The sequence below is a fragment of the Xenopus laevis genome, chromosome 8S (genome assembly GCF_017654675.1).
Source record: "Xenopus laevis strain J_2021 chromosome 8S, Xenopus_laevis_v10.1, whole genome shotgun sequence".
Taxonomy (NCBI): Eukaryota; Metazoa; Chordata; class Amphibia; order Anura; family Pipidae; genus Xenopus; species Xenopus laevis.
The window spans coordinates 100,508,912-100,653,090 of record NC_054386.1 but is presented as its reverse complement, the minus strand read 5'-3'; the positions used below and the strand labels follow the sequence as shown (position 1 = coordinate 100,653,090).

The 144,179-nt window shown below is 39.5% G+C and overlaps 5 protein-coding genes, 1 long non-coding RNA gene, 1 other non-coding gene and 1 pseudogene across 7 annotated transcripts in view; 6 read left to right on the top strand and 2 right to left on the bottom strand.

Moving 5' to 3' along the window:
• Window positions 1-6,536, top strand: part of LOC121397654 (Fc receptor-like protein 6) — an 8,641-nt gene extending 2,105 nt beyond the window's left edge. The window contains 5 exon segments of the mRNA XM_041574713.1: window positions 3,173-3,454; window positions 3,610-3,891; window positions 4,376-4,657; window positions 6,263-6,400; window positions 6,481-6,536. Of these exon segments, the coding sequence (XP_041430647.1) occupies window positions 3,173-3,454; window positions 3,610-3,891; window positions 4,376-4,657; window positions 6,263-6,400; window positions 6,481-6,536 (1,040 nt within the window).
• Window positions 6,537-51,272: 44,736 nt separating this feature from the next.
• On the bottom strand, window positions 51,273-52,289 carry LOC121397590. Its single transcript, XR_005963774.1, has 3 exons — window positions 52,199-52,289; window positions 51,911-51,991; window positions 51,273-51,821 (listed from the first exon to the last, which is right to left on the bottom strand). It is a non-coding gene; the product is annotated as an uncharacterized LOC121397590 (long non-coding RNA).
• A 21-nt stretch (window positions 52,290-52,310) lies between these two features.
• Window positions 52,311-54,131, bottom strand: LOC121397587 (putative protein kinase C delta type homolog). Its single transcript, XM_041574526.1, has 4 exons — window positions 53,812-54,131; window positions 53,537-53,599; window positions 53,006-53,082; window positions 52,311-52,747 (listed from the first exon to the last, which is right to left on the bottom strand). Exons 1-4 carry the CDS (start codon window positions 53,880-53,882, stop codon window positions 52,563-52,565), a joined length of 396 nt encoding a protein of 131 aa, XP_041430460.1. The 5' UTR covers window positions 53,883-54,131; the 3' UTR covers window positions 52,311-52,562.
• Window positions 54,132-63,366: 9,235 nt separating this feature from the next.
• Window positions 63,367-63,439, top strand: trnak-cuu. The gene has a single exon. It is a non-coding gene; the product is annotated as a tRNA-Lys (tRNA).
• Window positions 63,440-65,909: 2,470 nt separating this feature from the next.
• LOC121397653 lies at window positions 65,910-77,578 on the top strand. Its single transcript, XM_041574712.1, has 5 exons — window positions 65,910-65,940; window positions 71,614-71,634; window positions 74,134-74,409; window positions 76,471-76,527; window positions 77,337-77,578. Exons 1-5 carry the CDS (start codon window positions 65,910-65,912, stop codon window positions 77,576-77,578), a joined length of 627 nt encoding a protein of 208 aa, XP_041430646.1.
• A 13,709-nt stretch (window positions 77,579-91,287) lies between these two features.
• On the top strand, window positions 91,288-106,043 carry LOC121397652 (Fc receptor-like protein 5). The gene is made up of 7 exons (XM_041574711.1): window positions 91,288-91,300; window positions 93,386-93,634; window positions 94,482-94,631; window positions 96,483-96,764; window positions 98,028-98,309; window positions 100,040-100,191; window positions 105,987-106,043. Exons 1-7 carry the CDS (start codon window positions 91,288-91,290, stop codon window positions 106,041-106,043), a joined length of 1,185 nt encoding a protein of 394 aa, XP_041430645.1.
• Window positions 106,044-116,519: 10,476 nt separating this feature from the next.
• Window positions 116,520-125,752, top strand: LOC121397586 (high affinity immunoglobulin epsilon receptor subunit alpha-like). The gene is made up of 3 exons (XM_041574525.1): window positions 116,520-116,558; window positions 123,621-123,641; window positions 124,440-125,752. Exons 1-3 carry the CDS (start codon window positions 116,528-116,530, stop codon window positions 124,928-124,930), a joined length of 543 nt encoding a protein of 180 aa, XP_041430459.1. The 5' UTR covers window positions 116,520-116,527; the 3' UTR covers window positions 124,931-125,752.
• A 3,261-nt stretch (window positions 125,753-129,013) lies between these two features.
• Window positions 129,014-142,020, top strand: LOC121397584 (annotated as a pseudogene).
• The last annotated feature ends 2,159 nt before the right edge of the window (window positions 142,021-144,179 follow it).

The window sequence follows — 144,179 nt, the reverse complement described above, 5'->3', positions numbered from 1 at the left end:
AGAAGCCTTAAAACAGTGTACAAGGATCCCGGGCAACAGACCCATTTAGTTCACAGGAGAGATCTCAACCAACAAAATGGGGACCCCCAGTTCTATATTCTTTAATTAAAAATGAGCTCATATCCTTATTAAACCACTTGTTCAACAACAGATCTTGCTTCTCATGCACTCATCAGGAGCTGGCCAGGCTTCCAACAAACACACTCGAAGCTGAGATCTCATCTTATTAGTTAGTATTATTTGAGTACATATTCTTTCCTTGGCTATTGTACAGGACTGGTAAATTAGTCTCCCAGTAGTGTTATAGATGCCTAACTGGGTCCTAAATTACAGTTAAGAGGGGGGACCTGATTCCTTATCCTGCTCAACTCTATGTCCCCTGTAGTTTAACCAGTGTCCAGTAGATGACACCGTGCTAAAGTATAAAGTCCTGGGCAGCCATGTGCTCACGGCCATTTTGTGTCTAAGCCCTAGCCCGAGCAGGCAGGCAGGGTAAAGTGGAACCTAGACAGGTCAGGTCTAGTCAGGATAGGCTACTCACATTAAGACCGACAGGCTATTTAGCCGAGCAGCTTGAGGCTCCTCGGAGGATTGTGAGTGGGATTATAATCCTGGGTACTAATTGCCCAGAGTAGGTACTAAGTGTACAGACCTAGGGATGTAGAGATCCACCTCAGGTTCCACTTAGGGAAAAGGCTGAAAGCTGGGTGTACCTTCTCATTGCTGTATATGTTCTCTTACCTGCAGGGACTGATACTGGTGTTGTGAGTATATGCCTATCCACTGTTGCTGTATGATCCTGCTTGCTCTTTATATCTTGCTCAATAAAAAATTCTCTGGTTAAGTTATAAGAACTAGTGATGGGCGAATAAATTTGTCAGGTGCAAATTCATAGTGAATTTAAATGAACTAAATTTGTAAAACTGTGGCGAAAATCCGCCGGCGTCAAAAAAAAAATTGGACATGCGTCGGAACAGTCCCTCACGTTAAAATTGCCGTGCGTCCAAATTATTCAGATGGCTATTGACTTTAATGCATTTGGACAAAATAGGTGCATGTCAAATTGTCACGTGTGTCAAAGTGTTTTGCAAATTTTTCACCTTTTTGAGAATTCGCGGGAAATTCGCTAATTTTTCGGTGAGGCGAAACGGGACAAATTCACCCATTACTAAAAAGCAATATGTGTGTGTGTAAATTAGAACATAAAATTCACTTATTTTCAAGTCAAACTTCAGATAAGTACAATGCCATAACTCAAGCCAATAACTGGGATTTGTCCTGTAACACAAGGAAATAGGGAATATGCATTATGGAATGGTATCGCTGAGTAATTGAACCACAATTAAAGGGAATCAATGGCTGCACAGATCATTCTACTGCTATACAATCCAGAACTCACACATATAACTACATGGTTACACACATAAGTCACTAAAAGCAATTGTATACTTATCTTTCTGAAAGAGTTGCTTCAATGGCCACATTTAGAACAGAGGGCAAGTTTGAATGTGTTCCTGAACTTGCAAGTTCTTTTCATGCTCAATATGTTACAAAGTCTGCAACTGTTAAACATCACTACTAACAGTCTAACTTTGTCTGCACTTAGGGGCAGATTCACTAAGGGTCGAATTTCGAAGTTAAAAATACTTCGAAATTCGACCCTCGAATTTAAATCCTTTGACTTCGAATATCGAAGTCGAAGGATTTAGCGCTAAACGTTCGATCGAACGATCGAAGGATTTTTCGTTCGATCGAACGATTAAATCCTTCGAATCGAACGATTCGAAGGATTTTAATCAAACGATCGAAGGAATATCCTTCGATCAAAAAAAGTTTAGCAAGCCTATGGGGACCTTCCCCATAGGCTAACATTGACTTCGGTAGGGTTTATCTGCCGAAGTAGGGGGTCGAAGTTGTTTTTTAAAGGGAAAGTACTTCGACTATCGAATGGTCGAATAGTCGAACGATTTTTACTTCGAATCGTTCGATTTCGTTCGAATTCGAACGAATTTAACCAATTCGATGGTCGAAGTACCCAAAAAATACTTCGAAATTCGAATTTTTTTCATTCGAATCCTTCACTCGAAGTTAGTGAATCTGCCCCTTAGTGTAGGAAATGAAGATTTCACTGGAGAGCTTTTTTTAGTGAAACAGTGAAGATGTTTATTCAAGATGCATTAAAGCACTACATGTTTCGGACCTCTGGGGTCCTTCTTCAACTGCACCAGAAGAAGGACCCCAGAGGTCCGAAACATGTAGTGCTTTAATGCGTCTTGAATAAACATCTTCACTGTTTCACTAAAAAAAGCTCTCCAGTGAAATCTTCATTTCCTACATGATATCGCTTTTCTGGACGTGGCAAACCCAGATCACTGTTGGATTGAGCCATCACTGACAGATACGGTTTGTGGCAACAAGTTTTTTGCAAGTCTGCACTTAGTGACCTGATCAGAACATTTTGTTTTATGTCCCATGACTGTGCATTTTCAAAAAGGCCGACTTACAGCCCTTAATTCTCATAAAATACCCCCCCCCCCTTCCCTTTATATCATACCAAACCCTTGGAGAAAGGACATCTGAGTTGGGATGTAAAATATCAGACAAAGACACAATTATAAATATATAACAGCCATAAAGAAATCATGTCACAATCATACTGCCATGTGATCACCTTACACAGCAGCATTGGGTAGGCAAGTGGCATGTGGCACCCATGGACATCACCCTCCTGGTACCCTTGACTGAGGAGCTAACTGGCCACTGGCACACCTGTACTAAACACTGGGGCCTAGCAGCCACCCCTAGCAAACATTCCTCTAGCTTTGTGTGTTCCTGGGGGTGTTTAGGTTGACACTGAAGGAAAAGGTCCTGAGAACATTGTGTAACTTTCCTCAGTGGTGTGTCAATAGTCTTAAGTCAGTTATAGAGTTATAGGCATTTTTGAACAATATTTTATATATACATAATCACAAGGGGATGTGAGGATTTCAGCCAAAAATTATTGCTACTTACCTTGCCTTTCATAAAAGATCCATGACAACAAAGAGGATATGTGCCTACAGCATACATCCTCAGCATCATTCTATTGTACTAAACATAGCTTTATTCTACGAATACATTGATTACATTGTATTCATACTGTGCATTTAATTTTTCTGTTATATTTTTGCAGAGCTTTTTACTGCTCCTAAAGTTAAAGTGAGGCCAGATCAGGTGACAGAAGGAGATCACATGACCATAACATGTGACACAAAGCTCAGCCCACACAGAGAGACTACAGAGCTGCAGTTTGTTTTCTACAGAAATGGGCACAATGTGCAGGGATTCAGTTCATCCAACCAATATGGAGTCCCCTCAGCTCAGCTGGAGGATTCTGGGAATTATACCTGTGAGGTACAAACTCCATCCGGCAGTGTGAGGAAGAGGAGCAACGTGACACATATCCTGATACAGGGTGAGCAGGATTTTTTTTAATCAATTAAAAAAGTCACAGACACAGATATGCCTGTACGTTATTTGTAAATCAAGGCCACCATTACTGAACATAGATTCAAACAGTTTCATTTTGAAAGGGAAATTGTACCAATACAAATATATTTATTTTTTTAGAGCTCTTCTCTTATCCAAAAATAAAAGTGAGACCAGCTAATTTGACAGAAGGAGATCACATGACCATAACATGTGACACAAAGCTCAGCCCACACAGAGCGACTACAGAGCTACAGTTTGTTTTCTACAGAAATGGGCACAATGTGCAGGGATTCAGTTCATCCAGTCAATATGGAGTCCCCTCAGCTCAGCTGGAGGATTCTGGGAATTATACCTGTGAGGTACAAACTTCATCCGGCAGTGTGAGGAAGAGGAGCAACATGGCACCTATCCACATACAGGGTGAGTATGACATTTTTTTACAGAATGACATAGACTGGTAACATTATAGTAAGTTCTGACCAGACCACTTTTACTCAGCATGAACAGGTGCAGGATTCATTATCCAGAAGCCCAGTATCCAGGAATCTCTGAATTACGGAAAGGTCATCTCCTATAGGCTCAATTTTTTCCAAATAATGCAAATATTTAACAATTGTTTTTTTTTTTCTGTGTAATAATAAAACAGTCGCTTGTACTTGACCCAAACTAAGATACAATGAATCCTTATTGGAAGCAAAACCAGCCTATTGGGTTTATTTAATGTTTATATGATTTTCAAGTAGACTTAAGGTATGAAGATCCAAATGACAGAAAGATCCATTATCCAGAAAACCCCAGGTCCTGAGCATTCTGGATAACAGGTCCTATACCTGTACTTAAAAGGTTTCATTCAAAATCGAAATTGTACTAGTAAATATAGTAAAATATATTTATTTTTTTCTAGAGATCATCTCTTATTTACAAATAAAAGTGAGGCCAGATCAGGTGACAGAAGGAGATCACATGACCATAACATGTGACACAAAGCTCAGCCCACACAGAGAGACTACAGAGCTGCAGTTTGTTTTCTACAGAAATGGGCACAATGTGCAGGGATTCAGTTCATCCAACCAATATGGAGTCCCCTCAGCTCAGCTGGAGGATTCTGGGAATTATACCTGTGAGGTACAAACTCCAACCGGCAGTGTGAGGAAGAGGAGCAACATGGCACCTATCCACATACAGGGTGAGTATGACATTTTTTTACAGAATGACATAGACTGGTAACATAATAGTAAGTTCTGACCAGACCACTTTTACTCAGCATGAACAGGTGCAGGATTCATTATCCAGAAGCCAAGTATCCAGGAATCTCTGAATTACGGAAAGGTCATCTCCTATAGGCTCAATTTTTTCCAAATAATGCAAATATTTAACAATTGTTTTTTTTCTTTCTGTGTAATAATAAAACAGTCGCTTGTACTTGACCCAAACTAAGATACAATGAATCCTTATTGGAAGCAAAACCAGCCTATTGGGTTTATTTAATGTTTATATGATTTTCTAGTAGACTTAAAGTATGAAGATCCAAATGACAGAAAGATCCATTATCCGGAAAACCCCAGGTCCTGAGCATTCTGGATAACAGGTCCCATACCTGTACATAAAAGGTTTCATTCAAAATCGAAATTGTACTAGTAAATATAGTAAAATATATTTATTTTTTTCTAGAGATCATCTCTTATCTACAAATAAAAGTGAGTCCAGATCAGGTGACAGAAGGAGATCACATGACCATAACATGTGACACCAAGCTCAGCCCACACAGAGAGACTACAGAGCTACAGTTTGTTTTCTACAGAGATGGGCACAATGTGCAGGGATTCAGTTCATCCAACCAATATGGAGTCCCCTCAGCTCAGCTGGAGCATTCTGGGAATTATATCTGTGAGGTACAAACTTCATCCGGCAGTGTGAGGAAGAGGAGCAGAAGGTCATATATTCAAATACAGAGTGAGTGAAAGCTAACCCTCCTCCTAAATGATATTACTTATACAGTAGGCTCCTTAGTTCTTTTAGTTCTACTTCTGCATGTGATGTGAAATATAAAGTAGAATTCTATTATTTCATATATTTCATTTAGACCATTTCTTTCAAAAGAAACATATAGCATTTCTGAATGATGAAAATGTTCATTAATTAACGCAATATAGACTGGAGGCTATCATCCCTACACTCATTTAGGTTAAAGCAATCTTGTTTATTATACATAACCAACGAGAACAGGCATTTAGAACATTTCAGTCCTTGCAGGGGCCTTCTTCAGGGATTAAAAAAAAGTATTTACTTACAATATTTATTGATAAAGACCACCCTACACCTCACCTGCTGAATCTTCTGAGGAAGAAGCGGGAAGGACAAAAATTGGAACTGTTGTGCCAAAAACTTGAAGTGGCATGACACCACTTCCGCATCGACTAGCTGTCACGCTGAGGTTGTGGGGATCAGAAGTCTATTCCCAGAGAGCATTTCTCTAAAATAAAACCAAACAATACAGAGGTACTTTATGTATCTCAAGCTTAAATGAATTGTTCAGTATAAAAATAAATAGACTGTGCAAAATAAAAAATGTATCTAATATAGTTAGTTATACAAAAATGTAATGTATAAAGGCTGGAGTGACTGGATGTGTAACATAATAGCCAGAACACTACTTCCTGCTTTTCATCTCTCTTGCTTTCAACTGATTGGTTACCAGGCAGTATATATCTTACATTAATAAAACTACATATAATATTATAATCAACATTATTACTTTGTATTTAAAGGCAAGTTTCATTGTTCCTTATAGATGGCTATCTGGCTTCCCTGGTGCCATCTCTCACTGGAATACTGGCAGTTTTGCTTTTCATTGCTGGAATCGTTGCTTTCAAGTTGCGGCACAAAATTTCAGCATTCCTATTCTGCCACTCGCTTCACCCCAAAACAGGTAACTAAGCAGAAAACTGAACTCTGCAAATAAACTACAGTGTTCTTTTGATTTCATTGAACAATGTTGATTGTATATAGGAATACTGTATATGCTATACCAGTTTCATTGCCAATTTAAAGACTTTGAAGCATGAATAGAAGGGACATTTTCTGCACATAGTAAAAATCGACCCTATACTGATCTACTGATGAAGGACTCTTAGGCTGAAGGAACATGAAGTATTGGCTCCACTGCTTTCAGCCTGTATTTATTTTGTAGGCTAAGAGAAGTAGATCTGCTCCTTCCCCAGCTCAGTTTATCTGCACAAAATAGTGCAACTTCTGTGGAGTGCAGGTTGCCCCCAAAATGGCTACTTTCATGTTTTTGACCCAAGCTCTGCTATCCTCCATACAGTGTCAACTGGCCTACTGGGATGCCAAGAAAAATCTAGGACGGCCCAGGTGTCTTACTGCTGAACGTTTGGCCTATTTCATGGTCATTCCTATCTCTTTAAGGGGGGAAAAAAGTAAAATAGATGGAATAATAGATTATAGTATTAAAAAAAAGAGACTAGGAGAATAGAGGTTGAGTGAGGAGAGGGAGAATAATAGCACTGAGAGTGAGCCCCTGGTCTAAGGGTTTTTTTTAGTGGGCCCATGGTCTAAGGGTTTTGGGAGGGCCCCTAGTGTCCCAGTCTGACACTGGCTCCATATGTCTTCAGCCTTAGTATTTGGTACATAGGCTGCTCTATGGCTAGACTACATTGACTTGGAACAGGGATGGGAGAGCAAAAAAGTAGCTGGCAAAGGAAATAGTTTCTGTATTCCTGCTGACAAAAGATCAAACTGATTTGAATTTCTTTAAAGCTTTTTAGTGTTTTCAGCTAACACAACCTCCCCCACCTGTGGGCCAGACCTGCATTAGCAAGTCTACCGTACTATATCAGTGTACGAAAAAAAGAGTAAAATGTATGAAAAATGTAAAGTAATCATTAATACATATATGTCAGGGAGCCGGGAGCTCCCTCCAGGGAGGTTGTCAGGACCAAGGAGGAAGCCCTCTTGAGGGAACAAGGTCGCGGTGTCCAAAGGGTTAAACGAAGAATAGTCAGGATCAGGCAAGAGTTCACAGGCAGGCAGAATACAAACAAAGTCCAAAGTCCAGGCAAAGGGTCAGGAAACAGATCAGGAACACGATTTAGGCAATAAGGCAGACAGGAAACCCAGGATACTCTTTAGGGAAGTAATCCTATTCTTGGGCGCCATTCTGGCGTCTAGTTGGCGTTTTTATTTTCAAATTTGGCGCCATTCTGACGTCATTGACGCTCTTGCGCCGACGTCGGCGCGCTGACGTCATTGCGCCGGCGCCGCTACCCACGTGGCGGCCATGGGCGCCGCCATTTTGGGAGCGACACCGGCAAGGAGGGACGCGCCGCCCGGAGCTCCGGGCGGCGATCGTGACAGTACCCCCCCCCTCACGGGGGCCTCCGGACCACCAGGACTTGGCTTCTGGGGAAATTTGGAGTGGAACTCCCTCACCAGACGAGGAGCGTGAACATCACGGTGTCCTTCCCAGGAGCATTCTTGAGGGCCAAAGCCCCTCCACTGAATGAGGTACTGAAGGGACCCTCTGGAGATCCTGGAGTCTAGGATTTTCTCCACCTCGTACTCGAGTTGACCCTCCACAGAGATGGCAGGAGGAGGAGATTGACCGCCAGAGAACCGGTTGGTGATGGCGGGTTTCACCAGAGACACGTGGAACACGTTGGGGATTCTCATCTCTGGTGGAAGCTGGAGTCTGACAGCCACAGGGTTGATTATCTCCAAGATGGGAAATGGACCCACGAATTTTGGACCCAACTTGGGAGATGGTATCTTCAACCGGATATTCCTGGAAGAGAGCCAGACATTATCACCCACCTTGTAGGGAGGAGAGGATCTTCGACGACGATCCGCGAAAGTCTTATGAACAAGAGCGCTCTTCTCTAGGTTCAACTTGGTAGCAGCCCAAATAGCAGACATATGGGCTGCGGAATCGTCAGCAGCCGGGACGTCAGATAGCACAAAGTCTTGGGGAAAAGCTTGAGGATGCTGACCATACACCGACATGAACGGAGACCTCCCTGTAGAGGAATGACAAGCATTATTATGAGCGAATTCTGCCCATGGGAGGAGATCAGACCAGTCATCCTGGCAGAGGGATACGTGGTTCCTCAGGAACTGTTCCAGGGCTTGGTTGACACGTTCAGCTGCCCCATTCGTCTGCGGATGGTATGCAGATGAAAACTGAAGAACAATTCCCAGGTCTTTGCATAGGGAACGCCAGAATTTGGCAGTAAACTGGGTGCCTCTATCGGAGACGATCTACACCGGGAAACCATGCAGGCGGAAGATGTACTGGATAAATAGCTGGGACAACTCCACCGCAGAGGGCAATTTCTTCAGAGGGATGAAATGGGCCATTTTGGAGAATCGATCAATGACAACCCAGATCACAGTGTTCCCACAAGAGGGAGGAAGTTCGACAATGAAGTCCATGGACAGGTGGGTCCAGGGACGGGAAGGAACCGGCAAAGGCTGTAGTAACCCACTGGGGTGGGAGTGGCTTGACTTAGATGTGGCACAAACATTACAAGCAGCAACAAAGTCCTTCACATCTTTGCGGATATCAGGCCACCAGACCAGGCGTCGTAAGAGTTCAAGAGTCTTAGCTGGGCCAGGGTGTCCGGCTTGCCTGGAGCAATGGGTCTGTTGCAGGATAGGCAGACGCAGCTCAGGAGGAACAAATGCCATTCCAATGGGAGTATCTGAAGGAGCAGAAGACTGACCAGCCAGGATTTGGTCGGCAAACTGTGGATACAGGGAGGCATTAATCTTGACTGGAGGGATGATTGGCTCTTGTCTCTCAGGAGAGCGGTCCACCGGAGTGAAGCTACGAGACAAGGCATCGGCCTTCCGATTCTTGGAGCCTGGTCGATAAGTCAAGATAAAATTAAATCGAGAGAAGAAGAGAGCCCACCTTGCTTGTCTGGGGTTTAGCCTCTTGAGGGACTAGATGAACTCGAGATTCTTATGATCGGTGTAAATCTGAACAGGAATCAGAGAACCCTCCAGGAGGTGACGCCACTCTTCAAGGGCAAGTTTAACAGCCAAGAGTTCTCGGTTCCCGACATCGTAGTTCTGCTCTGCGGACGAGAATTTCTTGGAGAAATAAGCACAGGGATGCAACTTCCCATCAGCGGGGTGTCTCTGAGACAGGATGGCTCCGGCTCCGACTTCAGAAGCATCAACTTCGATGCAGAAGGGTAGTTCGGGATTGGGGTGTCGGAGGACAGAAGCGGACGTGAAGGCCTCTTTCAAGGACTGAAAAGCTTCAATGGCAGATGGAGGCCACAAGCTGGGTTTACCCCCTTTCCGGATGAGGGCCAGGATAGGTGCAATGCGGGAAGAGAACCCCCGGATGAACTGTCGATAGTAGTTAGCAAATCCGATAAATCTCTGGATTGCCTTGGTACTCAGCGGGAGAGGCCACTCCTGGATGGCAGACACTTTCACGGGGTCCATCTCAAATCCCTCAGGAGAGATAATATATCCTAGGAAGGGGATCTTGGACACCTCGAAGACGCACTTCTCCAACTTGGCGAAGAGAGAGTTCTTCCTCAGACGAGAGAGTACCTCCTTCACCTGGGAGCGATGGCTTTCTAGGTCTTTAGAAAAGATCAAGATGTCGTCCAGGTACACGACTACGAACCTTCCTAGGAGATCCCGGAACACATCGTTAACAAACTCCTGGAAGACGGCAGGGGCATTGCAAAGGCCGAAGGGCATAACGAGATATTCATAGTGCCCGTCACGAGTGTTGAAAGCCGTCTTCCATTCATTACCCTCACGGATGCGAATGAGGTTGTACGCCCCACGGAGATCCAACTTAGTGAAGATTTTAGCCCCCTTCAGTTGGTCAAAGAGTTCGGCAATCAAGGGCAAGGGATACCGGTTCTTAACCGTAATCTTATTAAGACCCCGGTAGTCGATGCAAGGATGAAGGCCTCCATCCTTCTTTTCCACGAAGAAGAATCCAGCCCCGGCAGGAGAGGTAGAAGGGCGAATAAACCCCCGCTGAAGATTTTCTTGGATATACTGCTTCATAGCAGTGGTCTCCGCTGGAGAGAGAGGATAAGTACGACCTCTAGGGGGCATGGTTCCAGGCAGGAGATCGACAGGACAACCGTATTGTCGATGTGGAGGAAGGAATTCTGCAGACTTCTTACAGAACACATCAGCGAATTCCTTGTAAAAGGGGGGTAGAGTCTTCAGATCAGACAAAGAGATATTCACCCTCTGGAGGGGTTCAGCAGGAAGACAGTGCTGCTGGCAAAATGGGCTCCAACAGGAAATCTGTCCTGCGGACCAATCAATGGAAGGATTATGCAGGCGCAGCCAAGGGAGACCCAACACAACTGGAACGGATGGGCAGGAAATAATTAGGAACGAAAGTCTTTCTTTATGCAGCGTCCCAACCTGCACAGGCAATTCCCCAGTCGTCATGGAGATAAATTCAGCCTCCAGGGGTCTGTCGTCAATGGCTGTGACTCGGAGAGGAGTAGACAATGGGAATAAGGGAACTTCCAAGTGTTTGGCGAACTGAGCGTCCATGAAGTTCCCAGCAGCTCCAGAGTCAATGAAAGCGGAGCCGACAATAGTCTTAGTGGCTAGGCGAATCTGTAATGGAAGGAGAAACCTGTGAGTGTTCTCTTGAGACTTCGGAGTAGTGCCCCCTACATGAGTTACCCTAGATATACCTCGGGGGACAGCACTCGTGGGCTTCACCGGACAAGAGTTCGCAAAATGAGACTGTCCGCCACAATACAGACATAAGCCAGCCATTCGTCTACGGAGTCTTTCTTGTTCGGATAGACGAGCCCTTCCAACTTGCATTGGTTCCTCCGGAGGAGAAGGAGAGGCTTGAGTAGCAGGAGTCCGCAGGAGAGGTCTCTGAAAGCGAGGTGCCAGCAAGGGTTGAAATCTTTTACAGCGCTCCCTCTCTACTTGATGCTCTCTGAGCAGAGTGTCCACCTTAATAGAAAGTGCAATCAGATCCTCCAGCAGGTCAGGGAACTCTCTGGAGGAAAGATCATCTTTAATGCGAATAGACAGACCTTGATAGAATACGGCCTTATAGGCATCGTCATTCCAGGAAGTCTCAGCCATCAAAGTTCTAAAGTCAATAGCATAGTCACAGACACTGCGGTTTCCCTGCCGGAGTTGCAGAAGACGAGAAGGGGCATTAGTGACCCGACCCGGGGCATCGAACACAGTACGAAATGCTTGAAGAAAAGCCTTGGCATCAAAAGTCAGCGGAGAATTCTTCTCCCAAAGAGATGTTGCCCACTCAAGCGGTTTGCCCACCAAACGAGACATCACATACCCCACCTTGGAGCGTTCATTGGGGAAGTGCGAGGGTTGAAACTCGAACTGGATCTGGCACTGTGTAGCGAAACCTCTGCAGGCCTGTGGGTCCCCACTGAAGCGAGGAGGAGGCGGAATACGAGGCTCACCAGACGAGAAACCTGTGCTAGACGAGACGTCCGCCATGGGAGGATTTGCAGCCGCTTGGGAAGCAGGAGGCGCTGGAGGCACTCGGGAGAGAAGGGTATCGAGTGCCTGACCAATGTGGTACTGCTGGGCTTCATATTCCTGCATGCGGGATGCCAGTCCGCGGAGCGCTCGTCCGACATCAGGCGTAGCTTCCTCAGTAGGATCCATGGCCCAAGAATAATGTCAGGGAGCCGGGAGCTCCCTCCAGGGAGGTTGTCAGGATCAAGGAGGAAGCCCTCTTGAGGGAACAAGGTTGCGGTGTCCAAAGGGTTAAACGAAGAATAGTCAGGATCAGGCAAGAGTTCACAGGCAGGCAGAATACAAACAAAGTCCAAAGTCCAGGCAAAGGGTCAGGAAACAGATCAGGAACACGATTTAGGCAATAAGGCAGACAGGAAACCCAGGATACTCTTTAGGGAAGTAATCCTATTCTTGGGCGCCATTCTGGCGTCTAGTTGGCGTTTTTATTTTCAAATTTGGCGCCATTCTGACATCATTGACGCTCTTGCGCCGACGTCGGCGCGCTGACGTCATCGCGCCGGCGCCGCTACCCACGTGGCAGCCATGGGCGCCGCCATTTTGGGAGCGACGCCGGCAAGGAGGGACGCGCCGCCCGGAGCTCCGGGCGGCGATCGTGACAATATAGCAGAAATAGCTAATTGGCTGTTAGAATTTTAATATCATTTTGTTCACCAAATTAGATGAATGATAATCTAAGATTTTTATCTTTATACTTTTTCTAGATGGGATTTCTCCAAAACCGCATGTAAGGTAATTAGACCCATATTATTTAAAAAAAGAAAACTTTTACCTGACACCTCTAAAAAATCCCCACAAAATCAAACACAATAATGAACATTATAATTAACTGTACTTTCACACAGAACAGGGAATGATGAAGAGAAACACAACCAAGCAACATTGTATGAAGATACGTCAGACTTGGGTAAGGAAATTAAAAAAATTGTAAATATAGAGAAAATAAATAGGGGCGAGCAATTTTCCTTTGTAGCAGAATTTGTGCTTTTGTCAGTGTTGAAAATTATGCAAATCTGCAAACACTACCCTGTGTTTTGAAAAAATGTGGGAAAAATAAGAGTAAAAATGACAATGGCAGTATTATTTTAGCTAGGAAAAATGCAATTCTTTGCACCAGACAAAAACGGCTACAGCATTAGAATTACTTCATGCTTGTATTTGACTGGAAAAAAGTAAAAAAAGAACCCCATTGACGCCAGTGCATTTGGTGTGATAAAAAATGCCCAATAACTTCAATTCAAATTTTTCCTTTATTTTGTAAATTTTTTTGAAGAAGCCAAACAGGACAGTTTAGGTCAGCATTAAAAAATAGTTTTTTCTGATATTTGTCATTCTCTTAGTGGTCTTGACTTGCACAACACATGACATACTGTAGACAGGTGATGAAGAAAGTAGAACTTAGGAAAAGTCTAAGATATATTTGAATAATTTAGAAAGTCTCTCTCATCTCTGTGCAGCCAATTGTGGTTCCCATGTGGACGAAGATATCTGTTATACCTCCATTTATTTCAGTCATACCCAAATAGGTGAGTTATACTGATATTTGTGCTTCCTTAATGATCAGTGCTCCAGTAAAACTATTAACTGTAATGATATGGGTTGGCCTCTGAATGTGATCATATAGATCTGCTATCAATTTTTAGTTTTCCTTGTGTTAATTATGGAAACGTAGTCCTACACCTTAAGAATACAGCTCTACGGGGACCATTTACTTAGCTCGAGTGAAGGAATAGAGGAAAAATAGTTTGAATTTCGAATGTTTTTTTTGGCTACTTCGACCTTCGACTTCGAATCGAACGATTTGAACTAAAAATCGTTCGACTATCCACTATTCGATAGTCGAAGTACTGTCTCTTTAAAAAATTCTTCGACCCACCTAAAACCTACCAAGGCCAATGTTTAGCCTATGGGGAAGGTCCCCATAGGCTTCCTAACAATTTTCTGATCGAAAGAATATCCTTCAATCGATGGATTAAAATCCTTCGAATCGTTCATTTCAAAGGATTTAATCGTTCCATCGTATGATTATTCCTTCAATCGTTCGATTGTAGGAATAGCGGTAAATCCTTCGACTTCGATATTCGAAGTCGAAGGATTTTACTTTGACGGTCGAATATCGAGGGTCAATTAACCCTCGATATTCAACCCTAGCTAAATGTGCCCCTATATGTCAGAAAGTAAAGCACCAGCATGCTAACGTCCAAAGTTTTCTCTCTTCTTATGACCTTGTGGACCAGGTTCCTGCAGTATTCCAGTTCACTGTATTGTCACATTCCAAGGGCAATAAAGGTAGACTATATATATATATAGATAGATGCAAATGGAGGATCAGCACTCATTTGTAGTGAATAATCTTTATTTTGTGGGAAATTTCTGGATCACTTCTGTCAGAGTGTGGGTACTGTGGGACATTATATATAAATATAAATATATATATTTGACTTCTTGATTCTTTGGGCTTGCCAGAGTCCCCTTCCTTCAAGTTGGAATTTCTTTGCCAAGGAGAAAAACAGCAGACACTCACAGATCCCATGGACGGGCAAAGTAAAGCAACTGCAGTTTATTTTTAGGCAAATGATAGATGTGCGCACAAACCTTATGCGTTTCGTGCACTTAAGGCACTTAATCATAGGAAGGATCATTTGTTTGCCACCTTAACCCTCCAATGGGCTTCAAGGCCTACATAAGGTCTGGAGTGGTTTAGAATAATGGTGTAATTTCAGGTATTGATCAAAATATGAACTGATTTATAAATATGCCAATTATTAGTTGTCATGGTTTTAATTCTTATAAATAAATGCAGCATTTATTTTTCACAAACTTAAGTAAGTATGTGATTTATTAATTATTATTTTGTTTATTTATATTTTGTAAGCTTTATATTTTTTGTATGTTTTTTTATTAGATTCCTCTTTGCCCAGCAATACAACTGTAAGTATTGCTCAAACCTTTTAATTTAATAAATCCCTTTCACAAGTGTTAATACAGTTATAAATTATTTGTGAGTTCCTCAACCTAATGTTTTTGTCTGAATTTAACAAGAACACAACATGTTTCAATTGTTGCACTACAAAAAATGTTGTGCTGAGGAAGGACACTAATAAACCATTCATATTTCGACATCTATAAGAACAAATAACCTTTTTGTGAAAAATAAATTATTTAACATTCAGTACAGTTTAATATATTTTATAGCAATCATTTTGTCATTATTTATTTGGAGCTGTACTAAAAGTAATAGCAGTAATAATTATACTAATAATATAATCAACAATACATAATACAGATTCACAACGAAATGTGCATTTTGTTTTGTGGGGGGAAAAAACACAAAAAAATGCCAATGACTCCAACACATTTTTCAAGGGAAACAAAAGCAGGGACAAACTGGCCATTGAGTAAAATGCTTTTGCAAAATTTTAACTATATTGTATAATATCATACATTTTTCAATGATTTCGCAAATTTTTTGGTGAAGCAAAACAAAATGCAGTTTTGCTGATTGCTAATTACGATTCTTTGTATTTTTCTTCAGAATAATACGTATTGACAATGATACCATATAATAATAATAATAATAATACAGACGTGGGATCTATATGAGCTATTTTTTACTTTGTGAAGCACCCAGTCCAATGGCAACTTAAGAAAAAATATAATTATTTTGCCATTATTGTAAGTTAAAATAATGTATTTTAAGAATGAACTTATTAATTATTATTAGGTTTATTAAAAATATACACTCGATAAATGTTGAGGCTAATACAAATATCATTGCTATTAGATATGACATAATAATACTACTACTAATAATAATATAACATGGAAACAGTTATTACTCTAGGATGAATTATTATTTTTACAGGTAAGGGATCCATTATCCAGAAAGCTCTGAATTACAGAAAGCCTGTCTTCTATAGACTTCATTCTATCCAAATAATCCAAATATTTTTAAATGATTTCCTTTTTCTGTGTAATAATAAAACAGTAGCTTGTACTTGATCCCAACTAAGATATAATTAATCCTTATTGGATTATTTATTTAATGTTTACAAGATGTTCTAGTAGAAGGTATGAAGATCTAAATTACATAAAGATCCATAATTCGGAAAGCCCCAGGTCCCAAGCATTCTGGATAGCAGGTTCCATACCTGTATTATTATTAAATCTATTATTATAAAGCTCCAACATATTCCTTGGTGCTAGGCACTGAATTAGTAAGAATAAACAGTAAAACAAACAAAGCCAAATACAAGGATGGAATGAATATATATAGCAATCTATTGTCCATGTGGAACACAACAGCGGTTATTTATTAAAGTCAGAATGACAAAAATGTGAGAAAATGTTTTTTTACTATAAAATCCAGATTTTTAGTGGAAAAAAACCCTCAAATATTTCAAGATTTATTATACCCAGAGGATGGAAAAAGTCAGAATTCGAAAATCCAGCATCTCAGACCTGCCGAGGTTGTACTGTATATACCTGAAAGTCAATGGGAGAGGTCCCTATCCTATTTGGGAGTTTCTGTGGTCTGCACTGGAATTAGCCCAAAAATCTGAGTTTTAGGGCAAAAATCTGAAAAAATCAAGCGATTCAGGAAAAATCTCAGAAAAAAAATCAAACGATACGGGTTTACGTTCGATTTTATTGAGTTTTCCCCCGATCCAATTAAATCAAGCTTTTTAAATAACATATAGGGTAAGATTTACTAAGGGTCGAAGAGAATTTTCGAAGTAAAAAACTTCGAATTTCGAAGTAATTTTTTGCATATTCGACCATCGAATAGGCTACTACAACTTCGACTTCGATTCGAAGTAAAAAAAGTTTCGAAAAATCGAAGTACTGTCTCTTTAAAAAAATTCGACTTCAATACTTCGCCATCTTAAACCTGCCGAATTGCTGAGTTAGCCTATGGGGACCTTCCACAACCTATTTTCTAAGTCTTTAGAAGTCGAAGGAAAATCGTTCTATCGATGGATGAAACGTTCGTTTCGAAGGATTTCATCTTTTGATCAAACGATTTTCCTTCGACCACAGAATGGCCAAATTCGGTGAAAAAAAACTTCGACTTCGATATTCGAAGCCGAAGTCATTCAATCCGATGGTCGAATTTCGAAGTATTTTACACTTCGGAATTCAACCCTTGATAAATTTGCCCTATAAGGTCAAATTGTGGATTCTAGTTTGGTCGGACTTTTTTGTTTTAAAATGTCAGAAAAATGTATATTATAAGAAATAAACGTGGGGACACTATCAGCAAAAATATAGCTGGTAAGGATGTTTTGTAGAGTAGGTTTGAAAAAAAAAAACATATGACATTGCTGGATATTGAGCCCTTAACAGGACTAATCGGGAGGAAAACTGAAACTTTGCAAGGGCAAAGGAAGCAACTCTACAGAAATTTGGAGAATTTGGCACCTTTCTGGCAAATGCATGTCACTAATAAGAAGGGCGTGAAAAAAAATGAAATATTTAAAAAGGGAAATTTGGGATATAAACATGTCTTTATTAGGATAAACATTCTTGACTCCTTGAACTGAGTTGCAGGTCAACTCTCATATCTCTGAGCATATTGAGCAGTGTTATATCTGCAGTCATCTAATAACTGCTTGGGATTTTATTCAGGATGAACACTCTGCAAAAGTGAAGAACAAAACATCCCCCAACCAAGAGATCTCCAACACCTCCTGCATCTATGGGAATATCAACTCCAAGTAGAATGAAGAAAAGCTTATGTGCTGACATGAAGAACTGAATGATCTGATTGGCCAACCCATTAAACTTCTTTCTGAAACCTCAACTAACAAATTAAAACAGTAATCGTTTGAAAACTGATATAGTGTATTGAAATATAGTATTCCCAAATATATAGAATATACATTAATGTAAACAAGAATGTTAGGGGCCCATTTACTTAGTTTGAGTGAAGGAATAGAGGAAAAATAATTTGAATTTCGAACAGTCGAATAAGGCTACTTCGACCTTCGACTACGACCTTCAACTTTACATCGAACGATTCAAACTAAAAATCGTTCGACTATTCGACCACTCGATAGTCGAAGTACTGTCTCTTTAAAAATTTCTTCGACCCCCTAGTTCGCCACATAAAACCTACCGAGGCCAATGAAGGTCCCCATAGGCTTCCTAAAAATTTCCTGATCGAAGGAATATCTTTCAATCGATGGATTAAAATCCTTTGAATCGTTCAATTCGAAGGATTTAATCGTTCGATCGAACGATTATTCCTTCGATTGTTCGATCGTAGGAATAGCGGTAAATCCTTCGACTTCGATATTACTTCGATGGTCGAATATCGAGGGTTAATTAACCCTCGATATTCGACCGTAGGTAAATGTGCCCCTTAATGTCATGTAAATAAGGGAAGGATACAGTATTTGGGAATATGCATTTAAAGGAACAGTTCAGTATAAAAATAAAACTGGGTAAATAAATAGGCTGTGCAAAATAAAAAATGTATCTAATATAGTTAGTTAGGCAAAAATGTAATGTATAAAGGCTGGAGTGAGTGGATGTGTAACATAATAGCCAGAACACTACTTCCTGCTTTTCAGCTTGCTTTCCCCTGATTGGTTACCAGGCAGTAACCAATCAGAGATTTGAGGGGGGTCACTTGGGTCATATCTGTTGCTTTTGAATCTGAGCTGAATGCTGAGGATCAATTACAAACTCACTGAACATTTATGTCCCATGTGGCCCCCCTTATAGTCACTGACTAACTCAGAGTTAGAGAGCTGAAAAGCAGGAAGTAGTGTTCTGGCTATTATGTTACACATCCACTCACTCCAGCCTTTATACATTACATTTTTGCCTAACTAACTATATTAGATACATTTTTTATTTTGCACAGAACTATCTCCAGTATAAATGTTTTGACCAACTAATAATGGGTGAGTTGGGAAGGAGGTGTATTGTGTGTGTCTGGCCCCTTGAAGATTTTTTCACGGCGGTTGGTCCGGAGCTTAATAGATGCACCACTGCTTCCTGTCAATAATGTACTTACATTTTCTTTCAGTTACAATAATAGAAAACATGAGACAGAACAAGATAATAAATATCTTAGTGAATTTCCTGTGTTAAAATTCTGTATATAAAATACAATGCTGCTGCCTGTGTTGCTGCAGTACTACAGGAAGTCATCTACTGACAAATAGACTTACTGCACCATGTCCCTGATGATGATGATGGTGCTAATCTGTAAATACATTTCATTTTATTTCCACTCATTAAAAAAAAAATATAGTAAACTGTCATGTGATCTCAGTACAGGCATGGGACCTGACAACCCATTGTCCACAAAGTTATGTATTACAGGAAGGCTGTCTCCCATAGAGTTCTTTTTATTCCAATAAATCTCATTTTTCCAGATGATTTCCTTTTTCTGTCTAATAATACAACAGTAGCTTTGTACTTGATCCCAATTAAACTGCATGAATTCATATTGGTGGAAACATTGGGTTTAAATGACTTTTAGCAGATGAAGCGGGTTATTTACTAAAGTCGGAATCCAAAAAAAACTTGAATAATTCAAGTTTTTTTTTACTATAAAATCTGAATTTTTCTTGGAAAAAAATGGAATTTTTCAAGGATAGAAAAATTCCAAATCTAAAAATCGAGAATCTCAGACCTGCCAAGGTTGTATATAAGTCAATGGAGAGGTCCCTATGCTATTTGAACATTACTGTGGTCTGCGCTCGAATTAGCCTGAAAATCCGACTATTTTTGACTTTTCAGACAGAAATCCAAAAATTCAGGCTTTTCGGGAAAAAACCCGAAAAGTCGTGCGATTCTGGATTTTCGCTTGATTTTTTTCGTGTTTGTCCCCGATCTGATTAAATCATGCTTTCAGATCCAATTGCTGTTTCCAGTTTGATCAGACTTTTTTTGATTAAAATACTTATAGAAATTTGGATTTTGATAAATAAGGTCCTTAATGTATAGTTATAGATATCCAAATTACAGGAATATCCCTTATTCTGCATAATAGATCCTGTACTGCAATTGTTTTTTGCATTATAACTACACACATATTATACAGCCCCCTGAGGCTAATCAGACCCAGCTGGTCAGTCAGTAGCACAACAGACTGTAGAGGTCTGGTTGAATATAATACTAGAGGAGAACGAGTCTTTGGGTCGGATTAAAGGGGAAGTTCCAGAAACTTTGGATAGTTTCAGTTTCAGTAGAATGTCAGACTGCTACACAGGGCTACATGTTATATGGGCAAGTATCTATAAAATACATGCTGAAATGCTACAACCAAGTCAGATAATATTGATGAAAGGACCAGGGCTGTATTCTGGTCCAGGACACGGAGCCGATTCACACCCATCATCAGCACATGATGTCACTTCCTTTCATGGCCCGCATCCCTCATGCTCCCTCCGCTGCCATTGGATTTTGTGGGAAAGAGGCAGGGAAAGAGTTTTTTCTTCCCCAAAATATTTATTTAGAGTGGACCTTTCACCCGGACACAAAAAACTGTATAATAAAATTCCTTTTCAAATTAAACATGAAATCCAATTTCAATTTTTTATTAAAGCATTCATAGCTGTTGTAAGCTCATTTAAAAATCGCAGCTGTCAATCAAATATTGTCTGCCCCTCCTCTATGCCTTAGGCAATTACTTTCACTTTCCATTCAGCACTTCCTACATGTCACTGCTCTCCCCACATTCCCCCCAATCTCTTCACCATTTAATTGTGTAACCAGGACATGGGGATGGACATCAGGTCCCCCATTCTGGTGCACAAACAAGATTCTGAGATGATACAAGACTTGTCTTAATAACAGTGTCCCACAATATGGCTCCTGCCTGCTTGTTATAATTATGAATTCCCAGACTGATGGAAACAAAATTCAAGTGATTTATATATTGTAGTTAAAGGTAATTTTGCTTGACTAATGTGCTAAAATAGTATTTTGAATATTTTTGGGTGACGGGTCCCCTTTAATATACAGGCATTCAATGGCTGCCCCCTTAAAGGGACAGTAACACCAGAAAATTAAAGTGTCATAAACTAATGACAATATAATGTACTGTTGTGATGCACTGGTAAAACTTATATAAACAAGCTGCTGTGTGTAGCCATAAGGGCATCCATTCAAAGCTGAATAAAGAAGAAAAGGCAAAGGATACACAACATCTAAGTTCAGTAGTATACAATGAATTCTTCAGAATTATCTACCAAATATCCTGTGCTTGAATGGCTGCCCCCATGGCTACACAGCAGCTTGTTTATATAAACTATAGTAGTACTTATCTGTTATCTACTGTGTATCCTGTGCTTGAATGGCTGCCCCCATGGCTACACAGCAGCTTGTTTATATAAACTATAGTAGTACTTATCTGTTATCTACTGTGTATCCTGTGCTTGAATGGCTGCCCCCATGGCTACACAGCGGCTTGTTTATATAAACTATAGTAGTACTTATCTGTTATCTACTGTGTATCCTGTGCTTGAATGGCTGTCCCCATGGCTACACAGCAGCTTGTTTATATAAACTATAGTAGTACTGATCTGTTATCTACTGTGTATCCTGTGCTTGAATGGCTGCCCCCATGGCTACACAGCAGCTTGTTTATATAAACTATAGTAGTACTTATCTGTTATCTACTGTGTATCCTGTGCTTGAATGGCTGTCCCCATGGCTACACAGCAGCTTGTTTATATAAACTATAGTAGTACTGATCTGTTATCTACTGTGTATCCTGTGCTTGAATGGCTGCCCCATGGCTACACAGCAGCTTGTTTATATAAACTATAGTAGTACTTATCTGTTATCTACTGTGTATCCTGTGCTTGAATGGCTACCCCATGGATACACAGCAGCTTGTTTATATAAACTATAGTAGCACTTATCTGTTATCTACTGTGTATCCTGTGCTTGAATGGCTACCCCAATGGATACACAGCAGCTTGTTTATATAAACTATAGTAGTACTTATCTGTTATCTACTGTGTATCCTGTGCTTGAATGGCTGCCCCCATGGCTACACAGCAGCCTGTTTATATAAACTATAGTAGTACTTATCTGTTATCTACTGTGTATCCTGTGCTTAAATGGCTGCCCCCATGGCTACACAGCAGCTTGTTTATATAAACTATAGTAGCACTTATCTGTTATCTACTGTGTATCCTGTGCTTGAATGGCTGCCCCCATGGCTACACAGCAGCCTGTTTATATTAACTATAGTAGTACTTATCTGTTATCTACTGTGTATCCTGTGCTTAAATGGCTGCCCCCATGGCTACACAGCAGCTTGTTTATATAAACTATAGTAGTACTTATCTGTTATCTACTGTGTATCCTGTGCTTGAATGGCTGCCCCCATGGCTACACAGCAGCCTGTTTATATAAACTATAGTAGTACTTATCTGTTATCTACTGTGTATCCTGTGCTTGAATGGCTGCCCCCATGGCTACACAGCAGCCTGTTTATATAAACTATAGTAGTACTTATCTGTTATCTACTGTGTTTCCTGTGCTTGAATGGCTGCCCCCATGGCTACACAGCAGCTTGTTTATATAAACTATAGTAGTACTTATCTGTTATCTACTGTGTATCCTGTGCTTGAATGGCTGCCCCCATGGCTACACAGCAGCTTGTTTATATAAACTATAGTAGTACTTATCTGTTATCTACTGTGTATCCTGTGCTTGAATGGCTGCCCCCGTGACTACACAGCGGCTTGTTTATATAAACTATAGTAGTACTTATCTGTTATCTACTGTGTATCCTGTGCTTGAATGGCTGCCCCCATGGCTACACAGCAGCTTGTTTATATAAACTATAGTAGTACTTATCTGTTATCTACTGTGTATCCTGTGCTTGAATGGCTGCCCCCGTGACTACACAGCGGCTTGTTTATATAAACTATAGTAGTACTTATCTGTTATCTACTGTGTATCCTGTGCTTGAATGGCTGCCCCCATGGCTACACAGCGGCTTGTTTATATAAACTATAGTAGTACTTATCTGTTATCTACTGTGTATCCTGTGCTTGAATGGCTGTCCCCATGGCTACACAGCAGCTTGTTTATATAAACTATAGTAGTACTGATCTGTTATCTACTGTGTATCCTGTGCTTGAATGGCTGCCCCCATGGCTACACAGCAGCTTGTTTATATAAACTATAGTAGTACTTATCTGTTATCTACTGTGTATCCTGTGCTTGAATGGCTGTCCCCATGGCTACACAGCAGCTTGTTTATATAAACTATAGTAGTACTGATCTGTTATCTACTGTGTATCCTGTGCTTGAATGGCTGCCCCATGGCTACACAGCAGCTTGTTTATATAAACTATAGTAGTACTTATCTGTTATCTACTGTGTATCCTGTGCTTGAATGGCTACCCCATGGATACACAGCAGCTTGTTTATATAAACTATAGTAGCACTTATCTGTTATCTACTGTGTATCCTGTGCTTGAATGGCTACCCCAATGGATACACAGCAGCTTGTTTATATAAACTATAGTAGTACTTATCTGTTATCTACTGTGTATCCTGTGCTTGAATGGCTGCCCCCATGGCTACACAGCAGCCTGTTTATATAAACTATAGTAGTACTTATCTGTTATCTACTGTGTATCCTGTGCTTAAATGGCTGCCCCCATGGCTACACAGCAGCTTGTTTATATAAACTATAGTAGCACTTATCTGTTATCTACTGTGTATCCTGTGCTTGAATGGCTGCCCCCATGGCTACACAGCAGCCTGTTTATATTAACTATAGTAGTACTTATCTGTTATCTACTGTGTATCCTGTGCTTAAATGGCTGCCCCCATGGCTACACAGCAGCTTGTTTATATAAACTATAGTAGTACTTATCTGTTATCTACTGTGTATCCTGTGCTTGAATGGCTGCCCCCATGGCTACACAGCAGCCTGTTTATATAAACTATAGTAGTACTTATCTGTTATCTACTGTGTATCCTGTGCTTGAATGGCTGCCCCCATGGCTACACAGCAGCCTGTTTATATAAACTATAGTAGTACTTATCTGTTATCTACTGTGTTTCCTGTGCTTGAATGGCTGCCCCCATGGCTACACAGCAGCTTGTTTATATAAACTATAGTAGTACTTATCTGTTATCTACTGTGTATCCTGTGCTTGAATGGCTGCCCCCATGGCTACACAGCAGCTTGTTTATATAAACTATAGTAGTACTTATCTGTTATCTACTGTGTATCCTGTGCTTGAATGGCTGCCCCCGTGACTACACAGCGGCTTGTTTATATAAACTATAGTAGTACTTATCTGTTATCTACTGTGTATCCTGTGCTTGAATGGCTGCCCCCATGGCTACACAGCAGCTTGTTTATATAAACTATAGTAGTACTTATCTGTTATCTACTGTGTATCCTGTGCTTGAATGGCTGCCCCCATGGCTACACAGCAGCTTGTTTATATAAACTATAGTAGTACTTATCTGTTATCTACTGTGTATCCTGTGCTTGAATGGCTGCCCCCATGGCTACACAGCAGATTGTTTATATTAACTATAGTAGAGTTTCTGAAGCAAACACAGCAGTTTTACCTGTTCAGGGCAAGACAACATTATATTTTCATTACTTTAAAACACTTTAGTTTTTGGTGTAACTGTTTCTTTAAGTTAAGATTGTTTGGAGAATATGTTAGAGTAAAGGTAAAGAAAGTAGAGTCAGAAAAGGTATCGCTGTAAGGAGACACCACCAAGCTGTTTGAGCAAGGCTACCGCAGATGGGTGGAAGGTAATTATAAGCACCCATGAGAAACAGTTAAAGAAAATACATTTGAAAAGACAGGTGGATACATGGTTAGCTGAAAATTTAAATGGGAATAGAAACCTAATAGAATTGTAGAATGTTTTACAGTGGCTCTTTAACAAACAAGGGAAAGTTGTGCTCACCACTATTTTTTAAAACCATTAGGCGGGGGTGCAATGAGGGTATGACCACAAAATACATATAGTCAAATACAAGAGTCCTCAGCACTCAACCCATTATCAATATATTTAAGACAGAGACATTTTGTGCTACTTCTACTAAAAAATGCCTTACCCTTTAAACAACACAGGGATTGTTTGTCCATATATTGCAATATAGTTAAGCTGAACAACTACGTCATTGACATAGTTGGCCAGCTTAAATATATTGCAATATAAGGCATTTTTTAGTAAATAAAGGGAAGCTTCCTACCTCTTGATGGAGAATACAGACAGGCTCAGTCAGGATTGCTAACAGCACCCATCCATTGTGAGGACCCGGGGGAGCAACGGGACAGGAGTGGCCACATGAGGTAAGATCACCTTGTTCTGTCTCCCTTCATCCTCCAGTTCCACAAGGACTGGGTGTTGCTGCATAGGAAGCCTGACCTAAGAGATCACTCAAGGTATTTGTGTTGTGTCCTAACAATGTGTCTGGTATGAGAGTGTGTATGTGTGGGAACTAGAGGGAGAATTACACAGGATCAGCAGATCACCATAGATGCGCTGAGAGGAAAACCTGTGCTACAAAATTGAATATATGAGACTTAAAAGCAACAGGCAAGGTTAAATGTCTTAAATGTGCCAGAAACTGACAAGCAAAATGTTTCTCTGTGTTTTACAACCTGTCATTCCCTCTGACCCCCCCTCTGCTCAATGCAGCCTTTCTCAAATTCTTTCCGAAATTCCTTTCGATATATTGGTTGAATGATCGCTAAAGTTATATCTGCTAATGGTTAGCATAATGTGGTGACACGGGGTCTATCAGATGCTCATTTCTTTTCATAGGAAGTGATATTATTATTTGATTAAAAGCATTGTGTGCAAATGCAAGGAAAAAATGAAGTGCGTGAATGGGTTAAGTAATGTTCCAAGGAGCAGGTTGAATATCTGGTATTGGGAATTATAGTTTAACGGGCAGATTTAGTGAGGTTCGAATTGGATTGTTGGTCAAAACGCACAAATTGGAGTTGAGAATAATCCAAACTCGAATTCAGATTCATGATTTATCAAACCTGGACCCTGGGAACAATTCAAATTCAACCCTTCGCCGCCTAAAACCTGCCGAGTTCATGTAGAAGTCAATAGCAGAGGTCCAGTAAACTTTTTGAAGATATTAATCGCCTTCCTGACATTAGATTCCAGGGTATTACCGCAATTTCTTCACACATAAATCCACGTAAGGCAGAGATACTCTGGAGATCCGCAGTTATTATTCAATACCCTTAAACAGAGTATTAGAATCATGTGATCTGTAGTAGTCACCGCTGTTAGACTCATTCCTCTGATACCCGTCTATAAGCAGATGACCTTTGAGTCGGCTTAGCTTTATTCTCCTAATGATATTTTTATTTTAAGTAGATTCTGGACTCTTGACTTTTTATTTGTGCCAATTAAAGGTTAAGTTTTATTATCTTCTTATATGAGAGGTATCATGGACTAACAGTGTCGGGGGGAGCAAAATTTATGGGTCAAACTATTCTTCCTTTCTGTTGTGTGATAACAGAACTCTTAGAAACAGTTTAGTCCTGTTGATGATTTGGCAGTAGGCGTTGTACAGTTCGGTCACTGTATTTATAATTGCCTCCGACATTTGTCCCTTGTTGGATATATTGTCATTGTTTTATTGCCACTGGCATTGAATGCTACACACACTGAAATCATCCATTGGCAGAGTCAAATACTGATGGCAATGAGTTTGTTTGTTTTTTTAAAACTATTTTAGCCTTTCTCTATTAAGCTCAGGGTTTTGTTTCAACACCTTCCTGTTAATAAATGCTCTCTTCTATAGATTACAACCAGGATTACTTTTATATCTTCGAACAAGCAGTCTTGTCTGTCCAGACTAAGGTATATATTTTATTGATATGTGTCTGTGTATTTGCCAACAGTCAGAATACAAGAATATACTGACTCTCATTAAGGTTCGATCTATAGTAACAACTATCAACTGTTGCAAGTTATATTGCTTCCTGCAAACATTAAGTATCAGTTACTCACTGGGTGTTATGACCTCATGGCACTAAGGTAATGTGCTTTGCATAATCTACAAAACTATTGTTATAAAATAACTTGCTCTACCCTGTGCCGTCTACTGCTGTTTCACCAGCTCTTCATAACCAAAGAGAAAAAACAGACATATTATAGGGCCCCTATACCTCTATAGTTATTCCCCTCCTGTATGTTGTGTCTTTCTTGTTCCCGAGCTTATATTTTCCCAGCTGGAGGTCCCCCTTTTAGATTTGTATTCATGCACTTGGTAGACAGCAGTCAGGAACCCAACAGCGATAACCTGTGTATAATATGTGGCGTAAGGAGTCAACTATAGCTAGGACGTTGGAAGTAGAGAAGAACCTTGCACAGTTGAGCTGAGAAAATTACCAATTACAGATTTTTTTTCTTATATAGTGTGTCCAACACAAACCCTATTCACAGAGCTCACATTATAAAAGGGGTATATATTGCCCCTTTATAATGTGCTGACTACATAGAAAACAATGCCTTTGGCAGATGACTGTATATTGGGTTTCCTCCTGTTCGGTTATATGGGGTGTCTTGTTCATAACTACCTGCCCAAATTTCAGAACTCAGAACTGGACAGGAAGCTTAATTGCTTGATAATCAATTCAGCCAATAACAGGCCACTGCATAATAGCCTGCTGCCCAGTGGCGTAACTACCAGGGGTGCAAAGGGTGCAATTGGACCAGGGCCCGCACCCCGTCAGGTGGAATCCGGACAGGAAATTGGGTATGGAGGGGGGTGGTTGGCCCGGCTGCGCATCCCGCACCAGGGCCCGCCCCCCTCTAGTTACATTTCTGCTGCAGCCCCCTAAATAACAGTCCCTGATCACCCCCTAAATATTGCCAGCCTGCCTCTGATTAGGAGCATTGATGATAGAAAGGTGGCAATGAGACCTGCACATCACTGCTGGAGCATTGAGCAGTGTAATTATTAGTAACTTAATATATCATGTAAATAAAGATTTGTGGAAACCCAAAGTAATATTAAAATAATGAACTAATCCAAACTAGTTTGATACAATGATCACTGTTTTTTAGTGTTTGATCAAAAAAGGTAAAAAGGAAACTGTTATACTGATTCTGTCTCCTGCCCTTTCTTCTAGTTTCAGCTTGGACCCCTTAGAATATGGGCAATGAGTCTCCCTCCAGAGATATGCTAAGCTTGGCAAACGTGAGTTACTTGTCTTTTGGTGTTTTTTAATATGGGGCTGTGGAAATGTTTCATATTGTGTCTATTGTATAATGTTGTGGTGGATATGTGTGATATAATGTGTGTGTTATATTGTGGAGGGCAATCATTTGGACTCTATTTTAATTAAATAAGTCATACATTTTTAAACCTTTTCTTTCTCTCAGTAATAATAAAACAGTCGCTTGTACTTGATCCCAACTAAGATATAATGAATCCTTATTGGAAGCAAAACCAGCCTATTGGGTTTATTTATTGTTTACATGATTTTCTAGTAGACTTAAGGTATGACGATCCAAATTACATAAAAAAAACATCAGGTTCCCAAGAATTCTGGTGAACAAGTCCCACACCTGGTTCCTAGGGTCCTATTTACCCCAGTATGCAGGCATTTGGGTGAATAAGAGTCTAGAGGATGAATATGAGAGGGCCTAAAGAGAAAGATAGGCAATAAAAACTAACAGTAGTAATAGCACTGCTGCCTAACAGAGCAAGAGTTTTTTGGCTGCTGGGGTCAGTGACCCCCGTGTGAAAGCAGAAAAGAAGCAGAAGAAGGCGGCAATTAATTGAATTCATTTATAAAATGAAAAAATAAAGATAAATGAGCTTCCAAGAATAAGATAGAGAGGCAACTTAGTGGATAAATATCAAAATAGATAAAGGTTGACTAAATAAATATGAAAACGACAGCAATATACAGTATCATCCTCATCACACAGCTTCAAGTGGAGGCTGTTTATGTATATTTTGTTATCAAAGATGCGTGGGGAGGGGCTGATAAATTTGGGAATTTTCAGGTTTTTTCCCACAGGAAACTGGCATTTGAATAAACAAAACCCCTTGAATTGCAGTTAAAAGTCCAATTTCTAATGTTGATAAATATGTCCCTAAATGTAGACGTGGGGTCTCTGATTAGTGAAACAGGCGAAGGTTATAACAGAAAACCATGTGAAAGGAGTTTATATTTTTAAAAACAGTTTTCTTTTTTTCTTTTAGGCTGACTTCATTGTGAGAAGGGAACAAAGACAATGTGACAGTAACATGGAACATCTCACACTTACATTTGTATCTTCAGTTTTGTCTCTACTTGAGGATAATCTAAGTAGATACAGCAGGTTTCATGAAGGATCTAGAGCTGGCAGCCCATCCCTGTTTGGCCATGATTACAGTGAACGGTATGAAGGGAGTCGCATGGAAACCTACAGTCCCTACTGTAGGAACTGGAGTAGTACGGAGCAAAATCAAAGGCCTCCAAGCAACAACTCTGCATATCCAAGTGGGTTAGATTACCTTCAGCCCCATAATCACCACAATGTAGGATTTTATGTCAATCCTTACATTCCAGCTACCACTGTGGCTGTGCCTCCTACTTTTGCACCTACTTATCAGCATATGGATATGCACAGACAACATAACCTACAAGTAAATAGGTTGCCCCAATACAGCAATCCAATTGATCATATTTATTCAGGAATTTCCGCACAGCAGACACAAGCTGGGAATGCAGTTAGGGTTAATGATGTTTCTAAAAGGAGCAAGAGCCCCAGCAGTAACTGGAGATATGACAGTAGCAGGAGTCACAGCAAAAGCTACAGCAGAAACAGGAGCTACAACAGTCATAGAAGTCATAGCGACAGAAGCCGCAGCAGAGCCAGGAGTAGCAGCAGATATAAGTCCTATAGAAGACATAAGTTTGGCAGTCCCCCAGAGTATAATTCAAATGATCACAGTGAAGGGAGCAATGCAGCACCCACCAGTTCCAATTGTGAAAGGAGTAGAGACATCAACACTCCTAGTAGCTACAGCCACAGCACTAGAAAAGGCAGCAGACACAACTTGGACAGGAATTATCCAAGGACCCTACAAGGCCTACTCAGTCCAAAATGCCCATCCAAATCTGATGTAGACAATAACAGTGCCTGTCACAACTCGAGTACCAGCTCAGAAGAATCATGTACCAGTCCTATAGGCTCCTTCAGCAGTACACATATGGAAGATCTAGAAAGTCAAGGTGGGGAGCAAAATGTAATTTCTTCATGCAACAGCCCAACACATCCAGGTGAAGAAGCGGTAAAGGACTTTGTGTCCTATGGGTCCGGAGATAAAATGTCCTCATTGTCTGATAAGGAAAGACATGGACAACATAATCTAAATGGTCAAGGTGATGGGAATGTACATGAGACCCATGACATGACTATTTCTGAGATTCTGGCAAAGAATAAGGCTATTAGGAATATAATTTCCCTAAAACACAGAGAAGATAAAGGGGGAGCAAATAAGGGTAATGAATTTATGGTTATGGATCTTGTTGTTTCTGAACAGAGCAAAGTGAGAGATGGTAAAGGCAGAAGCAATAAACAAGCTAAATGTGCTGAGGGGATTGGGGAGATGTCTAAAGACAGCACAAACCCCCTGGAGACGTTCTCTGGTGACATAAACGATACGAACAAACATAGAAAGAGGAGCAAGAAAATGAAGCACATTGTTAGAGACAAAGAGGATGAGCTAAAGGCTGCCAGGGCTAAAGAGAGAACCAGTAGCTCCTCTAAGGAACATTATAGTGAGAAGAGAAGTAGCAGCATGAAACAGAAGGAGAAGACTACTCATAGCCCAAAAGTTGCTGCCAATTCCTCATCTGCTAAGGAAGAGTATAGTAGGGCAAGAGAAAAACATTACTTTGAAGAAAAAGAAAAAGTGCTGTTTAAAGTCCCGCAGGCCAAAGACACTGGGCAGCTATAAAAACTTGTGAAAAAAACACTTGTCACAGGATCCTGGGGCAATAGGGTCATTGATCCAGGTCATGGGTGTAATGGGGGAGTTGGATAGCAAGAACAAGGAGGAGTCTATAAGTAATGACAGCATAGAGACTCATAGAGACTATAGAGGCCATAGACTTAATAGTTACAATCTTTCTTGGAAAAGATCTTTCCAAGAAAGATCATTCGTTTCAATACACACATGTAGAGCTGAATGCAGGAAACAAAACAATTCTATCTGTATCGGATGATTTAGCACTAGCAATGGCTGATGTTTGGGGTCCTTCAGAGGCACCCGATCAAAATTTTCCGTCCAGCCCGATCAACGAGCCGAGCAATATCCGATACCGGTCAGCTCTTTTCCCACCATACAGGCACTGAATATGATACGAAAATTCATTTCATACAATATTATCTGTGCGTCTATGGCCACCTTAAGACAGTTTTACAGATGAGAGTTATGTAAGTGCTTAAAAAAAATCCCAAGCTTAAATACATGCCACCAAAACTAGTGATGCCAGTGTATCCCTGATGCTCTGAAGTAGGAAATTAGGTTTTGGTGCCTCGTGGCCCAGGTAATGAAGAAGCAGTTAAGATGGTGTCTTTCCTGATCATAAATGACAGTTATTTGAGGGCACCTTTACCTGTTATGTGGGGACAAGCATTGCAAAACTGATAACATTGAAGATAATCACACCGGGTGCCACTTAATTTACAATCAATGCTTAGAAATTAAATTGCTCGGCTACTATTTCTTTTTTTGCTAAGAGATCTCAGTGGAGTGATGGAATCCAGTATGGTTGGGGCATTGATTTCTTTCCTATATATGTGATATAACAGTGGATGTAACTGCATGTTTTGCTTTTAAATATGACAATAAATGGGTTTAAACTTACACATGTCTCATGTCTTTATACATAGTGCCTTCCTGTATAGAGAAATCAAGGCAATTATAATAACTGCACTGTATTTATACATGACAGATACAGACTAAGGCATTTAGCTCCAAGCTGTAGACATAAATGTCTGTGAGAAACTGCACACAGTAAATAAAAAAGCTAAGGCAGATATAATCCATTAACCCTGGAATGTCTGGGGGTGGAGGCAGGCTAGTGGTAATTCCATGGATCCCCGGTGGCACTTGTGCTTCTTTCATTTTAGTAAGTTCAAGGGGCACATTGGTGATCACAGCAGGTTGGAAAGGAGTACAAATGGGTATAGTATCTTAATGAATAGTGTCTGTGGCCATCCTCATATTTTATAGTTTCCTTAAACTGTGAGCAGATTATAAAGGGAGCCAGAATGTACATTAAGGTCACAAGAGGTAAAGAGGTAATGTCACAGATCTCAGCTATTGTGTGAAGTAAAATGCATTCCCCTGTACTAAGCACAATTCAGCAGGAACAGTCCCCTAAGTTTGCTTATAGTCTGTACAGAGAGATCCCATAAAACTATGGCAGCATAGGTATTCCCTGTACTAAGCACAATTCAGCAGGAACAGTCCCCTATGTTTGCTCATAGTCTGTACAGAGAGATCCCATAAAACTATGGCAGCATAGGTATTCCCCTGTACTAAGCACAATTCAGCAGGAACAGTCCCTAAGTTTGCTCATAGTCTGTACAATGAGATCCCATAAAACTATGGCAGCATAGGTATCCCCTGTACTAAGCACAATTCAGCAGGAACCGTCATTAAGTTTGCTCATAGTCTGTACAGAGAGATCCCATAAAACTATGGCAGCATAGGTATCCCCTGTACTAAGCACAATTCAGCAGGAACCGTCATTAAGTTTGCTCATAGTCTGTACAGAGAGATCCCATAAAACTATGACAGCATAGGTATTCCCTGTACTAAGCACAATTCAGCAGGAACAGTCCCTAAATTTGCTTATATTCTGTAATGCTGGAAAAGAATAATAAAGGAACCTGTTGGCCAGTGTAGAGTGAATGATAGTTCTTTATTTACAGGTTATGAAGGAGAACCTAAACAAGCTACACAGAAAGGATGATGACCTTCCACATGCGAGCAGTGAGTCTCAAACTTCTTTTCATCTTGATGGAGATAAGGAATATTAATTCCTAAGATTAAATCTTTCTTTGCAGGTAGCAGTAGACCCACGGGGAAGTGCCACTCCACAGTAAGTACTAGAAAGTGGCTATGGGGTAGCCAGATGTGGTTATTAGCAGTAGGGAAGATAAGGTAATTTAGACTTATGTATAGGCCTGGGTCTGACCGACAAGTCACCAGGAACCAAAGATGCAGGAATGTAATCCAGTAAAACAGACAAGAAGATCCAGCCAGGAGTTAAGGGGTTAACAGGAGTTAGAGAAGCAAGAGCAGGTTGTCAGTAAGAGGAGAGGGGAGGGACTGTGTGGAGGAGAAACCCAAGCAAGAGGAGAGAGGTACCACAAGAAGGCATGACCAGAACTGAATAGGATCAACAATATCTGCTCAACTCTTCCAGCTTGCAAGGTAAATTTATGCCCTGCTTGGGGGGAGGGGGCCTGGTCAACGTCGGACGCTGGACCCCTCATCATTACATAGTCTGTACAGAGAGATCCCATAAAACTATGGCAGCATAGGTATTCCCTGTACTAAGCACAATTCAGCAGGAACAGCCCCTAAGTTTGCTTATAGCCTATACCTCATTAGAGCAACCAGTCAAGCCCATTGATCATCATCTTAAAAAAGTTGTGTCTATATTTATTTAGCAATTCATTCTTTGTGCTCATATAACCATATTTCATGTAGCAAAGAAACCGGGTCTGATACAATCTTCCTGTTTTGATTAGAAAGTTGTGTTCTCTCCACCAAGAATAGATTCACTTGTGCAGGAAGTGGTTTAGATATAGGACATTCTTTAACTAGAAGTTATTACCCAACTTGCTCCTGATCTGTGGGTATCAATATTATAACTCATTCTGGTTTTAAACATCTTCTTTATATTCACTGTATTTTATTATGGTAAGGGGTTTCCTATATTACAGTAACCTCAGAAAGTCATTGATCAGTGATCATTTAGAAAGCAGAGATATTGATCACATGACTGTATTTATTTGATGGAGAAGTGCATGTCTACTTTGAGAATAGCTGTTGACTACCTTATATTAAATATATATACTGTATATATACTGCATGTTATTTGCAATTTAAACTTATTTTGTGAGAAAGAGGATGTGACAGAAAAGAAACTGTTTTGCTTTGGGCCACATGTGAAAAACAAAGAACTTACTCAAGTAAAACAAGAGTGTATCTATTGAAATAAGTCAAATCATCTGGACTTGCTGTGTTTGTTCCTTGAAGTCGTTTTACCAGTCGTTAGTGATGGGCGGATTTGCAAAATGGCGCCGTCGTGTCTGTTCCGCCAGCGATTTTCTGCGGGCGCTTTGCGAATTTTTCCGCCGGCGACGAATCGCGGGAATTTGCGCCTGGCGAATAAATTCGCCCATCACTACCAGTCGTCCAACTGGCTTTCCCATTTCATTATAACTTGTAAATATTAATTTGAGAATATATATCCTCTGGAATGTTGCTCCAATCAGCATAATTTGTTTATCATAATCCACAATGATGTCATTAAATCAGGTGTTAATTGTATCAGCAAAATTGGAGCTTTGATGTGTTATTAAACCTTCCAGGTAGAGGTGCCAAAACAGCATTGTATGTGTCAGACAATAGATGTCGCACCCTCCCAGCCTCTATTCAAACTTGGTTTTTCAGTTTTTACATATATGGCTTCTTTAACACCTCTCTTGAACCAGTCGCTCTCCCGGCCTAGAATCTGGACTTGGCAGTCTTCAAATGTGTGTCCTTTTTCTTTTAGATGTAGGTACACGGCTGAGTCCTGACCAGAGGAGCTGACTCTTCTGTGCTGCGCCATACGCTGGTGTAACTGTTGTTTGGTTTCCCCACATACAGATCAGAGCACTCCTCATTGCACTGCACTGGATACACAATGTTACTCTTCTTGTGCTTTGGGGTTGGCTCTTTTGGGTGAACTAGTTGCTGTCTCAGTGTGTTGCTTAGTTTAAAGCCGAGTGTCTTCAGAACAAGCCCTATTCATAGAGCTCAAATCAAAAAGAGGTGTACATTGCTCATTTATGGTGTACATGACTGCACAGAAAAGGATACATTTGGCAGATGACTGTATAGAGGGTTGCCACCTGTCTGGGTAGTCTGTTTTTTTCATGGGGTGTCTTGTTCAAAACATCTCTGAGCTTGGAAAGCCAGACAGAAATCTTACCACCTTGATGTTCAAATTGGCCGTTCAGAGGCCGCTACATCATCGTCTGCCTACAATAATGAACTGTAAAAACTGGTTTGATACAGCAACGGCTGTTTTTAGGGGGTTATTTATTAAAGTCCGAAATGACAAAAACGTATAAAATCTAAATTTTTAGTGGAAAAAAAAAACGATTTTTTTTTTTCGTGATTTATTATACACTGGTAAAAGTCTGAATCAGAAAATACTCCATCTCCAAGCTGCCGTGGTCCTGTAGAAGTCAATGGCAAAGGTCCCATTTCAAATTTGAAGATATCATGGTCTATGCTGAGTTTCAGCCAAAAATGCAAAATAATTGTGAGTTTCATGAAACATTTGTGCGTTTCAGGCATAAAAATTCTGTTTTTTTTTTGCAAAAACTAGCAAATTTTTCGAGATATTTTTGAACTGATTTTATCAAGTTTTTTCAATAATAAATAAGGTCAAATTGTGGATTCTAGTTTGGTCAGACTTTTTTTTTTTTTACTTAAAACATCTGAATTTTGATAAATAGCCCCCTAAGTGTCTGATCAAAAAGGTAAAAAGGAAACTGTTATACTGTTTCCTGCTCTTTATTCTAGTTTCAGCTCCCATAGAATATGGAGAAGCGATCTCTGGAAAGAAATTTGCTGGCCTTGGCTAAGGTGAGTTACTTGTCTTTTGTGTTTTATAAAAGGGGGTTGTGAACATGTTTCATATTTTGTCTATTTTTTATAATGTGGTGGATATGTGTGATATAATATGTGTGTTGTATTGTGGAGGGAAATCATAAAAGATAGTTGGCGTACAGACTGGTTTGTACAGTTTTTAATGGGGTAATTCATCTTTATATAAACTGTTAAAGGGAAGCTAAACTCCTGCACAATGTAGGTCTCTATAAAAAGATATTGCTTAAACAGCTCATATGTCAAACCCTGTTTCATGTAAATAAATTATTTTCATAATAATATACTTTTTTGTGCCATTGGGTAATCATAAATAGAAAATTGCCATTTAAAAAAAAAAAGGGCCACCCCCTGGGATCGTAGGTTTCACGGTGCACACAAACATATCAAACCAACCATACTTGTTAGGTCACATGACGAGTCAATAAACAGACAGAGTTCTGTATTTTGCTTCCATACTTCTTCCTGCAGTATTTCTGGTTTGGTAAGATTCCTTAATATGATGTAAACTATCTGTTGCTTAAATATTTATTTAGCATTTTTGTGAATTTTCAGTGTTTTGCTAATTTTTGGTGAAGCAAAATGGGTCAGATTCGCCCATCACTAGTAGCCTCATAGAGTAATAGTTTTTGGCTACAGGGGTCAGTGACCCCCACGTGAAAGCAGCAAAGCAAGAAGAAGGCAATTCATTTAATAACATTCAAAAAAGAAGTCTCTAAGAATAAAAGAGACAGGCCCGGATTTTTGGAAAGGCCACCTAGGCCCAGGGAGGCAGGATTTTAGGGGAGTGGCATGCTGCCCAACCACACCCACATTGGTTCAAAAACAGTGGGGATACAATCATTTTTAACATTTCCAGTGTACCAATCCCCATTGCTCCTGTCCCCCTGGAGAGAGGACAGGGGTGACAAACTGCAGTAGGCCTAGGGGCACCCACTATGTAAATCCGGCCCTGAAAAGAGATACATTGATAAAGGAATTTCTATTGCTTAAGCAGACCAGTACCTCTAATATATTAACCCTTTAGTTTGACTTAAAATCCCCTGTAAGAGGTTGCTAAATACATTAGAAAATGGCAGGACTGTAGCACCCTCAGCACACAGATTGAACATATTAACATTTACATTTATGAATTTCCAAGTTTTTTCCTTAAGGAGACCTGCATTCAAATTCACAAATTTTGCCTTTAAAACCCCTTGGGTTGCAGTTATAATTCAAATTCTAGTGTTGATAAATGTGTCCCTAAATGTAAGCATGGGGTCTCTGCTTTGTTAAACAGGAGAAGGAAATAACAGACCAGACCAATGTTTTGTTTTGTTTTTTTCCATTTAGGCTAACCGCTTTGTAGAAAGGGAAATGAAAAACTGTACCAATGAAATGGAATGTATTGCACTTGAATTAGCATCTTCAGTTTTGAACCTTCTTGTGAATAAATATGATGACTTCAGAGTCTGCAGCCCACCTTTGCCTGGCAGAGATGATGGCAGCGAACAGCATGAAGGGAGTGGCCTGGAACCGCACAGTACCTCCTTTAGGGACTGTAGTAGCAAGGAGCAAAGTCAAAGGTCTCCAAGCAACAACCCTGCACATCCAAGTGGATCCCATGGGGACCAAACTGACAGCCCTTACATGCCACTTACCAATGTGCAGGTGCCTCCTACTTTTTTACCTCCTGATCAGCATAAGGATACACATGGAGAAAATAAGCTACAGGTGAATAGTTTGTCCAAATACAGCAATCTGAATAATCAAATGTATTCAGGGAATCCCGCACAGCAGACACAGACTGATGGGGTTGTTCCTATTGTGAAGGTAGTAGAGACAGCAACTCCCCCAGTAGGTGCAACCACAGATTTAGACAAGGCAGCAGATGTGATTGAAGACAACAGAAGTGATGAATTAGAGTTTTACAAAGAACCTTTAGTTTTCAGCCCAGTCAGCCCACAAACTCTACATCGAATTCTACAAGGCCCACCCAAGTCTGGTGCAGATAATTACAGTGAAGGAAGAGAAGCATTTCCCTATATAATCTCAAACTCAGAAGAATCATCTACCAGTTCTATAGGCTCCTTCAGCAGTACACATATGGAAGATCTAGAAAGTCAAGGTGGGGAGCAAAATGTAATTTCTTCATGCAACAGCCCGACACATCCAGGTGAAGAAGCGGTAAAGGACTTTGTGTCCTATGGGTCTGGAGATAAAATGTCCTCATTGTCTGATAAGGAAAGACATGGACAACATAATCTAAATGGTCAAGGTGGTGGGAATGTACATGAGACCCATGACATGACGAATCCTTCTGATATTCTGCGTGAGATGAAGGTTCCTAGAAAAAGCATTTCTCTGAAACATAGAGATGCTAAAGGGGGAGCAAATAAGGGTAATGAATTTATGGTTATGGATCTTGTTGTTTCTGAACAGAGCAAAGTGAGAGATGGTAAAGGCAGAAGCAATAAACAAGCTAAATGTGCTGAGGGGATTGGGGAGATGTCTAAAGACAGCACAAACCCCCTGGAGACGTTCTCTGGTGACATAAACGATACCAACAAACATAGAAAGAGGAGCAAGAAAAGTAATCACACTGTTAGAGACAAAGAGGATGAGCTAAAGGCTGCCAGGGCTAAAGAGAGAACCAGTAGCTCCTCTAAGGAACATTATGGTGGGAAGAGAAGCAGAGAATAGACAAGCAGAAGATGAAAGTTATGCAAGAACTTAAAGGAAATCTCATGTTTGAAAGAGTGCCACCAAAACTAACAAAATATTCCAGTATGCCCCTCTGAGCCGCACAGTCTATAAGGGTTATTTAGCAGGTGGGGGGTCGCTAAAAGTTTATTAATTTGCTCTGATGTATGAAAACAAGACCCTAGGTGAGGAAGAAGCAGTTAAGATGATGTCTTACCGGATCATAAATGCCAGTTATTTGAGGGCACCTTTGCAAAACACTGAAGGGAACCTCACTGGGTGCCACTTGATTTACAATCATTGCTTACAAATGAAATGTTCTGCTACAGTGTAGTGATGGAAGAGGTCTTAAAGAAACAGTTACACCAAAAAAATGAAAGGGTTTTAAAGCAATGGCAATATAATGTTCTGTTACTCTGCACTGGTAAAACTGATGTGTTTGCTTCAGAAACTCTACTATAGTTTATATAAACAAGCTGCTGTGTAGCCATGGGGGCAGCCATTCAAGCACAGGATACACAGTAGATAACAGATAAGTACTACTATAGTTTATATAAACAAGCTGCTGTGTAGCCATGGGGGCAGCCATTCAAGCACAGCATACACAGTAGATAACAGATAAGTACTACTATAGTTTATATAAACAAGCTGCTGTGTAGCCATGGGGGCAGCCATTCAAGCACAGGATACACAGTAGATAACAGATAAGTACTACTATAGTTTATATAAACAAGCTGCTGTGTAGCCAAGGGGGCAGCCATTCAAGCACAGGATACACAGTAGATAACAGATAAGTACTACTATAGTTTATATAAACAAGCTGCTGTGTAGCCAAGGGGGCAGCCATTCAAGCACAGCATACACAGTAGATAACAGATAAGTACTACTATAGTTTATATAAACAAGCTGCTGTGTAGCCATGGGGGCAGCCATTCAAGCACATGATACACAGTAGATAACAGATAAGTACTACTATAGTTTATATAAACAAGCTGCTGTGTAGCCATGGGGGCAGCCATTCAAGCACAGGATACACAGTAGATAACAGATAAGTACTACTATAGTTTATATAAACAAGCTGCTGTGTAGCCATGGGGGCAGCCATTCAAGCACAGGATACACAGTAGATAACAGGTAAGTACTACTATAGTTTACATAAACAAGCTGCTGGGTAGCCATGGGGGCAGCCATTCAAGCACAGGATACACAGTAGATAACAGATAAGTACTACTATAGTTTATATAAACAAGCTGCTGTGTAGCCATGGGGGCAGCCATTCAAGCACAGGATACACAGTAGATAACAGATAAGTACTACTATAGTTTATATAAACAAGCTGCTGTGTAGCCAAGGGGGCAGCCATTCAAGCACAGCATACACAGTAGATAACAGATAAGTACTACTATAGTTTATGTAAACAAGCTGCTGTGTAGCCATGGGGGCAGCCATTCAAGCACAGGATACACAGTAGATAACAGATAAGTACTACTATAGTTTATATAAACAAGCTGCTGTGTAGCCATGGGGGCAGCCATTCAAGCACAGCATACACAGTAGATAACAGATAAGTACTACTATAGTTTATATAAACAAGCTGCTGTGTAGCCATGGGGGCAGCCATTCAAGCACAGGATACACAGTAGATAACAGATAAGTACTACTATAGTTTATATAAACAAGCTGCTGTGTAGCCAAGGGGGCAGCCATTCAAGCACAGCATACACAGTAGATAACAGATAAGTACTACTATAGTTTATATAAACAAGCTGCTGTGTAGCCATGGGGGCAGCCATTCAAGCACATGATACACAGTAGATAACAGATAAGTACTACTATAGTTTATATAAACAAGCTGCTGTGTAGCCATGGGGGCAGCCATTCAAGCACATGATACACAGTAGATAACAGATAAGTACTACTATAGTTTATATAAACAAGCTGCTGTGTAGCCATGGGGGCAGCCATTCAAGCACAGGATACACAGTAGATAACAGATAAGTACTACTATAGTTTATATAAACAAGCTGCTGTGTAGCCATGGGGGCAGCCATTCAAGCACAGGATACACAGTAGATAACAGGTAAGTACTACTATAGTTTACATAAACAAGCTGCTGGGTAGCCATGGGGGCAGCCATTCAAGCACAGGATACACAGTAGATAACAGATAAGTACTACTATAGTTTATATAAACAAGCTGCTGTGTAGCCATGGGGGCAGCCATTCAAGCACAGGATACACAGTAGATAACAGATAAGTACTACTATAGTTTATATAAACAAGCTGCTGTGTAGCCAAGGGGGCAGCCATTCAAGCACAGCATACACAGTAGATAAAAGATAAGTACTACTATAGTTTATATAAACAAGCTGCTGTGTAGCCATGGGGGCAGCCATTCAAGCACAGGATACACAGTAGATAACAGATAAGTACTACTATAGTTTATATAAACAAGCTGCTGTGTAGCCATGGGGGCAGCCATTCAAGCACAGGATACACTGAAGATAACAGATAAGTACTACTATAGTTTATATAAACAAGCTGCTGTGTAGCCATAGAGACAGCCATTCATTCTAAACCATTGTAGAGTTTAGAAGGCTTTCATTTAATAGAGTATAAATATAGTGAATATTGATTTGTTCCTATGTATGTTATATAACAGTGGATGTAACTGCATGCTGTTTTTAAATGTGATAATAAATGAGTTTAAACTTTATGTCTTTATACATAGTGCCTCCCTGTTTATAAATCAAGGCAATAGCTATAGATAAATGAATATGAGAATCTGCATAAGGTGAATAAACAAGCAAAGGCAACAATAACAGGTAAGAAAGCCAAGTAACATGGCTCAACAAATGGTGGTTTAACAACAAGATATTTAATGAAAAAATATTTTTAGGTGTTTCAATACTTGAGAATATTGTTCTTTCCAGGTATTTATTAGTTATGGAGAGTTAAAATGGTATCCACATCATCTAATCATTTACTCACCCCAAACCCTCCACTTGTTACACCCTGCGCCCTGAACCTGTAGCAAGGGGAGAGAGTCCATCATAACACAATATGGTCGGGCACTTCACATACCTGAAAATTTAATGTAATGTAAAAAGAGATGGGGAGCAACATAAGCGTTCTGTTTGGCCATAAAACTAGTTTTTATGCAGCTAAACTTGCCTCCAAACCAGGATTTGAAGAATAAGTATCTGCTTTGAGGCCACTGAGAGCAACATCCAAGGGGTTGGAGAGTAACACATTGTCCACAAGAGCAAAATGTACTGTGTGCCAAGTGCAGACAGAAATCACATTGGTTTTCTACCCACAATGCTGCTTGCTTTCCTATAACTTGACTATAATTGTAGTTGTGTGCCAAGTTGAACCCACTGCAACTTTTTGTTTAATGAGTCAATATAGATGCAAAGGGGTGTGGTTAAACACTTATATTCCCTGTGTTTGTACTATACTAAGCACAATTAGGCAGGGACAGTCCCCTAAGTTTGCTCATAGTCTGTACAGAGAGATCCCATAAAACTATGACAGCATAGGTATTCCCTGTACTAAGCACAATTCAGCAGGAACAGTCCCTAAGTTTGCTCATAGTCTGTACAGAGAGATCCCATAAAACTATGGCAGCATAGGTATTCCCTGTACTAAGCACAATTCAGCAGGAACAGTCCCTAAGTTTGCTCATAGTCTGTACAGAGAGATCCCATAAAACTATGGCAGCATAGGTATTCCCTGTACTAAGCACAATTCAGCAGGAACAGTCCCTAAGTTTGCTCATAGTCTGTACAGAGAGATCCCATAAAACTATGGCAGCATAGGTATCCCCTGTACTAAGCACAATTCAGCAGGAATGGACCCCCAAGTCTGTTCATACCCTGTACAGAGAGATCCCATAATACAGAATAGGTTTCACCTGTACTATAAAACCATAAATAGAGTAGTCCTTCATGCAATCATCAGTATACGAGTGCTTCTCAACGAGCTGCAAACCCCATACCGGTGTGCAATAGTCTCCAAATTAGAAAGATGAAAGCACAACATGTTTCGGCTACATTGGCCTTCATCAGGTTCATAAAATACAGAGCTACAACAAGCTATTTAACTCCTCACCTCCCCAACAACTGCATACCCGCTCCACAGTGTAAATACATCCATATTAGAAATAGTAGTCTCATGGACCCTGTGCTAGCTCAACACTGTTAGTGATGACTTGTGTTATTTTGTATGGCTCATGATTCTGTATGATTCCTTTTTCCTAATAAAAAATATAAGTTACAAAAAAAAAAAAAGAAATAGTAGTACTGCCATCTTGTGGCCTACTTGTAATTAGCACCATCAAGGAGTTGCATGTATTGTAGCAAAGATAAAACATATTGACACATTGTATACAAATATTTGTTGTGAAAACAAAGTATTCTCCTACCAGTAGATATAGAACCTTGATTCTGGGATGTGTGACCGTCAAGAAGTCAACATTCTTTTAGTAATTATTCCAGAATCAAATGCAGAATTACATAGGCATCCTTATTCAAGATAACTGTTGCACCCCCTGTCCGCTTTCTTAATAATAATATTTTTATTACTACAGAGGGAATTAATAGCTGTTCTGTCTTGTTTGGTAATATTCTGTTTCATTCTATTAGGAACAAAACTATCCCATAGTTTTTCTGCCTCATTTAACAGTACGTGCTCAAAAGTGGTTAGTGCCTCGTTTGGTATATCAGGAGTATAGTCACTTTTAGGTCTCAACTTAATAGATAAAGGAGTTTCGGTCTCAGGCCTCTTACTATCAGAGAAGCACATTTTCAGTTTGAAAATAACTACAGACCTGTATTCCAAACCTGCTGAAAGGAATAACGTTTTACGACCTGATAGTTACCATATGCCCAATACAATAAAAGTCATCCCGAAAGGCCAGTTCCTACGGGTGAGGTGTTTATCCTCAAATGATGAAAGTTACCTATGAAGTGCTAATAAACTAATTGCCAAGTTTTTGGAGAAAGGTTGTAACTAGAACTCATTGTGTGCAGTAAGGGATGACGTCCTTAAGAGAGATAGAACTAGCCTTCTAATTAAGACAAAGCCGGTGGTGGAACAACTAATTCCTTTTGTGAGCAAAGTTGGACCACTTAGTAAAAATATGGAAAAACTGCAAGATTGCTCCATTTTACAAAAAGACCCCATGATTGGGTATACACTGCAAATCTGCCCCACTATTCTTGTATAAGAGGGGAAAAAAATTGGCAGATAAGTTGGTAAAGACTGACTTACATGAGACTGATAATAAGACAAGATTTCTCAGTACTCCAAAGTTTGGAACAAACCTTGCTTGGGATGTGGGCTGGTAGTTCCATAATTAAGGGTGATAAGGGTTATAAAATTCCTATAAGAGCTAACCACACCTGTAACACTGACTCAGTAATTTAGGCACTTAAATGCTCCTGTGGGAAAATGTACATTGGACAAACATCAAGAAAAGTCAAAATTAGGATTAGGGAACATAAATATTCCATTTCCAATTACGATCCAGATAACAAAAAAAAACCTCACACAGCAGTTGGCAAACATTTTTATTTGCATAAACCCAATCCATCGACACTGAGGTGGCTGGATTTAGAAAAAGAACAGTTACCCCAAAACGGGGGAGATAGAAAACACCTACTCTTACAAACTGAGGCGAGATGGATAGACAGAATGGACACGGTCAAACCCCGGGAATGAATGAAGCTATAAATGCTTTTTGTAATAATTTCTGTCTACAAATGAAATCCCATCTTTCTCTTTCAGATATACTTTGGAGTCTATATGGACCAACATAACGTACTTATAATAATGAGAATGACATGATACCGGTAGGAGAATACATTGTTTTCACTACAAATATTTGTAAACAATGTGTCAATATGTTTTATCTTTGCTACAATACATGCAACTCCTTGATGGTGCTAATTACAAGTAGGCCACAAGATGGCAGTACTACTATCTCCGCACATTTAGCTACACATGGACAGAAGAGATGGAGAGATGCACAAGGGGCCACAACGTGTGGTTCTATTTCTCTTGCAGTGACTTCTCTTTCCCTTATCTCAGCACATGGTAATTCATCTTTTTAGATATGTTTATTTATATTTATGTATTGCCTCCCCTATTACTCCATCGTAACAATGTACAGTGTTATGTATAGAAGCAGCACTGCAAAAGATATACATTCTACACACTGAAGGGCAGATTTATGAAGGGTAGAATTGAAAAATTAAATTTTTAAACTTGAATTTTGAGTTTATTTCAGTGTAATTTGACTAGGGAATAGTCCAAATTCAATTCATGTTTTAAAGATTTATCATGTACTGTCTCTTTTAAATTCAGATTTGACTATTCGCCATCTAAAACCTGCTGAATTGCTGTTTTAGCCTATGGGGGACCTCCTAGAACCAAAATGAGTCATTTGGTGAACTTTGAAAAATCTTTTAAAAAAAACCTTTAAATCGAATTCGATCGAATTTGATTTGAATTTTCGGTTACCGCCTATTCACTCAAATTTAAAAAATTTAATTTTGATTAGTTGAATTTTGAGTTTATGGGAATTTAAAATAGCTTCCATAAACTTTGAAACTTCGACACCCTTGATAAATTTGATAAATCTGCCCCTGAATGTACATTTTAACATGGTGGTAGTTTTTAACCACTCTAGTCAAGAGACACCAACTTGGTCCAAATGGAATACAGGTGATCCTGATCCAACTTCAAACCAGACCCACACTCCTTATCGGCCACCCCCCCCCCCCAATTGTGCTTCTTGCTGCATCTAAGGATCACAGGTGCCACTTGCTTTTTAATGATGAGACAGACAAAGATTTAGGGTTTCATTTGCTGATTTACTGTTTGGTCTACTATTGTGAGTGACCGGGGGTTAAATCTATGTCAGAAATGACATCACTAAGCTCTGATTATAACTAATGACATCACCAAGCACCATTTATAAGGATGTAATTTACATAATATTCATGGTTCTTGTGTATTATATCCCTCTTAAGGACTGGAGCCCAAAACTGCCCCCATACTCCAGATGAGGCCTCACCAGGGACCTATAAAGAGACAGAATTATGTTTCATCCCTTGAGTTAATGCCCTTTTTTATACAAGAACTTTATTTGCTTTAGTAGCCACAGAATGACACTGCCCAGAATTAGACGTGTTATCTACAAAGACCCCAAGATCCTTCTCATTTAAGGAAACTCTCAACACACCGCAATTTAGTGTATAACTTGCATTTATATTATTTTTGCCAAAGTGCATAACCTGCATTTATCAACATTGAACCTTATTTTCCAGTTTGCTGCCCAGTTTTCCAGTTTAGACAAATCACTGTGCAAAGTGGCAGCATCCTGCATGGAACCTATAGTTCTGCACAATTTAGTCTCATCTGCACAAATAGAAACAGTACTTTCAATGGCCACCTCCAGGTCATTAATAAACAAGTTGAAAAGCAAGGGACCTAGTACAGAGCCCTGCGGTACTCCACTTACATCACTGGTCCAATTAGAAAATGTTCCATTTACCACCACTCTTTGTAGTCTATCTTTTAGCCAGTTCTCTATCCAGGTACAAATACTAAGTTCCAGGCCAACATTCCTTCATTTAACCAGTAACCTTTTGTGTGGCACTGTATCAAATGCTTTAGCAAAGTCTAAGTAAATCACATCCACTGCCATCCCAGAATCAAGGTCCCTGCTCACCTTCTCATAAAAAGAAATTAAGTTAGTCTGGCAAGATCTATTACGCATAAAACCATGGTGGCACACACTCATAGTATTACGATTTGCTATGAAGTCCAGTATCTAATCATTTATTAACTCTTTGAAAAGCTTTCCTACCACTGACGTCAGACTAACTGGCCTATAGTTTTGAGGCTGAGAATGGGATCCTTTTTTCAATAGAGGCACCACATTAGCAATTCGCCAGTCTCTCGGCACTATGCCAGACCTCAATAAATCCTGAAAAATTAAGTAAAGAGGTTTGGCAATCACAGAGCTGAGCTCGCTAAGTACCCTGGGATGAATACCATCTGGCCCCAGACCTTTGTTAATCTTAACATGTTCTAGTCTCTTTTGAATTTCCTCATGTGTGAACCATGCATCATTAGATGTATATGGCAGCACAGAAACCAGTGCAATTAGCATCAGAATTAAATAATCAACCCTGTAGCATCAGTTTATATTACAGGGGAAGCTTATTTTCTGCTGGATAATTAGTGATGAGCCCTAAGCTTAGCTTCTCAACAGCCAATCAGAGCCCACTGAGCATGTGAGTGTCACAGACACTTTCCAAGATGGTGACCCCCTGTGACAAGTTTGAAGTCCTGGATCATTGCTGCTATTGACAAGCTCAAACTTTAGCCTCGTGCAATAAGTTCACTATATAAAACATATTTTTTTCCACATTCATTTTTAGGGTTTACTTCTCCCTTAATAGCCATTAATCAAGCTTTCCATCTAATTTTTGAAGCTTGATTTAACGGCTTCTGGTTTTATAGGTTATGTAGCTCTCTATGACTAGGGCCCTTGGTGTCCATATCCCACTAGGTGGTATCTCAATGGAATAGTCAGCAATAAACAATAATTTTAACATGGAATATTATTTTTGAACTGTAAGCTATATCTTGGTGAGAAATCACAGGAGTTATACAGTGAATATTAAGTCATATTGATATCTTGAATAGAAGACATATATGTAGTAAATTACAAGAATCAAATCCCTGTTGCTACTGTGAAGAATATAATAGTGCAAAAAAGAAAGTTCCACTGACCACTAGAAAAGGCAATGTACAGTAAAAGTTGTTGATGAGGGCTTTACTTTTACCCAATTTATTTAGCAGATATCATATATTCCACAGTAAGTGTAGCTGTAGCATAGCCATATTTATTTATTCACATAATAATTCATATCAAGGGGACTCCTCAACTGGCCCTTCATTATCAGCTATCCCACTGAGCCCTCTTGTTACATACATTAATGAGACACCAGGAGCAAAAAATTGGGTAAAATGGCCACAGCATTTATTCACATTTTATCAAAAAACTAGGACCTTGCCAGCTTAACCCCAAGCCAGAATTCCATAAGAGATCACTACAATGCTTTGCCGTTCCTCACTTGAGATCAGCGCTATGCCGTTATATCCACCACAGAGTATTAGGCTGCCACTATTTACAGAGAGGATGGCCCCCAAATCTGCTGCAAGCAAGAGCTGCATCTCCCACCATGAGAGAAGTTCAGCCCTGCCGGTGGTCCTGAATCTGCAGTGTCTCAATGATAGGAAAACCAAGCAGGCTGTTACTTAGCACAAGCAGTAGTAGCATCTGTATCAATCAACCCTTCTTTCTCACTCTTCTAAAATATCCTGTGCAGTATTCTAGCAAAGTCCTATCACCACAACGAGCCCAACTGGAAACCTTCAGTTGGCTTGTTAGTTAATAAAACATAACAACCTGGGACTATTGCTAATACAGATACCTTAATAGTCTCTCCTAAAATGCAATCACTGAGACTGACCCAGAAATGGGAAACAGTGAGCCCATGTTAGGCGCAATCATCTCCTACATCCTCACATTGATCTGAGTCACCTACATGAAAGCAAGGCTGTTTTAAAGCCTTAGAGGGTCCTGGACAAAGAGCCTTGTGTGCTCCTACTATTAATGCAGCAAAATGTTTCTAAGCCATGCCCACTTATGGCCATACCCCTAAATACCACACCTATTTTATCAAAACCTGTAAGTACCAATGTATTACTACAGAAAATTAATTTGCAATGCAATTCATGTGTTTATATTGAATAATACTCCGAGAACCCATAGCAGGATGGCACAGTTGCAATTCCATGTACACAGTAGGAAGAAGGCAGAGCTTGAACACTGTGTGCAACCAATGCTGAGCATTTGGACCTGCTTTACCCCATCCAGTCTCTAGATGTCTTCCTGCCACCTAGGCCAAATGCTCTGATCTTGGCTTGCTTTGTCAGGCCAGCCCCAGGCTTTATCTAGACCTAGGCATGGTGGTTTGGTTGCTAAGAGCAGACATGGAGTGAAAGCAGAGGGCCAGGGACAAGACCGCTTGATGGCCCAGCAGAGGAGTCTATAGCCGGATTACCAGCACTGGAGCCAGGAGATCAGGGTTTCCAGGTGTGCATGGCTGCCTGCATCAGGGCTTACAGGAAGAAAAAGGCTGAGACAGACTCCCTAATTGCCCTGATAAAGACCAAAGGTATCGGTCCTGCCCACACATCACTAGTCAGAAGCATCTACTTCCCTGACATCCTCAAACTGCTCAGGCACAGTCTCTGCTGGGGTAACGGTCTCAGAAGGACCAGAGGAGATGATGGGAGATGTAGGCAACAGCACACCAGGTTTGATTTTCCCGCCAAACCAACAGTCTCTTGTTTACCTGTGTCAGTGGGAACAGAGTTCAAACTGGGAGTTGTAGGCACCTCTGTACACAGGGCTGCACCGTGATATTATGTTGCAGAAGTATGAACCTCGAGGGGTCCTTTGAGTAGCAGTAACCACTGATCCTGCAGGAGTTGGCAATGTAGGAAAATCCTCCTCTACAAACACGAATGATACATTTTCCTTGGTCTTTACTGATTTCCAGCTTTTCACTTTCTCCCTCAGATTGATATCCTCAATTTCATCTGTGAAGAAGACCAGCTTCTGTGGGTTGAGGGTGGGTTACTCCAGGGCCTTTATCTCTGTGAGGAGCCCAGGGGAGCAATAGAGGGCCACAGGACTTTGGGAAGCAGAGAGATTGGGTCCCAGGGAGATGCTATACCTAGAGGAGGGTGATGCAGTCTCATCATTGGAGGACACAGAGGTGGATCAGTGTTTTATTTTCAACTTGTCCATCTGCCTTCTCTCCTCCTTCTCCTTAAACTTATCCAGGTTGTCATATGTCTCCTATACAGGCCTGATCTTCTGACCCTGGAAAGACAGTTCTGTTTATGAACAACTTCAGCAACCTCCTTCTGGAGAAGCCTTCTTTGAGGGTTGATGTCTTCAGGATATTGGTATCTAAGTTCTGGGGGACTGGATGGATGTTAACTTGGCAAAGAGTATGTAGATCTGGCATGGCCCTCTCCTACCTTATGTTGCAGGGGGTCTGAAAGTCATGCGATGATGGTGCATTACTGTGGGTAAAATCAAGTACTCTTCTAGGAAGGAGATCAACAGGAGAGTCTTGGGACACACCATTGGCACTGAGAGATTTTAAGACAATGTGTTGAGTAGGGCTCTCTTTAGTCAACTCACCTAGGGTTTAGGGTTATCATGTGTCATTTCTTCCATGGGAAGCTTTATGTTAATGGGAACACGAAGCATTGGTCTGTCAATGACCGTGACTGCCCACGGGAGGAATGAACTGGGAAGGAGGTGACCATGGACCACTTCCTACTTTGGCGTCCCTTTAATATTAAGTCTATATTTGAGTTGAGCACCCCTTTTTTAGTTAATTCAGTTACCGACTTTAACACTTGGAATGCACAGTGTCAGGTTTCTACTAGGCATAAGTTCTTCTCTGTTCAGCGGTGGTGGGTAACATACTTTGTGAGCTTCAGAAAATTTGCTCTTTTGAGAGTCTAAGGATGGATGCAGTAGGGTGGGCATCTTTATGGTGCAGGTTTTATTTTGATGCTCCTTAAAACCCTTTACCTAACTGACCCTTTCTGATCAGCTTTGGGGCTAGTTTTGTTTCAATCTCTTTATATTTTTTTTAGCATTAATTACATTTTATGTTTGGGCTCATGCTGTTTTAGGTGAATAACCTATGGAGCTCTGATTAAAAATGGAGTAGCTCCACATCAAACATTATATTACAACAGACCCAGATCTATCACATGCCATTTGAGAAAATACTTAGGGCAGCTTTCCCTATTGAGGCCTCATTTCTGAGCTTTATTACTTAATGAATTCTTTACCTGAGGACCCATTCTTAAAGCATATCTACAGGCAGCATTAGCAATTAGCCATGGAAAAAAGTATTAACCCTCCCCATATGGGTTGCAATCTGGGTAAATGCTCACAAAATGGTGAATACTTATAAAGTTTGATGAAGTTGTACCTTACCCCTTACAGACTCTCCAACACACCAAAGCATGATACACCACTGTCTCTACTACCTTGATTGGAAACAGATACAATCCCATTCACTTTAGCATTACTGTCGTGCTTGATATTTGACTTTCTTTATACCTACTCTTTGATAATGTTTTGTCTGTTTGTGTCTACCATTAACAACAATATTGTACAAATAAGACAAAAAATAAGACAAAGAACCATTTACTACTTTATTCATGTTATGCTGTTTATTTATTATTATTTACTACTAGTAATTACAGTGCTCCTTCTTCATACTGCCCTTCCGCCCACCCTCCCTGTTATGGTGCCTCTGTCTATTAGCAAATATTTAGCAACCTCTATATAACATATCAGTCTTGCTATAATATCAATTTTTTCTTTTAATATACATAGTTACATAGTATGTTAGGTTGCAAAAAGACACACATCCATTAGGTTCAACCCTTTTAGTCTATATATAACCTGCCTAACTGCCAGTTGATCCAGAGGAAGGCGAAAAACCCCATTTGAAGTATCTCCAATTTGCCTCAGAGGGGGTAAAAATTCCTTCCTGACTCCAAAATGGCAATCGGACAAGTCCCTGGATCAACTTGTAATATGAGCAGGGCCAGAATTCCTGTAGCGGTTCCCACAAGGCATCACGGTCCTAGTGTCCGCCGATCATATGCACCCACCCCCCATAGTGATGGGCACAGGGGAACGCAGTGTTCCCAATGCAGCTGAGCTGCATGCCATCCCTAGGCTCTGCCTTTGTGGCCTTGCCACAATTCTGGGCCTGACTATGAGCTATCTTCCATATCCCTGATAACTATACCCCATTGGTAGAAGTATAAGGACAGCTGGTATTGTGCTTTGTCTTCCTTGGTAGAAGATGAGTCTCCTCTGGCAAACATTTTCTGTCTGGTATTTCTTTGGTTTATAGAGAGATATCATTTTAGAAGTTTTCTTCTGGCAACTCATCAAAATTTCTGAATGTCTCGTGCACATCTTGGTCAAGTCTCCATCTGTATTCTGTAAGTTTGACGCCTTCATCACCATCTGTTGTAGTAGGTTGGCTGGGTATGAATGGCGCTTTCAGCTGCTTGTTCCAGAGAGCTTTCCAGTCAATTGACTATAAAATAATATAATACAATTAGTTTTCTCATTATGAATTAAGTGCTTTATTGTAATAATTGCAAGATGTCTAAAGTATAAACTTACCCTGAAGTATCTGAATCTCTGCACTTCTTCACCATCATCTATTTCTGATCCCAGCCGGAATCTGGGGTCTTTGTCTAGGAGCTACACAAAAGAAAATAATAGTTTTATAGGTACCTGCACCAGAATCTAACAGCTCAATCAAAGCAGTGCCAATGAAATCATGTTTATTTAGTCTGTATGTTTCCTTTCATTTAAAGCCAGTGTTGTATTTGTGTGTATATATGTCCGACAAGGAAACATGGCAGGTTTGTCGAGAGGATAAGAAAGTGAATCGATGCAACAACTTACTGCTTCAATTATTGAAATGGTGCTACTATCCAGGTCACTTGGATAATCTGGTTCTGAATAAAAGATGTTATTAAAGATTTCCTCCTGGGTTTTCCCAGTAAATGGCAACTGCAAAAAAAAAGAATCTCATTAGGAAAAGGAAAAGGACATCAGTGCTATAGCAGGGTAATACTTTCTAAACAGATACTGTAACTACTGTATATAGGGTGAATATAACTAGACTAGTACACTTTAGAAGTTAGAAGTATTATGGGACATTTAGTTACCACTTAGTTTTAAAACTTGAAATAATAATCTTATCTGTGACCGGACTGAGGTCTTTTTTATTGTTATTCTACAGAATAAACAAAGAGAAGATAACATTCTAGAGCCTAATGAAATCTATCGATGGAGGCTTTACACTTACCTTGGCAACGGCTATTTCATAGATAGTTATCCCTAATGACCACCAGTCCACGGTCCTGTTGTAGCGTTCTCCTCTGAGTATTTCTGGGGCATTATAAGAGAGGTCTCCACATGGCTCGTCTATTTCTGATGTGTGGTCGACTCCTTAGGTACAAGAAAAAACAGTGTTTGTTAGCGGCTGTCATTATCTACTAAGCAGTACATGTAATATAGAGGAGCTGAGAGGAGTGTCCTGAACTTAATCCTACGATTAAAATGAGGAGGACATTTATACATGAGAATTCTGTATTAAAATATAACCTAGCATTGGTTACCATTGTGTGTGAGCCTTATCCTGGGACATTAAGGCATATTAGTGCACCAGAAACTCATATGTTTTATAATTAAACCAGAATATATTACCTGTTTTACAGAGTCCAAAATCTGCAAGCTGTGCATATCCAGTGCTGTCTATTACGACATTGTCTGGCTTTATATCTCTGCAGGAAAATAAATAAAGTAATTAGTACTAATGTGCTTTTTTAGTTTAGAACCCTCAGTTCCTACTGCATAGGACCTGGTATCCCTGCAGAAGCAAAGTCATAACCAGAGAATCTCCCATGCCCACCCATACTGTGTAGCCTATAACACTATAAACATAATGGTCACAGGACCCAGAACCCCTTATAAGTAAAATATCCACTTCTTTTTAACACAAGGCTGATCAAACGACCTTTAGGTGTATAAGTCACTGATATGGTTCAGAATGTATTTATTTATGTTATCAATACATCTGTTTTTTACTGTTACTATGTTAAGCTTATATCTCTAATGTTAACAAGTAGAATACATTTCCCATAGACTATCCATGTAGTAAGGTTATCATTAATTTAGTATTAATAATAGCCACTATCTGACCCTCAAAATAGAAGCCCTATTAGCTCTAGTTCTTACCGGTGGATGATTCCGCGATCATGTAGGAACTTGATCCCTGACGTGATGCATGCAGCATAGAATCTGTGAAAGTAAACACATTTTAGTTGTTTTACTAATGCAAATCCATATACCTATAAAAAGACTATAGTGAGGATGTTTTTCTAAATATTCTAAATTTTACACTTCATTACTTAAGCCCAGAGTAGAGGATAAACCTATAGCTCCTAATTCTAACTTGACTCCTACTAATTGATAATGGTGAAAGGTGCAATAACTCAACCAGTAATACTTACAAAGTGCTTTCCTGGGTTAGTGCACCGGTGTTCAACAGAGACCCTAAACTTCCTCCAGCAGCGAATTCCATAGCTAGGAATGCGTGATGTTCCGTCTGGAAGGCACAGAACAAACTCACAAGGAATGGACATCTGGTGTTTCTTGCCAACCTTAAGACGTCCCGCTCCACAAAAACACTGAAACATAAGATCACAGAGTTGTTTTACTCACAAAGCTGCAACATTTCTCTAATCTCAATGAATCAGCAAAGAATTTAAATCAATCTACTAGAAGTTAAAACATGAATGCTAAGATCTGATTACTGTGAGACACCAGAGCAATTAAGTCAACAGGTTAGTTACTAAGTCCCCACTTATTTAAAAAAGTAAATGAAAAATGTACCTTTTGACCATGTTGCCTGCAAAGTATATTTCCTTCTTGAGTTTCTTGATGGCAAGCGTCTTCCCTGTTTTGTTATGTTGTGCCTGGAAGACCTGGAATGAGAATAAGAATCTTGTTGTTTCTCTGAAACTCCTATTTCACACTGTAAACTTAACATAGGACACATAACTCACCTGTCCAAAGAATCCTCTCCCAAGCAATCGATTGAACTTGAAGTCACTGATGGAGTTCTGATGCCTGTAAAAAAGGCAATGTTTAGTCCTATATAATTCCCACTGAAGGCACTTATGCTAAATACTGTAACCCTAGTTCCAAAACATTGTATATAAAAGCTCTTCAAAATAGCACAGAGCAAGCCAACATGGAGCTTCTGATGGGGAAGCACCAATGTGATTCAATAGAAGGGTTAAAGTATTGGTACAAGTAACAATTTAACTTACGTTGAGTCTGGGCACTCCTGAAAGACAGTGCTGGTTGTATTCAATGCTGGCACATTGCAGCCGATTGGTTCCTGTAGTTAGAAATAAATCATTATGGTAAATCAATTATATCAATATAACTATCTATTAGGGTTGACACAAATATGGCACTACAGTGAGAGCTTTACTTATGGGCATGTGTATTTATGGTTCAGTTTATTATTCTTCAAGGTAAATAGAAATGATACTTATTCTGATGTGCACTTGGTTTTATCACTTTTGGGGTTTATTACTTAAACTTATTAAGATAAAATTCTAAGTGAGGATTTATAAATTGATTTAAAACCCAAGCCCTGCAGTGAGTTCTAGGCTCAGTGGAGCTTAGTGGACAGAGGTGGGTGAAGCCAGTCAGGCCCCTAGGCAGCCTCACTCGCATATGATTGGCTGTACGTGTGCCGTGAACCTCACACCTCACATTTCCAAGTGCGGACAGATGACCCAGAGGCGCATAAGATAACCGCCAAGCAGTGAGGAACAGAGGTAAGTAGCAGAAGAGGCAAGTGCCTGGTGTCCTAATGTATTTTCCCTAATAATATCAATTACATTGGCTCTCCCATAACCCAGTATAGGCCAAGGCCTTCTAGTTTTACTCCATATTTAATTTATGTTGCAAAAAAGATTGTAGTGGGTCTTACCTTCTTCTTCTTACAAAGGCTACAGAGAGCTCCACAACAATTTCTTATTGTTTCCAACGTTGTTGTTGTTTCTGCACAAAAAACATGAAATGACCTATTAGCTCAAATGTATTTAAACACAACATACTGTATACAGTGCAATGCTACCTATAGCTTCAGAAAAAAACATTTTTAGAGAAGCAACATTCTAATAATATTGGTCAAAACATGAAAAAGCAAGTAATAACTAATAGGTAAAAGGAACTGAATTTAACTGAACTGGATTAAACTGAATTTGCTGGGGGACATACTTGAAATATATAAAAACTGTGCTGCAGTTCACATAAAGGAGAATATGTGCATTCCAAGAAAACCCAGTTGTCATGCTCAAAAATTTGTAGGAGATTTAAAAAAAACATCCCTAGTTTGGGGGCCTCATTTCCTAGTTTTTAAATTAACTTAATATTAATATAACTTAATATTAAATTCTAACCCCTAAGCAATTCCCCCCTGTACATATGTGGCTGAGTACTTAAAGAACTAAACCCTAAAAATGAATATGGCTAAAAATAGTGGCAGAACTACCGGGGGAGCAGGTGGTACGATTGGGCCAAGTACCCCCTCAGGGCCCCCCAGCAGCTCACACACCACAGTTTCCAGGCTGAAAAATCTCATACGGAGGGGGGTGGGGGGCCCAACTGCACATCGCACATCAGGGCCCGCCCCCCTCTAGTTACGTTACTGGCTCAAAATGGCATATTTTATATAGTGAACTCATTGCACGAGGCTAAAGTTTGAGCTTGTCAATAGCAGCAATGATCCAGGACTTCAAACTTGTCACATGGGGTCACCAACTTGGAAAGTGTCTGTGACACTCACATGCTCAGTGGGCTCTGATTGGCTGTTGAGAAGCTAAGCTTAGGGCTCGTCACTAATTATCCAGCAGAAAATGAGCTTCCCTGGCAGTAATATAAGCTGATGCTACAGGTTTGCTGATTATTATAAGCTGTTAGTAAGTTTAGAGGGTGGTTGAGCATTGCTGGAGTAGAAGTCCATGGCTTCAACCATCAGTAAGATGCAATTGAGCATTTGTGTAGCATTGATATTTGTACTGAAATACAGCATGGTGTATTATAGTGAGAGGGGAAACTTTGGGATGCAATAAATAATAAAGCATAACAGTAAAGCAAAATGGATGCAGAGAATTTTTTTTTATAGAAAATATACCTGAAAGATTCTTCGACTTTTTTTCAACGGTTCTTGATACGTCTTCATCAGCAGCTTTGACCTCACTGGAAAGAACATTTTTTTCCACTGTTTCTAGTGGCTCCACAATCACTTGTGTTTTGATCTCATCCTCTGCTTCAGGGGTTTTCACCTGTGGTGCTGGAAAAACTGGCTTCACAATTTCTTGTGTTTTCTTCTTATTCTTCCCTGCTTTAGGGGTTTTTACCTTTGATGTTGGAAAAGGTGGCTTCACAATCTCTTGGGATTTCTTCTTCCCTGCTTCAGGAGTTTTTACCTGTGATGCTGGAACAGGTGGCTTCACAATCTCTTGTGTTTTCTTTGTCTTCTTCTTCTTCCCTGCTTCAGGAGTTTTTACCTGTGATGCTGGAACAGGTGGCTTCACAATCTCTTGTGTTTTCTTCGTCTTCTTCGTCTTCTTCCCTGCTTCAGGGGTTTTTACCTGTGATGCTGGAACAGGTGGCTTCACAATCTCTTGTGTTTTCTTCGTCTTCGTCTTCTTCCCTGCTTCAGGGTTTTTTACCTGTGGCGCTGACAAAATCTGCTCCTGTGTTGTCAAATTGGAGTTGATTGGTTCCTGTAGTTAGAAATAAATCATTATGGCAAATCAGTTATATCAATATAACAATTTATTAGGGTTGACACAAATATGGCACTACAGTGAGAACTTTACTTATGGGTATGTGTATTTATGGGCTCTGTTTATTATTGTTCATGGTAAATAGAAATTTCATTCGGATGTGTACTTGGTTTTATCAGTTTTGGGGGTTATTACTTTAACTTATCAAGATAAAATTCAGAGTGAGGATTTATAAATTGATTAGAAACTCAAGCCCTGCAGTGGGTTCTAGGCTTAGTGGAACTTAGTGGACAGAGGTGGGTCAAGCCAGCCAGGACCAACGCAGCCTCACTCGCATATGATTGGCTGTACTTGTGCCACGAACCTTACACCTCACATTTCCAAGTGCGGACAGATGACCCGGAGGCGCATAAGATAACCGCCAAGCAGTGAGGAACAGAGGTAAGTAGCAGAAGAGGCAAGTGCCTGGTGTTCTAATGTATTTGCCCTAATAATATCAATTATATTGGCTCACACATAATCCAGTATAGGGCAAGTCCTATCCAGTTTCACTCAGTCTATATTTCATTTATGTTACAAAAAAGATTTCAGCGGTCTTACCTTCTTCTTCTTGCGATTAAAAGGGCTACAGAGAGCTCCGCAACAATTTCTTATTGATTTCAACATTGTTGTTTTTTCTACACAAAGAACATGAAATAACCAATTAGCTCAAATGTATTCAAAAACAACATATACAATGCAATGCTACCTATAGCTTCAGAAAAAAAGAGTATATTTTAATATTAATATACCTTAATATTGCATGTTGTCACATGACCCACCTTGCAAGATGAAGCTTAAAATTTGTAGCTCCCCACACACACACACACATATATATATATATATATATTTATATAAATAAATTTAAATTATCTTAATATTAATTTAACTCAATATTAAACACTAACCCCTCAACAATTCCCTCTATACATATATAACTTAGTACTTACAGATTTTAGTTGAATTCTAAAAGAATTTCCTATTAGAATCCTCTCCTGGCACACAGCCAAAACAATAACTGGTACCAGGAAAGGGCTTGGTATCAGCAGCAGTAGAGATGTTATCTCTACGGCAGCCAAACACCAACTGAATAGGAACAAGCCTAGTAGTTAACATATATAGGTCAGGGCATTATGACATCATTATGATGTAATTGTCTGCATGGTCATTGTGACATCATTGTAAATAACATCTGTATGTGAGGTCACTATGATATCACAATGACATTGAAGTGATGTGATATCACATGACCCATCTGCAAGATGAAGAGTGAAATCCATAACTACACCTAAATATATATATATATATATATATTTTTTTTTTTTTTAAATTTATTTATTCATTTTTTTAACTAACTTAATCTTAATTTAACTTAATATTAATTCTAACCCTTCAGCAATTCCCCCTATACATACATAGCTGAGTACTTACAGATTTCAGTTGAATTCTAAAAGAATTTCCTATTAGAATCCTCTCCTGGCACACAGCCAAAACAATAACTGGTACCAGGAAAGGGCTTGGTATCAGCAGCAGTAGAGATGTTATCTCTACGGCAGCCAAACACCAACTGATTAGGAACAAGCCTAGTAGTTAACATATATAGGTCAGGGCATTATGACATCATAATGATGTAATTGTCTCTATGGTCATTGTGACATCATTGTAAATAACAGCTGTATGTGAGGTCACTATGATATCACAATGATATTGAAGTTATGTGATGTCACATGACCCATCTGCAAGATGAAGAGTGAAATCCCTAGCTACACCTAAATATATATATATATATATATTTTTTTTAATTAAATAAATCTTAATTTAAATTAATATTAAATTCTAACCACTTAGTAATTCCCCTCTGTACATACATAGCTGAGTACTTACAGATTTCAGTTGAATTCTAAAAGAATTTCCTATTAGAATCCTCTCCTGGCACACAGCCAAAACAATAACTGGTACCAGGAAAGGGCTTGGTATCAGCAGCAGTAGAGATGTTATCTCTACGGCAGCCAAACACCAACTGAATAGGAACAAGCCTAGTAGTTAACATATATAGGTCAGGGCATTATGACATCATAATGATGTAATTGTCTGCATGGTCATTGTGACATCATTGTAAATAACAGCTGTATGTGAGGTCACTATGACATCACAATGCCATTGAAGTCATGTGATGTCACATGACCCACCTGCAAGATAAAGCTTATATCCCCAGATACACATAAATATATATATTTAATTTAACTTAATCTTAATTTAACTTAATATTAAATTCTAACCCCTTAGCAATATCCCTCTGTACATACATAGCTGAGTACTTACAGATTTCAGTTGAATTCTAAAAGAATTTCCTATTAGAATCCTCTCCTGGCACACAGCCAAAACAATAACTGGTACCAGGAAAGGGCTTGGTATCAGCAGCAGTAGAGATGTTATCTCTACGGCAGCCAAACACCAACTGAATAGCAACAAGCCTGGTAGTTAACATATATAGGTCAGGGCATTATGACATCATAATGATGTAATTGTCTGCATGGTCATTGTGACATCATTGTAAATAACAGCTGTATGTGAGGTCACTATGACATCACAATGAGATTGAAGTCATGTGATATCACATAACTCACCTGCAAGATGAAGAGTGAAATCCCTAGCTACACCAATATATATATATATATATATATATATATATATATATTTTTTTTAATTAACTTAATCTTAATTTAACTTTATATTAAATTCTAACCCTTTAGCAATTCCCCTCTGTACATACATAGCTGAGTACTTACAGATTTCAGTTGAATTCTAAAATAATTTCTTTTAGATTAATTAATTATTTGTCTGCTTGGTCATTGTGACATCATTGTAAATAACATTTTTATGTTTGATATTTGCTAAATAAATGGTGCAAAAGTAAAACCTCATCAACAATATTTACTTTTCCCTTTTTTTAGTGATCAGTGGGAATTGAAAGGCCACCCTCACCCAAAAAAGCTAAGATTAAAGAAAAAAGAATAGATTAAGAAATCAAAAATTTACTGAATTTGAAAATGAGGCCCTAATTGGAAAAATAGTGCCAGTCTTTGACAGATCGATTGGGAAATATTCAGCAAACACTGCTGCTGCACAGAAAAGTAAAAACTGAAGGGATTTAGCTGAGCAGCATTGGTGTATTTCCTAGAACTGTGCAGCATTGTATCGCTTAAAAGATGTTTGTGAATTATGCGTTAGGATTAATTCTATTCTATTCTTAAGTATCACATTGCGGTGAGAATACTGCTATGCGTTAATGTATAATGAATGCTTGCAATGTCTATTAGTGCATGCGAAAATACTTTGATGAACCCTTCCTTAAAGGAGACCTGTCATTCGCTAAAAGTATTCCAAATCCTATTTTATTAAGTTACTCAAGCAAAATGAACTTTAAATACACATAAATTATTTGTATCTTGTTTCCTTCAGTCTGGGAATTCATAATTATAACAAGCAGACAGGAGCCATTTTGTGGACACTGTTATTAAGACAAGTCTTGTATCATCTCAGAATCTTGTTTGTGCACCAGAATGGGGGACCTGATGTCCATCCCCATGTCCTGGCTACACAATTAAATGGTGAAGAGATTGGGGGGAATGTGGGGAGAGCAGTGACATGTAGGAAGTGCTGAATGGAAAGTGAAAGTAATTGTCTGCCCCTCCTCTATGCCTAAAGGGGATAGGCAATATTTGATTGACAGCTGGGATTTTTAAATGCTTTAACAACAGCTATGAATGCTTTAATAAAAAATGTTTATTTTCAAAAGGACTTTTATTATACAGATTTTTATGTCTGAGTGACAGATCCATCGTTATTTAAAGCAGAAAACAGCACGTTAAGTAATAACGACCTTTAGTGAATTGGCCCTAAAGTGTTTTCGTTACAAAACATGATTTTTTTGGTAAGTGATTATACTGTTGTTGAATATTAAATTGGTAACTGTATAATATTATTTAGCAAAAAAAAGTATCATGTTTTATAATGAAGACACTGAATTTTTCATGGGCTTTAACCATTTATGTATTTTAAATACCTTGCCTAATAGAGACATTATTTATGTTTCTTAAATATCCTACCCAATGGAAACTTGATTGCGCATCTCTATTTTTTTTTTTTTTAAAAAACCTTACTGCTTGACATTGTATAATATGATAATTTGCTCCTGTATTCTCTTATCATTATACTTTATTATGGATAAAGTTCCAAATGATGTAATTTGTTGAGTCATGATTTGAGGTTAGTTAATGTATACATGTTCCTGATTGGTCACAACCCTTTGTGCCCACCAGCCTATGAGGAAGTGCCCTAGTAGGCACCAAACGCTGCTTTTGCTCCCATGTCCCAATTAAAATGGACTTTTTAACCTTATTTGTTATTTTTGGGGACATTCACATCCTTCTTGATTCAATTAGTGAGCTTATGAAAATATGTGATTTGTTTATTGTAAAAATGACCAAAAACTTCCAAAGCTGGTGAGGTCCTGTAGAAGTCAATGGGAGCTGTCCTTAGCACATCTTTCTTTGCTTCCAACAAGTTTTAGGTTTTTTTTCCTTCGTATTCACACAAAAATGCTTGCAAAAATCAGCATTTCAGATTCATTTTTATTCAATTGTCCTTTTTACATTGTGACTTTTTAATAAATAAGAAGGCATTTGTGTTTTTTAAAATGTGAGTTTAGCAGAGGCTGAAAAAAACTCTCTAAAACTAAAGAAATACATTTTTGATAAATAAGCCTCTTGTTGTTAGTCTAGTACCACAGGGGGTCTGTGTTCTATCCTTGGTTCTGTGCTTTTAAACTTGATTATTAATCACCTGAAGGCGGGCATTAAAAGTACAGTTTCTATATTTGCTGATGATATTAAACCGTGGAATCATTTTTTATCATCTTCCATTTGAATGGATACATACATATTTCTTTTTCCATAAAGATCTTTTCTGTCAAGCCATTTTTTTGCTGTAGCCCTTTAGTAGGTGCAAGTCCGCTCGGGAAATCACTTATTGTCCAAAGTGATTCTTGGGTGCATGGACCTTGTCCTCTTTGCACTGCTCTTACTGATAGGAGACTGCCATGCATTGTCCATTCAATATTTAGACGCTGTTCAAGCAAAGGTGACGTTGAGGCAACTTGTTCTATTGAGAGTGTGCGCTCTGAACAAATTTATGGTAAAGCTAGCGACGAGGATGGGATTCGAACCCACACATGCAAAGAAGAATAACTAGCAGGGCATCACCTTAACCACTCAGCCACCTAATCTTTGGTTGGGTGGAAGACAGGTATCTGACTCAAGTGAGGTTGCCTGCGAGACCCACAAATGAAACCTTTTCAGCCATCAAGCTTGTATATGTCTCTACTTTCCAGTGGCAAAAATGACGCAGTGGTAGCCTCTAAAATTGAATCTCCCGCTAACTTGATCTCTTCCAGAGATTTAAGTGTATCCTCTTTACTTGTGATGTTCTTAAAAGATTCATAAATGGTTTTGAAACCGGGCCTGAGATGCACAGTAGGAAGCTTATGGCTTCATTGTGGAATGAAGCCATAAGGGCCATTACACTTATGGGTCCCTACACAAACACCAGCATTATCTTAGCACTCCATGGACCCCTAGGTCCTCCCTCCTGATGTGTATTGCACTGCTGGGAGTTTCATCAGACAAGGAGGGGCAAGCAAATATACCATCAGAACAACATTCTTTGGGGCAAGGATAACTGACATGACTCCCACTTAATCCAAGTTTTCTTTATTAGAATTCAATAAAGGGACAGTATATACCTAAAAACACCTTTGATAAATACCTTTGATAAATAAAAAGAGCGCAATTAGTAGAACTTTCCTTGAAAATGCATTCTTTTTCATCTTTTAATTTTAAAAAAAATCCCCAAATTCTTAATTTTCTGGGACTAATTGGAACAAACCCCCCACCCCACCCTCTCCCAATATAAAAAGTTCAATTTGTTCAGAGCTCTTTACCTGCCTTAACAAAATCAGCCTCGCCTCTGCTCGTAAGAACCAGGAAGTGCTACGGTGAAACTGTTTTTATTTTCTTCTTTACTACCAGAAATAGCCAAAAAAAATAGGCATTTCTTAATTAAAACTATAGGCAATAAGTATGTTTGTCTTGAGGCCCACTCACTGAACATTTGTTAGAAAGGGCTCCCTAATCATTTAAACAGCTGTAAAGAGTTGCCCGGCTAGCTCAGTCGGTAGAGCATGAGACACTTTATCTCAGGGTCGTGGGTTCAAGCCCCACGTTGGGTGGTTGCTTTTTGATTGCTCCTGTATCGCAAACAGGCTCACGCAACTTAGGTACCAGGTTGCCATGCACAGGTCCCACCCGCATGCCAACCAGCACACGGGGCATTGTATTTGAAACACTTTTTTTAAAACCATACTGCGTTCCTACCTTTTACAAACAAACACCGTTAACTGCGAACAAATACCAATAACTCATACCAATTGCATCCAGGTATTGTTATAAACAATACCATGCTACTCTTACCCATTTGGACAATATTTTGGGGTGGGAGATGGAGAGGACCAGGTAAGGACCTATGATTCAACCAGTTCTTTCCCCACGCCAGCCAAACCAATCAGTTTTAAACCCTCACTGGATACTGGATAGAAACGTTGACAATTATGCAAGCTTACATGACACAGAGGGCTGAAGTCAGTGGATAAAAGTGAATTAAGCTCAATGAAGGCTCAGCTATGCAAAAATTGGCATGTGCAAAATGAAGACGAAACTCTTTAGAATAGGAAGGTTCCAAAATGTCTATGTAGTCATAAACAATCATAAGTTGAAGTTGATTGACCTCAGTTACATCGATTGCTAAAGTCAGCCTCCCGGGTGGTCTAGTGGTTAGGATTTGGTGCTCTCATCGCTGTGGCTCGGGTTTGATTCTGAGTCAAGGAAGGTTGTCTTTTCTGGGTCAGGAGGGTTTTAACGCTGGCCTCAAGTGCTATTCATGTTTATATGGAAACCAGAGATTAGGCAGTTTCTGTAGTGTAGTGGTTATCATGTTTGCCTAAAGGTCCCAGGTTCAAAACCTGGCAGAAACATCAGGAGCAAATCTATAACAAGCTGCATGCAATTCAGGAGAATGTGCCTTGTAATTATAGAAGGTTTAGGATTGGGGGTATGAAGAAATATATAAGCAACCTAACAATACTCACTGTGGTCCATAACAAATGTACGAAATTAGCACAGGTACTAAAAAAAACCACTAAAATCCACATTTTTCTCATTATCTCAATAAAAAAAGCCTGACCAAATTCCCATCTATGATTTTAATTTATTTATCATAAAAAAACTTGATAAACTCTGTTCAGAAAAAAACTCACAAAATTAGTTTTTGCTTAAAAGAAAAACCCTAATTTTTCTTTTTTTGTGCTTGAAACACTCACATTTTTTGTGATATTGCTAACAACCCACAAATTTTTCATATTTTTGAACAAAACTCAGAGTGGACCATATCTTCAAATTTGAAATGGGACCTTTGCCATTGACTTCTACAGGACCTCAACAGGTTGGAGATGCAGTATATTCATTAGCAGCCTTGGGGTATAATAAATATCTAAAAAAAATTAATTTTTTTCCACTAAAAATTCCAGCTTTCTAGTTACAAATACGAATTCAAACTTTACTAAATAACCCCCTGAATATACCCAATAAGCTGGTGCTGCTTTCAATAAGGATTAATTATATCTTAGTTGGGATCAAGTACAAGTTACTGTTTTATTATTACAGAGAAAAAGGAAATCATTTCTAAAAATTGGATCACTTGGATAAAATGAAGTCTATGGGAGACGGGTTTTCTGTAGTTCGGAGCTTCTGGATAATGGAGCCCATTCCTGTACTACTTAAAGCTACACAATGAAAATCATGGCAGCATCACTTGAAATAGACATTTTTAACATACTTATTTCAATACTAACTTTTCTATTAACTTACAGCCCTTGCTTGCTTTGCTCTCTCACTTCTTGTCTATTAGGGGAATATACAAATATCTATCTCTATCTATATCTAATGAATAATAAAGGAGGTAGGGGACATACCCTGCAAAAGCTTATTATTTATTCATTTATTATGTTGTATTTCAGTCCTTCCTGCATCACTTGGGGGGTTATTTATCAAAGTCCAAATTTATCTCAATATTTTCTGAAAAAAAACTCCAACCAAATCTGCATAGGTTTTTTGGGCTTATTTATTAATACACTTTCCCGAAAATTTTGTATTTAGGAAAAAATCCGAAAAAACGTGAAAAATCTGATTTTCATAATTTTTTCGGATTTTTTAATTAGATTTTCAAGATTTTTTTGGATTTTTCACTTGAAAACTCTGAATTTTGCCCGAAAATTTGGAGGTATTGCCAAAAACCCAGCGCACATCAAAAAATCATTGGAACTTCTCCTGATTCAGATTCTGACTTTTCCCATCCTCGGGGTTTAATCAATTCTGAAAAATTCTTTTAAAAGTCCAAGTCTAAAAATTTCGGCATTGCCACTTGGCATTGTGCCAATTCTGGTACATGGCACTGTAAGAACATCACCATGTAATTCTTTTGGTGCTAATCTGCTGTGCCTGTTGACACAAATGAAAAATGGGGGCATTTTGGGCTAATTCCAATAAATCTGCATTTTCTAATGAATAAAACAGGAAGACAAATAGCAACTTCTCCTTTTTTTAAGGAGATAAAACAATACTTAGAATGTGCTGGCAGCAGACACCATGGCAGCCCTCGTACTGATGTCTTTACTCTGTAAGTACCATTCATACTTTCCTGCACTTTCACAGATTTGAGCAAAAAAAATCTAAAGCAGGTTTTTCCTAACTGTGATGAAATATATAGTAGATAGGATTATGGAGCAGGAGTTTTTACTGGGCAAGTTGCTTAATGAGAAAGGAAACCATAAATAGATGTATAATTAGTTTCTTGCCCATGTTTATGGGACAGGAGAAAGCAAAAAGCCTCTCAACTTACAGGCTCCAAGCTCATAAATCTTACAATCTGGACCAAATTTAACTTCATTAGAAGAACTTATCTCATCCTTTAGTTCCAAATTTCCCTATAGACTTCCATTCTGTTTTTATGAGATTAAAAATGAATTAAGCTTTTCCATAAGACTTGAATACTGTCCCAAGTTTTAAGTTCTATTTAGATAAAGTTTAAGGCCATAGTGGGGGTATGCTAGAAGATATTTGCAGCTGAAGATCCCAGGGCATATATTATTAAAGTCCGATTAATCCTGGTTGTTCTTCTTTAATTATTTGAACGTAAAATTCCAAAAAGTTTGAAGTATCAGGTGTCAAATCTGAAAAATCTAAATTTTCAGCAGAAAAACCGGAAAAATTTATACGATTCAGATTTTTTCACAATTTTATCAAGTTTTTGCTGAAAAATGTATTGATAAATAGGGAGGGGAAGTCCGTCCAGATTTTGATCAATAACCACCTAAATGTCCACAAGTTTTCAAAACTGATTTAATTCAATATTTACAGCTGAGAATTCTGTAGGTTCTTAAAAAAAGACAGGGGCACCATGTTCATTTCAAAGAAATTCAAGTCTACGAGGGACTCTCTGAATTTATAGATTTCATTTTCCATGTTAATATGACTCAGTAACAATGTGGAAAATGATTTGCATATATAAACTACTAATTACATTTTTTTACAATAGAGCATTCATTCTTGTCAAAAAAGGTAAAGAAAAGGGTTTGTAAAAAGAAATCTTTTAAATATAAAATGATGTAGCCAAGTCTAATTAGTAAGCTCCATAAACATGAATTCATTGAAGGATACAGTATGTTCATCTAAGAGTTAATATTTTAGTTTGTTCACTCTAAAAAATAGCTTTTTAAGAACATATAATTTTGCAATTGCATTTTAAAATTCTGTTTTCAACCATTAAACATATTGATTTAATGTAGAGTGGAAAATTGCTTAGAATTATATCCTTTTTTTTATGCAAAAAAACGTCCCCAATATATTTAACAATATTTTTTTTTTACAAATAGATGTATTTGTATCCCCTTCTTGTATTATATTTTTTCTCTGCTGTATGGAGAGTTTAAGGGGCCCATTTACTTAGCTCGAGTGAAGGAATAGAATAAAAAAAAACTTTGAATTTCGAATTTTTTTTTGGCTACTTCGACCATCGAATGGGCTACTTCAACCTTCGACTACAACTTCGACTTCAAATCGAACGATTCGAACTAAAAATCGTTCGACTATTCGACCATTCGATAGTCGAAGTACTGTCTCTTTAAAAAAAAACTTTGACCCCCTAGTTCGCCACCTAAAACCTACCGAAGCCTATGTTAGCCTATGGGAAAGGTCCCCATAGGCTTTGCAATCTTTTTTTGGTAGAAGAAAAATCGTTCGATCAATGTATTAAAATCCTTTGAATCAAACGATTCAAAGGATTTAATTGTTCGATTGAACGATTTTTCGTTCGATCAAACGAATTGCGGTAAATCCTTTGACTTCAATATTCGAAGTCGAAGGATTTAACTTTGACAGTCGAATATCGAGGGTTAATTAACCCTCGATATTCGACCATAAGTAAATTTGCCCCTAAGGGGCCCATTTACTTAGCTCGAGTGAAGGAATAGAATAAAAAAAACTTCGACCATCGAATGGGCTACTTCAACCTTCGACTACAACTTCGACTTTGAATCGAACGATTCAAACTAAAAATCGTTCGACTATTCGACCATTCGATAGTCGAAGTACTGTCTCTTTAAAAAAAAACGTTGACCCCCCCTAGTTCGCAACCTAAAACCTACTGAAGTCAATGTTAGCCTATGGGGAAGGTCCCCATAGACTTTGCAATTTTTTTTGGTCAAAGAAAAATCGCTCGATCGATGTATTAAAATCCTTCGAATCGAACGATTCAAAGGATTTAATTGTTCGATCGAACGATTTTTCGTTTGATCAAACGAATTGCGGTAAATCCTTCGACTTCAATATTCGAAGTCGAAGGATTTAACTTCGATATTTTCGACCATAAGTAAATTTGCCCCTAAGGGGCCCATTTACTTAGCTCGAGTGAAGGAATAGAATAAAAAAAACTTTGAATTTCGAATGTTTTTTTTGGCTACTTCGACCATCAAATGGGCTACTTCAACCTTCGACTACAACTTCGACTTCGAATCGAACGATTCAAAATAAAAATCTTTCAACTATTCGACCATTCGATAGTCGAAGTACTGTCTCTTTAATAAAAAAACTTCAACCCCCTAGTTCGCCACCTAAAACCTACCGAAGTCAATGTTAGCCTATGGGGAAGGTCCCCATAGGCTTTGCAATCTTTTTTTGGTAGAAGAAAAATCGTTCGATCGATGTATTAAAATCCTTTGAATCGAACGATTCAAAGGATTTAATCGTTCGATCGAACAAATTGCGGTAAATCCTTCGACTTCAATATTCGAAGTCGAAGGATTTAACTTAGACAGTCGAATATCGAGGGTTAATTAACCCTCGATATTCGACCATGAGTAAATTTGCCCCTTAGTATAGCCTGACATTTTTTACCCCTATAAGGGGATGATTTTCCAGATTGTATTTTGCTGATCTTTTTGTCATTCCAAGCAGACACACTTCTTTGCCCCCCTACTCCCTCAGCATGAGGAATACACAATGGTCCATGTCAAAGTTTGCTATTTTCGAAACTTCGTTGCCTAATTGGCACTTTCTTCATTTCTTCTGCGTGGCCCATATGTTTGTAGTTCTTTTAGCTTCCCTTAGCTTCTTGAATATACCGTTTAGCAACTAAGAATTCATTTAGAGCGGCTACATCTTGTAGGCTAATGACTACTGACTTACGTGTCCTCTTTTGATCTTGTTTTTTCCACCCCTGAAACCTATGTCTGTTCATTTATTTGGTGGGTAATAATTAATTCTAATGAATTGAATGGCATCTTTTTTTTTTTTATATCAGATTTACCTTGTTAATTTCCTTCTTTATATTACTATTGTTCATGAAATTGGTAACCTCTAGTGATGGGGGAATTTATTCGGCAGGCGCGAATTCGCGAAAAGCCCGCGAAAATTCGTGGAAAAAATTCGCCGGCGTCAAAAAAATTTTTACGAAAAAACGGACACCGGCGCCGGCGTAAAAAACGAGACGCCGACGCCGTTTCACAAATTTTTCTCCGTTTAGCGAAATTCGCGAATTTTTCGGCGAAGCGAAACGCCGCAAATTCGCCCATCACTAGTAACCTCATTCTAAACCAGGAACCCACTGTATTTTTAGAAAAATCACAGTATTTGTTTATCCTAATTTTATATGTATTTAATATATGAACACTCTTTTTATGCATGAAAGTTCCCCTAGTTTAACAGAAAATGTAATTATTTCTGATAAAACAAACTCTAATTCCTAAAATTCTGGTTTATTCTAGCAAAAGCTTTGTTTCTTTTTATTTCTTTGGTATGTTGTGTAAAGCTACACTTGCACAACACGGAGCCTCTATATTGTAATTAGAACCTTTTCTGATGAAAATAAGTGCAAAGCTGTCATTACAGCAATGCCTCCAGTAGTTTCACAATTTCCCATTCACTGACATCACTATGTTATGTAACTCTCGCAGCTGAAAACTCATTTATTCATTACAGATTTTTTTCATCAGAAAACCTCCATGAAATAATGTAAATAATATTTTTGTTTAGTCACAAACTTTGCGTTAACATACGTACACATTAAATTGTGTGGGGTTCTTTTGAGCAATAAGAACAATTTTAAGAGAGATAAGTAAGAAAATCAAACACTGGAAAATTTACATTTTAAGGTTTTTCCTAGAAAAGGTTGACTAACTATATTACTGTTTGCAACAGTCCAACTTCTACATAATACAGCAATACCAAATATCTATTTCTAACCCATTTTCTTTTTAGATAGACTACACAAAAACAACATTTTGTAGGATTTTACACCAAAATAAATAAGCACATCTGTCAGTTTACTTGGCATTAGTGATAAGCGAATTTTTTCGCCAGGCGTAAAAATTTGTCACGCATAAAAAAAAATTCGCTCATCACTACATGGAATAAATTTAAATTACTCCTCACTAAGTTTGAAATTTTTCTTTAGAACTGACATATCTCCAGGTTTATAGATGTGTATTTCTGCAAGTAAATGTAGACTATGTGATACCAATTATTGTCAATTTCAGAGTTTTTAATTATACATTATTTGCCTAAACTTCCACCCTTGATGCACAATTCTACATATAGGGGTTATTTAATAAGACTCGAATTTTTCAAATTTTTAAACAGAAATCAACTCTACTGAACACTCACATATACAGATATATCTTATTTATTAATAATATATTATTATTATATCTTATTTATTACTAAATCGACTTGAAAAATTTGGAGTTTTTGGTAAAATACCAGCGACAAAAATCTGAAAAGGGACCTCTGCCATTGACTTTTACATGAATTCGGCTGGTTTTAAGTGGAGTATTTATGAATTCGAGTTGCTTGCAACTTCAGAGCTTAAAATTAAATTTAAAAAAATTGAATTCCTATATAAAAACAAATTAAAATTTTGGGGGCAGATTTACATAGGGTCGAATATCGAGGGTTAATTAACCCTCAACATTCGTCTGTCGAAGTTAAATCCTTTGACTTCGAATATCGAAGTCGAAAGGATTAACCGCAATCAGTTCGATCGAATGATTAAATCCTTCGAATCGAACGATTCAAAGGATTTTAATCCATCGATAGAACGATTTTTCTACGACCAAAAAAAGCTTAGAAAGCCTATGGGGACCTTCCCCATAGGCTAACATTGAGGTTCGGTAGGTTTTAGGTGGCGAAGTAGGGGGTCGAATTTTTTTTAAAGGGACAGTACTTCGAGTATCGAATGGTCGAATAGTCAAACGATTTTTAGTTCGAATCGTTCGATTCGAAGTCGTAGTCGAAGGTCGAAGTAGCCAATTCGATGGTCGAAGTAGCCAAAAAAAAAACTTTGAAATTCGAAGTTTTTTGCATTAGAATCCTTCACTCGAGCTAAGTAAATGTGCCCCTTGATAAATCTGCCCAATAATGTTGGACATTTTGCAGATTTCCCAATCAAGAATCAAGGGGAAAATATTCAAAATGAGATTTTTCACCAAAAGTCCCACGATATGCCCTTTGAACATGCTATATATGAATCTGAGTAAATGTTATCCCACATGTACTGTATGGCTACAAGCAAAGACACAACCACCAAACACCACAAATTTGGGTCAATGCCTAATTTTAAGTGTACACCATGCACTTCAGATAAAATGAACACCATCAGCTATTTAGAAGCACAATCCATACATCCAATAAGCTACTGGTGTGACTACCTATCAGCACATCCGGAAACCTTTGACTTTCTTAATTCATTTTTTTTTGCAACAAACCTTTTTAATGTTATCTCTATTTTTATTTACAGTTATTATCATGGACACTGCAGGTAAGAATTGTTACTGTTAGGGCCATAATCATCTGGAACCTGTTAACCTATCATTGTTCTTTTGGACTTGGGAGGAACCCAGACCAGAAAAGCTACATAACCGCAGGGAGAATATTACACTCCCCATAGACTGTACCCCAGACTCAATCAAGCCAACACAGAATCATTAAACATTGTTTTTGTATGATACCCTGAAACATGGTAGATAATTGGTCACTGTTGAATAACGTAAAAATTTAGTAAACTGTGTGTTTCTATGAAAGTCACTGACGTCAAACCTTTTTGTATTTCCTATATTCATGCAAAAATAGTGTAAAATTGTAACTGAGGGACAGTCTTCGTGTTCTCTCTGTGTTCTGTGTTGGGTTCTCTGGTTCCCTTCCAGAGAAGCAGTGATAGAACGATTGTGAGGCTTGTGTCAATACTGTTCTATTATTGTTGAGACAACGTTAATGTGGAACAGTCAGTGGAATCAAAATTAAGTCAAAATCACAGCAAAATTAACTGTTATGGAAGCTTTTGGCCATCAGCAACATGAACTCTATATCAGGAATGCTTGTTCTTGGCCTTGGTAGCTTTCCTTTGTTGGGAAATACTGTACATTATGTGCCTGTTAGGACTGATATTATCTATTTTTCTGAGAAAACATAATAAGGCAGTGAAACTGAACTTGGAATGCCATGGAAGTAGGGAAATTGCATTTATCGAATTAATCAATAACATTGCTTTACTGTTTTCAACCATCAGTGATCTAGAAGATGCCAGTAATGGACTTCTACAAATAAAACAACATCATCTTCCTCCTATGTTTTACTTTAACTGTAGTAAATATATCTGTAAAAGAAGCATAATATATTCTGAGAGTATATTCAGGCATCACAACAAAGCCTTTTTTTTTGCGCAAAATTAGTGCAATTCAGAAGACTGATGCAGAGTTTTAGGGTTGTATGTCTGGTGTGCCCTTTTCTCATGGAGTTATTTGGCTCCATATAGACTCAGAGCACAAGTCATTTCTTCTCAGCCTCAACAATCCTCTGTGTAATGTTGTAAAATAATCTCTATCTCACTGCATCTGCCACCACGACTCATGATCTCATCTGGGGGCCGATTCACTAAATTCGAGTGAAGGATTCGAAGCAAAAAAACTTCGAATTTCGAAGGGTTTTTGGGCTACGTCGACCATCGAATGGGCTACTTCGACCTTCCACTACGACTTCGAATCGAGGGATTCGTAGTAAAAATTGTTCGATTATTCGACCATTCGATAGTCAAAGTACTGTCTCTTTAAAAAAAACTTCGACCCCCTAGTTCAGCAGATAAAAGCTACCGAAGTCAATGTTAGCCTATGGGGAAGGTCCCCATAGGCTTGCCTAACTTTTTTTTTGATCGAAGGATATTCCTTCGATCGTTGGATTAAAATCCTTCGAATCGTTCGATTCGAAGGATTTTATCGTTCGATCGAATTTTCTGCACTAAATCCTTCGACTTCGATATTCGAAGTCGAAGGATTTCAATTCCTAGTCGAATATCGAGGGTTAATTAACCCTCGATATTCGACCCATAGTGAATCAGCCCCCTAGTCTATTGGGCTTCCAACTTAGTATCAACGTAACCAGTCATTTCTATGTCTCTCTCTCTACTCTGTTAATCCCTCTGCTGGCTCAGTTATATACTGTAGGTGCACTCCACGGGGTAAATTTATCAAAGAGTGAAGTTCCGCCACTAGAGAGAAATTCCGCAGCTCTCAATTCATTTCTATGGGATTTTGAAAGGCGTATTTATCAATGGGTGAAAGTGAAATGTCACCCTTTGATAAATACGCCTTTAAAACCCCATAGAAATGAATGGGAAGTGTCAGAATTTCACTCTAGTGGCGGAACTTCACTATTCACTTCACTCTTTGATAAATATGCCCCCACAAACCTAGTCTGTAACCTGGGTGCCAAGTGAAAGATATGTAAAGCAAAAGGTAAAAACTTGCAGAAGGTAAAACGCTATACATATATATGAAAGGTACCCAGAAAGCCCACACAGATTTAGGAAATATAATTACTCAATGGAAAATAACAGTAATTCATTTTTGAGCTTTCAAGATAATGGCTTTCTGGATGAGAGATCCCATACTTTTAATACTCCATCTTTACATATCTTGTATTAGAATCCTCCCCTAAGACTGTACTCTATCTGGTCCATTCAGCTTTTAATACATCTATTATTCTTGTTTCAATTCCTCCCGCTCATTTGCAAGACTTATTTATGACAGGGCTCAACCTGTGGAACCCTCTGGAATGAGATTCAGCATTTCCGAAGCTGCCTTAAATATTTTTCTTAAAAACCTGCTTTACAGAGTAATCTATCTTGTTCCTTCTTAACAACGCTCAACCTCAACATCTCATTTTCAATGTTCTGCTGCTGCCAAGAAAGAAAGAAAAAGAGACATCTTTGTTTAAATGAATAATTATCTACTGAAGTTTCATCTGATTTTTTTCAAACTTATAGAGACGATCAGCAACCCACAAATAAAAGTGAGACCAGCCATAGTAGTAAAAGGAAAGAGCATGACCGTAACATGTGAAGCAGAGCCACGCAGAGCAACTACAGAGCTACAGTTTGCTTTCTACAGAAATGGGCACAATGTGCAGGGATTCAGTTCATCCAACCAATATGGAGTCCCCTCAGCTCAGCTGGAGCATTCTGGGAGTTATATCTGTGAGGTACAAACTCAGTCTGGCAGAAGAAGGAAGAGGAGTAATGTTATCAATATCCAGATACAGGGTGAGTGATCAACAACTCTCATTTTTATTAGTAATCAACATTGCAGCATCAGCTTCTATGAGGTTACATGACTTACTGCGCTACTTACTGCCCTGTCAAATCCAAGGAGGATTAAAGATGGCTATGTGTTCCACTGTGAAACCCCCAGGAATGGAGATGACCTAGATTGTTCCTGGTATCTAAGTGGACCACTTTGACCCTGATCTAAGCTTAGCCTCCCAACAGCAGCCCAGAGTACACTGAGCTTGTGGTTAATGGTTATCTCCTGTAGACAACTTTGAAGACATAAATCATTACTGTTATTGTACTGAACCCCTGAGCTGGAACAATAAGTTTATTATATATATGCTATGTGCTCAGTATACAAAATGTCTAGCCGAATTCTTATTAGGCTTTAATTCAGTTTTGTTTTGAAGGATATAAGGATATATGAGGGTTGACTTGGAATCCTACTTATAGGATAAGCAAACCTTTAAAATAAATGTATGTAGAATTGTAGGGAGTGCTTTTGTAATTTACGTTCATTCATTTTTTTTTATTCCAAGATATTAAGGGATACATGTGCTGTTAATATGAATGAATTTTGTTACAACAGCGCCACCTGCTGGTCAGTTTCCCACCAGTCTGACCAGCAAGTAGTCAAGGAAGTTGTCAGGAGAAAGAAAGAGACTGCTCTGATGTTCTTCTGCTTAGGAAAGATTTGAGAGAGGTTTCTACAATTTTTTTAAGCAATAAATGTATTTTTTTCAGCTGTAATATTGGGTTGTAAACAGCCATCTCAGTATACTGTGCCTGATCCTGAGCTTTCAAAAGCAGTCAGCTCCCATGGCCTCTCACTATATTTAATGTATTTTGGGTGCCACTACTTCTCCACCTCATTGTATAATGTATTTAGTTATTGTTCATAGAAGTCAATGTACAAGTATGGGAGCTGTTATCCACAATGCTTGGGATAAGGGGGTTTCCAGATAACAGATCTTTCCATAATTTGGATCTTCATACCTTAAGTGTATTAGAAATCGTGTAGATATTAAAAAAAAAAACCCAATAGGCTGTTTTTGTCTTCAATAAGGATTAATTATATCTTAGTTGGGATCATTCATTCTGCAATTCAGAGCTTTCTGGATCACGTGTTTTTGGATAACCAATCCCATACCCATACCATTATTTACAAGTGCATATTGTGTGGTTATAGCCACATCTCCTTTACTGTACAAGGTTATTCAGGCTAGTAGCACATGGGGTAGTTTTTCCAAAATGTATTTTAGCTGACAGAGAATTCCTGAAGCCACCCTAAATAACTGGGATACAATAAGGGAAGTTTCACCTGTTTTCCCATTCAGGACAGTACCAGTCCCCAGTATAAGCCCAAAACAGAACAAGGCAGCAGCACTGAAAAAATGAAGTGCTATCAGTTCAGGCAGCTGAATCCTTTCGCAGAGGAGTCAGGGAACTTTAATCTTGTATCTTCCTATTTTTGTGTTTATAGGCTGCTGGGGAAGATGGACTCTGAATTAGTGATGGGCGAATTTATTGCGTGATTCGTGAAATGGGCACGAAAATTCATTGGCGAAAATTTGCCGGCGTCAAAAAAAAAATGTTGCCGGACGCCGGCGCCGTTTTGCAAATTCCCCCATCACTACTCTGAATAAATACATATGTCTATTATGTATTTATTCAACCTTGGTAAGTGAGTAAGTAAGTGAGGAAGTTGACTGTACTCAGTTGGAAGAAGATACAACACATACTGTACCCCAAAAATGTATTAGTACAAAAATAGCCACAAGAATCAAATATCCATATCAAAAGTTACTGATGCGTTTCAACCCAATCGGGGGTCTTCATTAGGGGTAAAAAAAGGTATAAAATGCAGGCATACATATGTAGACACATACTGTCAAAGAAAAGGTTTAAAAAGGCAATAATCCCCCAGGTGAACTTTGTATGTATTATAGTAATATTGATTCAGAGAAGCAAAGTTTGTGCACATTGTGCTACAGGCTGTTGTGTTTGTGATATTACTGAGTTCAAATCCTCACAACCTAGTTTTTTTTTTTTTAGATGATCATCTGGAGGAGGACATTATGATGGATTCAGAACAATATGAAACTTCCAAAGGTAAGTGCAGTGATTTTGTAAATCCAAAGCCTAAGAAAACATTCAAACAGAGCCGTGTGGGTAAACTTTCAGCTGGAGGAGCCCATGGAGCAATTTGGTACTAACAAATGCAACCCCAAATATCATATTTCCCATTTGATGCTAGTATTATTACAGCCACATCATTTGTATAGGGCGTCCAATAAGCATATCAAGAAGGACTTTAGGGTCCATAGTCCAGAGATATGGGGAAGCATATTTATCAAAGGTCAAATTTTGAATTCATGTGAGTTTTTTAAACTTATTTAAATTCGAATATACACAAAATTCAATGGGGGCTGGTTACTTAATAAAAAAAAAATCCAATATCTAAAACTCACACAGATTTTACTGACTCGAAAACTCGAATTGAATTGGAATCGAATTTGCCAAGACTCGTTTCAAGTTTTTTCTTGGTCCATGGACATTTCCCATTGACTTATACATGAACTTGGCAGGTTTTAGGTGGCGAATAGTCGAATTTGAGGTCTTATTCGAGGCCTGAGTATGATAAATCTCTAAATTAAAATAAAAGTCAAATCGAGTTTGGATAATTCACAATTCAAATTTGAGTTTTGACCATAAAAAGAATTGAATTCAAATTTTCAATCCACCCTTAAATAAATCTGCCCCATCACATATTGTTGCAAGGGGAATGAATTGCCTATGTCTGGCACGTAAGGCAATGGAGAGGCTGCCACCATGAGGGTAACTAAGCAGTGGGAAACATGTTATTAATGGCTTCAATTGTATTTTTTTAAGGGCATTAATTCATTTTATTTTATCCCCAGGTGAGAACCAATCACAAACTCTTGAAAATACTTTGAGACTGGTATTGTCTGCAGTTATATTTATAATTATATTATGTATTATATTCTATCACAAAAGGACCATGGACATAGGAATAATTACAGATCCCCAGGCTCCCTTGCAAACCAAACCAATTGGCCCCTTGCCTTTGCCCCCAACTCTGCATCAACATTTTGCATCTGCTGCTCCTCAAAACCCTCACAACCTGGCCCCAAGACCCTGACCCCCCTGGTACCAGTGAAGAATAAAGTGACAGGGGGTAGTGGACTCATGTCGGGTCCCATCTCTCTACGTCCTCCCCGGGTGCGAGGTTGGCTACCCCTATAGATATGCCATTGACAAAACAAGTAACGTATGGACAAGTGACAGAGGATAAGACAAGACAGCAAGATGGAGGGGGATGCTCTTTGTCACTTTAGTTTCTACCACTTCTGAATTGAGAGTGGAACAGTTTCAACCCTCTATGATGACAGTAGTGTGTTTAGCCGACCATTATCACTATTATCACTATTCACTATTATCACCAAATATAATGGAATAATAAAAGCAGAAATACATTCAGGTCACGTCATCATATATATATCCATTGTATATGTATATATATATATATATATATATATATCATCTTAATTTTACAGGGACCTCACATGGTAAAGAAACTGACTGATTTCTACATTCATAATTCATTTTAGAGGCCCTGTACACGAAATGTATTGATGAAACAGAAATTAGGGTAGCTGTGAAGTTATTGTTTTACTTTGTTCAAGTTAAGGATTCTTGAAGCCACAACCATTTGCCTATTAGCTTAATGGTTCGGGACTCCTGGTGCTCCTTTTTGACTTTGTCATTTGTTTTAATTTGTTCCTCCCCGTTGGTTTCTTTGTTTAATGTGAATTGAAGTTCAAATAAATGGCAATCCTTCTCATTACCCATTATTGATGTGTCCATCTAGTTGCCTATAGTATATATCATGTCATTTATTAGCTGCTAGCTGATATACCTATAAAATATAAACCTTATGAAGGCTGGCATGGCTGGGCAGAGAGATACTTGGATTTCCATCCACTGTATACCTACAATTACAGTTACGGAGTGAATTGGCTTATCTGTCTATTCACCCTATAAATAGAGGGTTCTTTATACAATTATTAACTGATTTTGGACCTATAAAGCACATTGCTGTACCTGCTTTGTATCCCACATTAAAATGAATAAACCATATCATTATGTGTATGTCCTTATACAGACAGTGGGACGGCTGAGATACCTTTGGTTGATGTGGAAGGGAACGGGAAGAATCAAATGACATATACGTTTGTCACGCATTTTTTTGTTTTGTTATACTTCAGTTTTTTTTGTTGTGCAAAGCTAAATAAACCTTGTGGAGAATCTTTGCCGCAGTTTCACAAATATTTTTGGCAGCGGTGAAACCCAAAAGTTTGAGGCGAAATTTTTCACTCATCACTACACTTCTGTGAAAAAAACAAAACATTGTGTAAAATAAAAATTGCACTTGACTTTGGTTGGGAAATAAATCCCTTGGAATTATTCAATGGAAAATATGTGATTCATTTAACTTGAGTTTCATTTTAATAAGAAAATAAGGAAGCTCCGGATCAACTTCTCCTTTTCAGTAATAAGACATTGGGCAGTCTGTATTGGTTATAGACACAATGGCAGCCCTCGTACTGATGCCTTTACTCTGTAAGTACCATTTATTCCTGTAGTCTCTTATCAGCTGAATGTACCACAATATGTTCCTATAATGATTTATTTCTCCAGTATAAGGGATCCCAGACACATGTACTGAGCAGGAGCTACTGAAAATAACTGGCAGCTGGGGAACCTATTTATTGTCATTTCATATCAAACTGAGATACCTCCCTCCATTGTAGGGATGAAAAATAGGGAATATCTGCTCTGTGGTCCAATGAGTTGGTCAATATGAAGTAACTCCTGCTATAATTAACTCTATTTGGGCAGACAATAACTCAGAGAACAGCCCACTTGTATATATTAATGCATAGGTTTCAGAACCGGGGGGGCCACAGGGTTCGTGGCCCCCCCAGAATTTTCCTCCTCCATTTTGAAACCGTTTTTTTAAAAAATATATATATTTTTTATTTATTTATTTTTTTGCCTTTTTTCTTTTAAGCCGGTGCATGTCTGGGCTGGCTCCCTTACCCAGCCGGTCCACTTTCATTTTGCACCACCCCCCTCCAAGCCAGTAAAGTTGAAGTGGCCAGTGAATGAAAGGAAGCCCCGCCCGCCGCACAGCTGCAGTCCGGAAGAGAAGCAAGCATCACGTTGGCGCCTGTCAGCAAGGAGTACATAGGAATGCATGGATAGGCCTGCACATGCGTGCCATACAGTGCAAATAGAGCGCAGTATCCAACGTTGTCTCTGTGCAATGCAAATCGGCAAATGCAACTTCGCCTCTCATCCCTCTCATGCATCATACGGTACAATACTCGTCATTGCATGTGATTATTTTAATGGTAAATAATGCTATCTAAAGAAAAATCCCTTATATATTTGTAAAACGTGAAGATGCATGCATCTTCCATTGTAACAGATATATCTTATACCTGGACTCTAATATACATGTATTGGCACAATTTAAATGGAAATACTGTGCTAAGGTCTCAATCCCTGGCCCTAACTTATTATAAATGTATTATAATGTAATCGCAGGCGACAGGAATAAAAGGAACAGCAGACAACTAGAACTCTATCAGGGGAATGTAATAAAAGTCGCAAAGAGCAAAACAATTCGCACCAATAAGACTAAAAATCCACAGCTCGCAATGTAATATTGTTCCTTAAACTGTTATTGCATTGCGAATTTTAATTGCGCACTCATAAGAAGTGCTTGAAGGTGTCATAATCTTTTGGAGCAAACATAACGACTTTTTCAGTAAGAAGTTTTATTACATTGACTGCGCATTGGCGCAAACTATAAAATTCACAAACGGTCTTTCACTGTCGGAAGTGGTCGCTAAACAGATTCCGGGCTCGCAAAAGCTATATTAAATTCGCACAAAGCAAAATTTGTTCGCGCAAAGGCATAACTTTTCGCATTGCGAATAGTTTTTCCGTTACAGATTTTTTCTCTTTCTTATTCATATTCGAGTCTATTATTCAAATCAGTAATTTGTACCCTAGCGACCAGATTAAATTTGCAAACTGGAGAGCTGCTGAATAAAAGCTAAATAACTAAAAAAAACATAAATAATAAAAGATGTAAACTAATTGCAAATTGTCTCAGACTACTATTCTGTACATCATACTTAAAGTATTCTCAAAAGTGAACAACCCCTTTAACACCCATTGGTGAGGGTGAGTGGCTGATCATTGCCAATTTGTCAATGTGCTCATCTACTTTTCTCTTCTCCTTCTATGGGTTCTGTGGGGTATTTATACATGGAGTTGCCCCTTTGCCATCCTGCTATGGGTTCTGGGGAGTTTTATACATGGAATTACCATGGTACCATCCTGTCATGAATTCTGGGGGCATTTATACATGGAATTGCACTGTGCCATCCTACTTTGGATTCTGGGGGTATTTATGTATGGAATTGCCATTCTACTATGAATTCTGGGGTTATTTATAAATGAAGTTGCAATTATGCTGTGAATTCTGGGGGATTTATAAATTAAGTTGCCATTCTGCTATGAGATCTAGGGGTATTTATACATGGAATTTCTACTGTGCCATCCTGCTTTCTGGGCGGGGGGTATACAGAAAATACAGGGTTACAGATCTTAGTACAAAATTAATCCAGAAAATGATCTAATTGCATCTTGGAGTCAGGAAGACATTTTTTGAAGCAAATTGGATAAGCTTTAGAAGGGGCTGTTCTCCTTCCTTTGTATCAGCTAGAAGTTAGACAGGTTTTACTTAGGCCAAAAGGCTAGACACGTGTCTTTTTTCAACCTAAATTACTATGTTTATATATAATTATTATGCTGATGCTGTGGGATTGGAAAATTTGTACAACTGCCCCATAATAAAATAACATTGCTGTCTAACTAGCAGAAAAGGTATCCATGTAGTGAGAGATTTTTCACATTACTAATGCAGTCACTTCATGGCTTTCCCTACTACAGGTCACACACTGCTCCAGGCCTACAGTCCCTCATACCTTGCATTTTGGCAGAGCAATAGAGTGAGGCAGTGCATGGGGAGGTGCTAGAACTTGGGAGAGTGCCTGTGCTCACTGATTCTTACTATATAATGCATTCTTGTACTTTTTTATTATGCTTGGCCTGTCAGTATTCTCTATATCTTACTGCTTGTGTGGCTGTTGTCCATTGTTCTATATGTATGTATTTGGTGTGCCAGTGCCTCGGCTTCTTACGATATAATGTTCTTTATAGTGCTTGTGGTGCCTTCTCTATATTATGTTCTTGGGAGTTCAGTACCTACTGCTCCTTTATGTCTTTTGAGTACCCCACAGTCTCTGCATGTAATGTACTTTAGGTGCCAGAATCTTTTTCCCCATAATGTGCTTGTAGTGCAGCATTCACAGCTCTCAGTTAAAATTGTACATGTGGTGTTAATACCCCCTTCCTGCAGTGCCAGACTTTAAGCAAATTTTGCCCCCACTGCTATGGTTTGATTTTCCTGAAAATTCAGTGAAAGCACACAGGAAAGGGGGTGGAGCCCAAAGGGAGTGACCAAAAAGGGGCGTGGCCAGATTTTTGCACAAATTCGCATGCAAAAATTTGGTCACGCCCCTTTTTTGGTCACTCCCTTTGGGCTCCACCCCCTTTCCTGTGTGCTTTCACTGAATTTTCAGGAAAATCAAACCATAGCAGTGGGGGCAAAATTTGCTTAAAGTCTGGCACTGCAGGAAGGGGGTATTAACACCACATGTGGAAGGGGGTATTAACACCACATGTGCCCTTCATCCTGGCCTCCCCCTGTCAAAACCATCTTCTGCTGCCTATGTATTAATGATAAGAGAAGGCGGGTAGGGATCAGATATTTAGGAGGGCTTGGGATTAGTGAGAGAAAGACAAAGAACATGAAGTGAATGAGTTTATGAATAGTATGAATAGAACTGTATGTGGGGAGGATGGGGTTGGTAAGAAAGAGGGACACACACCTAAGTATCTCAAATTAATACTTGCGAAGGTGAATTTGTCTCAAAAATTTTATACTTGAAAGTCCAGCCTTTGGTCAGCCACTAGTCTTACAATTATAGTATGCCGAACTGAGCCACACTTATTTAGGCATTGTATTGTTATGTAATGCTGATATTCCGTTTTCTTTACCTTCTCTTCGTGTAATTCAGCCAAGGTTGGGGGTTTCCTTTGTTTTCATTTAAGACTATCTGGCTGCAGTTAAAATGTGCTCCAGTAGATGTTGAGTGGGGGCTGATGCTCCATCTTTATAAAGCACTGCTAAGGCCCCATCTAGAACAAAGTTGATCCAGGGACTGGTCCAAAGGCCATCTTTGGAAAGGAAATTTTTTCCCTTCTGAGGCAAATTGGAAAAAGTTCAAATGGGTTTTTTCTTACCTCTCTATTAACTTGTAGTTAGGCAGGATTGATTTAGACAAAAAGGTCTACTATGTTACTATGTAAAACGTATTTTCTAAGCAGCTTGTCCTCATATACAATCCCTAATTAGTTAAAATAGCCAGAAAATACAGTAAATATTCTTGTAACACTTTTTTGGAAAGGTGTTTGCTCCCCAAAACCTAACTTTTTGGAACTTCCTACAAGTCCCTGTAGATCATGTGTTACATGTGACTGTCTCTCCCAAGTGAGCCTTTGCCTTATTGGTGGATGAAAAGTTAGCCACTCTGAATAACAATCACAGTAATGATTTTTCAAATAACTTTACCCAGATTGGTTCTATTATTGATAGTGCAAACATCTCTACCCAGACTTTATGAGATGTTATCTGAATACAGGTTCCATAAAGGTTATAAGTAGGGATGCACCAAATCCACTATTTTGGATTTGGCCGAACCCCCGAATCCTTTGCGAAAGATTCGGATGAATACCGAACCGAATCCGAACCTGCATATGCAAATTAGGGGTGGGAAGGGGAAAACATTTTTTACTTTCTTGTTTTGTGACAAAAAGTCACGTGATTTCCCTCCCTGCCCCTAATTTGCATATGCAAATTAGGATTTGGATACAGTTTGGCCGGGCAGAAAGATTCGGCCGAATCCGAATCCTGCTGAAAAAACCGAATCCTGGATTCGGTGCATCCCTAGTTATTAGAGAATAGAAAGCTCTTAAAAAACACCTTATCTTGAGCTAAAACTTCTTACATAAAACTTCCTACACAGATGAAAAAACAAATCTATACAGGTATGGGATCCGTCATCTGGAAACCTAGTATCCCTAAATTTCTGTATATATATACGTAAAGGCCACCTCCCATGTAGCCTCCATTATATAGTGAATAAAGTACCCCCTATTGTAAAATATAAGGATATTATAAGTCACAGAGGAATTCCATCACCATATAATTTAATGCCTTAATTTGGACTGGTAATATAGACCCCCCCATGCTCTAATTTATTTTTTGGAACTCCATAAAAGGAAATCCATATTACCTATAATTTTACTATAATTCATTCACATGGTATAACTGGGCCAGTAAGGATGACCATACCTAAATATATGGAGTAGGCATTGCTAATGTCTACTATTCTGTATATTTTCATAGAGATATTACATTATTTGATTTTTCCTCAGGTGGAAACCAAAACAGAACTCTGCAAAATAAAGTGAGACTGGTATTGGCTGCAGCTATATTCATCATTATGCTATTATTTGTAGTGATGGGCGAATTTGCGCGATTCGCCGCCAGCGAATAAATTCGCGAAACGCCCGCGAAAATTCGCGGCAAAAATTCGCCGGCATCAAATTTTTTTTCCGAAAAAACGGGCGCCGGCGTCAAAAACGGGCGCCGGCGTCAAAAACGAGACGCTGCGCCGTTTCTCGAATTTTTCACCGTTTCGCACGTAATTCGCAAATTTTTCGGCAAAGCGAAACGGCGCTAATTCGCCCATCACTAATTATTTGTCTTCAACCACAAAAAGACAACGGGAGGAGCATATTCTCAGGAGACAGAGGAGAATGGAGGAGAGACCAGGAATGAGAGATAATGTTCTACATAACGGATGCCATGTCTGAATGTTGCTTGAAAATGTTCCCCCATTCTATGATGATATCAGTGTCCAGTGTATCAGATCATCATCTCCATTCCCATGAAGATGCTCCTTCCCAGCTATAGTCAGGTGATCCCAGTGGTGGCCAATAAAAGGGCAACCATATTTGAGAGTTTTAACCTTGAAAGCAGCAAGTTAAGTTGCAGGTAAAACTTAGTCCCTTTGTAAAATGTATAATGAAGCAACAGAATTCTTAATGACTCAGATGAAAGTTGAGCGTAGGACTGGCCAGATATGGGATGACTTTGATGTAGTTGTTCAGCTTAAATATATTGTAATATATGGACAAACAATCCCTGTTTTGTTTAAAGGGGAGGCATTTTTTGGTAGCTGTATGCAAAATATGTTGTTAATTGGTTGAGTGCAGAGGACCTCTTGTATTTGTCTATGCTCCTTACCAAATACTCACATAGAAACAGGAATTCTCTGTATTATTATAATCCTAATATTATTGTTTTTATTAATCACGTAATCACGTGACAACATAGTCTGCGGAAAATACATTCAAGCCATTTATAATGGATTCCCCAGATGAAAAATAAAAGTTATTCCCTCTCGTTCATCTGAAAGTATCACATTTGGATCTGTAGAATGCGTGGCACTGTCTGTTTAGAATGCACAGATTAAGGATGCGTAGGAAAAGCCGAGCTCACCCTCGTGTAAAGTAGCGTCTCTCTGTCGGCCGCTGCTCTTGCGGGAATCGGGCTACTTCAGTATTACGTGCAGTTTGGCGCCATCCAACGGAGTCGCTGCTTTATATTATCAATGCAGCCTTTATTTAAAACAAAGTGAATACAATGGCAGTGGGTATGTGGTAAAACGAATGTGTTTCGTGCCCAACAATCTTGACATCTCAAAATTGATGCCGGCGAAAATTTTGACGCCGGCGAAACAAATGTCATCGGAATGTCGCCGGTGTCAAAAATGTGTGACTCGAATTTTTGTGGCCAATTTTCAAATTTATTCGCCGGTGGTGAAATGTGGAAATTCGCCGCGAATTTGTGCCTGCTGAATAAATTCCCCATCACTATCTATTCTCTGTGTATCTCTGTGATTGGGTTGAGGGATGATGAAGATAAAGGATTTGACTATGACCTGCAGGATCTCCTACAGATATTTTAGCCTCACTTACATTAAAGGTTGTGTTGCAGTTAATGGCACAGGTTAGAGTGTGAGACAGGCAGTAAGAAACCAGCTCAGAATACATTTCAGGGTTCTTTGTGTAACCTCTAAATACTCTGACAGCTGGGGCAGATTCATTTTGTCTCTGAGCATATATCCCTTAATGCAGCTGTGGGCATCTTAAAGGGGTTATAATCCCCAAAATCAAATGATGTCTAATGAAAGTAATGTAAATCTGACCAACAAATTCCCTGGAAACAAAAGAAATGCATATAAAAACCTCATGCTGCATGGCTAGTCAGCAATTTATAGAAACATGTGCTGGAGACTTCAGTCATTTATGCAGTATGTATCCATTAAAAAGGGTAACAACTCATCCATTTAAAGAAGAACTAAAGCTCAACTTAAGAAACAGGGCAGAAATGTTGTACAATATGTTTTGGGGTTCTGTACCAGCTCAAGGCAACCACAGCCCTTTTCCCTCTGAAGATGCCCCAGTAGCTCCCCATCTTCTTTCCTGTGGATTCCCAGCACATGCTCTGAGCTGCCGTCACTTACCTGAGCTTAAGGACTGACTCACAATATACAGTATAGAATACAAGAGTCACAGTACAAGGCTGATTAGTAATTAATTCTGGTTTACATTGCGTTCTGCATCAAAATGTAACCAGCCCTGTAGCATCAGCTTAAAGGGGAAGAAACCTAGTCAGCGCAAACCCCGCACCCTCCTCCCGTTTGTTGACCACCCTCCCTCCTCCCCCCTGGCCTACCCGTCCCGCTGGGCAAATGCCCCTAACTTGTTACTTACCCTTGTGCGCAGGTCCAGTCTACAGAGTTCACCAACGCCATCTTCTTCCTGCTTTGAATGGCGCATGCACAGTAGGATCATTTCGCCGGTACGATCTACTGTGCATGCGCGTGACTTTTGGCGCATGCGCAGTAGATCCGTACCGGTGAAATGATCCTACTGCGCATGCGCCAAAACGCCGTTCACAGCAGGAAGAAGATCGCGTGGAAGAAGATGTCGTCGGTGAACTCCCTGGACTGGACCTGCGCAGAAGGGTAAGTAACAAGTTAGGGGCATTTGCCCAGCGGGAGGGGTAGGCCAGGGGGGAGGAGGGAGGGTGGGCAACAAACGGGAGGGGGGGGTGGGGGGTTTGCACCGACTAGGTTTCCTTCCCCTTTAAATGACAAGATCCCACTGAGCATGTGAAGTGCCACTGACACTCCTAACAAAATCCAAAATAGGGAGCGCTTGTGACAACTTTGAATGCTTGAATCCTACTGTTATAGATATTATATACTTGTAGGCTGGTGAAATACTTTCATTATACAAACCACGGCAGTTTTAGCAATATTAATTCTTAGGGATTTGTTTTTTAATTACAGAAATTTATGAGAGATGCATAATACCAGTCTACTTAAATGTTTCTAATTACAAAGAAGAGCAGTCAACACTCAGCCTGCCCAGATCCCAGCACAGTTCACTTTTTAATAAGTGTATTTGTGATCTCGTGTCTTTAATAATTTCCATATTTGAAAGCCATTCCTAGAAATACAATTATTGAAGGGCTAATTATTAAGGCAGCTATAAAAACTGTCCCTCCCACAAATACAGCCTCCAGAGCCTTTCACAGATACATCTACTTATTATATTAGGGGGTCTGAGTGAAGGAGATCAAAGATACAGTTTTAATTAATCATGCAAACGCTTACATGGCATTACTTTTACACTTCTCTGGGAATTATCTTAGGTTTATAAATCATTTGGAACAATATTAGCAGTTGTTATGTTGGGGTTGTTACCAGTATCAATTCTATTCCATTGTTGTGTAAGAAGGTACCACTGGATCCCCTCAAAAAATGTATCAAACACAGTCCCACTGGAGACACTACAAAACCCAAAGCCCCATTGCACCTATTAATGTGAATGAGGCTCAACGTGCAATGAGTGGTGCTCAGATGCACAGTGGTTTGAGCTTTGCACCCACATAATCATTTTTTGGTTCCTGTAAAATCAACCAGTTGAATTCCATCTGCAAATTAGTGTAAACATTTTTGCCTGACATTAAGGGGCCAATTCACTAAGGGTCAAATATCGAGGGTTAATTAACCCTCGATATTCGGCTAGGAATTAAAATCCTTCGACTTCGAATATCGAAGTTGAAGGATTTAGCGCAGATAGTTCGATCGAACAATCAAAGCATAATTCCTTCGATCGAACGATAAAATCCGATTCAAAGGATTTTAATCCAACGATCGAAGGAATATCCTTCGATCAAAAAAGTTAGCCAAGCCTATGGGGACCTTCCCCATAGGCTAACATTGACTTCGGTAGCTTTTAGATGGCGAACTAGGGGGACGAAGTATTTTTTAAAGAGACAGTACTTCGACTATCGAATGGTCAAATAGTCGAACGATTTTTAGTTCGAATCCTTCGATTCGAAGTCGTAGTGGTAGTTGAAGGTCGAAGTAGCCCATTCAATGGTCGAAGTAGCCCAAAAAAAACTTCGAAATTCGAAATTTTTTACCTTCGAATCCTTCACTCGAAGTTAGTGAATCGGCCCCTCACTATGCTGAAATTCTGGATAAAAGAAATGATGGTGTAAGGAACACTGCCAATTGTGCAAATATTTTTTAATTTGCACAGGTCGAGTCCCCGGCACCTTCCACTAAAAATATAATAAAATAAAATGTATTTTCATTTCAATAATAACAGCTCAAAACCAGCTTCTTTTTTAATAATAAGACATCGGTCAGTCTGTGCTGGTAACAAACACCATGGCAGCCCTCGTACTGATGCCTTTACTCTATAAACACTGATGCCTTTTTACTCTGAAAACACAACTCTGTTGGAATTCTGGGGAGCATTGTGGAAAAAACAGAAACTTGCCAAAATATTTAGCACATTGCAGAGATTAGGTCATGAAAGGCTCGGACAAGTCCACTTTATATGTGTAATGAATAAATGTTGACTCCCATTTTAATAAGAAATATAACAGGAAACTCAATATCAACTTCTCATTTTTTAATAATAAGACATTGGTCAGTCTGTGCTGGTAACAAACACCATGGCAGCCCTCGTACTGATGCCTTTACTCTGTAAGTACCATTTATTCCATTAGTCTCTTATCAGCTGAATGTACCACAATATGTTCCTATAATGATTTATTTCTCCAGTATAAGGGATGCAGACGTGTGTAAGGGGATGGAGACATTATGAGAGTGGGGAACAATTGACTGGAGACCACCTTCCCCCGTCCATACCAGACACACTATGAGAGCAGGGGCTAAATCTTCTCAGAACCTATGGGCCTTCATGTTTCATTTATTGCACAAAAGATTATGTTAACGGTTTATAGAGAACAGACAGTACAAGGCACAATTTTTGAAGGAAAAGATTGGAAAATGTGCCTCCGATTATAACGAGGGACATTTCTTCTTTTTTTTTTTTTCATTTTTGCTCATGATTTTGCCACGGATCAAAAACAAATCATAGCAAAACAAAAATAAGCAATCTCAAATATGTTTTTCAAATGCAACGTAAAAGTGGCCAATTTTATTTATAAACCAAAGGGTAAGTGCCATATTTTTTAAAATGAGTGTTTAATAAAACAGTAGAGATTTATAGCTTTTTGAACAATGAACAATGTGAAAAAAATGAACAATGGAAAAAATTTTGTTTTGTATATGATTGCAATGAACCAATTCATGTTTTTTTTTCTAAAAAAAACATGCTAAAACAGTACTTTTTTAATTGTATGTTTGAAAATTAAGGCAGTTGTCAGTTTAAGCTTCAATTTAAGCCACAGTTGAAGGTTCCCAATTGGGGAAGCCCTGCACTAGGGCAGTGGCCCCATTACTCCTGCTACAAAAAACGGCTTCATAATTTCCATTCAAATGATGTCAGAAGATCCAAACTGACTGTGTTTCCTGCCAATGGGTTCAATGGAAACCTCTAGTCACTGCTTGTACAGGGTTTTTGTTGCTTGGAAATATCCAAATATGCATCTACAGTCCAAAAACTACTTGTAGTCATCAGTGTAAAACTTTAATCATTTCTATGTCCTTCAGGCATGTAGGACCCACTGTAGGAGAGATTTGTTGGACAATTTTGTTAGCAATTTGTTGACAATTTTACTTTTGTTATCAGTTCATTTTAAAACATATTTTTTAGGTGTTTATTTTAAAATTCCAGCTGTCATTCCACCAGGGTATTCGGTTAAATTCAGCAAAATTTACAAATGTGATCCTGGCCATTATCAGTTTTCTGCAAAATATAAAAAAAATGTTTACAGAATTTTCAGGTCCTGGAGGGCATGATTAAAACAGGAATTCAAAAAGTTTTGGTAGAAATTTTGCAAAAAGTCTTTTCTCTGGTCTGATTTTTCAGAAAATTCTGTGAAAACTAAAATGTAGGTGTCATTCAATGGGCATGGCCAAAAGCGAACGTAGCTAAAATTTTGCTGCAGCGCGCCGCTTATCCTGCCCTCTCCACCAAGACCATCTTCTGCTGCCTATGGCTGAAGGGGAGGATAGGTCGGCAGGTGGGCATATGTGCATGTGGTTAAGCCGGGCCCCCTTAAGATTTTTTTTCAGGGGGGCCCATTTAGCTGTAGTTATACCACTGGTACAACCACACTGATGCATGGAGATATATCCAAGCAGGAGATTCCCTCACACACATCTTCTGGCCATTCTCAGAGTTACTAGGGGAACTAGCCCACTGTAGTTACACCACTAAACACTTACATCCTCACACTTCTGTACAGTTGAGATAGATACGTGTAATGCATCCACCCAGTCACTTCTAATGGATAATAGTCATTGTTGACTTGAGCCCAGCAAATTAGAGAATCATTTCATTTTTGATGGTTTCACTGGAAGTAAAGCAGTTCCCACTCTGAACACACTGGCACACAACATACACCTCACCAACATAAACAGGACACTCACTCACTTGTGTTTATTGTGACACATGGGGCCAATAGCAGTAGCTGCAACTCTCCGACAGCTGCAATAATACTGGAATTCTATGGAGCTTTATGGTGTAAACAGAATAGGGCAAACATGTATAAGGATTGTTTCCATGTATATCAAATGAAAAAGGTTGGCACAAACTGGATCACTCTCCACGATGTAGTTAAAAAATGTATTTATTTAGAACAACAACATCCCAAATGCCTTATGCGTTTCGTGCCTTTTGGGCACTTTATCATAGGCCTAAAGTGCCCAAAAGGCATGAAACGCGTAAGGCATTTGGGATGTTGTTGTTCTAAATAAATACAGTTTTTAACTACATCGTGGAGAGTGATCCGGTTTGTGTTAACCTTTTTCATTTGATATTCTGTCACAGTGCCTTTCTGAGCTGAAGACTTAAGGTGTGAGCACCTGGATCCCCCAATGCATTGGGTAAGTTAAACCCTCAAAAAATTTACAATTTGGAGCTTGAAGCACTATACAAATTATTTATGTATATTGTTTCCATGTAGTCTGAATTATCCTTGGACTGGGATATGGACAGACTTCTGTAATAAATTGTTTGTATTTAGCTGCAGTTTGAAGTGCATCAAACCTTTAAATATTCTCTCTGTTTCTATTTCCAGTTATTGGCATGGACACTGCAGGTAAGGATTGTTACTGGATCATTAGTATTTTGTAACCTGCCAACAGAATATGAAAAGATGAAGCTGATTTTTTAGCATGTTTTCTTTAATAGTTAGTGATGGGCGATGGGCGACAATTTTTTTTCACCCATTGGAGTCTATGGGCGTCATTTAAACAGCAAAAAATTAGCTCATCGCTATTAATAGTATTATTTTATTTATACAGCATCAGTATATGATGCATAACTTTACCTAGCATGCTGTAATCATTCCCACGAGTGGATCTTAGAATGCGCCCTAGAGTCACTTTCATTAGAGTAAACTAGAACAACTTTAAGAAACCCACACACAGGAACATATGCAGGGTCATTTAAGTCTGGGAAGAGAGCAGGGCCAGAACTAGGGGTAGGCAGAAGAGGCACCTGCCTAGGGTGCAAAGATAAGGGGGCACTTGGCAGGTACCTATAAAAGTGTCCTCTGCCTACCCCTACTCCGTTTTTGCTGCCATCTCTAGCTCTCCCTTCCCTCCTCTCCTCTCCTTCACTCCTCTCCCTCCTCCCCTCTCCTTCACCCTCCCCTCCCTCCCTCCTCCCCCCCTCTCCTTCACCCTCACCTCTTTCCCTTCATCCTCCCCTTCACTCCATCACTCCTCCTCTCTCCTTCACCCTCCCACTCCTTCACTTCCCTCCCGCCTCCCCTCTCCTTCCCCATCCCCTTTCCTTCACTCCCCTCCCTCCTCCCCTCTCCTTCATCTTCCCCTCTTTTTCACTCCCATCCCTCCTCTTCTTCACCCCCTCCTTCCCTCCTCTCCTTCACTCCTCCCCTCTCCTTCACACTCACCTCTTTCCCTCCTCCCCTCTCCTTCACTCCCCTCACTCCTTCTCTCTCCTTTACCCTCGCCACTCCTTCACTTCCCTCCCACCTCCCCTCTCCTTCACTTCCCTCCCGCCTCCCCTCTCCTTCCCCATCCCCTTTCCTTCACTCCCCTCCCTCCTCCCCTTTCCTTCACTCCCCTCCCTCCTCCCCTCTCCTTCACCCCACATCATTCCCTCCCCTCTCTCCTCTCCTTTCCCTTCTCCCCTCTCCTTCACCCTCACCTCTTTCCCTCTATCCTCCCCTCTTCTTCACTCCCTTCACTCTCCTCTCTCCTTCACCTGTTTCCCTCCCTTCTCCTTGACTCCCCTCACTCTTCCTCTCTCCTTCACCTTTCCCATTCATTCACTTCCCTCCCACCTCCCCTCTCCTTCACTCCACTCCTTCCTCTCATCTTCTTCATCCTCCCCTCCATCCCTCCTGTCCTCTTCTTCACTCTTCTCCCTCCACCCCTCTCCTTCACCTCACCTCTTTCCCGTCCTTCTCCCCTCTCCTTCACTCCCCTCACTCCTCCTCTCTCCTTCACCCTCCCCTCCCCTCCCCTTCACCCTCACCTCTTTCCCTCCCTTCTCCCCTCTCCTTCACTCCCCTCACTCCTCCTCTCTCCTTCGCCCTCCCCACTCCTTCAATTCCCTCCCACCTCCCCTCCCCTCTCCTTCCCCATCCCCTCTCCTTCACTTCCCTCCCTCCTCTTTTCTCCTTCATCCCTCCCTCCCCTCCCTCCCTCCTCTCCTCTTCTTCACACCTCTCCCTCCTCCCCTCTCCTTCACCCTCACCTCTCCTTCACCCTCACCTCTTTCCCTCCCTTCTCCCCTCTCCTTCACTCCCCACCCTCCTCCCCTCTCCTTCACCCTCCCCACCTTCCCTCCCCTTCTTCACCCACTCCTCCACACAAGTTAGGCAGCAGGGGGAGACTTCAATGGGACTGGCCTGTACTTGCTAAAGTTGCTCTCTATACCTCCCTCCATGTTTTATATCTGGTGCAATGTGCAGCCATTCCCCTGGGCACAAGAGCTCTGTGCATGAGCACTAACAGCCACGTTCTTGTACTTCTGTTTGAGGAAATAGCAAATGCTCCCCATACATACAACACAGACAGTGCCCAGACGGCTAATCAACTAAGTGTAAGTAAAATATAAACACAGTTATTTAAATACTTAAAAAGTATTTTGTGATCAAGGTGGTAATTATAACAGTCTACAGAAATAAATTCATCGATATGTTTGTCTGTAGGAGCTGCTGTGAGACCTGTGATTTCCTTCTCCCCAAACTGGAACCCAATATTCTCAGGAGAGTCTGTAACTCTGACCTGTAATGTGACTCCTACTGCCCAAGGGAACCTGAGATATTCCTGGTACAGGGAAGGACACCAGATACCTGGGGATCAGCAGAGTCTTGCAGGGGTGATTCACAGTGGGGATTATGAGTGTGAGGCCGATGACAGTGAGAGAAGCGAGTATGTTGGACTGGAAGTTAGTGCTGGTGAGTTAATCAGATCTGAACTATTTCTACAGACTCCCTCAGTCCCTTCCCTGTAACTAATCTTATCAATAAGGGGAACATATTGGGTAAAGTTGTACTGGGAACCTTCTCTTCAGAGACCCTGTAAAAGGAGAATTTTATGTGGGCCAATGGGTCACTAGGGATGTAGCGAACAGTTCGCCTGCGAACTTGTTCGCGCGAACTTCGACCGTTCGCGTCCGCCTAATGTTCGCGAACGTTTGGGAACGTTCGCAATTTGAGTTCGCGACCATTCGACCGCTAAAATCGAACGATTTCCATTCGTTCGACCGATTTCCATTCGTTCGAACGATTAAAATCCCTCGACCGTTCGATTCGAATGAAAATCCTTCGATCGAACGATGAAAATCCTTCAAACGTTCGAATCGAACGAAAAATCCTTCGAACGTTCGAATCGAACGATTTAGCGGGTGTTCGAAGTTCGCGAACTGTTCGAGAACCGTTCGCATTTTTTGCCGGTGTTCGCGAACGCCGTTCGCGAACACCAAAACGGCAGTTCGCTACATCCCTATGGGTCACAAGGGACCCTAAATAATATCCCATTTGTACAGGACCCACCTTGCCAATACACTTAATTACAGCAGAGAAGCTTTTAAAGACCTGTTTACCTTGAAATAAACTTTCAGTATTGTGCAGTCATTTGTAAAAAAAAAAAAGTGTTAATTTTCTTTGTGACTTGAAAAAAGTTAACACAAAGCACAAATAGTCTCAGAAAATCACCGTCTACTTCTTAATAAAATTTACTATTAAGGTGAAATTTTGTTTAACATGCCCTTTACCTTATTCAGTGTTGTTTCTTTGGTTTCAGATATGCTCATCCTGCAGGTGCCTCTTGCTGTTCATAAAGGGGATTTATATGAAGGGGACTCCCTGTCTCTCAGGTGTCACAGTTGGCCTGGATATAGAGCAAAGGATCCAGTATTTTACAAGGACTATAAGATCATTGAGTCTCCAGTCAGTGAGTCTGTGTTACACATAGGAAGAGTGGATGTTACTGCATCTGGCACATACAAGTGTGAAAAAAAAATACGTTATCTTAATTCTGCAACTTTTAATACTTACACAGACCATTATACCATCTCAGTGTCAGGTAAGATCCAATGGAACAGAATGGGGCACTGAGTGCAACTGGACATGAGTGAGGGACTGAATGTACAACACAATCCCATTTATTCTGCTGATAGGAGAAGAATTATTTCCAGACGTTTAGGAAACCCATTTTGTTTAAAGAGGAACAAAAGCTTAAAGGAAAAGTAAACCTTTTGATGAGAGATTTATGCAGTTTGGTAATTTACATTCATTATTTTCTTTTAATTCCAAGATATTAAGGGATACATGTGCTGTTAATATGAATGAATTTTGTTCCAACAGCGCCACCTGCTGGTCAGTTTCCCACCAGTCTGACCAGCAAGTAGTCAAGGAAGTTGTCAGGAGAAAGAAAGAGGCTGATGTTCTTCTGCTTAGGAATAAAATTAGAAACCTTTCTCAAATCTTTCCTAAGCAAAAGGAAATCAACCATCAACAAAAACCCTAATGTATCACTATGCTATATTGTATTTTGCTGTATTTTAGCTTTAAAGGAACAGTTCAGTGTAAAAAAAACTGAATGCTGAGGATCAATTTCAAACTTACTGAACAATTATGTCCCATGTGGCCCCCCTTATAGTCACTGACTAACTCATAGTTAAAAGCAGGAAGTAGTGTTCTGGCTATTATGTTACACATCCACTCACTCCAGCCTTTATACATTACATTTTTGGCTAACTAACTATATTAGATACATTTTTTATTTTGCACAGTCTATTTACCCAGTTTTTATTTTTACACTGAACTGTTCCTTTAAGTCCTAGTGTTCTGCACATTATGTAACTAGAATTTACTTATTACTAATATACTAATATTTAAAGGGATACTGTCATGGGAAAAAACATTTTTTTTCAAAATAAATCAGTTAGTAGAGCTGCTCCAGCAGAATTTTGCGCTAAAATCCATTTCTCAAAAGAGCAAACAGATTTTTTTATATTCAATTTTGAAATCTGACATGGGGCTAGACATATTGTCAATTTCCCAGCTGCCCCTGGTCATGTGACTTGTGCTCTGATAAACTTCAATCACTCTTTACTGCTGTACTGCAAGTTGGAGTGATATCACCCCCTCCCTTTTCCCCCCCAGCAGCCAAACAAAAGAACAATGGGAAGGTAACCAGATAGCAGCTCCCTAACACAAGATAACAGCTGCCTGGTAGATCTAAGAACATCACTCAATAGTAAAAACCCATGTCCCACTGAGACACATTCAGTTACATTGAGAAGGAAAAACAGCAGCCTGCCAGAAAGCATTTCTCTCCTAAAGTGCAGGCACAAGTCACATGACCAGGGGCAGCTGGGAAATTGACAATATGTCTAGCCCCATGTCAGATTTCAAAATTGAATATAAAAAAATCTGTTTGCTCTTTTGAGAAATGGATTTCAGTGCAGAATTCTGCTGGAGTAGCACTATTAACTGATGTGTTTTAAAAAAACATGTTTTCCCATGACAGTATCCCTTTAACAAAATATATATTTGCTGCATGTAAACATTAAATTGTGACATTCTCTGTATATAGTATTCATACTTACAGATTTGGGCCTCTGATTTTCAGTCTAGTGCATTGCTGGTGCCCATCACCATTTCATATTGTCTACAACTACAACTTCTTATATTCCTGTTCCCAGAATAATACCAGCAGTGCTGCACCCACTGAGCAATTATTATATAAGCAAACTATTTGTGCCAATATGGGAGCAATATTTCCTTTTTCTTGTTACAGAGCTTTTCAGTCTCCCACAAATAGAAGTGAGGCCAGATCAGGATATAGAAGGAGATCACATGACCATAACATGTGACACAAAGCTCAGCCCACGCAGAGCAAATACGGAGCTGCGTTTTGCTTTCTACAGAAATGGGCACAATGTGCAGGGATTCAGTTTATCCAACCAATATGGAGTCCCCTCAGCTCAGCTGGAGGATTCTGGGAATTATACCTGTGATGTACAAACTCTAACCGGCAGTGTGAGGAAGAGGAGCAATGTGACACATATCCAGATACAGGGTGAGCAATCTGTAATGGACAATTTCGTAATTCTCTGTTTTTTTTAAATTAACAAAGTTGCAACTCTTAAGGGCAGATTTAGTAAGGTTTAAATGGTAAATTAAACTTTTTTATTTTTTTTTTGGTTAAAACTCACAATTTCGAAGTTAAAACCATCAACTCGAATTCGAATTCAAATGTGAGATTTATCACACCTTAACCATGAAAACAGTTCTAATTCAATATTATGCCACCTAAAACCTGCCAAATTCATGTACAAGTCAATGGCAGAAGTCTGTTTAACCATTTGAAGATGTTAATTGCCTTCCTGACATTCGATTTTTTTATTGGTGGAAAACTAGAATCAAATTCGATTGGGTTGTTCCTATTCGATTAATTGTTAGACAATTGTTTTTTTCCTAAATAACCTCCAATTCGAGTTGTGAGTACATTCAAATTTATTAGAGTTAAATAACTTTGAAATTCGACCTTTGATAACCCCCTTACAGTATATCATTCTATGTTTTCAAAACATTTTAGAAGTATCTCCATTATAATATAACTAATCTTATAGCTGAATACAGAATGAGACATTTCATATTGTTACTAGATAAGGAATAGTAAACACAAAGGAAGTTGGAACATTAAAGTTCTTATTAAGAGAAATTCCTTGAGGGCACCATTGTTTTGTCTTTACTTTATGAATATACTTTGTCTGTGGGTCTCTGCTAGGTCTACAATTCATAAGACTCCTTTTACAAGTACAACATTTCCATGTATTTACCCATAATGCAGTAGGATGCTTTTTCTTCAGTCCCAGAATTAACATTCTAAGCTAAGTTTGGACCATTTCTCAATTGATTCTATGGTCACCCTGGAGCTACTGTCAGGTTTATGAAGCTTGTGTGTTGTGGAGTTTTGATTGGACCCCTCAGAGAAAGAGAGAAAAGTTTACATGGATGAACAAATCTACCCTGGTCATGGTGGGAGTGGGATTTTATACCATTTTCTTGATGTGACATTGAGAATGGGGCCTCAACATGAATGGGTTTAATGTTCTTCTTTCCTCAAAATAATCCCCTGATTCCATTACCAGGCTGGAGGGCACCCACTGATTGGTATTCACTGCTTGTAGAGATGCGTGCTTCACATTATTCATTACAAAAATGGGGTGCCACTAAGTAAAGCTCATATCAGTGCTTCATAATCACAACATTCTCCAGAAACTCTTATGGAACCAATGGCATTAAACAATGACAACAATAGTATTTCTCTTTACTACAGAACTGTTCTCTTGGCCACAAATTAAACAGTCAGAATATCCAGTGAATCGAGGAGAAAACATGACGATAACATGTGACACAGATCTCAGCCCACACAGAGAGACTACAGAGCTACAGTTTGCTTTCTACAGAAATGGGCACAATGTGCAGGGATTCAGTTCATCCAACCAATATGGAGTCCCCTCAGCTCAGCTGGAGGATTCTGGGAATTATACCTGTGAGGTACAAACTCCAACCGGCAGTGTGAGGAAGAGGAGCAACATGTTCACTATCCAGAAAGAAGGTGAGCAGGGTGATTTATTTAATTTCTCATTGAATCATGTGATATATAACTGAACTTTTAGAGATAAAATGAATGGGAAATTCAATAAGAAGCAGAAGGGGGTGTTGGCTGAATCGGGGCTCTGTACTTCACCAAGTGGTAAGAACAGGACAGGGTTGTCACTTCTCTCTGCACAGAGCACTGGAGACCCAGGCACCCACTAATGGGGGCACTCTTACCACCCTCCCCCTTCCCTAGCTTGTAACGGAGCCCCCGGTCTCTATTTTCTTAATCAATCGCCTTAGACCAATTCTCTTTAAAGGGGACCCGTCACCAAAAAAAGTTATTCATAATCCTATTATATCACATTAGTCAAGTAAAATGAACTTTAATTACACTATATAAATTATTTGAATCTTGTTTCCTCCAGTCTGGGAATTCATAATTACAGCAAGCAGGCAGGCAGGCAGACATTTTGTGGACACTGTTATTAAGACGAGTCTTGTATCAACTCAGAGAAGACCCAATGTCCATCCCCATGCCCTGGCTACACAATTAAACAGTGAAGAGAATGGGGGGAATGTAAGGAGAGCAGCGATTTCTAGGAAGTGCTGAATGGAAAGTGAAAGTAATTGTCTGCCCCGCCCAGGGCATAGAGGAGGGGCAAACAATATTTGATTGACAGCTGAGATGTTTAAATGAGCTTACAACAGCTATGAATGCTTTAATAAAAAATAAAAATTGGATTTCATGTTTAATTTGAAAAGGACTTTCATTATTCAGATTTTTATGTCTGGGTGACAGGTCCCCTTTAAATGATAGCTTGGATTTTGCTTTACTTGTTTTGACTTTGATGGCCTCCTGCTAATGCAATTAGTTAAAGTAACATATAATTTTGGTTAGTTTTTTCCCGAGAGTCTAATAATGTCCTTAATATTACCTCATACTTATTAAGATGTTATAGGGTCACACAGCTTCACATTTTACAATTCTCCACTTCAAGGAAAAGTTCATGGAGACAAGTGCCTGTAAGTAGTACTCTACTGAACAGAGCAGTTATCTTTTCAATTATTGTCATTATTCTCTCTGTCACGTACTGCACCAACTCATTTAGTGAACTAGGCGAACCCTGACTGATGGTCTCTATAGCTTCCCTTTCAACTTCAGAGTAAGGGAAGTTTTTAGTTGTCGTGGGCTTTATTAATCAGATTTAACACCCACAAATACGGAAGCTCTATCTCTTACCCTCCATCCTCTCAACCACTGAGCTGCAAGTCCCTCCAGTTTCTCATAAATTGGAATACAACATGTATTGTCCATGTCAGGAACTTATGGCAGTAAGTGGTTATCATTTGAGAAAGTGAAAGTTAGTGATGGGGTCTGTTAGAGAAGTAGAGTGGATTTGGAGATGATTGATGACTGATGATTTCTTTAAGACATTAGTGGAACCAGATTGCTCTATATATTACAGCCGTGTTTAGAGAGAAGGTAGAGCTAAGGTAGGCTCTAGCCATATTTGAAAGGACTGGGAACTTGTGGTCTAGAAGAAGCAGAGTATAAAGCCTTTAGATGTGGTTCCCAAGAACTCTACAAGAGTTTCTATAATTCTGCAATATATCAATTTGTTCACAGGGTATAAGTGAAGCAGTGAAGGCCGAACACACCTAAAAATAGTGGAGAACATATAATTAATGTTATTAGTAATACCTAATATACTTTGTAATAATTTTACTTATTTTTGTCCTAAACAGGATCTCTGCAAAATACAGTGAGATTGGCATTGTCTGCAGTTATCTTCATCATTATATTATTAATTGTCTTCTACCACATAAAGACGATGGAAGTAACATATTCCCAGGAGACAAAAAAGAATGAAAGAGAGATCAGAAATGAGGGAGAATGTGTAAGGAAATCTGTTTTACCTGGGATTGGGGGTGCTGTAAGTCGGCCGCGGGGACGCCCGCCACGCCGGCCGCGGGGACGCCCGCCTCGTGGTTCCACCATCTTGCCTCCTTAGGACGCGCGCGCCCGCGTCTCGTTTCCTTTATTTTGACGCGGACGCGCGCGCGTCGATCCTGACGCGTGTGCGTCGATTTTGGCGCGAAAACCTTGGCGTCCAAACAGGGTATAAATAGGCCACTTCCACTCCCAGCAAACTGCCCGTGATAGAACTTGTTTCTGGTGCTCTGTTCTGAAGCCTTGTGCTATTTTGCCTGTTTGAATCTGATTATCCGTGTTTGACCCAGCCTGTACCTTGACCATCCTGAATTCTGTATCCTGACCTGTGCCTGATATCCGACTACTCTTCTGCTTGTACCCTTCCTGCTTGATACCCGGTTTTGACCCTTGCCTGCCTGACGACCCTTGCTTTCTGCCTGCCACGACCCAGCCTGTCTGACGATCCTTCTGCCTTATCCTTGTCTGTTACCGTGATCCTCGGTCCCAAAGACTCTAGCTACCAGCCGTGCCCCATTGCCTGCCAGAACACTTGCTTGAACCTCTCGTAAGACCAGGTGGCACCCGATTAGGCTGAGGGCTCCTCCCGAAGCTCAAAGGTGGTCACACCACTGGTGAAGCTTAGCTCAGAACCAGGATTCGAGCACTTGTTCTGGTGTTGGGTGCCGGCCGTGACATTATCACGGGCCATGGAGGACGACGATCACACCGAAGCTGCTGCCGCTGCTCCACTTCCATCTTCTTCCGAGCTGTTGCTAACTACGCTGCTGGAACGCATGGAGGAGCAGGAGCAAAAGCAGAACTATCTACTCCAGGGGTTTCATAACCTAACACGCCAGCTGGAACCCTCGCAGCAGCCAGCCAGTTCTGTTCCTACTCCTTCAGTGGGTTCCCTGCCTGATAGGGGTGCTGTATTCAGACCTCAGGAACCCAAGATTGCATTTCCGGCCAAGTTTGGTGGGGACAGAACCCAGTTTTTTGTTTTTCAAGAAGCCTGTAAGCTGTACCTCAGCTTTTTCCCCCACTCATTTCCCTCTGACGAGGAAAAGGTCAGGTTCGTAATGACCCTATTAGTGGGTGACCCCCAAGTCTGGGCACTTAGATTGCCAGCCACCGACCCTGCCCGTTTCTCTTTAGATATTTTCTTCCGCTCTATGGCCATTCTTTACGATGACCCGGATCGCGCCTCTTCGGCCGATTCCGCTATTCGCAAACTACGCCAGGGTAAACGGGAGGTGGAAATTTACTGCACAGAGTTTCGTAGGTGGGCGGTGGAGACTGGCTGGAACGATGCAGCTCTAAGGAGCCAGTTTCGCATCGGTCTAGCCAAATCTGTCAAAGACAGCCTGGTCAATTACCCCCTATCTACCAGTCTGGATGACCTTATGTCTCTGGTTATCCAGGTAGATAGGAGACAGAGGGAAAATCGGGAGGAACAGGGTACTTCTTCTTTGTATAAGCATAATTTTAGTGCTAAGTTGTCAAACCCCTCTGTGTCTCAACCTCAGGAGGAGCCTATGCAGCTGGGCATCTTTCACCTCTCTCCTGAGGAAAAGGCACGGAGGCGGTCTCTTGGGTTGTGTTTGTATTGTGGGGAGAAGGGTCACTTCCTCAATCAATGTTCCAAGAGGCCGGGAAACGCTCTAGCCTAAATGGAGAAGGGGAGCTCCATTTGGGTGCAGGCGTTTCCTCTCCCCAATCTGCCTCCAAGGTCCTATTATCTGTTAAATTAACCTGGCCTACGGGCACTGTTAAATTGTCAGCCTTCATTGATTCTGGGGCGGAGGGTAATTTCTTGGACGCAGCATTCGCTGCTAAAAATAAAATTCCTTTGGTTGCCCTCAATCCTCCTTTGAGAATTCTGGCTGTCGATAAAAGACCCTTGGGATCAGGGGTGGTTTCCCAAAAGACCACAAATCTTTCCATGTGTGCAAATGATCTACACTGTGAGGAGATAGCTCTATACCTCATTGAGGGAGCTTCCTCTCCTCTTATTCTTGGTTTACCATGGCTCCAGAGGCATAACCCTCTGATAGACTGGGTTTCTAAGGGGGTGACTCAATGGGGTACAGGATGTAGTGGGGTTTGTTTTCCCTCTGTAGTAGCCACTACTTCTTTTGAGGGGTTACCCACAGCATATTCTGTTTTTTCTGATGTTTTCTCCAAAAAAGCAGCTGAGACCTTACCTCCGCATCGGCAGTATGACTGTCCTATTGATTTAGTTCCTGGGTCAATTCCTCCACGTGGTAGAACCTACCCTCTTTCATTGCCCGAAGCCCAGGCAATGAAAGAGTATATACAAGAAAATCTTGACAGGGGCTTCATTAGGCCCTCCTGTTCCCCTGCGGGGGCAGGGTTCTTTTTTGTGGGTAAGAAAGACGGTGGTTTACGCCCCTGTATTGATTACAGGGGGCTTAACAAAATCACTGTAAAAAATCGCTACCCCTTACCATTAATCTCCGAACTATTTGACCAGGTCAAGGATGCTAAGATCTTCTCCAAGCTTGACTTGAGGGGTGCCTATAACCTCATTCGGATCAGGGAGGGGGATGAGTGGAAAACGGCTTTTAATACTAGGGATGGCCACTACGAGTACCTTGTTATGCCGTTTGGTCTATGTAACGCCCCAGCAGTGTTTCAGGAGTTTGTCAATGACATCTTTCGGGACCTGCTGGGGATATACGTAGTGGTCTACCTAGATGACATCCTCATCTTCTCTGCCAATCTGTCTGATCATCGTCTTCATGTTTGTGAGGTATTGCGTAGGCTTAGAGCTAATAACCTGTATGCAAAATTGGAAAAATGTATTTTTGAGGTTGCTTCCGTACAGTTCTTGGGATTTAATATTTCTTCCAAGGGTCTCGAAATGGATCCAGACAAAGTAAGAGCTGTCCTGGAGTGGACCCAACCATATTCTTTACGTGCAACCCAAAGGTTCCTAGGTTTTGCCAACTATTATAGGCAATTCATTAAAAATTTTTCACTTATTGTGGCTCCTATCACAAATCTTACTAAAAAAGGTGCTGACCCCAGTATGTGGCCTCCGGAAGCTATCCAAGCTTTCGAGTTCCTCAAAAGGGAGTTTAGTTCTGCCCCAATCCTCCGCCATCCCGATACAACACTACCTTTTATAGTTGAGGTAGATGCTTCTGAGGTGGGAGCAGGGGCAATTCTCTCTCAAAGGCACCCGACTACTAATAGGTTACATCCCTGTGCATTTTTCTCTAGAAAATTTCTTCCTGCAGAGGCAAATTATGACATAGGGAATAGAGAACTATTAGCTGTCAAGTGGGCCTTTGAAGAATGGCGGCATCTATTAGAAGGGGCTAAACACCAGGTTACGGTCTACACTGACCATAAAAATCTGTTGTATATTGAGTCAGCAAAGCGTCTAAATCCCAGACAGGCAAGGTGGGCTTTGTTCTTTTCTAGGTTTAACTTTACCTTGACGTTTAGGCCTGGTACAAAGAACGTCAAGGCAGATGCTCTTTCCAGAAGCTTTGACTCAATATATTCTGAAACTGATGACTGTAGTACAATTATTCCGGGTGAAGTCATTGTGGCTACTTTGGAATCTGACCTCTCTTCTTTGTTATCCCCTGTTCAGACAGACGCTCCCTCTAACACTCCTGTTGGGAGATTTTTTGTTCCTGAAGATCTTAGAGAACAGGTTCTAAGAGAGGTTCATGATTCCAAGATGGCAGGACATCCTGGTGTAAGTAAAACTATTTCATTACTTACTCGAAGTGCTTGGTGGCCGACCTGTAAACAAGATGTTAAATCTTTTGTGGATTCTTGTCCTGTCTGCCAACGCTCCAAGACTTCTAGAAATTTGTCCCAAGGGTTACTGATTCCCCTCCCTATTCCTGAAAGACCATGGACCCATCTTTCTATGGATTTTATTGTGGAGTTGCCTGTGTCCCAGGGGAAAACAGTAATTTGGGTGGTGGTGGATAGATTCAGTAAGATGGGTCATTTTATTGCTCTTCCCCACCTCCCATCTGCCAAAACTTTGTCCGAACTTTTTATTCAACATATATTTAAGTTGCATGGGTTTCCCAGTAATATTGTTTCAGACAGAGGTGTTCAATTTATCTCTAAGTTCTGGCGCGCATTTTGCTCGTTAGTGGGGATCGATCTTTCTTTTTCAACCGCCTATCACCCACAAACCAATGGGCAAACCGAAAGAGTGAACCAGTCTTTAGAGCAATTTTTAAGATGTTTTGTGTCCGAAAATCAATCTTCCTGGGCAGAACTGTTACCCTGGGCAGAATTTGCCTACAATAACGCTACCCACTCCTCCACTGGGGAGTCTCCATTTTTTGTTGTTAATGGGTTACACCCAAAAGCCTTTTCCTTCTCTAATTCTGGTTCTTCTGTCCCTTCCGCTAATTCCTCTGTCGAACAATTTTCCTTGATTTGGTCCCAGGTACATGATTCCTTGTCTACTGCTACTTCTGCTCAGAAAAGGGCTGCTGATAAAAGACGTAGAGAAGCACCCCAGTATAAAGTGGGAGACTTGGTGTGGCTCTCTACCAAAAACATCAAGCTAAAGGTTCCTTCCCTTAAGCTGGGTCCCCGTTTCATTGGTCCTTACCCCATCACTACTGTTATCAACCCTTCGTCTGTTCGCCTTAAATTGCCTGTTAATTTCAAGATTTCTGATTCTTTTCATGTTTCTTTACTTAAACCTGCCGCTAATACTCGCCTTACTTCTGTTCCCCCTCCAGTGCAAGTTGACGGTCAGCCTGAATTTGAGATCCAGGAGTTCCTTGATTCCCGAATGGTACGTAACAAACTCCAGTACCTCACTAGGTGGAAAGGATTCGGTCCTGAGGAGAACTCCTGGGTCTCAGTTGATGACATCAAGGCTGATCGTCTTAGGAAGCAGTTCCATTTAAAGTTTCCTGGGAAGCCTGGGGGTCCGGTGTCCCCCCCTAGAGAGGGGGGTAATGTAAGGAAATCTGTTTTACCTGGGATTGGGGGTGCTGTAAGTCGGCCGCGGGGACGCCCGCCACGCCGGCCGCGGGGACGCCCGCCTCGTGGTTCCACCATCTTGCCTCCTTAGGACGCGCGCGCCCGCGTCTCGTTTCCTTTATTTTGACGCGGACGCGCGCGCGTCGATCCTGACGCGTGTGCGTCGATTTTGGCGCGAAAACCTTGGCGTCCAAACAGGGTATAAATAGGCCACTTCCACTCCCAGCAAACTGCCCGTGATAGAACTTGTTTCTGGTGCTCTGTTCTGAAGCCTTGTGCTATTTTGCCTGTTTGAATCTGATTATCCGTGTTTGACCCAGCCTGTACCTTGACCATCCTGAATTCTGTATCCTGACCTGTGCCTGATATCCGACTACTCTTCTGCTTGTACCCTTCCTGCTTGATACCCGGTTTTGACCCTTGCCTGCCTGACGACCCTTGCTTTCTGCCTGCCACGACCCAGCCTGTCTGACGATCCTTCTGCCTTATCCTTGTCTGTTACCGTGATCCTCGGTCCCAAAGACTCTAGCTACCAGCCGTGCCCCATTGCCTGCCAGAACACTTGCTTGAACCTCTCGTAAGACCAGGTGGCACCCGATTAGGCTGAGGGCTCCTCCCGAAGCTCAAAGGTGGTCACACCACTGGTGAAGCTTAGCTCAGAACCAGGATTCGAGCACTTGTTCTGGTGTTGGGTGCCGGCCGTGACAGAATGTTCTACATAATATGTGCCATGTCTGAATTGTATATGAAATGTGTGTTCTTCAGACCATGAAGATGCTCCTCATCAAATCTCTTAAAATAGAACCTGGAATATTCTTATAGTAGTATGTGTGTTATTGTACCAATATATTCTGCAGAAAATACAATAAAACATGCACAAAACAAATGAGAAATATGATACTTTCGTCATCAGGGTCATATTTCATATACATACAAAAACCTTGGATACAGACCAATATAAAGTGAATGTCAATTTGTGGCAGGCTATAGACCTCTAGTGACCACACTGAGGTATCTCTACATTCTCAAAAACTTTCATAAGCATGCTCTTTAGTTAAAAAATATGTTTTATTCCATCATATTAAAACGTCAAAACAACCCCACATGGAGCCTAACGCGTTTCATGCTTACCTAGCACTTAGTCATAGGCAATCCCATATTTCATATAATCTTGATGTTACAGAGTCATAGTTTGCTAAAGATCAAAGATACTGAATACATTGTAAATCCTAAATTCAATGTAGAGGGTTAGGATTAGGCTCTGCCAAAGATTGATTAAACAAAAAATGTCCAGGGAAATAGGGATTGGCGAATTTTTTCGCCTCGTTTCGCTTAAAAAATGACACCCATAGACTTGTATGGTGGCGTGCGTCAAAAAAAAAGATGCGCGTCAAAAAAATTTCAATGCACGACAAAATTTTTTTGACACCCATAGACTTTAATGGGCGTCTGCGACATTTCGCCGGCAGCAAATTTTTGGCTAAACTAAACGGGTCAAATTCGCCCATCCCTACCAGGGAAGGGTAACTAAAATGGTTCATGGTCTAAATAAGAGAGTATATCAAGAAGGTTGTTTAAAGGAACAGTAACACCAAAGTTACACAGTAGATAACAGATAAGTACTACTATAATTTATATAAACAAGCTGCTGTGTAGCCATGGGGGCAGCCATTCAAGCACAGGATACACAGTAAATAACAGATAAGTACTACTATAGTTTATATAAACAAGCTGCTGTGTAGCCATGGGGGCAGCCATTCAAGCACAGGATACACAGTAAATAACAGATAAGTACTTCTATAGTTTATATAAACAAGCTGCTGTGTAGCCACGGGGCAGCCATTCAAGCACAGGATACACAGTAGATAACAGATAAGTACTACTATAGTTTATATAAACAAGCTGCTGTGTAGCCACGGGGCAGCCATTCAAGCACAGGATACACAGTAGATAACAGATAAGTATTACTATAGTTTATATAAACAAGCTGCTGTGTAGCCATGGGGGCAGCCATTCAAGCACAGGATACACAGTAGATAAAAGATAAGTACTACTATAGTTTATATAAACAAGCTGCTGTGTATGAGAGAGGGGCACACAACTGAGGATCCTATTCCTGTGCCCTGACTGGAGACCACCTTCCCCATCCATACTTATACTCACACTCACACTCATAGAACAGAAAGATACAGTAGAGAGGAGACTGCTCCCATGATATCTAACACAAAATACAACATTATTATGTATTATATTATATTTATCGCAAATATAATTTACAAATGGTACAAAACAATATCTTAAGTGGTTCTAGTCACTGTGACTAGCACTAACCTCATTTATATTCCCCATATATTTCTCTATATGTAAAGCTACAGTATATGCTCCGCTTTAGCAGAACATTGAAGTGCTCCTTACATTATTCTGTCGAACCATCCAACTTCTGCCAAACTGAGTTTGTTGCAGCTAAAGTCTATTTACTTCCTTTGCAGAATTCTGACCTCTGCCAACTATTTATAGTAATCCAACAGTGTAAAGGACAATTTCTGAAGGAAATTAAAAGAAAAGTGGCCTTTGATTATACAGAGGAGCTTGTTTATTAATTTCTATTATAACAATTTTGTAAAAAAAAAAATACCAATTGAATATATTTTTCAAATGCAAATTTTCCCGATTGATCAAGTGGAAAGATCTCAATAATGCAAATGAAAAAATATCAATAAATAAAAGCTGCCAAGTGTCTTTAAAGGTCGATGGGTAAATTAGAATTTATTAAAACAGTCGAGATTTTAAAGCTTCATTAAAAATCAACTTGTAAAGTAATGACAAGATGGTATATTACTCCCGAAAGGAAGGATAAAAATTGATCCCTTCACCTCTGCGACTTGCTTTCGGGGTTACGCAGATGTTGGAAACTGTCTACATATTTGATGGACATGTCCAGTGGCAATGGCTTATTGTGACGACATTTTTACAATAATACATTGTGTATTTGATAAGCCTATGCAGAAAGATATCCGCATAGCTCTACTAGCTCTTCTTACTAAAGACTGAAATTAGGGATACACCGAATACAAGATTTGGTTTGGTATTTGGGCAGTGGCGTAACTACTCACCAGCGGGCCCTGGTACAGCATGTGCACCTGGGCCCCCCTGTTGGGCCCTCCACCTATGAATCATGCCAGCTGTAAAATCTCCCCCTGCCCAGCCTCTGGCGATAACCGTTATTGCGGCTCCAGTGGGCCCCAAGGGGGTGTGGACCCGGGTGCGATTGCACCCTCTGCACTCCTGGTAGTTACGCCACTGTATTTGGGCAGGATTCTGCCTTTTTCAGCAGGATTTGGATTTGAAGCCGCATGCCTGGCCGAACCGAATCTGAATACTTAAAACTGAATTACTTTTTGTCAAAAGACAAGGAAGTAAAAAAACTTTTAGCCGCATGCTGTGCGCACCTTTCCTTTCCCCTCCCTGATTAGTATGTGCAAATTAGGGTTCGGATTCAGTTCGGTATTTGGCCAAATCTTTCACAAAGGATTCAGGGCTTCAGCAAAATAGTGGATTTGATGCATCAATAACTGAAATAAGTCACAGAATATGCCTTTAAACTAAGCTCCCAAATTTTAGCAGAGACCAGAATCGATTTGGTTACACAGCTCCATCATGACTAATGAAATAGTAAAAAGAATAAACACAATTCAGAACCTTTTTTATGTAACTGCTTCATTAACTGACCAGTTGAATAAACCTACAGAAATAAGGTCTCCTACTGCAAATAGTGATGAGCGATGGTGTACGGGCTTATCAGGAATTCTGCCGATGGCGGAATGTGGAATTTGCTGCAAATAAAATGAATAGCAAGTACAAACTGTCTCACTGTCTGACTCTTAATGAATGTACTGATGGAATAGAATGGGGCATTGAGTGCAGTTGGGCAGCAGTGAAAGACAGAATGTGGAACATTCATTCTGCTGATAGGGAAAGAATTAACAGAAATTTAGATAATAACACGACAAATATGCAAAGATCTTTTTTTATTAAAAAAAAGTTTAGAAATTCTACACCTTCTAGTTTTGTGCTTTTTTTTAACATCCCAACACAAGCCCATTCCTTTTACAATGAGGGTGACATACTCCTCATGGAAAAGAAAGAAACAGATAGAATGGTTGAGAATATTTTCCTACTTTACCTGTCACAGATTATTGCAATATGGTAAACTTTACTCATTTGGGATCCTCATGGACACAGAGAAAGAAAAAATGTGTGGATATAGTGAAGGTTAGAAGGTTAAATTATATAATATAGAACAGTGATCCCCAACCAGTAGCTCGTGAGCAACATGTTGCTCTCCAACCGCTTGAATGTTGCTCCCAGTGGCCTCAAAGCAGGTAATTATTTTTGAATTCCAGGCTTGGAGGCAAGTTTTTGTTGTATAAAAACCATGTTTACTACCATACAGAGCCTCAGTGTAGGTTGTCAATCCACATAGGGGCTACCAAATGGCCAATCACAGCCCTTGTTTGGCACCCCGAGAACATTTTTCATGCTAGTGTTGCTCCCCAACTCCTTTTTCTTCTGAATGTTGCTCACGGGCTCAAAAGGTTGGGGATCCCTGATATAGAATATGGCAGTAAAACTGGGGATTATTTACTTATATACCATGAAGCACACATGTACATATATTATGTGCTTATAATATGGACCATGACAATTGGTCATTTAGTCGATCGGACAGGTTGGAAGTATTCTGTCGGCTAACCATAATATCTCTGCACATATTGCCTATCAATGGGTGACTGCCACAAGTGTTTGTCAGACTAACTTTTGTACAATTGCTGTCTGTCAATTCATGGTCAGAACATTGACTGATTTGTCATTTTTCCTACTTTATTTAATCTGAATAGTTAGAAGCAGGTTGGTCCATTGGAATGAAGTATCATCCATTGTACGTGGGAATAAAATCTGCACGTCTATGGCCAGTTTAATATTGGGGTGTGGTTTGTCCTAGTACACAGAATGAATGTCTCTCATGGTACATAAGTATCATGTATCATGAGAGACATTCATTCTGTGTACTAGGGATAGTTTTGTAAACAGAATGTATTTGGGACAAATGGCCCCCCATAGTTTAAGGGTTCCGCATAGTTTAAGGGTTCTTTCAGCAAACACATTTACACCTTTTTTTTATATATTTATTCTTTTTTCTGAAGGGCTGTGGTACACAGACATTTTGTCTATCTTACTTAATCTGAGAATGTAAAAAAATGACCAAAGTTCACTTTACATCAATGTAATACATATACATCATATTTACATATTTAAGTCGAGATTTACATTAATGCTGCGTGAAGGGAACTTCCGATATTTTGTTGCCTGCACTAGAGGACATTAAGCATGGGGCAACAAAACATTTATGTACCAAAGTGCTAATACAGCTATGCCTGACAGATATGGTACTACACATGTATGTAACCCTTTCTTGGCAGGAATATCCAGGGCCACACTCTGGCGCTAACAGTATAGTGGGAGATTTGCGGGGTTTGGATAAGTTAAAGAGATACTGACACCTGAAATTAAACTACTTCTGAAAGTAAAGCTACTTCTAACTTTGCCATAAAGTATTTGCATGATGCTTTTACATTACCTGTCTGATCCCCCATGTTCCTGTATGAGGGGGCTGTCATATTTGTGCAGCAGGAGTCCGTTAGCATTAGAAACTGTAACTAACAGGCTGAGATGGGACAGTCAGGTTGGCAAAGTCAGAGCGTCAGAGAGTCAGGCTTAGGAACTTCAACTAACAATTATATACAAAAACAAACCTCTCAGCAAAAAATGATCAACATGACCTATAGGTAACATTTAATGTACATTCATATGCTAAAATTCATTTTTTAGTGTCAGTATCACTTTAAGTGCCTCCACCCAGGGCTAAAACCAGATATTGGTGGCATACAACTCCCTGGGAACTGCAATAGCAGTGATTTTGGTACCAATTATAGCAGACAATAAACCACACAATAGGCAGATATGCAGTAATATGTAATGTTAGAAATGCAATATATGCAAATGCAATAAGAACAGTGAAATAACAATAATACGATGAATATAAGACAATATAGTAAGTATCACCCTTGGTATGAAAATGTCCACTGTCACTTTAAGAATGGTGAGTGTGCACACTAGGGGTCTGAGGGGATATACCAAAGTAGTAATAGAAGAGGGATGTGTTGCAACACTAGATTGATGCACCCCGGGGTGTGTAAAGTGAAGGTCTCACCAACTCCCAGTGATAAGGAAAGAATAAAGATCCTGTGAGGCAGAGCAGATACAGGGAAGCAGTCTGGCAGCTTTAATCCACACTGAGCTTGGAATGCTGGTGTAGGGAAAGGCTTCCTGAATTCCTGAGGATCCACTGTACGTGTCACAGAGGCTGATGGGAAATCCACAGTCCAGATCCAGTGTAGACACTGGCAACTCATTACAGGGCTGAAGTTCTATCTATCCTACAGGGATCACTTCCCCAGCAATAGCTCAGCTGCACTAGTTCCACTCACTATGATGTCTGACTGAAAAGGGTTAACTAACTCCCTGTGCTCTGACTATGGGATTCCCTATATGGGTAAATGTTCTATAGGTGAAATCCCTGGCTTCCTACTCAGATAAATCAGCAGGAACACTCACAGCAGAGAGGAGAAATCTCAGGCTAGTTCTCAGTAGTTCTGTGCAGAGACCATGCTTTCTTCTTATCTTCTTCCTGGTTAACCTTAGCCTCTCTTTCATTTTGGCTCCAAACTTCTTTCAGAGAGGTCACAAGGTCAGAAGCAAATCCTTCTTGCTGATTGGCCAGGCTGTGGCTGAAAACTGTCTCACTGCAGTGCAAGCAGCAGCCATGCTTTTGGTGGATCCTGATTTAAAGTCACAGGGTTATGCAGTTAGCACACCTCCCAACATTTTGGAAGTAAAAAGAGGGACGAAAATGTTTTCGCACGTAGCAAATGTGTTTGACCATGCCCCTTTATGTGGCCACACCCCCTAATTACCATGTTCATTTTACAAAATTTGGCAGGTTATGAAAGTTTGAAAATATTTCTCCTTATCTAAACTGTGTTTTTGTGTCTCAAAATTGTTACAAAGAATCTTATTTGCACCTGTTAGCTGTTCTGGGCTCTCTGCTAAAAGCCAATTAAGTGAGAAACTTTGTTTCTTTTTCTGGCTGTTCAGTGCAGAGAAAAGAGGGACTTTCCAGTACAAATGAGGGACTGCGGGTTGAGCTGTCAAAAGAGATACTGTCCCTCCGAAAAAGGACAGTTGGGCGGTATATGTGTGTAGGAGCAGGTCGGTCCGTGTGTAGGAACACCAGGTCGGTCCATCATTGACGGCAGTAGGACAACATACCTCCCAACATTTTGGAAGTAAAAAGAGGGACAAAAGTGTTTTCTGCATGTAGTGCGGCAATTTTTTTGACCACACCCATTTTGTGGCCACACCCCGTAATTACCATGTTCATTATAAAAATTTGAAAATATTTCTCCTTATCTAAACTGTCAAAATTACTTATTTTCTTATCTCAAAATTGTTACAAAGTATCTTATTTACACCTGTTAGCTGTTCTGGGCTCTCTGCTAAAAGCCAATTAAGTGAGAAACTTTGTTTCTTTTTCTGGCTGTTCAGTGCAGAGAAAAGAGGGACTTTCCAGTACAAATGAGGGACTGCGGGTTGAGCTGTCAAAAGAGGGACTGTCCCTCCGAAAATAAAAATAGCCTTTGTATTATGTCTGTCCAAGAAATCATCCAAGTCCCTCTTATAGTCATTAACTGAATCATCACCCGGCAGTGCATTCCCCAACCTCACTGTCCTCACTGTGATGAACCCCCTACTCTGTTCCTTTAAATGAAACTTCTTTTCCTCTAGTCTGAAGGGGAGGCCTCTGGTACGTGATTCTCTTTATGGGTAAAAAGGTCCCCTGCTATTTGTCTATAATGTCCTCTAATGTACTTGTAAAGTCTAATCATGTCCCCTCACAAGCGCCTTTTTTCCAGAGAAAACAACCCCAACCTTGTCAGTCTCCCCTCATAATTTAACTCTTCCCTCCCTCTAACCAGTTTAGTTGCACTTAGTCTCTGCACTCTCTCCAGCTCATTTATATCCCTCTTAAGGACTGGAGTCCAAAACTGCCCCCATACTCCAGATGAGGCCTCACCAGGGACCTATAAAGAGACACAATTATGTTTCATCCCTTGAGTTAATGCCCTTTTTTATACAAGAACTTTATTTGCTTTAGTAGCCACAGAATGACACTGCCCAGAATTAGACAACTTGTTATCTACAAAGACCCCAAGATCCTTCTCATTTAAGGAAACTCCCAACACACTGCCATTTAGTGCCTTCAGAAAGAAATTTCTTTTGTTTTGAATTGTTTCATAATTATTTAATGATGGATTGATATTTTGTTCATGTTACAGAGATGTTCAGTTCTCCACAAATAAAAGTCAGCCCAGATGATCAGGTGACAGAAGGAGATCACATGACCATAACATGTGACACAAAGCTCAGCCCACACAGAGAGACTACAGAGCTGCAGTTTGTTTTCTACAGAAATGGGCACAATGTGCAGGGATTCAGTTCATCCAACCAATATGGAGTCCCCTCAGCTCAGCTGGAGGATTCTGGGAATTATATCTGTGAGGTACAAACTTCATCCGGCAGTGTGAGGAAGAGGAACAACATAATATAATGAACTTTTGGATTCAGGGCGAGTGGGCTGTGTTATTTTATTTCTCATTTAATCATATTCCATGTTACTTTATTACAGCCCAGAACCATGTGTAACATATCCATGTGTTTAAATCTTGCAAAATATAACGCCATAATTCTACAAGTCCACAATTCATTAAATCATTAAAAAAATGAACATCAGTCTGCTTAGATGCAGGTTTCATGTGTACTCATATGTAGTGATGGGCGAATCTCTCCTGGTTTGCTTCACCGAAAAATTGGTGAATTTCCTGCAAAATTTCGCGAAACATCTTGAAATTAGTTCACAAAAATCGTGAAATTCGACCGGTTTCACGAAAAAAAATAGAGCAATTTGAACCATTTCACAAAAAATCGGGCAATTCGAACATTTTCATGAAAAAATCGAAAAACCGTGAAATACGACAGTTTTCACGAAAAAATTTAGCAATTCAAACGTTTTCACTATAAAATCGAGCAATTCGAACCTTTTCATGAAAAAATCTAGCAAATCAGAATTTGACGGGAATTCGCCGCAAATTCGTGCCAGCCGAATTTATTCGCCCATCACTACTCATACGGTTAGCAACCACATACTTCCTGCATCCCATGATTTGTACATGCAAGTTAGGGAACAGAAGGAGGCACAAGAAGCATTGGGATCCATTATTTGCTGCTTGACTTTGACCTGGTGGTGATCTGTGCAGAGAGCAGTGGAACATCAGCACCAATTCTCTTTAAATGATATTGTTAGATTTCTACTTCTTCCATTGTTTTCAAGATATTAGTGGAACTATACTGCTCTTTATATTACAGCCATATTTCCAATATATATAGGCTTGTTTGCAGCAAAGGTAGAGCTAAGGTAGGCTCTATCCATATCTGAACGGTCTAGAAGAAGCAGAACCTTCAAGCAATCAGATATGGTACAAGCAAGAGTTTTTTTTATCATTACGAGTTTTTAAAAGAAACACCAAACTGTAAAAGAGGAAGACACATAGCGGCAGATTTACTAAACAGCGAAAGTTCACCAGCATCTGCTTTGTACCCATTTCGCCCAGACAACACTAATTCACTAACATGCAGAGTATCTTCCTGGGCGCTGAGCGCTGGCGACTTCTCGTTGAGCGCTGGCGACTTCTTGCCTAGCGCAGATTCGCTAGAGGTCTTGCGCTCAGGTTAATTTACATACAGCGGGAAATTTAAAGTTGAATGGACGTCTTTATTTTGTATGTTGCAGTAAATACATTTCATTTCCATTGTTAAAGTCCAGGGAACCTTAATAAAGACAATAGAGTTGTTATATTGCCCTACATATGAGCCCACTGTATAGTTTATGTGCCATATGTTAGAAAATGTAGGGGGAACCCGGTTACACAAAAAATTGTTTTGCAGGCTATCACTCTGAAAAAAGGAAACAACGCCGGCGTTTTTTGAACTTTGATACCTTTTCTACTCACAGAATATGATGTAAGTGACAGAAGATTGAGGAAGATCTACACTCCAATGAACTTCTCTGGCCTGAGCTGGCGAAGGCAAGTCTGGCGAAAGAGGTAACGTTCAGTAAAATCCGAATTCTAGTGAATTTGTGGAGTAACGTCTAACCGCCAGAGCGAAAATTCACCTGGTGATAGAGTGCGAATGAACACTAGCACCTATCTCTTTTGCTAGCGAATAAGTGCCTGCACCCGTTAGTAAATTGCCTATGTCCCTTCGGGTGATAACGATAGCGAATTGATGCTAGCATTAGCCACTTCGCCCTTTAGTAAATCTGCCCCATACAGTTTTTTAGCCTTCAGGTGTTGTTCCCAAGATGTGAGGAGGCCTATAATTCTGCAGTATATCAGTTTGTCCACAGGGTATACGTGAAGCAGTGAAGGCTGAACACTCCTAAATATATGGAGAACCTTTCAGGTCCTTTCAGGTTTTTACATGTATTGTATGTCCAACTCAATGTTTAATGATGTGTGTATTCCAACTCAGATGTCACATTTAATATTCAGTGTTACTTATGTTCTGTCTTGTCAGTATTTACTGTTACCATTTGTGTGATGAGTGTGTTGCATGAAATATTATTGCTCTGGGTCTTTTTACTCAACCAGCACTTTTTGACAAGATTTTTGTTTTATTATTGTGTTAGAAGGTTCTCACAAGAAAAGCCACCCACTGTCACTGGACATCTCTGAATATTCAGTAGAGGTCCCATTGGATACAGCAGAAAACCCAAAGAGCCAGTTGTACTAATCAATGTAACTAAGGATCTATGGATATTGCGCATTGAACGCATACATTTCTTTATTTACTTCTGATAAAGTCAAACAATTGCATTTCATTTACTAATCAGCACTCTACTTTATTCCTAAAAACCTTAACTACGCTGGAGTTCTGGGAAAAAATAAAGCACTGTGGGAAAAAACAGAATGTGCACAGATATTTTGCACTTTGCAGAGGTTGGTATTCTTAAATATGGAATTTAAAAAATATTTAGTTTCACTTTAATAAAAAAACAGGAAGCTCAGTGTCAACTTCTCCTTATTTAATAATAAGACAGTGGTCAGTCTGTGCTGGTAACAAACACGATGGGAGCCCTCGTACTGATGCCTTTACTCTGTAAGTACCATTTATTCCATTAGTCTCTTATCAGCTGAATGTACCACAATATGTTCCTATAATTATTTATTTCTCCAGTATAAGGGATCCCAGACACATGGGGCAAGAGATACTGCAAATAACTGGCAGCTGGGGGAACCTATTTATTACCATTTCATATCACAGATGCCTTCTTCGATTGTAGGGATTAAAAATTAGGAATATCTGAACATTGGTCCAATCAGTGGATTGTGGAATAATATAAAGTAACTCCTGCTCCTGTTATAATTTACTTTATTTGGGCAGAAAATAACTCGGAGAACTGGCCACTATTATACATTATGTTACTGATTAGAGAAGGCGAGTAGAGATTAGATATTTACGGGGGGTTTAGGATTAGTGATCGAAAGGAGAAGGACATGGAGTGAATGAGTTTAGGAATAGTATGAATAGAACTGTATGTCTCCATGTCATGTTTATGTGCCGTGTGGCAATGGGAAGAGATGAGGAAGAAGCCACTGAGGAATCTTATCTCACAGGTACATAAGCCCAGAAATCTCTGCCTTAAGCATTAGATGGTGGGTAAGGGGATGGGGAGGTATAAGAGAGGGACACACAACTGAGGATCTCAAGATATTCCTGTGCGCTATAATATTATATAGAAACAGCAGGGAACACAAAAGTACTTATACAAAATGGGTTACTTACATGAAATATACAACATGTGTCCACCCCCACTAATTGTCAGGGACACAGTAAAAAAGCAGGCCATTTTGTATCAAAGTATTTTTGAGTATCCTGCAATTTCTGTATAATATTGTATTTCCTTTGGGGATCTGCCTGGGGATCTAGCAGCAAACACCACATATCAAACGTGAGAATTAATAGGGAGGGAATCACAAATCATACGTAATCTTTCCCATACTCAGACCCCCTGCCCCATCCTTACTTACACTCACACTGTATCAGCAGGAACACACCCAGATACAGTAGAGAGGAGACTGCTGCCGTGATGTCACTGGGTGGATGAATATATATTTATACAAGAATACACGAGCATTATTAACACAAAATATAGACTTTATCACTGTGAGGTAGAGTGTGAGTTCTGACATTCATTCCTACACTATGTACCCCTCTCAATTCCCCTGTGTATGGTTTGTTGCTCTATTCTATGTGATTAACAGAACAAAAAAATATCTAGTCACTGCCATTTGCACTAACTCCAGAAATGTTCCAACATGTCTCCCTACATTAATTCATACAGTATTCCCCCCAATATAAAAAAAATTAAAAATAAAAATGCATTTACAGAATCTTATCTGACACTCCGACTTCTGCATAATGTGGGTTGTTGTTGCAGCTGAAGTTTATTTACTTTCCTAGAACTTAGCTCAGAGCCTGTAAGAATTCATCTCTGCAAAACTCTCACACCTGCACAATGTGCAATTATTTACAGTTTCTGAAGGTGCATAAAAGAAAAGATGTGCCTTTGATTAAACCAGGGGACATTTTTATAAATTATATTTCTGATTTGGGCAGACTTAAAAAAACATGTCAGAAGAATGCCATTCACAAATTGTCCAGCTTTTCAAGCAAAAACATTTAAACATTTGAATGAAAAACTTCAACAACTAAAAGCTGCAAGATGACTTATATTTTTTATAATGTTTTGTTTTTCAACTTGCTTTCTGACATTAAACATGAATGCGATGAACCAAGTCAACTGGATCAGATATGCATGTTCAATAACAGTTTCAAAACCCAACCAGTGAGCACAGTCTTTTGACGGGCCCGTTTATCAAATTTCAAATTTTAGTGGTGGGGAGAATGTAATATTTTTCTTTAGCATGTTTGCAAAGACCGTTGTTATCGTTACTGGCCAAGAGTTTTATTGTTTGTAACCCTTTTGACCAATTTCAGATCTCAACAACTTTCACTCAAAGTTTGCGACCAAATGGCTTTGGCAAACATGTGTAGTGTATTTAATAAATTGTCACAATCACAAGATTCTGCACCAAAATATTTAATGAAACTCCAGAGCAGTTGATGTTAATCAATGCTTGCAATTTTAAATTACGCCCCCCCCTTATTTCTCTAAAACATCAAATTGCATGAAAGTTATTAAAAGATCAGAATAAAAAAAGTTAGAACAGAACTTCTAAAAATTCTAGTTTTTAGGACAATTACTAGCAAATAAGTCTGGATGGTTAAAATATTCCATTTGATCAGCACAGATCCTCTTGACTTCTATTGGACCTTAACTGCTCTCACTTGGAGAAGTTTAGTGTTTAAGTTTTTGTGTATTTATGTACACCAAAAATTAGAAAAAGATTAATTTATAGAGAAAAATATACAATTTGTGGAAAAAAAAGAATTCTGAATGCTGTTAAATTGGGCCTTAGTGTCACTGCCCTGGCATGACACTATTCAAGCCTCTCTCTGTAACTATCATGAGATTCCATCTGAATACAGGTTCCATTCAAGTTATAAATGAAATGACAACTAAGAAACTCTAATCTTAAACTAAAATATCTTAAACTTACCTTACAGATAAAAAAAAAAACTATATATTGTGTAAATGAGGATTTTCATTCATCAAGATCATTAGATGAGTGGCTTCATCAGAGGAGTGAAGTCCTCTACATTTAAACCCACCAAAATCCAAACACAATGGCTCAATTGAACTGTTCAGGCAGATATTAACTGAAACTCACAGAGGTGTGATCCAGTCACATTGGTACCATGTTTCTCATTGAGGCAGGTGTTAATTTTTCAAAACCAGCGGTTTTGCTTCCCCCTCCTCTGTTCAGGGATGTTTTTTTTTTTTGATGCCCAGTGTTGTGAAGATTGGACAGATCTATACTTTTGGGAAACCAAACAACTAACTAGTTAGAGAATTGCACAACATAGAAGGGCTAATTTCTTAGGACAGAACTCAGCAGTTTATCTACAGCTCAATGAAAAGAGACACTTAATTGAGGACAAGAATTTGCACATTTTGGACCAAGAAGACAGATGCCTATGATGATTCTCATTAATCCAGGTACATACAGTATCTAGTAAAGTTAAGTCAAAAGCAACTGGACTGAATAAGTTCAATGAAACCATTGTGATTGGACGTCTGTGACTTTACTGCATTTAAGGGTATGAATGTCCCTTGTCTTTAATGTAGGAATGTTTCAACAATAAAAATTATTTTTCAAAAATATATATTCAACATTCTCTGTTTGGCCTAATAAGCCCAAGACTGTTGGGTGACCTGGATGGTAGACTGAGTTCTTATGCAGTTTTGGCATTACATAAAATACAGGCACCATTGTTTGAGATATTTATCATATTGATCAATTTATCTTCCAATGCTGCAAATGCTGCTCACCTATCTCAATAGGATTATTCCTAATCTTTTAATTACACCATCATGAAGTGACAGCTTCTCAGATCATATTAAAATGATCATCTCCTTTCTTGGGGACAATTGACATCCCTTTTGATAATTCTATTCTAGGTATTTCTTCAAGAGAAAAATCTGATTGTCCCGAAAGTTTTTGAAACCTGTCTGGCATTATTTCTGGTGTATGGTGTACGAGAGACATGTCTGTCATATACTTTCACCTTCACTCAACTGCAGCAATTGACACAGGGCTCTGAGGGAACCCTAGAGATATTGTCTGGTTTGGAGGAAGCAATAGCTCCAGGGTTCCCTTCATCAATAGGTGCAGCAGCGCTCAACTTGATAAAAGTTAAATTAATGAAAGTGATTGAGAAGGCTCTGGGGATTTTTGTGGATAACAAGTTGTTTAATTCCAGGTAGCGTCATTCTGTGGTTTTAAAGATGAGGCCTCATCTGGAGTATGGGGGCAGTTTTGGACTCCAGTCCTTAAGAGGGATATAAATGAGCTGGAGAAAGTGCAGAGACTAAGTGCAACTAAACTGGTTAGAGGGAGGGAAGACTTAAATTATGAGGGGAGACTGACAAGGTTGGGCTTGTTCTCACTGGAAAAAAGACGCTTGCGAGGGGACATGATTACACTTTATAATAACATTAAAGACAGATAGCGGAGGATCTTTTTTCCATAAAAATTAGCAGTGTACCCATTTCCATTGACATATAGTAAGTAGTTCTTCACAGTGAGGACAGTGAGGTTGGGGAATGCACTGCCGGATGATGATATGATGGTTGATTTTGTTAATGCTTTTAAGAGGGGCTTGGATGATTTATTGGACAAGCAGAATATCCAAGACTATTGTGATACTAAAATCTACAATTAGTATAGACATCAATTTATATTGTTTCTATAAGTGAGTGTATAGATAGGCTATATATATATATATATATATATATATATATATATATATATATATATATACATACATATACAGTATATATATGCACTGGGGGTTGAACTTGAAGGACTTGATCTTGTTTCAACCCAAATTAACTATATAACTACTGTATGTAACCAAGCTTCATGAATCCATATTGGGGCAAAACATCCCTATTGGATTTATTTAAAGGAGCACTAAACCTTTGACATGAATATGGCTAGAAATACCATATATTATTTATATTATACTGAAAAGTACTTCAGGTACAAGTGATTGAACAGGAAAAATTGGTGCAAGAGGGGGAGATGTTTTAACCCTTCTGCATAAATGGGAAGTATATTGAATTTTTTTATTTTCAGGCAAGTCTACCATTAGGAATGAATTTTACTTTTCGTGTCACTTGTTTTATATGATCAAAAAACTCTGTGGATTATGTATGGTGACTTACTGGTGTTTGTATACATTATTTGAATGTTTCTTTACCCCAAACTATGTATGTTTTATAATCTTGTTGCAAGAGATTGTGTTGGGAAACTGACAATAATTAGGAAAGCTTTGTGAGTTGCTCATGCAACAGGTGTTCTGATATACAGTGATCGGTTTTAACAAATGGGAGGGCTTGTTTGAAAATGTATATATATGTTGAGCCATACATTTATTTCTTGGACTGCCTATGACTAAGTTTTGGGAAAGCATGAAACTCCTTTTTTGGGGGTACTAATGTGTAACCCCTTTTTGGCCGACCCCCTGGTGCCAAGGTTGTACATCACATAATTCTTACCGATGCAGGTCCTGAGTTCCCTTTGCTAAGTGAAAGGTACTGGGAAACTCCTGTCTGGCAGTGCCTCCCCCTAATGGGATCTGGGAATCCACCTGTGGGTGGCCCATTAGGAATAACATTCAACACACACTTTGCTTTTATAAAAACATCAACTTTATATAAAGAAAGTGTAAATTCAAGGGAAAGTAAAACAGCATTTACATCATACATAAATGACCCAATTCCCCTGGGAACATGTGGCATTCCATTTCCTGGCCCTCCCTGCCAGGCAAAGTCCCACACTACTGGAAGAATCAGAGTCTCAGTCCCTTATCCCAAATGAGTACAATAGGTCCCAAGTAGCACTAGAAGTCCAAATACCTCTCCCTCTGGATTTAGTATTGTGGCAGGCATAAAAAAGCCCATATCACAAATGAAAATGTGCTGGATACTCTCTTTTTCTGCCCTCCCCTGGGCACACCTTACCCTGGGGATTCACTCAGATGGGTAGGCACCTCCAGAGCTGGAGCAGGCATCCACAGTGATGAAATCCATTCCATGTACTGCACTTAAGACTTCCACTGCTGAACTACAACTCCCAACACTCTCCGTAGTGTGAGCACACAAACCAGCATTTCCAAACTCGAAACCCGCATGGTTGAGCTTCCAGGCATTGGAGGATCCTGTCTCAGCCTTGACAGGCTTATTGAACTCCACTTTAGCCTACATTTTGCCGGTTTGGATTCACTTTCATATTTATAAATATGAAATAAAAATAATACACTTAAAGGAATACACTAAAACAATATACAGTACTGTATCTGTATGTGCCAGTAACGCAAGACAAGTGGCTTCATGAAAGTGCAAGTTCAGCCTCTCTTTGCCTCTGCCATATAAGTCTAATGGTAATTTGTCACAGAATAAAGTTCTGGTCTCAGAGGCATAATAGAGTGTACCGAGCACCCCTGCAAAAAAAAACCTTCAGAGGGGCCCAGGGACGATCCCAATCCTCTTGCCTCCTGCCACCATGATACCTCTAATCTATCCTCCTATGTTGGAGTGCAGAACTGCTCTTTCTAGCTCAGCCTATCTGACTTACACTACTAGAGTGGTACTATCACTATCTCATACCTCACTCATGGGGCCCTGTTCCCCAACTTCTCCAAAGTTTACCTCCATTGAGGCCTAAGTTCTAGGCAGACATCCACCTTCCTCAGCATGTGGAAGCCAAAGCAGAAGAGCACAATGGCGCATCTCTTTTATAAAGACTTTAGTAATTCTGACACCTCCTGGCCAAAGGCCATATCTGGAACTGCCATAAACAGGGAATTTCCAACTAATTAGGGATTTTTAGAACATTGGGGAAGTTAACCCTATGGACCCCTACATGATATAAATAAAACTCCAGAAAAAGGAGTTTCTATCTTATGTCTATGTCTTAGAATATCATTTTAAAGATGAATGTGCTCATGAACCTTTTCTGGAACCTTTTCTATCATTAAAGGAATTCGATTTCATATAAGAGATTATGAAGCTGTGGAATTCTGGCAGATACAATTATTGGATTGTAGCAGGATTGGATGTCTTCTTAGCAAGTAATACTACACAAGACTACTGATATTATTACTTTTAGAACAACTTGAGCTACTGTAGGTACCGGTCCCATATTCATCTTGATATCGATTTGAGACAAATTGAAAACAGTTGCAGGTTGTGTTTCACTTATCCCAGAATCAGCTAGACAGACAGAGAGGAATTATTTATACTTGATAGACATGTGTCTGTGTTCAACCTCAACTGCTATACAATATCCAACTAGAGGCTCATTATATCAATGAATTCAGTCTTGATTTCAGCTCTGATTTATATTTGGGGGTTGCTAGTAAATGTATCATTAATAATTACAGCTAATCCTCTGCCATTGTTTGTTTATATATAACATTTACAATTCAAAAAACCTTCTAATATATAAACCTCTCTGTTTCTATTTCCAGTTATTGGCATGGACACTGCAGGTAAGGATTGGTACTGGATCATTAGTATTTTGTAACCTGCCAACAGAATATGGAGAAATGTATAGAAATGATGCTAAACACAAAGTCTAAAGTAGAAGTTGTTGGTTTTAGCAGTTATTGTTATTATGGTGCCAACATATGATGCAGAACTTTATCTGCTTTAATCATTCACATCAATCCCTGCCCCTGTGGAAATGACAATGTACAATGTTATAGAGATGAAGCTGATGATGTAACATTATAGTAAGTACATAGTAAATATGTATTTCAATGGTAACCAGTGATGTCTCACCAGGGTCTGACACATCTATAATGTTCCATGCAGCTATATGGGGTTATGGGACTGTGTATGTGGAGTCTGAGGTTTTTATTATAAAACTCTTGCAGATTGAATTTAAGTTTGTATTTAAGGTGATGTTCAGAACTTTCAGTCTCACCCTGGAATGGGACAATAATGTGACAAATATCATAAGTGATTCATAAATAGCAATGAGCGAATCTGTCCTGTTTGCTTCCTGAAGAGTTAGCGAATAGTGATGGGCGAATTTGCGAATTTCACGCGAAATTTGCGAAACGGCGAAAAATTCACAAAACAGCGCCGGCGTCTCGTTTTTGACGCCGGCAAATTTTTGCTGCGAATTTTCGCTGGCGTTTCGCAAATTTATTCGCTGGTGGCGAATCGCGCAAATCGCCATCACTATTAGCGAAACTGCAAAAAAAAATACACAAAACTGTGTCCAGATGGTGTCTATACCAGGTCTCTACATATAAATCTGTGTAACTATTGTGTGTCTGTAGGAGCTGCTGTGAGACCTGCTGTGATTTCCTTCTCTCCAAACTGGACCCCAATATTCTCTGGGGAGTCTGTAACTCTGACCTGTAATGTGGCTCCTACTGCCCAAGGGAACCTGAGATATTCCTGGTACAGGGATGGATACCGGATATCTGGGGATCAGCGGAGACTTGTCATTCAGGCTGCCAGTTGGTCAGACAGAGGGAATTACAAGTGTCAGGCTGGTGCCAGTGAGAAAAGTGAATATTTTAGACTGGCTGTGATGAGTTCTGGTGAGTTAATCAGATCTGATCTCTTCCCACAGTCTCTATCACTAAGACCACTCCAGTATAGTATAGGTATAATAATTGTGTTATCTGTTTATTTGCTTGGCCCCTTACAGTCCTCTGGCCAGACAGTCTGTCCTCACAGTCTTTTAGGGGTACTTATGAATTACCCCTACTGTGAAGGGTTTCCTCAGGGGATTCTAAAATTCTTACTGAATTGGAAAGCCTAACCCTTTCTATGCTGGACCTTCCCTCTAACCTATTTTCAGATAAGGATAATGGAGGGCACAGCTGAACTGAACAACCTTCATTCAAGATGCCCTGTAAAGCAATAATTTCTGCCTCTTAGTGGGTCACAAGGGGCCCTAAATATCCTATTTGTCCGACCCCACATTGCCAATAAATATGTGATGGCAGAGAAGCTCATAAAGCGACAGTTTACCTTGAAATATACTTTAATGGTGCCATCATTCTAAAAAATGCAATTAGTCTTCATTTATTCTTCAATTAGAATTATATTTTTGCTTTGTTGTTCTCATGTGGTTGCCAAATTGCCCCAGTGATCAAAGCTCCAGCATCTGAAATCTTAAGATTAAGGTATGTTACTGTTCCTTAAAGGGAAAATAAATCCCCCTTTTTGACATGAGCTCCAGATATTCAATTGAGGTCATATTACAAAATGCATAAAAACTATGTGAACTACCAGAAATAATTATATATTTTATTTTACACAGACATATCTGATTCCTGAGATTCAATATATTTCATGACAGTGTATCTGTTTGTCAGTTCCCTGCCTTCCCTAAAGCTGGCCATAGACTCAAAGATCCGCTCGTTTGGTGACATCGCCAAACGAGCGGATCTTTCCCCGATATGCCACTAAACAGCATGGTTATATCGGGGGTAATTCGAACGTTCGGCCGTATGGTTTGTCAAAGTAATAATGCTTTGCTTTTAATATGTGGAATTAAGTATATTTGTGTAAAACATTAGTGATGGGCGAATTTGGGGCGAATTTGCGCGATTCGCCGCCAGCGAATTAATTCGAGAAATGCCCGCGAAAATTCGCCCGAAAAAATTCGCCGGCGTCGAAAAAAAACGCCGGTGCAAATTCGCCCTTCACTATTAAACATACATTTGTATTTATATCGGAGGCTTAGATAATGTATGTATCTTTTCTATATAAGCCCAGTTTATGTCAAAAAAGCAGTATATTTTCTCTTTAACATTTTCTTTCAGTGTTTTTTTTATTTCAGATTATTCGCTCATCCTGCAGGTGCCCCCTACTGTTTATGAAGGGGATTTATATGAAGGGGACTCCCTGTCTCTCAGGTGTCACAGTCGGTCAGGATTTTATACAAGGAATCAAGTATTTTACAAGGACAATAAGATCATTGAGTCTCCAGTCAGTGAGTCTGTGTTACACATAGGAAGAGTGAATGTTACTGCGTCTGGTACATACAAGTGTCAAAAAGAAATATGTTATAACTGCTACACAACTTTATCTCTTTACACAGCCTATCGTACCATCTCAGTCTCAGGTAAGATCTGGTGGAACAGAATGGGGAGTGAGTTGGACAGGAGTGAGGGACAGAAGGTACAACATGATCCCATTCATTCTCATAATAACAGAAAAATCCACAAACACAATGGGGGGAATTCACAAAAGTAGAGGAAGCATTTTTTGGGTGTATAAGTGGTGTTAAAAGGGGTGTAAATTCAATCTCCATATGTACAAGCAGAAATCCTGCAAAATACCAACTCAACTGCCGCTATTCATATTCTGGCGGAAGAAGGACAATTTACAGACAGTTTTGTAAATATGCCAATAAAATGACAAAAATTGAGACATTTTTAATGACATTTTCTCCCGGCATTTTGAAAATGAAGTAAATCTCAGTGTAACTCTGCACTCTGCATTGTTTCCTTCAGTCTCTATTCACCCCACTTGTAGGTGCAGTATGGGGGGGCAACTAATTAGCATATTCATGGGGATCAGCAGCCAATTGTCAGGGTACAAGCCCTGTTTTCTGTATAATCACAAATGAATAACAATAGGTTTATAAACAAGATAAACAATGTATATTATTGTTATATATAAAAGTAGTTTATTGTCAACATAAAATAGGTGATAAAAATATGTTTTTTAATTCACATTTGCATTAGTTGCTATTTCTTTGTTAAATGAATGAGGCAATGTTGGCATTTTGAGTAAGTAAATATATTATTGATCTTTATTTAAAGGTGAAGTAAAGGAACCTTGGGAAATGTTAGTTTTTAACCAGTACAGGACCCCCCATCATGCCCAGAACTACAGAGCTGCCCAGCAGTATTGGCCCCACATGTATCTGCCCCTTCTGTTCCCAGCATTCATCTTGCTGATCAGTGAGCGGCAAATACACACTGGCAGCTAAACTGGGACCTCGGGCTACTGGGCATGTTCCTATGTCAGATAAATAATAGGAAAGGATATATAATAAAGTGAGTGTTCTGCCATATTGGCCTGTTAAAGTGTCAGGGAGTCTCCGAAGGACACAATCATTAGTACGAGACAAATATACAGCAGAGATTCACCTGATGGCTAAAGGGTTTAGGAAGAGCTAAAGACAAATTCGTAAAAAAATTACGATAAAATGTCATTTAAAATTTGCAAAAAAAAATCTGGAAACTATTTTGTTTAAAAGACAAATTCACAGAAGCGGAGATGGAGGTTCGTGAATAAGGCAAGAAATCTGACAATTTTGACTCCACTTTTATTTTGCCTCAATATCACCACTTTTGGCATTAACCAAATGCATTAAAGTCTATGAGTGACAAATTTCTTTTTTTGCAGAGAAACAATTTTTCCCACCCATTGGAATCTATGGGCATCTTTTTTTACGCAGCAAAGCCTGGTGAAAAATTGAGTCTAGTTGTCCAGTCAGAGATCACTGTAGGTTGATTGTTAGGGGTTTGAGCTTTGGAGTAAAATGATTGATGATATTTTATGTGAATAAGCCCTTTAAAAATGGAACCTTCAATAAGCAGAAATTGTCTGCAATCCATGGAAATTATAAATCGATGCTGAGCTAGCACTCCAGGGCCATTGACTATCAGCCTGTACCATAAAATAATATATCCAATTATACAGTCATACAATATCACAGAAAACATACATGTGCAATGGTCAGGCCTCCAGCAATCACATGGTCTTGACAGTGTGACTTCTTCTAGTTCTGTATATAAACTCATATTAAAGGAAAACTATACCCCCCAAACAATGTAGGTCTCTATAAAAAGATATCACATAAAACAGCTCATATGTTAAATCCTGCTTCATGTAAATAAACCATTTTCATAATAATATACTTTTCTAGTAGTATGTGCCATTGGGTAATCATAAATAGAAAATTGCCATTTGAAAAATAAGGGCCGCCCCCTGAGATCGTAGGATTCACTGTGCACACATACATACCAACAAACCATACATGTTAGGTCACATGAGCCAATTAACAGACAGAGATCTGGCTTTTGCTTCAACATTTCTTCCTGTAACAGTTAGAGTTGTAGTATTTCTGGTCAGGTGATCTCTTCCTGTTACAGTTAGAGCTGCAGTATTTCTGGTCAGGTGATCTCTTCCTGTTACAGTTACAGCTGCAGTATTTCTGGTCAGGTGATCTCTTCCTGTTACAGTTAGAGTTGTAGTATTTCTGGTCAGGTGATCTCTGAGACAGCACACAGACCATCACAAAATGGTGGCTCAAGGCAAGAGATGTAAAAGGGCAAGATTTACTTAAATATATAGACCAGTTTGGTAAGATTCTTTAATATGGGTAAGATTCTTTAATATGGCACTTAATATGATGTAAACTATCTGTTGCTTAAGTGTTCATTTTGGGGGTATAGTTTTCCTTTAATGTAGGCGGCTGATAAATATATTCTCCATTTATATTGAATTCCCTTAAAGTTTGGCCACTTGAGGGCTCCTTAGTTTATACAGGAGCTAGACTGCATTTCCTGGGTCAAATCATGGCCCCTAATTATCCTGGGATAATGAACATGATACTGAGGATCTCCCTCCCCATAACACACTTGGGCCAATAGGAAAACATCCCTCCCTTTGGGCATAGGTTACATTTTACACAGTAGGGGGAGTTTACTTTTCTGATAAATATATCATCAGTAGTGATGGGCGAATTTGCGAAACGGCGCCGGCGTCTCGTTTTCGACGCCGGCGCCCGTTTTTGACGCCGGCGTCCATTTTTCCGAAAAATTTTTTTGACGCTGGCGAATTTTTTCCGCAAATTTTCGCGGGCGTTTTGCGAATTTATTCGCTGCTGGCGAATCGCGCTAATTTGCCGCGAATTTGCGCCTGGCGAATAAATTCGCCCATCACTAATCATCAGACCAACAATGGTACTTGGTGCAAATATATTTATATGGGGAAGAAAGATAACAAGATTACTAGGGGTATTTTCCTACCTAATATTGCAATATGGTGGACTTTACCCATTTGAGATTCCCATGGACACAATGTGTGGATGAAATGTTATCATTCAGTAGGTAAATTGTATATCTGCCCTTCCATGGTGGTCCTCAATGAAACCGCTGTCAAAGGAAATCAATGAATTTGATATTAAATGCGTTTAATAGCTCAGTATAATTTCATTCAGCACATTTATACCTTTTCATATTTATCCAATTTTCCTACGGTCTGTGGCACAAGGGCATTTTGTCACCTGCATTTAATCTCCTTCAGAATGTGTGATCCCTTTACATTCATGTAAATTATTGGTTGGAAAAACAAATGCATCTCATAGTAACCTGAAGTTGTGATTTATATTGATGCCACTGTGAAGGGAACTTCCGACATTTCCGCCTGCACTAGTGGAGATTAAACATGGCCGATAAAACATCCTATGTAACAAAGTCAGATATGCTACTACATATTTACTAGGGCATGTGCAAGATGTTATTCTAATGCTCATTAGTGTCAGACAAATGAATATACACACAAAGTTATTTTTATTTAATTTCATTTTATTTTTCTATCTCCTTCTTAATGTTACAGTGCTGTTCAGTACCCCACAAGTAAGTGTGAACCAATATCATTGGAGAGAGGGAGATCCCATGACCTTAACATGTAACACATGGCTCAGCCCACGCAGAGAGACTACAGAGCTACAGTTTGTTTTCTACAGAAATGGGCACAATGTGCAGGGATTCAGTTCATCCAACCAATATGGAGTCCCCTCAGCTCAGCTGGAGGATTCTGGGAATTATGCCTGTGAGGTACAAACTCCAACCGGCAGTGTGAGGAAGAGGAGCAATGTTGAGACTGTTGAGATACAGGGTGAGTAATGATAAATATTATATTATTTGTGCACTAATCAAGCTCCACTCCTTTCCTATAATATGGCTACAGATAACACGTACAGATTTCCACTTACACTGGGTGAATGATATGAGCTCAGTATGGCTACAAATCCTTCAGATGGGGGTCAGTGGCCATAAACAAAATGATTCATGACTTATTGACAGGTACAATGGCAATATAAAAGGCACAGTGGTTTTAAACAACCAGTAATGGCATTAAGTAAGACTTTTTTTTACATATAAAGTGCGTATCTTCTTATTGATTTCCTGTAAATGATTCCTTAGTAGCAAATGTCCTTTTTTTATACAAGAGAAGATTATGTGAATTTTGACCTCTTTAAAAGAATAACCCCTTTAAAAATGGAACCTTCAATAATCAGAAATTGTCTGCAATCAATTGAAATTATAAATTGATGCTGAGCGAGCACTCCAGGGCCATCAGCCTGTACCATCAAATAATATATCCAGTTGTACAGTCATACAATATCACAGAAAACATGCATGTGCAATGGTCAGGCCTCCAGCAACCTCCTTTGCTAGAAATCCTCTAGTAAGTTGAGTGTGTAGCACACCCTTCATTGAGACTAATATGTATATATGTAACTCCAACACACTCACTGACTGTATTAACTTAATTCCCCTTTCACAGTCCCAAAAAGTTGGTACATGTTGGGGCTCAGTAGTTATAGTCATAGTAAAAAGTTTGGGAACCCCTATTCATTCTTTGGAGTTTTGTTTATCATTGGCTGAGCTTTCAAAGTAGCAACTTCCTTTTAATATATAACTTGCCTTATGGAAACAGTAGTATTTAAAAAGTGACTTAAAGTTTATTGGATTAACAGAAAATATGCAATATAACAAAATTAGACAGGTGCATTAATTTGTACACCCCAACAGAGATATTACATCAATACTTAGTTGAGCTCCTTTTGTAAATGTAACAGCCTCTAGACGCCTCCTATAGACTTTGATGAGTGTCTGGATTCTGGATGTGGCTATTTGTGACCATTGGTCCATACAAAATCTCTCCAGTTCAGTTAAATTTGATGGCTGCCGAGCATGGACAGTCTGCTTCAACTCATCCCATAGATTTTCCATGATATTCAAATCTGGGGACTCCAGAATATTGTACTTGTCTCTCTGCATAAATGTCTTTGTAGATTTCCAAGTTTGTTTAGGGTCATTGTCTTGTTGGAATATCCGACCCCTGCAGCGGAACTTCAACTTTGTGACTGATGCTTGAACATTATCCTGAAGAATTTGTCCATATTGGGTTGAATTCATCCGACCCTCGACTTTAACAAAGGCCCCAGTCCCTGAACTAGTCACACAGCCCCTGAACTAACCACACAGCCCCTGAACTAGCCCCACAGCCCCTGAACTAGCCCCACAGCCCCTGAACTAGCCCCACAGCCCCTGAACTAGCCACACAGCCCCTGAACTAGCCACACAGCCCCTGAACTAGCCGCACAGCCCCTGAACTAGCCACACAGCCCCTGAACTAGCCCCACAGCCCCTGAACTAGCCCCACAGCCCCTGAACTAGCCGCACAGCCCCTGAACTAGCCACACAGCCCCTGAACTAGCCACACAGCCCCTGAACTAGCCGCACAGCCCCTGAACTAGCCACACAGCCCCTGAACTAGCCCCACAGCCCCACAGCATGATGGGAACTCCACTAAATGTGACAGTTGGTAGCAGGTGTTTTTCTTGGAATGCCGTGTTCTTCTTCCACCATGTAAAGCGCTTTTTGTAATGAGAAAATAACTCAATTTTTGTCTCATCAGTCCAAAGCTCTTTGTTCCAAAATGCCTGTGTCTTGTGTAAATGAGCTTTTCCATACAACAAGCGAGTGTGTTTGTGTGAGTGCAGAAAGGGCTTCTCATCCCCCTGCCATACACATGTTCTTTGTGCAAAATGTGCTGAATTGTAGAACGATGTACAGATACACCTGCATCTGCAGCAAGATCTTCTTGCAGGTCTTTGGAGATGATCTTTGGCTTGTCTGTAACATTCTCACAATCCTCCGCATATGTCGCGCCTGTATTTTTCTTGGCCTGTCAGACCTGGGTTTTACAGCAACTGTGCCTGTGGCCTTCCATTTCCTCATTTCATTCCTTACAGTTGGAACTGACAGTTTAATAAACCTCTGAGATGCTTTTTGTAGCCTTCCCCTAAACCATGATACTGAACAATCTTTGTTTTCAGATCTTTTGAGAGATGCTTTGAGGATCCCATGCTGTCACTCTTCAGAGGAGAGTCAAACAGAAGCACAACTTGCAATTGGTCACCTTAAATACCTTTTCTTGTGATTGGACACACCTGCATATGTTCAAGTTCAAGACTTAATGAGCTAATCCAACCAATTTGGTGGTTCCAATAATCAGTATCGAGCAGTTACACGCATTTAAATTAGCAAAATTACAAGGGTACCCACATTTTTGCACAGACAGTTTTTCACATTAGATTCAATTTCATACAACTGAATACTGCTTCACTAAAAATCTTTGTTCAGAAATCACCCCAGTACCAGATGTTCCTGGGAAATGAAAGACATACCACTCTTATGTAGGCTGAGAGGGGTTCCCAAACTTTTTCATATAACTGTAGTGTTGCTGTCTCTTCAATTCATCAGCCAACACTGTCCTCTTAGTCATATGTACATCATGCAGAAACACTAGCCTTCCAAGTTGGAATAGTTCAGCAACAACAGGTTAACTACCAAGGATCAATGGATGCACAGGCCCCCAATAGAGTAATAGGTTGACAGTAGTGCTGTGCGGGTTGAGAAATTCTCAACCCATACAGACCCTAACCCACCCCTCCCAACCCCCCTTCCTCCTCTATTAATAGACCTGCACAAGTCTATAAATTAAGCCGCCTGAGCCCGGCAGTGCCAGGTTGTGGGCAGGGAGAGCAGGAGAAGAACTCAACCCGGACCCACTGCAACTCGACCTGCAGGTTTTGGGCACATCACTAGTTGTCAGGCTACTCAGTCTGTGCTCTTAAGTCTCCGGATCACTTGGAGTAGCAGATTTGAGACAATGAAGTCAGTTCTGTTCTATAGTAGCTGTACCTCCCCCCCCCAGACCTCTGTGCAGCCTTTCCGCCTGGGCCTTTCCTGCCAAACTGCCAGACAATCCCCCCCTGCTCCCTTCTTGGCACTGATAACAGCTCTTTTACAGGTACTAGTCCAGTGTTGGGAGGGCAGGGTCAGCTTCTCTCCAGGATCTCCCTGTAGTGGCTTCCCTTGGCTCAGGATCTCTGCTGGTGGCTCTGAACTGGACACAGGGCAACATTTGCTTCAAATCTGTCCAGCTGAGCACAAAACACACATTATCACTTAGTACTGCAACTCTGTCACATTGCATGCTGCTGTCTCTCTCAGCCTTTCTCTGGCTCTGTCTGGCTGCTGCAACAGGGGCTCATTTTATCAGATCTGTCTGTACCTTGTTCATCTGGCTCCAAAGTCAGGAAGTCCCCTGGCTCCTCCTCCTCTCCAAGGGATGCACTGGGGCACCCAGCCAATCGGATGGATCTCTAGCCTGTAACCGGGCAGGATGATGTTACAAATGGAAAAGCAGTGAAAAAGGACTTGTCTGAACCCCATCACTGTGTCTCCTACAGATCCATCTCACTGACTTATCCTAGTTATCAAACAGAGGGGTTTTCTCTTAACTTAGACATCCACTGAGCCACCTGAAATATCTTTGCTCTCTCTGCAATACCCAGTCGATTCAGGGGGTTTGGCAGCACCTAATCAATATGTTTATTATCTGGCTACTAAACTTGTGACTGTAAGGTGGTGAGTTGGCCCTTCCACCCACAACACTGACATTACAGTAAAAGCTCAGGTTGTTGGTTCCAATGAAGCACTAAAGAGTGAATTTTCAACAGCGAAGGCTCCGCCAAACTTCATGCCACTTCACCGGGGAAACTTCATTACTACTACTCTAATTCACTAAAATCCGAATGCTGGCGATGTTTTGTTAGTGTTAATTCATCAGTGCGAGAATTTCATAGTGACCTTTGTCTAGTGGTCACTTCTGCCTAGCGAAACTTTGTTAGTACTCTTATTCTTAGGTCAATTTGAATAGGGCAGGTATAGATAGTGATGGGCGAATAAATTTGCCAGGTGTTAATTCATGGTGAATTTTTGCCACCAGATAATAAATTTGAGAAACTTCTGTGAACATTCTCCATCAAAAAATCCATCGCGCGTCAGATCTGTTGATTGTGTCAAAATTGCTGCACATCAAAATTATTCAGATGCCCATTAACTTTAATGCGCTTGGACCAATTAGTCGTTCGTATAAAAATTGTCACTCGTGTCAATTCACGCGCATCAAAATTATTTTGACGCCCGTTGACTTCAATGCGTTTGAGAATTTTGAGCCCTTTTGGCCCAGATTTTCCCATTACTACACATAGGTCATATAAACATATATATTTATTAGAGATGTTGGTGCAAATGCTTGAAGTGGCCACTTATTATTACACATGTCCAAGGAAGCTAAATAAAGACAAAAGAGATCCACTAATGTCCTGGATATGAGCCCACCCTAAAACAAATGCGGCATGCTCTCTGTCTACAATGAATAGAGGAGTTTTTTTAAACTCTAATCTATTTAAACCAGTTAATGAATAGACTGAGTGACCCTATACTAAAAAATAATTTGATAGATACTTATAAGACATTCCACCATGTTACTCTAGAAATGTGGAATTACATCCTAGAAACACATGCAATTAGTTAATTGGCTCCAAGGACAAATCAAATTATACAATTTTGATATTTTATAGAAAATACCTACTGTAAACTCTCATATTTATCTATGGAGTCAAATCCTGATTCAGGAGTCTTCATGTCCTTAGTGAGTCCTCATCATGAAATACATCATAGTGGGACCTACTCTACCTGAGTATAAGAACACACATTTTCCCAAAGTAAAAAACTATAGCCTCACCAGCCCTTCATACTTTCTGGAAGAACTACCTGATATTATCCAATATTCTATTGACCCTTTGGTACATTGTGTCGTGATCTACAGGAAACATTGGGGCTACACTACTTCTCCCACACTTACATAATACCAGCCTCTTCTCACTATGATGGATCAGCTCTTTTTAAGCAATAAATATCATAGGGATGGCTTCTCATCATCAGTAATTGTTTTGCATTTATTTTATCATTAAATATCATTCACTTTTTTATGCCAGAACTCTTCAGTCTCCCACAAATAAAAGTGAGCTCTGATCAGGTGACAGAAGGAGATCACATGACCATAACATGTGACACAAAGCTCAGCCCACACAGAGAGACTACAGAGCTACAGTTTGTTTTCTACAGAAATGGGCACAATGTGCAGGGATTCAGTTCATCCAACCAATATGGAGTCCCCTCAGCTCAGCTGGAGGATTCTGGGAATTATACCTGTGAGGTACAAACTCCAACCGGCAGTGTGAGGAAGAGGAGCAACATGACACATATCCTTATACAGGGTGAGCAAAAATGTTATTTATCCATTAATTAAGTTAACAAAGTGCAACACATATAATTCTACATTTCCAATACATTTCATCATACGTACATAAGTGCCTCAATAGACAGTATTAATAAGCCCTCTCCATTGTGCTTCATTGTATTGCATTCATAAATGACCCTTTAGACCCTCAGCCAGTGACTAAGTATTAAAGGACAGTACAGGTGTGTAAACTGTTATCGAGAATACTTGGGATCTGGGGCTTTCTGAATAATGGATCTTTCTGTAATTTGGATCTCCATTCTATAAGTGTATTAGAAAATCATATAAACATTAAATAAACCCAATAGGCTGGTTTTGCTTCCAATAAGGATTAATTATATCTTTGTTGGGATCAAGTACAACCTACTGTTTTATTATTACACAGAAAAAAATAATAATTGTTAAAGATATGGACTATTTGGATAAAATGGAGTCCATGGGAGATGACCTTTCTGTAATTCAGAGCTTTCTGGATAACTGGTTTCCGGATCCCATACCTGTAGTAAAAGACTAGTTGTCTTCCTCAGATTGATTTGATTTCTTGAAGACTTGTATAAGTGGCACTTGCTTCCTAACTGCTAAAGGAACTGTAGGATTCATGTGTATGTGTGTGCACTGTGAGGGTGCCCAAGAATAGGATTCAAACCACTTTTGATCCTGGGTTCCTGTCCTGCTTTCTCCCAGCCTTGATTCCTGCTCCCTACCTGTGATTCCTGTTACCTGCTTGTGTTATTGAACTTTGCCTGGACTTTGCCATCTGATCTGCCTGCCCTCGTTAACTCCTCGATTCTGCTTAACCCTTCGGATACCGCAACCTTGCTCCCACTAGAGGGCTTCCTCCATGATCCAGACTACCTCCCTGGAGGTAGCTCCCGGCTCCCTGACACAAAAAAACCTTAGAAAAGTAATGGGGAAGGTCCCCATAGGCTAACATTGTACCTGGGTAGGTTTAAAGGGGACCCGTCACCCAAAAAAATTATTCAAAATCCTATTTTATCACATTAGTCAAGCAAAATGAACTTTAATTACACAATATAAATTATTTGAATCTTGTTTCCTTCAGTCTGGGAATTCAAAATGACAGCAAGCAGGCAGCAGCCATTTTGTGGACACTGTTATTAAGACAAGCCTTGCATCATCTCAAAATCTTGTCTGTGCACCAGAATGGGGGACCTGATGTCCATTCCCATGCCCTGGTTACACAATTAAATGGTAAAGAGAACAGGGGAATGTGGGGAGAGCAGTGAAATCTAGGAAGTGCTGAATGGAAAGTGAAAGTAATTGCCTGCCCCGCCTCTATGCCCATGGCATAGAGGAGGGGCAGACAATATTTGATTGACAGCTGAGATTTTTAAATGAGCTTACAACGGCCATGAATGCTTTAATAAAAAATAGAAATTGGATTTCATGTTTAATTTGAAAAGGACTTTTAATATACAGATTTATGTGTCTGGGTGACAGGTCCACTTTAAACTACCAAAGTATGTAGTCGAAGTTTTTTTTAAAGAGACAGCACTTCGACTATCGAATGGTCGAATAGTCAAGCGATTTTTAGTTCAAATCAATAGTCGAAGTACCCAAAAAAATACTTCTAAATTCAACGTTTTTTTACTTCGAATCTTATACTCGAGCTTAGTAAATGTGCTCCATACAGTATATAATTCTACATTTGCAATATATTTCATCAAAATAAAACAAGTACCATTATAAATAGCATTATTATGTTCTTTCCATTGCATTCCATTTTAAAGCATTCATATCTGACCCTTCTAGACTCCTCAGCCAGCGGCTAAATATAAAAGAATAACATAAGTGGTGGTTCCTAACTGCTGAAGAGCTAAAATCGGTAGAATGAATGTGCATTTGCATGCATGAAATGATGCCTTCCCTACTACAAATAATGTGCACACTCCTGAACATCAGGGTTAGGATCAGAACAGGAAAGAAAGATCTGTGTATCATCTTTATAAAGGTAATTGGAGAAGCTGAAAGATGTGACAAGGTCACCATGATAGAGAATATAAGGAGAAAACAGAAGAGACTCCAGGACAGGCATTTGAGGCAAACCAAGATCAGGTTCAGAGGTATTGACAGAAACTGTTACACTAAAGGCATGATTAGAGAGATAGACTGACAGCCATAATAAAATAGAACCACTGAGCATTTGGAAGTATTTTAAAAGTAGACATTGGTCACCTGTATCTAATGTTGAAGAGAGATCCAGGAGTATGAGCATTAAATAGTGTCCCTGGTCCTTAGCAACATGGATATCATTGATGACTTTTGTTACAGCCATTTTAGTGGAGGACGTGTGAGGAAACCCAACTGAAACGGCTAAAATAGATGGTTAGTGTGCAAGAAATTCAGTCCAATGTACCTGATTTTTCACACAAGAAGAACACATGACCATAAAATGTGACAAAATTGCCATTTTGAGAATTGTTCGGGATGTGAAACTAAATTACTATTTATGGGCAATAAATATCATTGGGGTGGCTACTCACCATCAGTGATTGTTTATATAATTATTGTATACTATAATTAAATATCACTTTTTTTATGCTAGAACTTTTCAGTTCTCCACAATTAAAAGTGAGTGCAGACAGAAGACAGAAGCCAAAGACATGTCCGTAACATGTGACACAAAGCTCAGCCCACACAGAGAGACTACAGAGCTACAGTTTGTTTTCTACAGAAATGGGCACAATGTGCAGGGATTCAGTTCATCCAACCAATATGGAGTCCCCTCAGCTCAGCTGGAGGATTCTGGGAATTATACCTGTGAAGTACAAACTCCAACCGGCAGTGTGAGGAAGAGGAGCAATGTGATACATATGCTGATAAAGGGTGAGCAATCTGTAATGGTCAATATCTTATTTCTCATTTTATTTAGTTAACAAATTAAGAGCACATACAGTATTTCAGTGCTGTTCAAATGACCCTTGTGTACCCCCCCCCACGAAAGTCTGCCTGCTGTGACTGCTTCCCTTGTATACTCTTCTAAATCTATCAGTACTGAAATTAACTGGCCTGTGCATTGTGTAACCCTCAAATTCAGACAGTAAAATCCTGCATTGTTCACACCTGTAATCCACCTCCCCTCCCAAATTGCTCACACCTGTAACATCTCTATTGTTCATGCCCCTAAAGCCCTGTACTGTTCACACATGTAAAGACCTGGACTGTTCACACCTCAGACCCAGACTGTAAGTGCCTACATTATGATTATGAAGATTTTCATTAATCAAGGGCATGATATATCTTGTATAAGTAATTCTAGAGCAACTGGACTTGCTGAGTAATCATTGAAGATGTTTCACTAATCATCCGAGCAGCTTCTTCAGTTCCGCTCATCATATAAACTCTTCCACTAATCCAATCACAATGGCACATTGTAACTCTTCAGAGAGGCGACACCTGAAACTCACAGAGGTGTGATTCTATGGGGTTACTGTGATAGGATTGCCAAGGTATCATGCAACTCTTAGAAACAGGTGTTACTTGTGAGAGTTGCATGAATGGACATGTAAAGTGTTCTGAAACCACCAGGGGGTATAAATGTTAGAACAGCACTGGATGTAGCAGACATGTGGTGTCGAAGGCCCCCACCTCTGTTCAGGGATGGTTTCTCCACCCTGACATGCATCGCCTATTTCATGCCTCATTCAAATCAGGTGCCTTCTTTATCCAAGATTTGGACATTGTTATCTTCAATGGAGTGATCCTTGTCTTAAAGGTGTAGAAAGACAGCTGAGTCTTGCCCTGTAGAGTTCTCCCTCCTATGCTGAGCCATTTGCTTGGTGAGCAGTTGCTTCATCTCCCAAATGTACTGACCTATACATTGGGGAGATAAAGCAACTGCTCAGCAAGCAAATGGCTCAGCATAGGAGGGAGAACTCTACAGGGCAAGACTCAGCTGTCTTTCTACACCTTAAAGACAAGCGACACTCCTTTGAAAATAACAATGTCCCGAACCTCAGCGTTTGCCAGTGAAACCTTGAGACCTGAGAGGCAGGTTTATCATAACAAAACAGACGTTGTATTGGCTGAGCAGGGTTTGCAATAACACAGGGATTCACTATCTCTTACAAGATCAGTTTCTGAACTTATGACAGAACTTATACGTTTTTATTTGTGCCTGTAGTATATAAAAAGTTCATTTTATACTGAATGTGTTCAATGTTCTTGATTTTACACCCACAATAACAATTTCAAGCAAAGGTTGAGCTAAGGTAAGTCCTAGCCATATTTAAAACATCTGCAGTATATCAATTTGTTCACAGCATATAAGTGAAGCAGTGAAGGCCGAACACACCTAAATATATGGAGAACATTTCATGAATGTTATTAGTAATACGTAATAATTATAATACCTAATACTAGTATACCTAATATTATTTGACTTATTTTTGTCCTAAACAGGATCTCTGCAAAATACAGTGAGATTGGCATTGTCGGCAGTTATCTTCATTATTATATTATTATTTGTCTTCTACCACAAAAAGATGATGGAAGTAACTTATTCCCAGGAGACAGAAAAGAATAAAGGAGAGATCAGGAATGAGGGAGAATGTTCTACATAGTGTGTGTCATGTCTATGACGCTATCAATGTTCTTCAGACAATCTGCACCATTCCCATGAAGATGCTCCTCATCAAATGTTCAGTTACAATAGAACCAGGAATACTCTTATAGTAGCATGTATGTTATAGAACCAGCATATTCTGCAGAACTCTCCAATTCTAACTTACATATTTCAGTTGGATTTTTATAAGAAGATAAATCTGATAGTTGTCTTTTTGCTTCTGTTAGATAATCATTTTTATTTCGAATAACAATTTGGCCTCCTTTATTGGCTTTTCTGATGACATGTTTATTATGTGATCTCTTAAATAAACTGGATAAAAGTTTGATTTTGGTTTGAATTTGTTTTCAATTATCTCACATGCTACTCTGCCTGAGTCTGGATCAGTATATCGGTGTAAATTTTGTAAATGAATAATAGATTTCAAGTCCTTAAAATTAGGAAAATTGGATTGTTTAAATTCAAAATTAATAGCTCAAAAGATGAAAGGCGTCACTCTGGTTAGATAAAAAGGTGGTTTATTCCAACAGGTCACTGACCCATAACACCTGATGGCGAACCAGGAATACTCTTATAGTAGCATGTATGTTATAGAACCAGCATATTCTGCAGAAAATACATTAACACCTGGATAAAACAAACAATATGATACTTTCTTCATCAGGGTCATATTTCATCTAATTTGATGTTACAGAGTCCTTGCTTGCTAAAGATCAAAGATACTGAATACATTGTAAATCCTAAATTCAATATGGAGGGTTAGGGTTAGGATGAGGCTCTACCAATGGTTGAATATTTGAAAAAATAGTTATGAAAAGTAAGAATCAATAGGATCATCAGGATAAGCTTAACGATTTCCCAGTTGGGTCCGGGTGCTCATGCCCCAGACCTTCAGCATAGGGGAGTAATTCACGGCAATTCAAAAACAGGCAGGCACCACTCCGGAACACCCATCAAACAAATAGTAGAATGCAAGAGCCAAAGTTAAAAAATACAAATATTTCTTTATTTTACATTATGTCTTAAAAGATAAAGACTTACGCGTTTCTTGTCATCCAGGGACACTTAATCATAGGCTAATTTTCTTTAGGTACGAACAAAGTATTTAAAGGAAAGGGAGCCAATAGGAAATCACTTAGGCGGAGTTAGTAAAATTACCTAAAACATTGTTGTCTCTAGTGGCCAATATGTAGAATACACAGTATCATTTGTTACAAAATAATGCATTTCCACAATAGTATATATTCATTGTATGCAAAATAATTTAGATACATAATGTAAAAAGTTTTTGTATAAGTATGATCAATATGATTATATAAATATATAAATAAATACAATATATAAATAGATATAACAATATATATATAAATAGGGTTCATTAGATGAAGCAAGAGATATCAAATTCAAAATTTAACCCTAATGGTTGTCTGGTTGCTAGGTGAAAATTCCATTTAGCTTCTTTTTTTAGAAGATCTGAAGTTCTACTTCCTCCTCGAATATTTGGAACAATTTTATCTATGGCTATTACCCTTAAAAAAGACAAATTTGTTATTGCAATCCGCAAAATGTTTTGCTACAGGAGTTACGCATGTTTCTTTTGAAATATTAAGTATATGCTCTCTAATCCTATCTTTCAGTTTGTAGGCCAGTTTGGCCTACATATTGTTTTTGGCATTTAGTGCATGTTAATAAATAAATTACGTTCTTGGTATTGCAATTGATGTAGTGTTGTATGTTATAAATTTTATTTGTGGTGGAGGAAGTAAAAACTGATGTTTTATTTGAAAACAACCTTTTGTTTGTAACCATGTATTTATTTTTGTTCTTGAAATTCAATAAAACTGGTTGTAAGTTTATTCTCTATGGTTTCTGTTCTCCTAGGGACAAATTTGTGTCCTTGTTCGAGGATCTGTTTTAGTATAGGGTCAGTTTCTAGAATCACTAGGTTCTTCTGGACAATGTTTCTTATTTGATTAAATTGGGGGCTATATGTTAGTATGCATTATAAAGTCCCAGTGTTTTCTTTCATTTTGTGAAGATCTCTCTTAATTGTGTTAGAATTATTCGAGGTTATTGCTCTATCTATTAAATAATTCTTCTCTATTAATTTTTGCTGATCTCTCAAAAGCTCTATCCAAAATGTTTTTGTTATAACCTCTTTGTAATAGGAAGAACTTTGGATTTAGCAATAAATTCATCATCTTTTGTACAAATACGACATAGTCGCAAAAATTGACTACATGGTATATTTTTGGTTAAATGTTTTGACTTCACATTAAGAATAGTGTTCACTGAACATGGTTTTCTATAGATCGTAGTAGCTATAGTTATTTTCAGTGTAAAGAGTAATGTCCAAAAAATTTATGGACTTATGGAAATTTATTTCATTCGTGAACTGTAAATTCAAATTGTTGTGATTAAGATAGGAAAGAAATTCTGTGAATGTCTCATGTGTGCCCGGCCAAATTATTATAATATCATCTATGAAATGACCATAGTATTGTATATATCCAGAATAAGGATTTTCATCTTGAAAAATATAAATTTCTTCCCACTATCCTAAAAAAAGATTAGCGTAGGATGGTGCGAGCTTCAAACCCATAGCTGTGCCACAGCATTGCAAATAGTATTCATCATTAAAGAGAAGGAAATTATGTGTAAGCAAGAAGTGGATAGCTTGTAACATGAAAGAAATTAAATTGGTATTGTATGAACTATGATGTTTAAGATGATATTCAATTGCAATCAAACCCAAATTATGTGGAATACATGAGTATAAAGATACCACATTAACAGAGGCCCATTTAAAGGAAGCATCCCACTGGAATGTGCTTAAGGCATGTATAACATGACCGCTATCCTTCAAATAACTAGGTAATTTAAGTACTTAGGGTTGCAAGAAATGGTCTATATATTCACATACGTTTTCTCCCAGTGAACCAATACCAGCTATAATTGGGCGACCTACCGGTGGTCTATTGGATTTATGTGTTTTTGGGAAATAATGAAAAGTTGCTGTTTTGGGGGTTTTGGCCTTGAGGAAAGTGGCAGTGGTCTCATCTATGATATTAAATTGTAAGGCAGTTAACAATAAACTCTCCAATTCTACCTTAAATATTTCAGCTGGATTTTTGTTTAACTTTTTATAAGAAGATAAATCTGATAGTTGTCTTTTTGCTTCTGTTAGATAATCATTTTTATTTAGAATAACAATTTGGCCTCCTTTAATGGCTTTTCTGATGACATGTTTATTATGTGATCTCTTAAATAAACTGGATAAAAGTTTGATTTTGGTTTGAATTTGTTTTCAATTATCTCTGCCTGAGTCTGGAGTCTGGATCAGTATATCGGTGTAAATTTTGTAAATGAATAATAGATTTCAACTCCTTAAAATTAGGAAAATTGGATTGTTTAAATTCAAAATTAATAGCTCAAAAGATGAAAGGCAGCACTCCGGTTAGATAAAAAGGTGGTTTATTCCAACAGGTCACTGACCCATAACACCTAATGCATTTTTGGAGTGACTCCCTTAATCATAGGCTAAGGGAGTCACTCCCAAAATGCGTCAGGTGTTATGGGTCAGTGACCTGTTGGAATAAACCACCTCTTTTATCTAGCCAGAGTGCTGCCTTTCATCTTTTGAGCTATTATGATTTCAGTGGGGACGCTGATGGCAGAGCACCCGGACTATTTCAACTAAACAATGGAGCTACACTAATTGGAACACACAGGAGGTGAGTTTGGAGTGTCCTATTTTTCTTTTTCAAATTCAAAATTAGGTTCAATTCTCAGTTTTTTAGGTTCACCCATGTCTTCACTAAAGAAGTGTTCTTTTAGCAAAATCTTTCGAACAAATCTATTGATATGAATTACTGTATCAAACAAATAGGCAATAGGTTAAAGCTTTCTCTAAGATGTTCAGTTCTTTTTTAGTTAAAGTTCTGTCAGAAAGGTTTAAAACCTTTTGTTCCTCTCTCTCATTGGGTATTTCGATGTTCTCATTCTTTCGTCTTCC

Excerpts from the sequence above, each read along its gene's own strand:
- LOC121397652 (XM_041574711.1), top strand. Across the intron at positions 94,632-96,482 it reads GATCATTGAGTCTCCAGTCA|AGCTTTTCAGTCTCCCACAA; the intron begins GTGAGTCTGTGT and ends TTCTTGTTACAG. Across the intron at positions 96,765-98,027 it reads GACACATATCCAGATACAGG|AACTGTTCTCTTGGCCACAA; the intron begins GTGAGCAATCTG and ends TCTTTACTACAG.
- LOC121397586 (XM_041574525.1), top strand. The coding sequence starts at position 116,528 with ATGGGAGCCCTCGTACTGATGCCTTTACTCT. Across the intron at positions 116,559-123,620 it reads CGTACTGATGCCTTTACTCT|TTATTGGCATGGACACTGCA; the intron begins GTAAGTACCATT and ends TTCTATTTCCAG. Across the intron at positions 123,642-124,439 it reads TATTGGCATGGACACTGCAG|GAGCTGCTGTGAGACCTGCT; the intron begins GTAAGGATTGGT and ends GTGTGTCTGTAG.
- LOC121397653 (XM_041574712.1), top strand. The coding sequence starts at position 65,910 with ATGGCAGCCCTCGTACTGATGTCTTTACTCT. Across the intron at positions 65,941-71,613 it reads CGTACTGATGTCTTTACTCT|TTATTATCATGGACACTGCA; the intron begins GTAAGTACCATT and ends TTTTATTTACAG. Across the intron at positions 71,635-74,133 it reads TATTATCATGGACACTGCAG|AGACGATCAGCAACCCACAA; the intron begins GTAAGAATTGTT and ends TCAAACTTATAG.
- LOC121397587 (XM_041574526.1), bottom strand. The coding sequence starts at position 53,882 with ATGGAATTCGCTGCTGGAGGAAGTTTAGGGTCTCTGTTGAACACCGGT. Across the intron at positions 53,600-53,811 it reads CTAACCCAGGAAAGCACTTT|ATTCTATGCTGCATGCATCA; the intron begins GTAAGTATTACT and ends TTACTTTCACAG. Across the intron at positions 52,748-53,005 it reads TTTTGGACTCTGTAAAACAG|GAGTCGACCACACATCAGAA; the intron begins GTAATATATTCT and ends CTTGTACCTAAG.